The following is a 144179-nucleotide window of genomic DNA, read 5'->3' on the forward strand; positions in this document are numbered from 1 at the left end:
GGTTTTCCTGTCCCCAGTCCACGGGCAAGACAGGACAGAGTGAAGTTGGTGCTTGGAGCTTCCTGGATGGTGTGACGTCTCCTTCAAGGTGGTTAACTCCTGTTTATTTAAAAAAATAAACCTGTTCTGAGGCTGGTAGCCCATTTGCCTCTTACATTTTAATTAGGCTCTAAACTCTATCAAATAAGCTTGAGTGCAGGTGTCCATTTAAGATTTAACTAACACATTGTATTTACAGCTTTCTGGCCAAAAGAAGATCCAGACTCACCAGTGTTTCACACTAGGCTTCCCCAGGTCAACACATAAGCTCTGGTGGCTTTAGGCAGCTTTGCCCTACTTCCACTATAGTGCACGTGGCTGACACTGAACTGGAAACTGCTGCCAAAACAGTCCATTTTGATGTGTAAACCAGAAGAAAGGTCACTGTGCTGAGGAGCAGACAGGCACCAACACCAGTGACGTGTGCAGGAGCTGGAAAAAGCATCAACCTCTGCGGGTGAACACGATGACACGACAGTCTGGAGCTGGGCCGCTTTGGCCAGTCTCACCCTCCACCCCGCACACTGCTGTGGGCTACCTGGTATGGACTATTTGAGCAAAGAGCAGCTCTGGTACAAATTCAGAGGTTGTCAACTGCTGGCTTTTGTTTTTATGCTTTTTAAAATTTAACTGTTTCAGTGAAATAAAGAGAATAACTAAACAAAGAAAGAATCCTTAATCCAAATGCTAAAACTCTGTTTTAAAACTTCAAGAAAAATGCTACTTTCTTTCCACCCCCCACCCCAGGAAATGACTCAGCTCTAGAGAAACATCCAAAAAAAAAATCAGCTTGTCTGTTAGTGTAAAAATCAATTAAGAAACCCCAAAACACGATATGAGCAGCTGGCTTGGCTGAATGTGTCTCCTAGCTGTGGTCTTCCCTTGTCTTGCCTGCTTCTCCTTTGGCCTCCTACCCCACAGCTGTATCTGCTCTGCTCCCTCTCCTTCCAACTGCTACTTCTTCAAACACATCGGTGCTACTGAGTCACGAAAAGGCCGGGCTCCTGCTCTTTCACCTCATCTCCTGCTGTCAGAAGCTCCTGTGGAGCTGCCTCTCCGAGCTCTCCTCCTTCTTCCTCAGCCACAGCTGCTGGCACTGGAGCCACAGTCATCTCAGTCCTGCAGGAGTTCAGGACAGAGTCAGGGCTGCTGCCAGCAGACTACTGGGAACAGGATCTTCTTCCCGGTTTGTCCTGAGGCCATGATTTGCCTGTCCCAGCAGCAGGCTGTCTTAAGCAACTACTTGCTGGTTGCACTTCATGGATATATCCTTTAAGCCCCGTGATTTTCATGGCCTGATAAACCATGCAAATATTTTCTGTGATCACTACCCACCCAACATTTTCAGCCTTGGCCATCCATCAGCTCCACACAAGCCTGAGCAGGATGACACCAGTCCCTATGGATCACCATGCTCCCACACCATGCTGTGGCTGGCTGTGCAGGGATAGCTGTGTGTAACTCATGTAGCCACCACTGCTCCACACGGGTCCCTTGGGAAGGGGCTGCCCTGGCCCAAAAGAGACCTCTGGGAGCAGGCTGGGTCCATGCCAAGTTTGGCAGCTGCCCCAGCAGCTGTAGCTGCAGACCAGGGCAGCACGTCAGGGTAATGGTGAGGGGTAATGAGCTCGTAGCAAAGCGTGAGTGTGCATCTGGCGAGGATCACAGGGCTGACTTCATTTCCTTCCTCCTGACTCCCTTGCCATGCTCTGCCTGGCTATTTGGCCCAGGCCTGGCTCTTATCCAGCTGGTACCTAGTTTCATCAGGGCAGAGCCACAGATAGCACTGGCTTCCCAAGGTGTGGGACAGCCAGTAATCGCTCCAGTGAGCCTTTGTGAGAATATTTTCTTTCTCAGGAGCCACCAGGTCTCCCCAGTGGCATCTGGAGAACATCCAGAGCTGATGGAGCAGTGAACAGGCGCTTCCCTGTTCTACCTGCCTGAACTGGAGACCACAGCCAGTAAAACAGAGAGGAAGATTTCCAGTCCCTTAGCCCATGAGACTTTCTTAAAAACTGGAGACAGGAAACATTATCTGTTAGGCACTGATCAGTATTTGTACTGCAGTGGCTCTGGAGGCTCCCACTGACATCCTGCTCCTGTTATTCTGGGCACAGCCACCAGATTGAAAACAGTCCTGGCTGCAAAGCTTTGCAGTTGAACTCATCTATGTGAATAAACCAGACCTGCCCTACCAACAGACCTGCAGCTAAAGGCTTGGCTCTTCTTTTATAGCCAGGACCACCAGTGATCTGTGGACCCTGCCCAGCCCATTCCAAGCCCAGTGTACCCATTCCCAACCTGGAGGATGCTGCTGAGTACTTGGAAGGACAGCAGCAAAGCTGAAGGAAATGCAGTCCCTTTCAGGCCTCCTTTTCCTCCCCAACAGCTCGACATTTGATAGATGGTTTCACTCTTAACCCCACCACCTCTAGCAATTCCCACAGGTAACAATGTGAACAAACACCAGAGCTGGGAGAGAGACAAGGACCTTAACTCAAGGTCACAGTAGGCAGGTCCACAGCACAGCCCAGTGCTGTACTCAACATCTGAAACTCAACCCTGTGCCCAGTCAGCTGAGCAGCACCACCTTTCATGCTTTTTCTTCTTGTGTTTAAATGACAGAAAAATTGTTTCATCAAAGTAATTTCCTGGGGTTTTCAACTTGGAATAAGAAGCTTCCAAACTGTGCAGCCTATCTGGAACAGAGTGCTTCTTGTTCCTGAATGGTAAAGATGAAGTTAATTGCCAGGAAGTGGAAACTGTGCTTTAATATCTTGGCGAAAGCATATATGATGAAGAGCTGTTTGCTCTTGCAGTGTTAATAACACACATGTGTCTGCTGGACTCTGTGCCATCAGGAGTCAGCAGGAACTGGATGACCTGCGTGGTGTTGGATCAATCATTAATCAAAACCTGGCAGTCGAGCCCAGGACGGTGCAGTGAGGAGTTGGCTGGGACAGGCAGAGGGATGTACACAGGGATGTGCACAGGGATGTGCACAGGGATGTGCACAGGGATGTGCACAGGGATGTGCACAGGGATGTGCACAGGGATGTGCACAGGGATGTGCACAGGGATGTGCACAGGGATGTGCACAGGGATGTGCACAGGGATGTGCACAGGGATGTTGACAGAAAAATTGTTTCATCAAAGTAATTTCCTGGGGTTTTCAACTTGGAATAAGAAGCTTCCAAACTGTGCAGCCTATCTGGAACAGAGTGCTTCTTGTTCCTGAATGGTAAAGATGAAGTTAATTGCCAGGAAGTGGAAACTGTGCTTTAATATCTTGGCGAAAGCATATATGATGAAGAGCTGTTTGCTCTTGCAGTGTTAATAACACACATGTGTCTGCTGGACTCTGTGCCATCAGGAGTCAGCAGGAACTGGATGACCTGCGTGGTGTTGGATCAATCATTAATCAAAACCTGGCAGTCGAGCCCAGGACGGTGCAGTGAGGAGTTGGCTGGGACAGGCAGAGGGATGTACACAGGGATGTGCACAGGGATGTACACAGGCTCTTCCCAAACCAAACGCTGCTTTCCACCCCTGCAGACAGCATCAGTGTGAGCCAGATCCTGCACACACACAGACCTGGGACTGCCTGGATCTGGCATCCTTCTCTGGACTGAACAAGGACACCAAGGCAGAAATACCTGACCTTGGGATCAGTCAAGTACATGCATCTTAATTAATAAACGTAACAAAGTGCTTATCAGCCCCTCATTAGTAAAGATTATTCTCCAATGTCTGCACCACTTGCAAAACCTGGAACTAGCTGGGTTTGTTCCTCCCTTATTCTTCCCAGGAGGTATACGTGCAGTCAGCACTATTTAACCATTCCCAGGAAGAGATGATCTTTCCTGAAAGGAAATCAGTGTTTCATCTCCACCCAGAAAAGTCAGCAGGATTGGATAAAATCTGCAGTCCTGTAAGTAAGCCCAGGGGCACAGCTAGTGAGCAAGGCTTGTACAAGCACTTTTGGTCCAGATGAAAGGTTCATGAAAAAAGACTTAAGCCTCTGAGTTTCCATACTTCCAATGTGAAAAAGAGGACGCCCAGCCTGGTTCTGCTCTCCCTGATCTCTTTCTTTCCCCTTGGCTTCCTGCCATTGTCTTTGGCAGAGCTAGGGTGGCTGTGGGAGCCCAGAGAAAGGGGTCATTTTCTTCTCTTGCCCATCAGAGCAATTATTTGTAGCCCTTTTAGGTATTTTCCAGCTCAAGTGGAGCTCAAGTGTCCATATACACAGACATATGTGTGCACATTTATACATGCACACAGACCTGCTTTAGATCTGTGTTCCTGCATGTGAACACATTTTCATGGTGACCTTGGTCCATCAGAAAGTATGTCAGACTCATTTCTGCCATGCTCATGTAATTCCATCAGCAAGCAATTCCCAGCGTTTTTCCTGCAAAATGATGATGCATAAGGACAGGATGAACACACCATGGGAGTGTAGCCAGCCCAGTGCTGCCTCATACCACAACATGAAACTGGGGGGCAATGGGTGGCCAAACTGGTTTGATGGTTTTGTAACACAGCTTGTCACAGCTCAGCTCCTAATTCTGTCCCCATCCAGGAAGGATTCAGAACACCTACATGACTTTTGCAGCAGCTGGCCTTTAGGCCAGGCTCTGGGCTCATCAGGGCTTTGCTTAGTGCACCTGAGTGCTCTGCAGCAGCTTTCAGCACACTCCCTCCCCTTCTGGCAAATTCTGGAAGAAGTTCAGCCCCTGGAAGCTGTTTCATTTTGTGGCAGCAACTCCAGTCCCCTCCACTGCCTGTACACACCATGTTTTCATGTCACAAACACATGTCCTTCCTGGACTTTTCTATTGCTTGGGACACGCTGGTGCTGGACCAGGTCCCTGTAACTGTAGATTTTTATGCTGCTGAGGTTGGTTTTTCCTCCCTTTCCCATTCCTGGGACAGGCCAAGGCACCTGGATTTCATTAATTTTGGTGCTCTGCTCTAGGAAGCAAATTCTAGTTTGAGAAGGACTTTTTGCTTTTCACATCTTGCTTTGAAGAAACTACTGTTTAAAGAAAAATGTTTTCTCATCCAATGTCATCACCAGTAATGCTGAAAGGCTGCTTTCAGCCTGGCGGAAACTGGCCTCAGGGAGACCTCAACACCTGCTAAAATCCTGCCCTGAGCTGAGGCCTCTACAAAACTCCTCCACCACAGTCCTCGTCAGCAGAATTCAGAGCCAGTCCATCACCTCGGGCAGCTTACAAGGCATCTCTTCCTCCAGCCTCTGCAGCAGGGAGAGTGGAGGAGCCCCGTGTGACAAAGTCAGGTCTGAGGGACCCACCTGCAGCCTCACACAGCTGCCAACAGCTGCCTGCTCAGGACAGGGCTGCTGCAGCATCCCCTGGTGAGCCCGGCAGGATCCCCAGCTCGCCCGCTCCATGCAGAGCTCCATTCCCGTGCACAGCTCATCCTCACTCCTGGAGTGTGGGAGAGACCCAGAGCTGCCCACGCAGGCAGCAGAACACCTCTGCTGGTGCACTGAGGCCAGGTAAGAGGTTAATCCACCTCACTGCTATCGCTGTCAGCTCCAAATCTCTGTACATGGGGTGGGTACCGCACTCAACACATCCACAGAGCCATTTTCTCACCCACCGGGTGGGGTCACCCCCTGGAGAGAAATCCACCCCAGAGAGGGCTGGGGATGGGAAAGGGAAGGGCAAGGAAGAAGGGGGAAATTGTTGAAGCAATGGTCCCAGCAGGAAGCCCTGATAAGAAATAAGTCATGAGAACTCCCTACCCATGATTTGCTCTGTGAGAAATATCCGCTCTCAGCATTGCCAACCCGGGCGTTTTCTTTAACATCCAACACTCAAACTTTCTTCCTGCCTGTACCAGGCATTCCTGCTTCATTAGAACACCTGGAATTTCTGAATCATCTGTGATTTCTCTCCCTGTGACAGGGTGCCTTTTGATTTCTATTATCCACTGCCCAAAATGATAGCATGAGTGGGGATTGCAGGCTCCAACACAGGTCCCCTTGAACAAAGAATAAAATAATTCCTTACCAATGCTCAGAGCCCCAGCTTGAGCTGAGCTGTGCTTTTTGCAGTGCTTGGCTCATTACTTACTGCTGTCATTCAGACTCCAGCCCCAGTAAACCTCCGTGGACCTTGAGACTGTCAGACAAGTTTGCTGCAGGTGACACAGCAGGTGAATGTTTCTCTTTCCTGTTGTCACCATGCAGTCAGCAGCAGAGGAACAACATTGGATCTGCAGCCCTGCATGCGTCCACCTCCCTGGGGAACATGGCTCTGCATCTAACTGCTGGAGAGGAACAGAGAAAGTACTGCTGATAAACACTGCAGAAACAACGTGACACATATGTAAAGAGCAAAGCTGAGAGCCAGAGTCTGCTCCTGTGGCGAAAGCATTCCTGTGCTGTAGAGCAGAGTGGAGCCATGGGATCAGGGAAATGCTGTCACTTAGCAACTGCATTAACACAAGAACCAGAACCAAACTGTCTGAAGTGAGAAATGTCACTTTTTTCTGGTGCAGCTGTGCCCACATGCTGAAGCAAAGGGAAGGGATTTGAGTCCTGGGATGCCGGTGCCACCTACACAGCCAAGAGAAGGGCCCTTAACAGTGAACAAGGGAGTGAGTACAGCAGTGGTGTTCCTCTTAAGATGTGAGTCCCACTGCAAATTAAAACATTTTGTCAGAGGAATCAGCTCATTCAGGTTCTGAGGCACTTTACTTACCCAAATCCACTGCTTTTTATCATCAGAGTGGTAGTAAATGGCAACCCATCCTCTGCTTTTTCTAACAAAACGCAGCAAAAATTCATTGTATTGGACACTGCTACAGCTGTGTTTGGGAGTATGGGTCCACATTAGTGTTAAATACACCCTTTGTTCTTCTGCATCCTGCAATGCACAGACAGAAAAGAGGCATTTAATAAAAGAATAAAGATCACTTGTTGGGTGGCTGGCTGTGTCCTACACCAGGCAGTTTTGTCTTGTCATAATACAGGCAGAAGGAGAAAACACCACACTGAGCATTGAGGGTGCTTAGACTCATTAACTGATAGCTTTGATTCTTGCAGCAATATATTTTCAAGCAGAGGTAAGTGGTCATCAGCTGAGGAAATCTCATAAGGTGAAAAGACGTGCCTTTCCTACCTGCCATATGGACACCAACCCATCTGTCCCCAAAACCAGCTCTCAAATCAAGAACCAGGCTGGAAGGCAGAGTCTGGTAGAGAGAAAGAGGCTCACTGTTCCAGGGAAAATGAACCTGGTCATGTCACCCATAGCCCCAGACATCAACATTTTCTGTAATGCTTTTGTTTTTAATTTCCTTACTTTTTGTTTGTGAAAATATCATCCTAGAGGAGGGATTTAGTATTTGTGCTTACAAATAAAATAGACTATAACTTGCCTAATGGGAGCAGCTCAGTTTTACATGGTTGTCTCTTGACATGTTTACACAGCTGGACAGATACCATTAAAACATATTTTCTCAGGAGGCAGTGTGGTCTAGTGGAATGAGCACGGGCCTAGCAGTCAGGAACTCCCACGTTGTAATTTTGGGTCACCAGTGGTTTGGTTTGGTGCAGAGCCATCTAACCCCTGTGCATGTCAGTGTCCCAAAATCACACCTCCTTATCAAAATGTGATGCTGAAGATCCACGTGTTAGCCCTGGGGTGGGAGAGGATCAGAGCCCTGATGTGTCCCCAGGGTCAGAAATGCACAAATCCCTCTGGAGGAATGGGTTGGAGATGCTTCTGCATCTTCACCTCTGGTGGGTTTGGCTTAGGCAGTCCCTGAGTCAGAAAAATGCACCTGACATGGTCCTGTGCAGGCTGTGCTGATCCAAACTGAGATCATCCATGAGCACTCATCCATGAGCACTCTTCCCAGCAATAAGCACAACTTTCTTGGAGAGACCCCCAGAGCTTTGCAGATCCTTAGTGAAGTGAAAAAGTCACCAAGCAGCAGCACTAACTTTTAGCTCAGGAATATTAATGGCTAAAACCCATCAATTTCCAAAAAGCTGATGAGCTTATCAAATATTACATCTGAACAGGAGCTTGTACAACAGGATTTTAAGTACCATGGAATGACTGGCTCTAGTTCTAGCTCAGGTGGTTACAAATCAAATAAAACCTAAATCGATGTAATTGATAGTTCAATGATACTGAACTAAGGCCTACACTGTGACATCACTGAACTTACAGCCTGCCTTCTTAGATTCCTTCAATCCACAACACTTCTGCCACAGCATCAAGATTACAGGGCAGCCTTCACATCTGTCCTACAAACTGCATGGACACCAATCCACAGTTCTGGGTGATGATCATGGAATTAATCCTACAGGAAAACGTTTTAGCTGGTACCTAAATTGTGATCTTACCCATTAAAGTTCCTCCTTGTTTACTTCTCCCACTGGTCATGTCTGGCAACTGCTGTGTTTGTGCTTGACTGCTGTTAAAAAGGGTTTTATTTGATGGGATATTGGAAATTCTCCAGCAAAACAACATTGCAAATCAGGCAACAGCTATTGTGCTACATCAAGATGGTCTCTCCTTTCTCGGTGTCTCAGGGCCTGTAATCAAAAGTAGCTTGCAGAATTCAGGGACTGGCAATGCTGACAGACTCTGTCTGGGCTTCTGTCAGCAACCTCAGGGGACTTTTGTCAACAACTTGAGTCATTTTAGAGAAGAACTGGTCTGCTCTTTAAAGAAGGATGGGAACAGCTCAGCAGCAGAACGTCTGACAGGTGATGTGGTACAGAGCACTTTCTCAGGGCTTCTGGATATGGGGAAAGGATGAGTCAGTGGGTAGGAGGTGCTCACAGGCGAGTCTCATGGCCATGGATGTTCAGTCCAGGCCACATGGACCTTTTAACTGGCTCAGGGTCAGCAACCACGTCTGGGTCTTCGTTCTTCTCTGACACCGTGGCTGTGCTGAGGGCTGGAGCTGACCCCTCTGAATCCCAGGAACACTGAAGGCACAGCACCACACGGACCTCCTGGGAAAGCAGGGCTCTCCCCAGCTTGAGAACTGGTCAACCAAGGCTCTGTCGAGCCAAGGATGGAGACAGCAGGACATCTGGCAGCCTTTCCTCACAAACTCTCTGATGGAAGATGTCCAAATTGCTCCTCCCGCACACTCAGGGCTGTACCTGCAAAGCCCTGCCGTGACCTGTGTGATTTAGCAATCAGACCTTCTCCTCCACCACTGCCCAGCTCCCAGTTTCCTCTGGTGAGGAACACTTCAGTGCCATTTCTGGGCACAGTTGAGAAAAGTACCATTTTTACCTCAGTTTCACAGGTGGCAGGGAATCAACAAATCTGACAAGCAGCATTTAGTTTCTCAGAGAAACATTTTCTCTTCTGGATGGCAGACTTAAACAGCAAAGCAATTTGTGCCTTCAGGGTATCTTTAACCCAATTTTAGAACCTCCTGGAAGTCAGGCTATTAATGAACTTGTTGCTGGAAGCTCAGCTCCGGTGTTTTAAATGGCTGTGAAGCATACTCCTGATGGGAGAACAAGCACAAAACCAAGAGGAAAACAGGCATCTGTTATCTGATATTCCCACCCCTACCCATAAAGTTCTCTTTTTCAATGCTGGAGTCTTGGCTGGTGTTAAAAAGAGTCTGGTAAAATTGCCTTGACACCTTATCAACATTAGTACAAAAATCCACCCACCCTGCACTGACACGGTACTGCAAGGGACAAAATGGGGATTTTACAAACCTGCCAAAGGAAATCTGTTTCCAGGACTCCACAGCTCTGCGACAAAGTGTTGTGTATCCATAGTGATTTATAAATATCAAATGTTACCTTTCACTGAATTAAGATTTCTACCTTTTAGTAGCCTTATTTATATAATTGACAGTTGCTTCAGTGGGTTTGCTCCAGTATTTCATTACCAGCTGATATATCCAGGTCAGCCTTGGCAGGTTAGTGCAGAACCCCACTCCCTGAGCAGGATCCAAAAATTTAGGTCAATTCACATAACTTTGATGAACCTTTAGAACTAAAATGATTAAAGTGACAACTTCCATTGATTCCCTGCTGAGGTCTCTGACCTTAAATCACAGAGGTCACAAAAAATATGTGAAGAATCTAAATAAACTCCAATTCACAACTCCATTAGATTAAGCATCTCTGTGCAGTGGGGGGATCAATATGGCTTAAAGGAAGTGCACAATGCTCTATAGTTTCTCAGTAATTAAAACTTCTCATAGGAATTTCACAAATTTCACTGAATACTTTTTTTCTCAACCTCACCACATGCAGTTTTTAAACAGACAAACACAAAGATAAGCACTTCAAGTTACCAAAGTATCAATTCTGCAAATTTTTCACAGAACTGCAACCATCTACTTTCAGGGTTTCCTAGATTAAAACTGTTCACTCAGAGGGCTTGGTAGTTTTCCGTGCCATGTCAGTATGGATGTAAACATTCAGTGCTTGATACAATGGGTACAATGACAAAGATCCCTTCCTACGTCACCAAATAAATCATCAGGCAGGAACTTCTCCTGACTACACAGGACAGCCATGATGACACATGGGCTTGGTATTGAAGAGGCCATGACTCCTTGACACTGCACAAAATCACTGTCCAAAGCCAGATTTTGTTCACTCTAACATCATTTTTTCCATTGTGGAACAGAAGCTGAGCAGGAGCTCTGGTGGGCTGAGCAGTCACATACTGGAGAGCACTGGCAGGGGGCCCGGGAAGGCAATCCCACCTCTGCAAGTTGTGCCAAGGGGACACGGGGGAGGTGACAAGCTGGTGTTTCCAGGTACCCCTTATGCAGGTGAGCTCCACGTCACTCCCATTTCCCAGAGCAGAGCATGCTGGAGCAAGCTGACTCCATCTGTCCCTCACATCCAGGGACCAGCCTGACTTACCTAAAGCAGCTCCAAATTTTCAGAGTACTCTGCACTCTCTTGGTGGCTGGAGAAGGCAGCAACAGGATGAAGGATGGGATACATCCATTAACAGTCCAATTTAAAAATGAAATATAATTTAATTCAGCAGCAGCAGCACTGTACAGTTTTGCCTCCTGATGACTTTTGCTCTGAATTATGTGAACCAGAAACAACGTAACATTTGTTTGAGCATGATTTACATGAAGGAAGGAATCCCACAGCCTTTACAATCCCTCTGTGAGTCAGGCTTTGGTATCACTGGCCTGTCACATGCAGGAGGTGTTGAGGAGAGAGGAGGGCTGAGACAATTCCACTGGACAAACTCCTCCACTGAGCGGGCAGTATTCCCACCCAGCCTTTGCCCCCTGCTACATGCACTGCAGTGAAGGCAACGGGTTGTATTTACAAGTGCCAGGGCAGTGTCTTCTCTTGCTCTTCAAAACCCTTGCTCCTCAGTGGCAAGGGGTCTGTCAGGCCAGTAATTCCAGTGCTAAATAGAAAATAACTATCCTGTGATTTTATTTTGTAGACTGAAGCCGCTTCCCAGCAGGGCCACACACACACAGAACTGCACTGAGCTCCAAGGGAAGGTTCATCAGCCACAGCACAGCCAGGGATGGGCAGCGACTGCGGCAGGCTCTGAGAGCCACCCAAAACACGTTTGGGATGACAGATGCACCACAGTAGCTCAACCTTGCACTGCTTCTTGTTTTCAAACAAGTTCCAAGTATTTAAAACTTCACCTTCCTAACTGGAAAGAAGTGTGTGCTATTTTTAACAGGCAGCAGGACACCGAAGTGCTGGGGGCTCTCTAACAAGGGGTGTGTGTACTGGGGAAAGCTCCAAGGTGCAGTGGGGCTGTCCTCTGTCCCCAGGCTCTGTCTGCACAGCTGTCATTGCAGTTGTGTGTGTACAGCCCTTACACTTTTGTCTGCTAAAGCCATAGCTTTATTTTCATGCACTTCTGCGCTGTCCAGGGTGAGCCTACAAGTGACATTTTTTTTAACTGGGTCCCAAATGGCACATTTTGTATATCAGTATTTAGTGCCAGTCTATAATTAGAAGATAATTTTTTCCAGAGCTAATGAAAAGATGCCCTAGCAACCCCTGGATATGATCCCAAATCCATTAATACAGCTCAAGTGATTCCATTTCATTTTATTTGGGACAGACCACAAAGTTTGAAGAAAGATGCTGCCAAGTATTTTCAACCAGGAATATGCTGAAACTTGGTAAAAAAGGATGGAAGAATTCATCCTGTATCTGTCCCTGTTATATACAACTTAGAGAGAAACTGGGAAAATTAAATGAGTAATACTTCCTGAACCATGATGGTACTTTGATAGAAATGTGGTTAAGAAATACTCCCATGGAAAAATAAAGAAAAATGTATTTCTATCATCATAATGAAGACCTGTTGTTATGATTCATTAGTGCCAGCTGACAGAGGCAAGGATGGTGAGTGCACCAAAAGTGAGCCTTAGCTGCATTTTATCCCTGCCTGCCAGCCTGGGTGGATTTCTACCATGGTGTCCTGCTGAGACCATCAGTGACCGAACACGTGGCTCCATTCCACGTCCAGCATCTCCAAACCCAGGTTCCACACCAAAATCAGCACTCCCAGCACTCCCACACCCTGCTGTCACCACAGTGCCCAAAAGTACACTTGATTTAACACGTGAGAGCACAGCTAATGCTGACCCTCATGAAAGGAGTGCTAGGAGAGATCTCCAGCCCAACCACACTGTGCCCTGCTTGGCATGGGTGCAACACCCATCCTGTGTGTGCCTTTCTGTTTGGATAATGTTCTTAAAAGCAACTATTAAACTGCAAGCATATTAAACTGCACTGGAACAGCAGCAAAGAGCTGCCAGGATGAAAGTGGCTGCACTTCCAAATGGGGCTCGAGGTCTGGCACATGCCTGTTCATCAGAGATGCTCAGCAGCACCTGAGCAAACGCCAGGAGAATATCACTGCATTGAAACCCCAATTTTCACAGCAGAACAGCATGGATGGCCCATTTTCACTGAGCAAGCCGTGTCTCTGGGATGAGCACACAGTGAGCAGAGCCCAGCAGAGCACGGGGCTGGTGGCTGCATCTGATTAATCCCTTCCCAGTGCCCCAGTTCCCTGCCAGGTCCCAGCAGAGCCCACGCCTGCTCTCCACAGGCAGAGCCCTAAAAATGGAGTATGAGCTGTGGAAACACCACCTACCCCATGCCAGGAATGCGGGCCCTGGAGCACCTCAGCTCCTGCCATGGCACAGTCACCAGCTTTTTGGATTTATGAGCAAGGTAAGTCCTGCTCACAAAGTATCAAGTCGACAAAGAAATAACAATATAAATGCAATGAAGACCCACAGTGAAAGGCAAATGTGCCTTACATAGGCAATCTGAAAAGGTCACCAGAATGTCTGTGGCAAGGATACAAGTATTTTTTAACTTTGTACAATGAGACCAAAAGGTAGACAAGGAAACCACTGTGATACCACCCCAGGGAGTGAATAAATACTGCCCCAGACCATGAATTAGCTCTAAAGCAATTGTGTTCTAATGAAATCCTCTACAATACAGCCACCAATTCACACACCTCAGCATCATCAGTAGAACAGGCTATTAATTAATGTTTTTCTGGAACACTTTTAAAAGTTGAACTCTCAAACTATCATTCCTCTCCTGCTCCTTCTGGACAGCCTTTACAAGACAGATTAAAGAGGAACATCCTGTCCCCAACCACACAGCACTGGAGGAGATTTCAAAGACAAAGATCAATGCCTCATCTTCTGAGTTTTGGCATGGATCTTATAATTCAGGGTTATTGCTTACTTGACAATTCCCAACAGCACATTTTACTTATTTACAAAAAGACAGGAATTAACAACAGCTCATGACATTTTTATTTTAATGAAATTTAAAAAGGCAGTTATTAGTTATACATACACACAACTGATTCTGTACTTGTTAGTCATAAATATAGAACATTCAGAAGTACAAAATACACTTTATCCACAGCACAATTTCACATCAATATGAAGAGTTTAAACAGATACGTAACCAAGTGCCTAACAATGACAGAAGCCCATTTTTGGAGTTGTTTCCTTTTTTTTTCCCCTTTCCCTTTATTTTTTAAAGACCATTAATCTACACAAAGTAATCAGTGCCCACAGTCATCAGTTTCATGAAATGCACTCTGGTTTAGAGTAGGAGAAGTCTGACCTTTTAAAGACAATTAGATGCCATCACCTTTTCTTTGCTCCATTAACAGCAACAAACCCAAGCCCACATTCTCTTCTTCTCACAGTTAACAACTGTGAAAAATGGGGCTCTGGCAAAAATCACCTGAAGCCAAACTTGAGCACTGCCAGGAAAAGTGAAAATATCTGAACTAGAAATTAGTCCACTCGATACCTTGCAAACAAAGAGCAACAGCAGTATGACACCCATAAGGCATTAATGACAAAATGGCTGTATTATTCTTGAAAAAAGAGTACACCTATGTATAAAAATATATGTCATAGCAATTGGGTAAATCCAACACTATTTAACACTGTGCCAAAAGTAATTAAGAGTTAAAAAGGCAGTTCTGCAAGAAGTATTTACAGTTTCATACTGTACTTCAAAATAAAAGAAAAGGCAACAAAGCTACAAATGGAACTATCTGGTTAAAGCATCACTGTAGGTACTGCCAGTAGCACTTGCACAAGTAATGTGATGGAGTCTTGGATTGTTCATCTGAATAAATGAACATAAATATTTTAGTATCTAAAACTGTCTCAGTCTACATGTCTGCTCCTTGAAATAACTCACCCAGACCACCACTATTTGCAGTTCCTTGATCCATGAGTTTAAACCCCAAAAGATTCCGTTTCAAGAAACACTGTGTTTGCAACAATTCGATCAGAAATCACAGCTTTATTTCCAGCTTAGAAAAAAATCCACAAAAGAAATGAGAAATCCACCACCTATGAAATTCTGGAAATTGGAAGCCAAAGTGCCAACAAAGCTACACCGAGAGCACGTAACAAAAACATCAGCATTCCCAATGCACCTTGCAACTGCAGCTACAGGATAAGCCAAGTCCTGTAGTAAGGAAACACAAGATATAGCACGCAAGATACAGCACAGCTCTGTCAGCCACAGCACCTGGGGAGCTGGCTGGGGGAGCAGGCAGGACACGGCGGGGCCAGGGCTGCAGCACAGCAAAGCCTCTCCTGCAGCTGCTGCTGCCTCAGAAGCACAAAGCTGCCAAAGTCACGAATTGCTCCCTCCTCGCCGGCAGGGAATGGCATTCCCAACGCCTCCCACCCGGGCTGGAGGAGATGGGGTGGCCAGGAAAGGCAGAGGAGCAGGGCAAGGGTGGAAATGCGCTGGCTCGGGATGGCACAACAGAGAGGGCTGACAGGGAAAACCCAAACCCAAAGCTGGCACTGCCCACACTGCCCTGAACAGAGCAGCCATCACCTTCCCTAGAGGAGCCCACAAAGTGAGAAGCAGTCCATGCTCTGATCCCTCAGGTGCACTGACTTCAAAAAAACAACAAGAAAAAGAGAGATGTGCTTAAATTTCTTCTAACAGTGCACTCTGAACTGCATAACCAAAATCTGCACACGGGAAGCCTTCTTCAGTAGTAAAAAACCCACAACACACTGAGGAAGTTATCATTGCTGATGTCAGGAAAAAGAAATTGACTTTAAAAACCTTATTTTGAAATTGAATTCAGGAAGTAAAATAAACTATAAATATACTCAGAGCAGTTTGTTGGGTAAAATAAAACACAGGAACAGCACTTTTTAGCTGAATTCATTATCCACTTTACAGAAAAAATTATAAAAAATTTCAGAAGAACTGGCATTTATCATGTCAAGCATCTTCTGTGGAGAGACACAAACTGCTCACCTACTGCTCCCTCCCTCATGAACAGCCCTTTCAAACCCTGCACAGACACTGAGCACCTCACTCACTGGTGCAGCACTCAGGCACCTCTTAGAGACACCAGTGAACTTCACAGCAGAGCTTTGCCTCTCCAATTCCATGAGCAGTCATTCATCTGAGCAGCGTGAGGGGAAAGGGCGATGGCTCCAAGAGAATAAACATCCATGGATTTAAAAGCAAAGTGCCTAAGCACATGGCTTGCTCACCTCAGATGGTATTTTCCTGATCTTTGGGGGAGAAGAGATAGGAAGATTTTTGTTTGTTCTCAGTGTGATTCGGTGAGGCAAGTGCAGATCAGGAGATCCAAGGCCTCTCCAGTACCTCATCTAGAGATACACAAAACTGTCCTAAAAAAAAAGACTCCCTAGCCCCACTTGCACATAGGGTAAGAGATTGGTCCCAGATTTAGTGAGAGAAATAGTAAAGAGGACTCTTCCTGGCTACTGAACATGACATGCTGATCTGGGAGAAGGCTGGGACCGCAGTGTCAGACGGGCACAGCCCCATCTGTGCCAGCCCTGTCCCTGGGCCACGCTCACCTGAACCAAAAAAAAACACGGACTGTGGTGATGTGCACCCTGTCCCCACTCAGAGACACCCCAGAATTCCAGAGGAGCCATGAGAGGAGGAGCTTAATCCTGTGAAGTCTAAGAATCACTGCACACACTGAGATCTTCTGGATGGGGTCTCTGCCCTGGGGCTGCTTTTCCCAGGTCCACGATAGCCCCTGAATGTCCAAAAGCTGAGGGAAGCTGCCTCTTCCTGCTCTGCACCCAACCTCAAAGGGTATGAACAACCTGTATGCAGGAACTTGGGCCTTTGTGATTCTTTTTCCTCTCATCCTGGAAGAAATGATCAGGATAAAATCCTCACAATCCAACCTCTGTAACTCATCATGCATATGAAATACTGAACAAAAAGATTCCTACCACATCTCTCATGAAGACATATGGCAGGTGACTCGCCCAAGAGGAAGGTGATTAACTTACCTCTGTGGAAAAGCATACAACATTCAGAGCAGTCAAGAGTCCTCAACAAACCTGGTATGCTGAAAATCCCATTTTTAACAGAACAGGGTTAGCAGAAGCATTTGCTTGGGAATCCAAGCAAAAATTCAAGTTATCACTGTGTAAGCAGTGGACAATAGTCCAATCAATATCTATTACCAACTCACTTTAAAAAAATTATACACTACAAAACCATCTCGCTGTTTGCAGCAAATGAGCTTGAACGATTTCCTAGTAACAGGCCACCACCTTCCACTGTTAAAATGTGAGGTTTCACAGTATAAAAAGTACTTCACAGAAAGGAAATGCAGCTAATATAGAAAATGCAATCTTGATGTGTTTACAGTCATTTTTTAAGAGGCAATATTTTTGGGAAAGCAAGAACAATAATAATTAAAGCAGCCAGTGAGAAATGTACAAGGTTATAGGCCTCAATTCAGTGCAAAACCAGACTAATAGCTTATGTAAGTAAATGTTTGTTCTGAACAGAGAACCACCTGAATTAAAAGTAAGAACACCTATGTGAAGTGATGGAGACTCCCACAATATTCAAATCCTTCACATACACCATCAACCTTTTCAGTACACTCCAGAATGGACCCTTTGTAAAGGCAAAAGAAACCAGTACAAGAAATCACTTCATACAGCACAAGATATACATAAAGTACCAAAATGTACACACATTCAAGTTTAAGTTAGAAAAGGCAGAGCTGAATCTTCTGGTGAGAGAGGCCTACATTATGTTGCTTAATCTCAACATTTAAAGTGACCTAAAACCTACAAGAATCAAAGAAAACAGAATATTGTGTCTGCTTTCAGAAACTTAAGCTTAAAGCAAGGCATCGAAATTGAGCGGTAGGCACTGTAACGAGACATGACCTTACCTTTTCTCTGTTAGTCTTTGTTACTTTGTTATCTATTGAAAAATTACCATTCAAAGGAAATATTATGCATCATTCACATTCAAATATTTGAGACTCAGAGATTTTTTTTTTAAAACAAGCAAAATTTTTATCTCTGAGGTAGATGACAATAAAATATAAAAAAAACCCAAACAATGGAGCTGTCAATGAACACTAACAAGTGCTGGAGCTCCTCTGCTGGCACTGATGCACCCCAAGGAGGAGAGAGCAAGCCCTACACCACTATCTGAAATGTGAGAAATGTGTCTTCTGGTTTAGTAGCTTCTACAGAAATGCAACACAGAAAGAGCAGCGCCAAAATTACACTGAAATGGCCTTGGAGAAGAAGAACTTCCATTTCTGCTTCACAAGCTACTCAGAAAATGGTGGAAACATGCCCAGGTCAGCAAAATCTTCAATGTTGTAATTGCCAGTACCCTGTGTTGGATCCCCAGGCATCGGCAGCATGTCCTGCATGATAAGGAAAAATCAAAGTGAAGTCTCACTTGCCAACACATTATCCAGACACAAACTGTTTCCTGTTCATCTGTTCAGTAAAACCAGAAAGGGCCAAGTTTAAATAAATAAGGTGTAAACTGTTTCCTGTTCATCTTTTCAGTGTAAAACCAGAAAGGGCCAAGTTTAAATAAATAAGGTGAAAAACAGACCTGTGCAGAGGGCTGGGCTAAAGTTTATGTGCTACTTTTTTGCTGGAGTGTTTCTGAACAAGAGGTGGGACTTCAGCAGGGCAGTTTTGGATTGCTCCTCTGAAATAAAACACATCTGAGCTGCCTTCTAGTCCTCCCAGACTGAAACAGCTCCCCTTGGAATGGGAGCTACATATGGAGAGAAGAAGCAAACTCTCTGGTTTCACTGCATGGGGAGTGCACAACATCTCACACACTGGAGCTCCAGCTGTGTCAGGATGGGTTTGGGCAAGGTCTCACCTCCTACCAGCACGCTCTAGGTCAACACTGCTCTGTGCAGCACTCAAGCCTGGACATCTCCCCAGCTAACAAGGTGCCCAAGCAGCCCACATGAATGTACAGAGGCAGAGGAAATAGCAGGAATTTCTCAGGAGAAATGGGATTTCACGGTAATTTCTCTTACGTGTCTTGAGCCAAGTGAGGTCTCTGCAGGAGGCTTCAAGAAACATTCAACCTTTCCTCAGCCAGACACTGAAGCCACAGGGAGAAGATATCCCTTGCTGGGAAAACCAGAGTTTATGCTTGCTTTTCCTGTCAGTCCTTACAGTAATAAGCTCTTACCACAAAGCCAAGTCTTGCCAGGGATGGCTCACTATCCTCACAATAAAACAAAACCAAAAAAACAAGTAAGAAAGCTCACGGGATGTGTTCTGTGAAAGAACTGAGAGCTGCTGGGTACTGGGAAGTTCCTCCAAAATAAAGACTGATTAAAATCCATCCAAAATCTTCTCAGCATCCTTGCCAATGTGGTGAGAGAGACTGTGAGCACAACTGGCAGTGTCTGAGCTGCCAGGGTCAGCCTTCATCTTCTGACCAAAACTTGGACTTATTTGATGTTTTCCCACATTCTCTCCCAGCCAAAGGGAAACTGTAGCTGCTCCCTCCTGTCTACACTTCCATGTCTGAAGGCATTTCTGCTGCTGGGGCCTCTGTGGCCAAGTCTCCTCAGGCACAGATCCAGCAAGGTCTCCTCTTGAGTCTGGCTCTCTCCTTAAGCCCAGCTGACCCAGGGCAGACTTTGGGCACAATCCAAGCAATTTCTTGGAGGCCTTTAAACTCATCCAAGTTTCTTATCCCATCCAGCTATTATCCTAACTCCCTTCAAACACATGCTCACCTCCAAGAGCTCTACAGATGAGCCCAGCTCTCCTTTTATCCCATGGTCTTCCTTTCCACTAACTTCCTGAGACGTTTCTTAAGAAACAAGCAAGACATTGCTTGGAGCCCCGTGTCTCTGCTGGCCATCAAACCATGCTGTCAGCAGCACCACTGAAATTACCCTGAATATCCTCTTGGACAGCCATTAACCTCTGCTAACACAAAGAGTTGCAACAGACCAATCTTGCCTGGGCTGTGGGCTAAGAGCACGCAGACAGGCAGTTATTCCAGATCAAGTGCTTTTGTTTGATCTTGTGTGAAAGCAATGCTTCATCCACACAGGAATATTCCCATGCTCACAGCTCTTCTGCAGCGTTCTTGCACACGAGCCCAGTCTTGCAGGTGAATTTACTTTCCAAAAGACAAGGAGGCGCCCCACTTCTAAACTTGCTTGGGGCTTGAACTGTCTTTCCTGCATTTATCTGCATTGTTTTCTTGTAAACTGTCTTCTTCATCTAATTTAAAAACCAGTTATACAAGGACAGATATGTCCTTAGTCAACTTACGAAGTCCTACTTTACAGGAGGACTTTGCTATCAGTAGTCAAGACTCAGAATTATAGTTAATTAGGTAGTTGAAGATGATTGTTTATCACCTGTCTGATATCTGACCAGGTTTAACCTTAAAAAATTATTGTCCACTATCTTCTGTGCAGTATCACACTCCTTTCCTGCTTGAACTGTCAAAGAGAATGACATTGATATCTAATTGAAGTTGAGATGTCAGAGGCCAGCACCAGGGTAAGAAAGACACTCCACCTGGGAACACCTCATGGGTTCCCTGCAAAACACGAAAGCCCTAAGTATAGGGTGCAAAGAGAAGGGAAAACAGCGTTCTGCATCAGCAAAGATACTGTTGTGTGGCAGAGACCCAAACCACCTGAGGAGCTAAGGGCACCTAAGAGCAGAGCAGGGCTATGGCAGCACAAGCGGCAGGGAAGGGCTGCAGGCTCTGCTGCACCTGATCCTCAGGGGCCACGGCTCTAACTCAGAACTGAGAGGTGATCAGAGGGACCCTGGGCTCACCTGGAACACCTCGCTCTGGTTGGGCTGCGCGTGCGAGTGCTGGTCCCCGCTCTGCTGGTTGTGGTGCTGGCTCTGCCACTGCGACCACACCTCGGACGGTCTGCCCTGGAACTGCCCGCTGCTCTGGCCACCTTCAGCTGCACGGGGGAAGAAAAGGCACAAGTCAGAGAGCAGCTCCTCCAGAACATCTGCCTGCTGTGGGGCAGCATCCATCAGTGCTAGATTTGCAAAGGAGCCCTGGAGAAAGGCCCTGGGTGACACCAGCCCTGCGAGGAGGAAGCTGGCGGGTGTTTCAGCCCCAGAGCAAAGCTCAGGGCCGTGGCTGCACAGCCATGAACTGCCCAGGGCAAAATGCACAGTGATGTGGTACTGCAAGACAATTTTCAAGCATCCCCCCATAAACTTTTAATCATAATAAGGACTATTTTTCATTTCACTTAAAAACCAAACTTCACCATCTGAATGCTGTTTCTCTTCAAAACACTGAATTCTTGTGGAGCAGTGGCTGCACAGTTTGGTACTCATCTAAGAAGCATGTAAGCAGATCCAGGATTTTTTTTTTAAGCAGATATAGAAACAGTATGATCAACAGACAACAGCCTTGCTGATTAAATACAGGCATTTCGGGACTGTCCTGTTCTCCAGTGATACATCTGCAAAATGATTTATTTAATATGCATTTAATATGATTTATTTAATATTCCATATCAAATTACTATCATGTCAATATGGTGATACTTTCCTAAAAGTCTCAGGCCATTTACATTTGATAGAGTAACACGAATAGCAAGGCTTCATTGTAAATACACTTTAAATGATGATTTCAAGGAGATTAATTTCTTCTAAATGGTCCACCAGAAAAAAAATATGTTGCCACACATTAATTTGGTTACCTATTACATATACATTTTTCATGAGTACAGTAACAGATTACACTTAAGCTGGACTAATTTTACCCTGCAGTTCTACAGACTGCCACTGAATTATAATATTTTTGGGTAATTTTCCATTCCTTAGTCACAGTATCTCCTTCTAAGAACTAGCATTTTGGAAAACCTGCCACCATACTTATGCTTTTCCTCCAAACATTTCTTCCTCTTTTTTCTTGTTAATGTTTTTCTCTATAACTGCTCCAGCTATTTTTGCCTGTTTCCCTCTCACACAGAGGGTCAAGCTGTGCATGTCTGGTTCTTCCTGATCACCAGCATCCTCTGCCAAGGGTGCCAAATTTCCTTTGCCAAACTTCCACACCTGTGCTATGCCAAGTCTTTGATAGCCAGACTCAATCATGTCAAATCAGCCACTACTCACAGTCATGACTTCAGAAAATACAGACACACATATTTAACCCAATCCCTTTGGCCACCAGCTAAGCCATGCAAAACAGATAAAGGGAAGGTTTTACAGGAAAGTAAACAGGCTGTAGTGATGCATTTCTATCACATCTGAAGTACATGATTACAGTTCTTCCCTCACTGACATTACCACAAACAGTAATCCAGCTGACTCAAAAACCCTGCAGACATTTTAAGAGCCAAAATAAAATTCATCTAAGTTACCCTTTAAAAGCAAGCTGCAAGTTTGTTTTGTTTTATTTCCCCTCAGAACAACACAGTGAAATTAAGTGAGTGAAGCAAATGATGCTTCTTTTCAGCAGAGCATCTCCTGCCAGCCGGCGCTCGAAGCCGCTCGTCTCCGTGAAGGCTGGGTTATTAATAGCACCCAAACTGATGTAGGTCAGGAGATGTTTCTCATTAAGTGAAAGGGTTCTTGCCAAGTAGCTTAAGCCTGAAATACAAGGCTGTCTCATAAACAAATGTACAATGCCTGGTGGGAATGGAAATGGAGGGAGGAATAAGCTGTGTGGGAAGAGCTCCATCCCAATGCCGTTTTTCTAGGTCTGTGCCAGGTCTGTTCCCCAGGGACAGGAGCAAACAGCACACATCAGCACACTGCTACCTGTGCCTTTGGGATTGCACCTTATTGTCACCCTGAGACATTTTTCATGGAATCCATTATATATTTTACTCTTGAATATTTTCCTTCTGGTGGAGCGCAGAAAATTTACCAAGGGGTTACCTATGGGGTCACGGTCTGAATGCCACCAAATTAGCATATAAGAGGAAAAGAAAACCATTTCAAAACATGGCAACTACTCTGATTAGGTTGGTAGCACTGGGGGCAAAAATAAATCCTGTTTTCAGCCAAAGTCTAATGTGCAATCTCAGTGCAAGAGGACACCACTATGAAGTAAAAAAATGAAGAAAAAAAAAAAAAGGCAAATTGAACCAGTTGGCCACAATTTGAGAGGATGATTATTAGTCATTTATTTATTAATAATTTATTATTATTAGATATATAAGCAAATTTTGAATCTTTCAGGACACCATTTACTGGGGGGAAAAAAAAAGTTCCCTCATACCATAAAATGACAATATTCTGAATGTGTTGGATGTGGAGGAGATGGAGCATGGAGGGAACAGGTCAGTTCTGTCCTCTCTACTCAGCAGCAGAAAGCAAAACTCTTTCACCACCTGCGTTTCCCAACTGACCCACCAAAAGAACAATAAAAAGAACAATAAAAAAACATTTTTACTGTTTAAATATTAGAAGATTTTTAATGAAGTTAATGCTGAAGAGTTTCATTTCTATATGCATTTCTGTGTTACACCATTTAAAACTCACCAAAGCCTGCACTTCGGTTTGCCAAGCTGGAGTAGGCATTCCCACTTGGAGAAGAGGTGGCTGGGCTGGACAGGGGGCTGTAAGATGATGGGTCAGCTGGGTAGGTGTGACTTGTTCCAATGCCAAAGGGAGACGACTGAGCCTTGCCAGACTGAGATGGAATTTGCTGAGGAATAAAAGAAGGAAAGTTAAAGAAGGAAGAAGTTTTATTGTTGGGGAACAGCACAGCAGAATCACTTTTTGCAACATAAAGCAAAGACTAAATAAACTCTGTGGATGCCAACAGGCACGTTTCTCCTGTCTCAGCTGTATTTCATTTCTGTCCAAGCTACTCACTGCCTAACCAAGCCCACAAAGAGAAATTGAAGGTGATTACATCTCTGGGTATCTGTCATGATGTGCACTGTTATTGGCAATCAGTGCAGGTAAAGGAAGCTGCTCCTCCCAGGAAGAGAGGGACAGGGAGCAGAATGAAGCCCCACAATCCAAGAGGAAAAGGTCAGTGACCTGCTACACCACTCAGACACACATAGGTCCATGGGCTGGGCAGGATCCTTGCAAGGGCACTGAGGCAGCTGGCAGAAGTGCTCACTGAGCCACTTCCCAACACTTCTCAGCAGGAAAAATTCCTTCACGAAAAGGGCTGTCAAGAAGAGGAAGAGGCTGCCCAAGGAAGAGATTGAGTCACCATCCCAGGAGGTGTTTAAAAGATGTGTGGATGTGGCACCTGGGAATGGGGGTTAGTGGTGAAATTGGCAGCAATGGTTGGACTTGAGGACCACAAAGGCCTTTTCCAAACTTAATGATTCTATGATTTTTGGGCAAATGCAGGGGAGCTGGGGGAGGAGAACAGATCCCAACAGGCATATAACATATGGAAGATGCTATTAAGTCTTCAGTTCCAAGCTAAGAAACTGTACATTTCTGCCATTTCTACAACGGCAGTGGGAGCTCAGCATGTCACTTCTGCAAGGCTTAGCTCCATTTTACTTTATGTAAGATGGAAGAATTAATTTCAATTTCCTTACATTCACATCCAAACTCGGTTGATTTGGACAAAATTTGTGCAGTAAGAGGGATGAGTAATTTGTTTTAGTCATTTTCAGCACCTTCCATATCATTTGAAGAAATGAGTTAATGTTGTGACTGGATTTCATTAACCAGGTGTGACAGAGAACCATGACACTCTGAGGTCTGGGAATAATCAGTGATTAATGTGGAAACAATTCACTTATTGGAAATTTATTTAGTGACCACCCCAACATGCCATTCCAGCCTGCCAAACAACAAGAACTCAGGAGGGATTAAGAACAGCATTATTAAGATCAAACTTATTTCATATTATTTGTCTTTTAATAGAGTTTTGAACCATTTTTTAACAGTTACACAGAAGAAGAGGTGATTTCTGGGCTAACACTGCCAAGCACAGTGCATCTGATGGAGGTATGTGCTGTTTCCTCCAGCACACAGCAGCGTGAGCTGTGCTGGGCAGTGCTAATGGAGGAACACCAGGCTGAACAGCCTCTGCTCCCAATCCATGCCTGGATTTGCACCTGCCCCTTCTGCCCACCCTGACAACAGCAGGTAACACTGCTGGGTGCAAGGCTGGCCCAAGAGAGATTTAATTCACAGGCTTAATACTAAAGCAGAAGATCTGTCCTTCTTCCTTCATCCAGTGAACACATAAAACAAATGCAGGACAAGAACTTTCAGTGGGGTTTGGGTCAGTGCAGCCACTGCCACCTCAGTGACCACCACCCCAAACCAGGAGCAGCCACACACGGGGCAGCTGCTCACACTGCCACACCTCCACCCCAGCCGCAAATTAATTACCCTGGCACCATAAACGGGTTTACTAACACTTCTGTAAAAAGCACAGAGAGTGCAAATCTTTAATGCCCATGAAAATGAATCACTTGAAATCAGTACCTGTCCTGGAAACGGTGGGCGATTTCCCGTCCAGGCCACCTGGCTCTGGTTGAGCTGCCGGGATATCTGGGTCAGGTTCTGGCCCGTCGAGGAGGAAGACTGGATGTCGTTGACACCAGGCACGTGCACCACAGATGAACTGAGGGTTCAGAACAGACACAGAGCCTCATTTGTAGGGCCTGTTCCCAATGCACAGATTGTATCCCAGATAAAGAAATACTGACGATACATTAAAGCTAATTATTGAGTCTGTCTTGGTAAGAAAAATGACTGAGAACCATCACAAAACTATGAAACACACTGGCATTCTAAATGTCAGTCCTAATAGACACAGCAGGCAGAATTATTTTGAATTAGACTTCAGTAATCTCTTGGAAAGGGCTTCTAAGAATAAATACAGTCCCACACATGGTGCATACACACTTAGTCCCACACCACTTTAACATTTAATGCATTAAAAATCTGGTTTGCAGAGAGTATTCAAGCAGGTACTTCATCACAAATTTGTGCTTAAAGTCAACAGCATTTAATAATTTGCTTAAATGCCATTCTAAATGAAGATGGGCACAAAAGATGACACTTATAAGCACTTCCTTATTTGTTTCCTGCCTGGGAAATGAAGAATTATGTACTACATATTAAAAATAAGGGCTTTTAATTCCTTTTTTCACCAACTGATGCTAAAGAAGAACAGGCAGTTATATACCCTGGCAAAAGAACAATCAAGACAGGAAGTTAAACTCATGTAGCAACTTTGGAACACTAATAATAGTAAAAAATAGTATTTTAAATTTCTTTATGTTAGCTGTTTCCTACTTACTGAAGTTCACTACAGATAAATACCTAGAAATTCCTAATTTTAAGAAAAAAATTTATGAAGGAACTGCTCCGCTTCACCATTTTATTCTCATGGAAGTCTTGAGCAATGGAATCTAGACAACTACACATTGTGACTGTACTTTTATATATAAAACCATATTTTTTACATGTCATATAGAAATGAATAGAAATGAAGACAGCACACAAAACCACTTTTGTGGATCCACTGAAACAGCTTGCTCTTTTCTCCAATCCCATCCCTATTGTTTATTTTCACAATCTTACAGAGAGAGAAGAATGCAGATTGGAAAAAGAAGTAAACAAGGCTGAATCCTTGGAAAAGGCTGACAGAATCCCTCCCAGAGTGTAAGCAAAACGTGGCAGGCATGTGAATATGTGAGTTGTTATTCTGGAGTTCTTACTCCCTAAAAGCAAAGTGTATGTTTAGAAATGCCTTGTAGCATTTTCTAATTTTTTAAAGTGTCTGTTTTATTTTTATTTTATATTATCACAGAGTCTCCAAAGAGGGAAATGTAGAATAGAAAGTCCATCTAAATCTGGCTGGAGCACACAGCAGCTGCTGGGGAGAGCTGGCCCTACTGCCAAAACCTTCTCAGCTGGACTGGCAAGTCCCATCACCTAAGGAGCTTGGACTGTATCTGGATCTGTACTTTGAAAGCAGATTTCTGTAGAGCAGTGCCTAGAGGCTGCCCAGGCTCAGAGACTGAACGGGCCAGGCTGGAGACTGTACAGAGGACAGTGCACTGAGAGTGGAAGTGCTGGCAGAAATGCAAGCCATTACTTGATGTAACAGAATAGCAGTAGGAAAAAAGCTACAGTTAAACATCAGGAATTAGCAAAGGAAATGAACAGAACACAAGCCAAACCCCCAGATGGCAAGTCAGTCACCCAGTAATACACAATATCCAATTAAAAGACATTTCATTTCTCATATCTCCCCAAGTTATATTTGGTTTTAATTTGACAAAACACACTCACATGGATCTTATTTCTCTTCACTGAGATTATTAGCAATTATGACTTTAAAAGCACATTAGTTTAAATAAAATCACTGTTTGCCAATGTTTTCCAGTTCAAGGAAGTGGCAGGTTCTGAGTGGCTGCTCCTTCCCTTTCACAGCCTTGGCTGGTTTGAACAGGAGAATTAAACTCCAGTAAGACAGTGGTGATATCACAAGGCACTAATCAACATGATTGCACTACCACACTTTCCAAAAGCAACTGGAACCTGTATTGCCAGCTGGTAGGCAATGACACACACTTAGAAGAACGCAAAAATGCTTTGGAACATTCCAGACCACCACCTTCTACCACCTTGATTTGGAACCTGCCTTAGAAAAGTATTGATGCCCCTGTCCCACGGTGATATCACAAGGCACTAAGGTCAACAAGATTGCTGCTACCACACTTTCCAAAAGCAACTGGAACCTGTATTGCCAGCTGGTAGGCAATGACACACACTTAGAAGAACTCAAAAATGCTTTGGAACATTCCAGACCACCACCTTCTACCACCTTGATTTGGAACCTGCCTTAGAAAAGTATTGATGCCCCTGTCCCAGTCCTCACCTTGGACTAAGGATGCAGCATCCCTCTGTTCCCTTTGATACCTACATCAATGCCCTTCAAGGCAGCCCTTCAGCAGGAGCAGTGACAGCTGAAGTGCAAAACAAATCTTTGCACCTTCCCAGCTTGGTTGAATGTTCCTCAGATCTCTGACCCTGTCCTGTTATCTCTCTCCTGTTACCTCTCAGAGTTGTTTTCCTTCAGAATTTGTTGCTGCTCCTTAGCTTTTTTCCAACTACAATATCACAGCAAAAAGTGCCTACTTACCAGCCAATATTTTTAAGAGAAATACCCAAATCATCTCAGTTTGTAAGCCCAGCCTAAGAGCTGAAACATCACCAGCAGTGAAGCGTACGCAAAGTAAAATTCATTCAAGTAAATAAAGCTCTTGCACCTTGGGTTGGTTTTGTTTCCACAGTACTGCAGAGGGACAGTTTCCCCCTCTCAGACAGGAACTGACACATTCAGGATCTGCACCAAATACCTGAAAGTCTTTCCCGAGTGTCCTGGCTGAAATGGGCTTCCCTGTGAGTAAAGCTGCTGGTTCCCTGCTGTGGATGCAGAGGCCATCATTTTTTTATCTGCTACAAGAGAAAAGCAAATCACAGAAAAAGAATTAATTTAGGGGGTGAGATAATGAAGGAAAAAATATTTAAAGACAATTACAATGTATGTTGTTTTCTTGCCTTCTTCAGGCTTCATGAAGAAGCCCTGTGGAACACGTTAGGAAGGACACAAAGTGACAACTCGGTGTGAAAGCAGAGGCACAGTTGGTTTGTGTACGCTCTACACTCTCCTGAGAGGCTGTGGGTTGTTAGTGCCACTGTTTGCATGGAACATTGCGCTGGTTGTGTCCTCTGGCCACACAGCCCTGACCTGCTGGAAGCTGCTCCAGGTGGGGAGTGAGGGTGCCCCAGGCACAGGCTGGAGAGGGGAACAAAGCTGCTCTGGAAGAAAGGTGTTTGGGGCTGCCCAGGGGATGGAGGAATGGCACAGGAAACCAGCCTGGTCTGAAGAGAGTGTGATGCATTAGCACCTCTGTGGCTCAGGTGAGGGCACATTTCTGCCTCCAGCCCCACTGCTGTAACCACAGCCTGTCTGCACTGAGGTGGCAGCTGAGAGCCCCCACCCTGCTGGGTTAAAGAACCCAAGGGTGTCCAAGAGCTCTCTCCTAAGCAGCTGACAATCTGCTCCCTGGGACAGCCCAAGGAGCACCCACCTCCCCAGCAGCCTGGTGGCACTGCCTGCTGATGCTGGGGTGACAACCTGCAGCCCCACCTGCATCCCAGGTGGCTGGAGGCACTTTGCTCCTCAGTGTCACAAGACCTGCACACCTGAGCTGTGCCAAGGCAAAACACAGGTCTGTTGTGGAATTTGCTGTCCTCATGCGGCTTGGGGGAGCCATGAAATAGGATGGGAAGCCATGAAATAGGATGGGGAGCCATGAAATAGGACGGGGAGTCATGAAGTAGAATGGAAGTACCCCAGAGGGGTGAAAGACAAATGAGTGTAGTGAATAAATTGCACAAAGAGATGCCATTAACTTTTATAGTCTACCCTTAATGTGGGAACTGGAGATCAATCTCTAATTGAATGAAACAAGATTGGGTGAACAGCACCATTTGGTCCCTTAATTTAATTTTCTGGTACTGGATTATTCCAAAGCTCAGGGAAATCTCACTAGTACTTCTCTTAAAATAATTTACAGGTCTGCTACACCACCCTTTATTCACCTTCTCCATCTCCCCTCCAAGTGCAAAACACCCTGCAACTCACTGATGGTTTTGCACCCATATGTTGCCATGCACTTGACAGGCCTAGAAATCAAGTCTGCCCCCTCATTTTCCCCTTTGCTCTTCTCAGATCCCACTCATTTCACAAGATGCTCTCTCGGACAAAAGACCCACTCAACTCACAAATAACAGAAGTATTTTTTAGGTGTTTAAAATTTTTTTTAGCTTTCCCTAGCTTTTAGAGACCTCCTGAGTGTGACTCACCAAAGGCCTCCAACACACAGCAGCTCTTCTCTGTTACCTAAGTTGTTCTTACATTATGTTCCTAACAGGAACCTAAGCTTGCCTCTCAAAAGAAAAAAGTCACCTCAAATTCCCTCACAGGAGTCTTGGAGTGTGGATGCCACTGATGCAAGCTGGCATTGCTTGTCTTTGTAATGCAGAAATTTGTAGAAATTCCTCCCTGGCTACCTACTGCCCAGCACAGAAACCAAGGCTGGGCTGCAAAATCACGCCCTCATATTTAAAAACAACAACAGGGAGAAATGGGGACGAGGTGTAGAAAAGGTTGTGCATACAGCAGGAAGAACTGACAATGGGTTGGCATATCTCTGAGATGAAGGACAGATGAATTCGTCTTTTTCTGCAGTAATGTCATTCTTGCATGAGATGCCCCATTTTCTAAGGCCATCTTTTGCAGGGAAACCAAACTCTCAGGGCTGGAAGAGACTGAGCCAAAATCCTGCGGGTGCTTTAGATATTTGAGAACAACTCACCAGAAAAACTGAGAGTGCCCCAAATGAACTGGAATTCCTCAAGTGGAGCAGAGTTGCCATGGCAGCTACCAGGGTCTGTGCCACAGGATGAGGCCAAGACAAAGGGAACAGCTAAACTAATAGCAAGCAGCTAATTCTCCTTCCTGAGTTACCCTGAATGCCCTTTAGCCTCTGAATCTGCCCCACATCTCTCCCAGCTGTATTCCTACAGGATTTTTCCCACAATTCTCTGCTCTCACCTTTGGTACAGCACTGATATTTTCTTTGTTTGTTTGTTTTTCTTTTTTTCCTTTTTTTTGTGAATTTTACCCGTTTCTCTCTAAACTCCACGGGTCAATGATGCCCCTTCCCCCAGCAGGACCAGTATCTCCAACATTTCTGACTCTTAACTACATCTCTCTCTGCATCATCCCATGCTTCAAATCACTAGCATGAATTGGTGAAGCCAGGCTTCCTCTCCCAACTTCTGGGGTTTTAATGAAGTGTGGCCACTACATGGAATTATAGCAGCACTCTCCCTGTGTCAGCCCATGTTCTTACACAACGAGATCAGGTATCAACATAAGGCAAATGTCTGGCAGGCAGCACTCTGGCTTGTCAATATTGGTGTTGGACAGGGTACCTCATCCCTGACTGGGAACCATCCTTTATCATTCAGAGGAGACCTTGATCACAGCTCCCATGAGAAATTTGGAGAGGGAGAATGTCTCAAAAAAAGCACAGCTTGTAAATTGATAAGAATGAAAGGAGAAATGGCATTTCCAAGAACATAACCTCCCAGCTACCTCACAGCTTGTGACACCCTTAACACTAACCCCTTCTTACAAGCAGCTGAGAGCTGCCTGAAAAAGAGCCAGTAAGGCAGCCAAAAAGCAAGATGTTCTTGCTTGGAAAAACATATTCTGGTGTTTAGGGTTGGAGTCTTGCTACCTTCTAATGGACCCCTTTTATGGCCTCAGCTGTTGAGTCCACTGTTCAAGTAAACAGAGAAGGATGAACAGGAATAGCAGAGAAGTCCTAGCAACAGGAGGACAGAGTATCAAGTACATATTGCAGTTACAATGTCTTCTCCAACTGAAAAAGCCAATCCAGACACAAGAAACCAACAGCGAGGTCACCTTCCAACACCCCTGCAGTCAAACCCTGTGGGTTGTTTCCTCCCCGCACTGCATGACACTTGCACATTGATTTATTTAAAACAAACGTAAAAATTCCTCTTTTTCAGTGAGGACAGTTAAGAACAATAAACAATCAATGAGCTCTTCCACAAGCCATGGCATTGGCTGGTTTCCTACAGATATATATTTCAGATGATGCCTTCAGCTGCCAGTCTTAGCGGTTTCTGTCTGTTTGGGCAACAGGCAGCACAGGCTGGGGCTACTTTGAGACAGCTCCATCTGTCTGACTGACAAGTTGGCTGTTACCTCTTACAACAGGGCTGGGAAATCCTTTGGTAAGGGCACCAGTAAGGACTCTGTCCTCACAGTAATTTCCAAGGAATACAGAACAACAAAGTGTTCCTGAGAGTCCTATCACTCTTAGAAGAACTTGCTAAAAATTTTAAAAGTTGTGGGAAAAAGAGCAAGGAGTCCTCACAACCAGGTAACATGACTGGAGATGCTTCAACTGGCCAGAGAACAAGTATACGGCTGGCAGCATATGACTGTGAAAACATTAATACAGAAGCTGGTGATTTGATAAAAAACTGCAGCCTATCTTAAGGCTATCTGGTAACTTTCTTGTCCCTTTTTCAGCGAAATATGTCCCTATTTAGAGAAATAAATTTACATATGCTGTTTAGGAAAGAAAATACATACTTAGAAATGGAATGTTCTGCTCAGTATATTTAGTATCTAGGAGCACTGCCTAAGGTGTTCCTGTGAAATGAAAAGAGAATCAAAACCAGGCAGCTCTGGTGACACTAAAGCCATGCTTCCCTCTTTGAATTTACTCCATCATCTTTAGGGAAACACCAACTAATGACAAATGCTAAGAAATGTCCCAAAGACTGATGCTGCTTAGAAAATTCTCTGCCACACAGCAGTTTCTCTTCATTCTCTTGAAGCTGTGCTCTACACCATGTAACCAAGCTTATCATAGTATTATAAATTAAACATCAGGGACATTCACTTACAAGCAGTTATTCCAGCAAACATCTCAGCAAATCTAGGATCTCTCTCTTGGGAGAAGATAGCATCAGGCTTTTCCACAGACTTTCCACCCTCATGAACATTAGCTGGTATACTTGGAACAGGCACCTGTTGAGATACAGAGAGGAAGGTGATTTCCTCTACTGTATTTGACAAAAAGGAATTCAGGGACAGTCACAATGTACTTTTAGTTTTGCTGAAATGTGCTGTTGTTTTACATCTTAAATGATCACAGGCACAAAAAGAAAAATCAGAGAAATTTCACCTGAGATAAGTCATAGGATGACAGCCCATCTCTTTGATGTACTTCGAGTTCTGCTTGCTGTTGCTGAAGTTGTCTGCAAGGGAGACAAAATGACTTTCTTACAAAAAACAATTAAGATACAAAGAGGAATAGTCATGGTCTCCTGTTTTACACTCCCAGTGAAACGTGTCTCAGATGCTTTACTAAATCCTTTCCTGTGAGATCCATCTGTTTTTACAGCTTTCTCATTAAGAAAACCTGCTCCACAGGAATGCAACAGAGCACAGGAAGAGTTTTGCTGTGATAGCACAGAAATGTAGGTGAGTAAGTAATGGAGGATGGAACACAATCTCCTTCTAAAGGATTTAAAAATTCACTATTCTTAATTCATTGTCTTCCTATTCTCAAGGATGAGCACAGCAGAACCCCCTCTGATCCTGCTGAAGGAAACAGTAAGCTTGCTCTCCAGGAAGATGCCTAATGACAGAACACCTCAGCAGCTTGAAGTTATCCAGATGTTTTACACCTCTGATTAACAGCTGCTTTTTGTTCCCTGGTCACAACAGGCAAGGAAACTTCTGGCCTGGAGATGCAGGGGTAGAACACTCATCTTTGTGAGGCTCTTGGTTCAGTTAGTTAAGAAGATATGAAACCCCACAATTACGCTAGAGCTCAGAGATTGCAACAGGATTGGACTTAAACTGACAAAATACTTGGATTTGGTATTTGTAAATGATCCTTGACAGTGCTCACAGTTTGTGTATGTTTCTGGCTTATTTCTAAAGGAAAAATCACCCAAAAACCAGGAATTACACACCATGCATGTCTTTCCCCAGAGAGATGATACTTGGACAGGCAGGAATATATGAGATTTTGCAAAAAAACAAGATCATGGATTTGAAATTCTGGAAAATGACAATGTATTTTTAGCCACAGTTAAATTTCAGATTTCCATCCAAATCTTCTTTTACATTTTGAAATAGATTCAAATGCCAAGGGACTGAGAGACAAACTTGCAGTCAAAGTCAAACGACAAATTAGACACAAACTGGTGGAAAAGTGAGGAATCACTCAAACAAGCTCTGAAATAAGTTACACATTTTGCTATCCCTTGAAGCTTTTCCAGGAGACGCTTTGGTCAGTTTTTATTCTCCATGGCAAAAATCTGTGTCCTGCAACAAACAGCAGGTCAGAGTAAGTGGCCAAGAGCCTTCTGCAAGCCCTACAGTGTGAGAACACATAATACAGGGAATAACTTTTGTCCTAGCAGTAACATGCAAAAAAAGGCAGTCCTCCAATCCATTAGAGAGCCACGGATTTTCCCTATTATTTTAGCAAACCGAAAATTCCTAAAAATTACCTCTGGTATGCAAAGACATTCTTTGTTCACAAGCAGAAAATGCAGACTTCTCCAACAGAACTACAGGAGGCAATGGAATCGTGGGGAATCTATGGGGAAGTTTCTAAACACCACCCCGTGGACAATAAACACCCATTAAACCCCGTTGTTAACGTGAAAGCTAATTACACTCTTTCATTTGTTTTTATTACCACCGACTCGGTGAGTGTGTCAATAAACAGCACATTAGGCTCTGCTCTGTTCCTAATAAAGAATGTTTTCTTGATTCAGCCATATACATACAAATGAGCCAAACCAAACAGCACACTCACTCGTTATTTGTTTTGTAGGCACTTCTCTAACTTAGTGCTCCTTCTCCCCTCTCTATCTTTCATCTCTAATACCCATTAAGCTGCACTACAATATAAACATCACATTGCGCTAACAGCACTGAACTTTGGGAACAACCTCCCAAAATCCATTTCCTATAAAAGCCAAATAGTTGTGTGTATCTTTACTGAACCCTGTGCAAGCTATGCTGCACTTAATTAAGATTGAAATGCAAAGCCAGGGTAGCATCTTCTGTTGTTGTTGGCTGCTACTGCATAAATAGTTTAAATGGTGCTTGAAACCTGAAAGAAAATGTGCAGCAATTCATGGAGCAGCTGACCAGGGAGAGCTCAGTGCTGCTGTGGCTGCTTCAGACCCTGCCATCCCACCAGCCCCTCTGACAGCCAACACGGGCAGGCCCCTTCAGTCACCCAACTGCTGGACAGTAAAAATGAAACAGGACAAGGGATTATCATCAGTTTGGGCAAAACTCAAAGTTGCCTTCTAACTTTGAAGCCAAAAACTGTCCTTGGTTTCACTTTCAGTTTCAGGGGTTCAAGGAGTAGATAAACAATTCCTTGGCTCTACAGTGCCAACACAGCAAGTGAGGCATTGTCTGGGTCAACAGTGGATTCTGTCTGTACTGACCCACAGGTTCAGTATGAAACTGGGAAAGCCCTTGGCTTGGACAAGAATGGTTCAGCAAATCTGAAGGCTTTGATAGTTAGTTCAAATTTACTTTAGTACATAAACATGGAGGAAAAAGGAAGACAGTGTGGAAGTTCTCTTGACATTCAAGAGGATGTTAAGCTCTCTCTATGAAAACTGAAGTCACTGGTTCCCTTTCCAGGCATCAGAGTAAACAAAAAATTATTTGAACTTTAACAGGCTCTTTGGTGGGAGAGAAACAACAATCCTGCATCCCTACCAAGCTAGTTTTATGCAATACAGGCACATGTGTTTCCTGTGTCTGGTTTGGACAAAAGCACAGTAGTAAAAGCCTTGGGGCTGTGGTTGTAAAATCCACTTTCAGAAATTCTCAGTATCTCCCTCTTTTAGCCTAGAGCTTCAACTCAGCCCTGTGAAAGGGTCTGTCTAACAGCAGTGTCAGACCACAGATGACACAAGAGCACAAGAAAGTCCTTATCACCACTACCACCAACAGCAATTTTATCAGCATAGCTGATCTGTTCAGTATTTTGGCCCAGGAGTACTCAGAGCAGAAAGCATCTCTCCCACAGGCTGATTCATCCAGCAGGCTGCTTCCAGCAGCAACCTGGGCCAACTCACTCCAACACAGCAAGTCTTGAGACTCAGAACAACCACAGGACTCATAAATTCACACAGTGCAGCCCAGGACTTGTGGCTTCCAAAAATGAAACATCAGATATTCCATACAGACCACAAAAATACCTCTTCTTTATTTTGATGTATATATATATATATGTATATATATATATATATATACACACATACATATAAGACCTTTATATAACCTGTCACCACAACATTCTTTTATTCAAACACTGTTCCATCTGTATAATAAATAAACAGTGATAACAATTATTTTTTCTCTTTGGAAATCAAACAGTCCCAACTACACAGGAAGATGTGGTCAAACAGGGGACTCTTCTTCACAGCCCAACACAGCCCAAATGTGAAACGTTAAATGCTTCATTTCTCCAGGAAGTTTCTCTTGGATGACTACACCCAAGTGAAACTGAGAGAAGTTTTCTTTTCTTTTCTTTTTTTTTTTTTTTTTTGTAAAGAACCAAGTGAACATTTGAACCTAATTATTTCCTTATCCTTCTGTACCAAAAGCAAGTTTGGACATTTCACTGTGTGAAGCTCCAAAGGAGTATCTTTATTAAAAAAAAGGAAAAAAATAAAAGAAACAAAAAAGAAACGAAAAAAAAAAAAAAAGAAACAGAACAACCAGACCAAGCCAACAAATAACAGTAAAAATCAATAAATCCCTCCACAACTGGAATCATCACTGCCCTCTACAGTCTTTTGGGAAAATGCTGTTCACTGACCAGCTTGAGCTATTCTATTAGCAGACACACACAGACGTATGCACTGTGGCTTTAAACTATTCTCAGTTAAAAACAGATTCAAACCCACTTTTTTTGGCTGTATTGTCTTTACGATTTCATGCTGAATTTTTAACTACCTCAAGCCTGTTTTTTATGGGGCTGCCTAGGTTACCACAGTGATAGGCATATCAAATCTGTCTCAGTGCCTCCAGCTGGGCAGAGCAAGGCATCCCTGCCTGGTCTCCATGGGAAGCACCTTGCTGGACCCAGAGCACCTTCCAGGAACACGTAAGGATGGCCACACACACCAGGGCTGGTGCCAAACCACCAGTCCCAGCAGCAGCTTCATGAGCAGCTGGAAATCACCATGACGTACAACTCTTCAGGGCAGCTAGGAAATCAGAAGTCAAAACATGACCCCAAATGTAGGGAGGAAAAAAAAAATCCAAAACCAGGCAGGAACTGCAGTACTTTACAGTAAGTCCTCTTTGGAAATCTGAGAACTGGGAGAGAATAAGGGGAAAACCAAAACCAGTTTGAATAATGCATTCTTTCTACTATTCAAAAGCAGGAGTATAATGGGCTGTATCTTGCCCATTTCAGAACATTTTCAACATGACAGGAAAGAGGGAACATCCTCTGTCAAAGTAGCAGCAGGCAACTTCCATATTAGGTCAGCATTTCTGGGTTGTTATTCAAATCTAGCAAGAGAGATGGAAGCAGAGCCAGGAGCTGGCACAGTGCTATTCATCACAGGGAGTGCTGTGGTGCCAAGCTGAACTGTACAGTACAGGCTCAGAAAAAAGCATTCCCAGAGTCAACACAACATAAGCCTCCAGCCCCACTTTTTCCTCTGTGGCCTCTTGGGAACAAAGCACAATATTAAGCCAGCCTGGGACAAACCTCAGAAGATGTTTTTTACTTTGCAGGCCTGTTTTCGCATATACAAATTGTCTGAAAAAGTATTATGGGACAGCAGAAATGTGGAAATAGCTATTTTGATGCACAGTGCAGACAAGCTGTCTGATTTTAAGACACATTTGCCTGTTTTCAATGAGCTTAACTATTCAGTTTAAGCCCAACTTTTTGGGTATGCAGAAAAACAAAAACAGGAAAACAATTGTGATGCTGGGTTCCATGTAAGTGAATGCACAGCCCTTCCAGTCCAGGTATGTGCCATGGCTAAAGAAGCAAGACAAGGAATGCCCAGAGGCACTTCCAAACTCCAGTGCCAAAGCCCCAGAGGTTTGGTTTTGCAGTGGAGCTCTCAGCAGGCACCTCCAGCAGCAGACGGCCCGTTCAGCATTTCCAATATATGGTCTAAGGCTGAGATCTCAAACACAGTAATTTCCTCCCAGCTAAAGACTTGGCAAAAAAATCTCTGGTCAGACCAGAAGCAGATTGAATTTTAAGAATAGATTAAGTTTATATTGGAAAGAAGAAACATTTATTAAAAAACCCTCACAATGTAAAGCAATCAAGGCCAGATTAGGTTCTGCAGTTACTGGCTGAGAACTCAGCAGGCTCCAAAAGCATCTCTGCTCAGTCCACAGAGATCAACCTCCACCATACTCTGAGTGTGACCTCCTCCTAAGAGGCCATGAAATGAAAGATTTTTGAAAATATTAATTCCAAGACAGGATGATTTCATTTTCCTCTTAAGATAAGCAGTTGGATCACCCCCATCCCTGGGGATATTCTATCAAATCTAAACTATCAGGAACCCTTCCCAATCAACCCTACTAGGAAATAATTCTGCCAGCTTCCTTAGGTCGTAAAATAGACACAGCTGAAGCAGAAGAGCCCAGAATTACAGAATGGTATGATCACAATGAACATGGACACGGAATTTTCTTTTGGCTCAGGAGTCAGGCTAACCTTCCTCCAGTATCAGGACAGCTGTTGTGCTGCTGGAAGCTCTGCTTTAGTTCAAGGCAGCCTGGACTGAGATCAATGGCCTTGTCTAATGACATAACAGATAAGTGACGTTTCCCCCCAGTGCAGCCAGGCCCTGGAAGCATCACAGGATAATGACACAGAGAAACAGCTACACTGGGAGATCTGATGCAGCAAAACCCTGTTACAGCCTGCACTGTTAGACAGAAACAAAAAGTATCTGTTAAAAAACTGGGATGTGCTTTACAGGGAAAAAGAATGGTTACAATTCCTTCAAAAGCACAGAGGGGAGCACCCAGAAATGCACATACTTGACATTAGTGTTGGTGCAGATGATGTATTCAATCTCATCAGAATAAGGGTTCTGAAAGGTGAAGCTGCTGGTTCTGATCAGCATCCACTCCCGGTTTTTGGTGCGAAACCGATACATCACAGACAGGACTTGACCTTTCAGTTTCACCACCTGCAAAGCCATTTGAAAAGGTTAATAACAGGAGATTGCTATCTGCTGTGCAAATGAATAGTCAACAGCAGCAACTGGTGCATTTTAAACTTGAATTACAGAAAGCTACAGGGACAGCAGAGAAATTTTGTATTTGGAGAGAATACACAAAATCCTATCCATGTTTACAGCTATCTCCTTCAGGATGAAATTCTCATGCTTTGTCATATAAAGTGCCAATTTCCAGCCTTCTTAGAAAAAGAATACAGGCTCAGGACAATCATCAGGTTGTGATACAGGAACACAGGAACTTCAAGAATGTTTTAATGCAAAACACTTATAAAGAGATTGACAGAAACCAAACTGAGGATCTTTTAAATGTGTATCTGTAAACCATAAACCAATCACTGCAGCTAAACAAAAGCCCACAAAAAAAGCCATTTTGAGGTTGACTGCTTTTCTGCTTGGATACCCAGCAATACAATTAATATGTGTGATAAATCAGCAGCAAAATTAGGACAATGCTTAAACACAGTGGTGTTCATTTTTTGTTTTTCTAGAAACCACCAGGGGCTGGTTCCTCCCCACCCCAAACATATTAAAAGACTCTCTAGGATGGCAAATCCTCATGCTTTGTCATATAAAATGCCAATTTCTAGCCTGCTTATAAAAAGAATACAGATTCAGGACAATCATCAGGTTGTGCTGTTATCCCAACACAGGAACTTTAAGAATGTTTTAATGCAAAACACTTATCAAAAGATTGACAGAAACCAAACTGAGGATCTTTTAAATGTGTATCTGTAAACCATAAACCAATCACTGCAGCTAAACAAAAGCCCACAAAAAAAGCCATTTTGAGGTTGACTGCTTTTCTGCTTGGATACCCAGCAATACAATTAATATGTGTGATAAATCAGCAGCAAAATTAGGACAATGCTTAAACACAGTGGTGTTCATTTTTTGTTTTTCTAGAAACCACCAGGGGTTGGTTCCCCCCCACCCCAAACATATTAAAAGACTCTCTAGGATGGCAAATTGCTAACAAGAATCACTTGCTTCTGGCTTAAAAGAGTGAGCCAGTGTTTGAATGGAGAGAACACTGATAAGCCACTGTCCATTTTCACAGAATAAATTCCCTGCTTGCACAGGCTATGTGTTTCCAGCTAAGAATTCAGATGTCTGGGTTTGGTAACTGAAGTTTTGTTCAAGTCAACAGTTGGGCACCAAGTGAGGATTAAGAAGCAGCCAAATAAAGTACATTCAAAGCAATTTTCTCACATTGGCCCTGCAACTGCATTTCACGTGTTATCCAACAATCTGGGGTTAAGCCAGAAGAAAACTTTCATGGTTCAGCTGGCACTTACCTGGCCTATCTCTGTTTATATTTTACAGCTTTTCCACCAGGCTAGCTCAGGGATGCCTCAAGGAAGGAAAGGGAAGGTCTACTGCAAATAAATGCCACATCTTGTGGATTCTTAATCATTAACATCTGGAATTTACTTTTTATTAGCCATCTGCAGCCTGTATTCTCTAAAACTAGAAGTTCCACTATTTACCCTCTGTCTTCATTGACAAGCAATTAGACTAAGAAAAATGTTCCAATCCTGCTTTTTTCAGAGGTTTGCACTTCAAATTAATCAACTGGATATGGGACTAAATGGAAAGAATGCAAACAGAAGATAATGCAAATAGAAGACACAAGCTTTAGTAAAGCCCAGGAAAGTTCAAAATCCTAAGGAAGTAAATGACTTTTGGTTGGTTTTCTTGGGGGTTTTTTAATGCTTTTACAGGGTTTTTCTGAGCTCACTGAGCAACATTCTTTTATCAGCAATTTTCTACTACCACACCCAGGGCAGCAACCACAGAGCTGGTGTAGAGTGTTCAATCTGAATAGTATTCTACTGGGTATCCAACAGCTGTAGACTGGACTCTTTGATATTAACCTGTATTTGTTTGTCTTAGCCTTGAGACTATCTTATTCTGGCCTGATTTTTCCCACCCTGATGAATGAATTTATCTTCCCAAGGAAATAAAGCTCTGAGATAGATACTGGCAGCTGACCAAAAATTGCAAAACCCACCCTCCCTCCCTCCCTCCTCTGTTATGCACTAGCCTGGTTGTGATACTGTCAGCAAATAAGAAGTGTCAAGTTTTCAGGTTTTAGGAAGAAAAGAAAAGAGTTTATTTGAAATCACAGTTACCTTTTTAATTAAGAGATTTCTAAGTCCAAACTAACTAATAAAACAAACAACGATCTATTACCCTGAAACCCTGATTAAGCAAACAGTAATTCTGCAATAATATATAAAGCAGAGAGATTGCTGTGGGAAAATCCTGAACTGTCTTAAGACAGAGCACACAAACAAACAAGCATAAAGAATTTCAAAGCTAATGATTAAACTTTACTTTCTTATATTCTTCAGAAATAAAAACCACCTGGTGGAAAGCTGAACTGTTTACTTCAGTCTTTCACTGCATGATGGGAATAACAGCCCCAATCACACTGCTACTGTACTGAACAAAAATACACCCAAGAAGGCATTGCCTGCTAAGGAAACAACACATTTTTTCATAGATTGGACATAGATTGAGTGAGCAAGAACTTTCACTTCTAATTGTATTTTTTCCTGCTGTCTTTCTTCATGACCTCAAGCAAACCATGTAGGCCCCTGATCCAGCAAATCACTTGTGCACATGCCTAGCAGTGAGTGGTAACAGTGGAGTCCCCAGCAGCAGAGCTCAGGGACACACTGGCAGCCTGCCACAGCCTGATCTCCCTCCCAGGGAACATGGGGAGGACCAAATCATTAACTGCAATGTTAGCCAGCCCTGCTGAGACCCAGGCAATCACTGGATGGATTCCCTGCAGAGGATGTTTGACAGGCCATTATCCAGCAGCTCTCTGTCACTGTCCCTTGGACAGATGAGTGGAATCAATCATTTGGGCACCACTGAAAAACAGCATATGTGTTCTCACTGCTCTGGTGCCACTGGTGCCATCAGGCAGCAGTTCAGGGAGCTGAACCAGCCCAAAGCTGGAAGTTCCAAGCAGAAGGAATTAGGGCCTCAGCCCTCCCAGCAAGGCCATCCATGCCAGCACCAAGGCAGCAGGAAGGTGGGGAAGAGGCAAGCAGGAGAGAAGAGCTGACTCCTGGTGACAGACCCCTGTCAGGAGGATCCAGCTGCAGCATCACACCCCCAGCCAAGCTGGGGCAGAGGAGACGTTCTGGGTGTGGTGACCGGTTTAAAGCATTGAACTCTCACAGCCTGTGAACCAACATCTTGAATTTAAAAAGGCTGCTGTTTGCACTCAATCTGTGCAAGGGAACTGGAGGCACACTTGGCCATGGGCTGATAGTCCCTGTTGAAGGGGGATGGTGAGAAACAGCTCAGGAGGACAGATATCTTACACCATCTCCAACACTTCTGCAGAGACCATAACCTCAGTGTCACAATCTGTTCTAGGGACACAGCATTTAGTTGTTTTTCCCCCAGAGGCTCTGTCTGTGCATGCCATGCCTGAACAAACAGTTGGCTATACAAATTACTTAGAAGTCACTTCATATCCACATTTCACAGCTGAAAATACATCTCAGCATCCAACACAAGATGCATCAACACAACTCAGTTGAGCTATTGGCTGTTGCTAGAAAATCTGGAACCACTTAGATCAACTGAGCCTCAGCAATAGTTAAACATCCTGTTCTGGGTGTTCTGGTGCAGCAGGAAAGGTACTGAAAAGACCAGCAATAAGGAGACAGCTCAGGGAAAGCCCTGCTAATGCATGAAACAGCAAGCTCTGCAAAGGAATAAATGTCATTGATTCAGCTGATGTAAATGTGGCCCACGGTAACATTTAATCCAAACCAGTAACTCTTCCCGCATGTTGCATTTCTTTTGTTACTTCCCTGTACACTTTTCAATTTCTAACAGAGAAAAAGCCAAATTACATGTTGATGTAAAGTGGTGTAATGCCATTAAAGTACATGAAGAAGCAAATCATCTATGCTAGCAGAGAACTCAGTTACAAACAATCCAGCATCACAGAGGGATGTAACTACTTCCCAACCAACAGCCCATTTTGGAAGGTAAATCATTTTGGTTACCACTTAACATAGGGGGATCAATACAGGCATCTCCAAAACAGTTCACTCTGTGCAGCAAAAAACCAGATATATAACTAGAACTTATTTATGAAAATACTGTCTACCCACGCTGCAGTTTAAGCCACCATTTATCATGCAGGTTAACCAACTGATAACTGACCAACAAATTGTTTTGTATCTTGCCACTTCTTCTCTTGCATAAAAATAAAGTAAGATAAAAACTACTTCTGTGGACAAAATAATAAAGTGTGGAACAAAAGGAGCAGGACACAGCACCTGTTGGAAACTCTCTCGCAAATGGCTTTGGTCTTCAGGATGGCAGAACTCTAAAATATCTTTCCCCAGAAGATCCTAGAACAAAACATAAAGCTATGTAAAAAACCCAAGCCACAACACAAAATGCATATGCAGACCTGCAAGTAATTCTTGCAAACACAAGCTCTACCAAACTTAATGGGACTACTCAGTTAATCAGGGATGAACCACACAAACAAGGTTTGTAGACACCATGCCCCATGTTTTTACAAAAGAGTTTAAGTTATTTTCTAATACCTGTGAAATGATGTCTTGAGAAGACTGACATCTGCTACTACAGCTCATTTTATGGCACTAATCTTTGTAAAAACACTTATTATAAAGTTTATTATTATAAACTTAAAATTAAAAAAAAATATGAATAAGCAAATGAACAAGGAACTACTTTTGCCTCTAAATTGCAACTGCTGGGAGTTATCTGAGGGATAGCTGTGGCTCATTTACTATTCTACTCAGTTCTGTACTAGCCTGCTGTTCAGAGGAGCAGATGTAAGCCTAAAGGAAAATAGATGCTGTAAATTATGTTTGCTTACTGTTCAAGAGATTGGCAGAATCAAAGGTCTACAGGACTAAAACTCTCTCCAAGCACTGTTAACTTCCTATCACAGAAATGTCTTCATTGGAAAGCTGTGCAAGGTTCAGAGCACTCCGCTGTTCGAATTTTAATCAGATCTAAACAGATACCCCACACCGAGGCGTGGACAGCAAAGAAAAACGAGCAGCATTCAGTGCCTGATGTATGAATTATCAGCTACAAGTTCCTCATGTTTGCAATGGCATTTTCGGCATTAGCTGCACCCACTCTCCACATTCCCAGTGGCCACAGACCTGGGGCTGGTAGCCAATGACGCTGATGCACCTTGGGTCCACAAAGGTGATGACTCCATCCGAGTTGTGGCGGGACAGGAACTCCGTGGGCACCGACATGCCGTTCATGTCCATGCACACGGGAGAGCTGGTCACCTAGGGCCAAGAGAGCCACAGCAGTCACCCAAAGCCACGGCTGACCCACAGCTAAAGGACAGAATCTGCTGGCAGACTGCTAGCAGCTGAAGGAAGTAAAATGAAACAACAGCACAGATAAATGGGAAAACGGCCTTTAGGCCAGTTTGCAGGGTAAGTATCTCACCCCATGGCATCTAGTGAGGATTAACAGCACAGCAGAGAAACAAACACAGCAGAAGTTCCCAGGAAGGGGGGATTTACTGAGGATGAAAGTCCAGCATCAGGCATTGTGGTTCCTATCTCTGTCAACCATGAATGAATGACTTGCAGAGGACAATGCAGTCCACCCGTCTTAGGATATGAAACCAACCCATTATCTAATCAACAGAACTGCTCAGACTAAACACTCCTGTTTCAGGTAACATGAACCTCACCTGAAACAGCTACAGGACCTGAACCACATTCTCCAGAGGCTGAGGTAGGGGATATCAGACCAGCAAGTGGCTGCTTGTAATGAAAAACACAGCTCTCTAAATATTCTCAAATCTCACCGGAAGATTGTGTGAGAACTGTGTGTTTTCAGCTCTCTGCCTGAAATCTGTGCTATCAGGCCACTTCATATCCATTATTTCCCACTGGAGGTACAAAGGAGACCACTGATTTTTTTACAACTTCCAGAGCTATCTCTGCTAACAATGCAAAATGAGTAAAATCTTATTTTTTTGCTAATTCAGAGCTGATCAGACAGTTAACCATCTGCAAGGTTTCAACTTGCTGTTAGAGAACAAGAGTTTTTAATTTGTGCACCCTGACTCCTTTCTGATTTAACCCACCACAGAGCTTCCTCCTGCCCGCCCGCACATACCACAATGGCTCCTCTAATGTAACAGACATTTTGACATTACTTGGAAATAATTTTTCTTTGGAAGTTGTAACACATGAACACCCATAACTTCCTCCTTTCCATTAGTGGAATATATTACTCTTGATTATGAAAGCATGATTAACCTGCAACTCATCCTGCAGTACTTGTGCAGCTCTGCCATGGCCATGCAGAGCCACTCTGCAGATGTGCTAACACCTGCAGGCTGCTCACCTCGGGTAAGATGGGTCTGGCCCCTGTGCAAGGGTCATTCCACCTTGTCAGGAGGAGTGATCTCCTCCTAGCAGATGGCAGCAAGTGCAGGGGATCAAGCAAGAGGCTCAAACATGTTCACCCATGGCAGAATTCCCAGACCAGGAAGATAAAAACTGTCCTCCCTGCTGTGGGGAAGGAGATTCACCACGGCTGCTTTAGCTCACAGCTCTGAACTCATTGCTCAGCAATGCACAAAGGAGGAAATGCACTACAACAATTGCAACCCTCTGCACAAAAAAGGAAGGATAATGTTTTTCTCCAGTTCCTTCAACTCACATCTCATCTGAATGCATAACACAATACATGCTGAGAATAAAGCTATGATTTCTGAAGTGCCTCTTGACTACTCTATCTTTACCATTTTCAGAATAACTCCTGCAATCACAGTTTTTCAAGTAGTTGATTAGTCAGAGAGTGAATGACTGGAAAAATGGCAGGGAGTGTATCACTGGCTCTGGGGGTCACGTTAACCCACCACCTGCAGCACCTGCACTGCCACGTTTCTCACTACCTCCAACACCCCAGCCCTACACACCCTGGAGGCATGTAAAAAGTTACAGTCTAGTAGCAAAACAGTGTGCAATTCTTTTAGAACCACACCAGAACAATGATCATGCTCTCAGAAATAGTTTGTATATGGAAAGACTGGCATTACCTGAAGCCTTCCTATTGCCACGAGGCAGTATTTACTACCTTGTCCCACATCAGCATCTTCTTCTGGTATAGTCATTCCTGGAGTAAGCAATAATAAATACTGTTATAATTAGGAAATTGGGATAAACAGAGATGCTGTTGTCCTAGCTCTATACTTTTCTAGATGCTCTAAATCTTACAAAATAACCTAATTTTCTTCTCTAAGATTCAGTCATTATTTCTGGGTTCAGATCAGATGATGCTTCTCAGTTGTGCTCAATCCTATATACCTCACATGTATACACAGTACTCACAGCAGCAATTTTGGCTGCTGAAGACAAAGCAGATACTAAAATTTCATTATACACCAAGATGGACAATAACATTCCCACGAGTGCTGCTCCACCAGCACGTTATGGAACAATGGGGTCACTTAACACGGTCAGTGAATGCACGCTATGTTCAGTTTTCTTTGTAAATAATATTTTATAATGAGCCTTAAAAACAAGCCCCAGCCTAAATTAATCACTAATTCTGTGCTCATATTGAACAGCTGGTTTTACTTTTTTCTACAATGGACTAAACTTGCGTTGTTACATTGAAAGACTGAAAAAAATGCGGATGCTTTGCTAACACTGCTCGTTCCAGCTGTGTAACAGGAGTGACTACTATAAACACAGGAACAGCTTCAAAATATACATGTGTACTATTTTCCATCTCAGTGTTTCACAAATAGGAACATTCAGATTAGCACTGTTTTCTTGCTTGTTGGCTAAGCTTTGAGCTAAGGCTATTTCCCAACTCCAGTACTGAGATACCAAGTTCGTATAAAACACTTGGAAAAACGTCTTCCAGGAGTGACACCACTGACCTATTTTAAGTGATCTGTAAACTCTTTCACAAGGATTTTCAAGGAATTCAGTCATAACAGGCAGTGAATCATTTAAGAGGCACTTCAAAGCATTAACAAAATTAATTGCAAAGCAGCTACCATTTCTGAAACAACAGCCACTTTATTTTTTACATTTATAATCCCCAGTGTAAGACAATCTTTGGACAGTCCACAGGATGACAACACACCACTTTCGTAAATGACATCTCTGAAAAATGACTAAAAATGTTGGTGAATGGAGTCATCTCTAAGGATGTTATTTTGTATCAAAACAGTTGAATATTATCTGACCATCAGCTTTCAAACAGCATTTTACAGGTATTTTTTGGTCTTCTGACTATACACTGAACTATACAATAAAACAAAATACACCACGTATGAAGGAACCCTCCCCCCATCTTTTTGTACAATATATTGAAACTTGTTCTGCAGTCACTTCACAATCTGGGGTGCACAAAACATTATTTGCAGCCCCCTACTGATAACTAGAATTTTATCAAGGGGAGCTTTACAAAGGAGAAGCATTATTATCTAACAAGTGTTGAGTTACGTTTTAAGGACATAACTCTAAGCATTCCAGTTGGATAACCTTAACCAAAAGATCCCTTTCAAATGGAGTTTTCCATTTGAGAAGGACACATTTAAAGTATATTCCCTTGACCTCAAAAGCTTTCTCCAATCATTTCCTTAGTGGCACAGAGTATTGCAAAGGACAGCAAAGATACAGCTGGACAGCTTCCACTTTGCATAATCTTTTTTTCTCTGTAGCTTTCAACAGTGATTTCCTTTTTAGGAACTTGGTCCATGCTTGTTACTGGTCAAATAAAATCAAAGTAACATAAACAGCCTCCAAAATTAAACCTAGCTAAGCAACATTATTTCTGATGTCACTTTGTTGACAAAGGGAGGCTGTTGTTCTAATTTTTGTCTTTTTTTTCCCCTTTTGCCCAAGATGGATTACATTTTGTCTGTATAGCAAAATGGAAAATATCTTAGTTGGGTTATGCCACACTCTATGAATAAAAACCAATCTGCCTGCAATTAATCAATACATGACCCAGTGGATTGTTAACCCCTTCCCAAAGTGCCTAGTGAAAAAATATGACAAAAAGATTTTCAGCTTCTCTGCAATGTAGGTGATATTACTGGCAGCATTCCACAGTGAGAAATTATTTTCTTTATTCTTCAGCTGATATTTCCAAAGATTCAACTCTGGGTGTCTTTATATGGGAGGGTGCATTTGTAGATGAGATTTACTTTTGCTTTAGCACACTTCCTATTGAACACACTCCAGTATGGACAGGTAAATGAAGATGTGCACTGTACTTTCTACCAGTTTTTCCAGCTCTTAAGACAATGCAATAGTGCTCCTTAACATCACCAAGTACCATCATTATTGCTAAAAAAAGTTGTAAGAGCTTGAAGGAAATCAGCCACGAAAATGACCTTTAGGGGGCAACAACAAAATAAACATCCTTCAGTTATTCACATTCTTTATGTGTAACCCTGGGAGAGGGTTTATTTCTCAACACCAAATATACATCCCTCTCAAATAATAAATATTGTGCTGTGCTTGCCTGAGTTCACATCAACAACTGGCACAGCTAAGCTGCAAGTGAGCATCACAAATAGAATGCTGTGCCATCAGAGGTTATATTTAATTTCCAAGTGTCTTCTATACCAGCAAAGAGTTTCCCACAGGGCAACAGCATGTGTTGGTGTGGATGTAAGGAAATTTTTAGTTTTCCTAATGAGCTTCCAGGCAGCTCTAACAACAGAAAAGCATCTTCTGCTTTCTTTCTCTACCCTTCTGCCCCACATCTTCTGTGAGACACAGAACAGTGCTGGTGGATTTATGGTTTTATTTCACTACACTAAAAAATAAATTATTTACAGTTCTTTAAAAAGATGGAATTTAAGTGTCCAGTGGTCACCAGCAATCCCCTGATAATGCCTGTCTCCATTAGATGAACTTCTTGTTAGTTACTTGCCTGGGAAGAAACTACACTGTGTGACTTTATCTCTCATAGAAAACAATGCAAAAAGGCTTTCACAAAAAAGGCTGTGGATAGCATACTAAGGATAAAAGTCGCATGAAAAATCCCAATAAAAACTAAATTAACCACTCTTCAAAAAAATAAATAAAGCCTTAAAAATGACAGAACTGCAAGGAATATTCAAGCAACTATTTTGTTTTGTATTGGAAGAGGGAGTACTTTGCACAAATGTCCAGATTCTGGCCAAAACTTTAAAATAACCTAACAGCTTTGGCATGCTGTGGTTAAGATGTTACCGTAAGTCTGACTTGGAAGATTAAAATGTTTCTTTTTTAACTAAAGAGAAAAAAGAGATTTCAACATTATCTGAATTTAACATTATTCTGACTCTTTATTCGAATTTCAAAACATGTATCGAGCTCTTTGCTTCACTCTGTGCTTTTGTGCAGATCCTGGCTTTGATTTACAGAAAACTACCAACATCCTGACAGACTTTATCTTCTCTCTCCACCAAATCTTATGCCACGAAAAGAAAGCAAAACAAACCTATTAGGAAAATATCATATGGACCACAGAAGACTCATTTCCTTCCAGGAATGAAGTATTCAGATGGGAAAAAAAACAGAAGAAAATCAAATCTTGCTTAAGTTGAAAACAGGAAAAAAAAACCCAGGAGAAGGTCAGCACTTCTCAGTTTTATGACTGGCTATGAACTTGAAGCACTGTCTAGGCTGAAGATCACAAGTTCCATCTGAGCTGCTTTGCTGGGAACAGAGGGACAAAGGCTGGGATTGCTGCTCAGTCAGCTTCAAACAAGGGGTCCTTTTACCTCATTGAAAATAACCCCACACCACACTCTCATTATTTAACCAAACATACACCATGACTGCTGGAACATCCAGAAGAATCTGACTGCTTTTTCCTTTGACTTCCACACCAAGTTTACACCTGATTAATTGAGGCCAGCATATAACCCATGGGGACAGAAGTGTGTAGGTATGCCTGGTTTTACACTTGATCTTAATTTTACCTGTCTTTTAGGTGCAATGGAGAAAAATGAAGAGATCATTAACACACAGCCTGAATGGAGGCTGAGGCAGGATGCTTCCCCTGTTTCCTCTCCCCTTTCTCAGTGAAGAAGGGGCTGATGACAGTCTGCCAGTACATGAGCCTTGCTGCTCCACAAAAGTGAGAAAAACCACAAAGGCAGGCTGGATGAGCCAGTGCCTTCATGCTGAACACAGACCTGAGCCATAACACAACAAATCCAGTCCTTAAAATACACCACCAGCTGTCTGTAGCTTATTCACTTTCACCTGTTTGAAGTACTCACATTACTCAGATCTGCACAGACTCCTCCCTGCAGCAGCACTGTCAAATAGTCTATCACACCAGTAATGATCACAAAGCGGTTCTCTTGATGCTTCTGTATCAACACTGATTTATTCAGAATGGGACTAAAAACCTGAACACTGGCCACAGACAATGCAATTCAAGCCAGAAAGAGAAAATACCAAGTGCTAAACAATTGAGACTGAACACAGATTAAAGGCATTTGTTAATACTGGTTCTTTTGCTTGTGAAAGTACACTTCATATTGTATATTAGCAATATAATTCACATCCTTTGAAAGAAAAGGATCTGGAGTTTATACCAGCGTCCACTTGGCAACTGAAAAATAAATGAAAATTATCTTTTTGATCACTGAATTTTTAAACAGCTGTGATTTAGCACAAGCCCATTTATTCCCAAGAATCCAGAGACCATACAGGGCTTGCTGATTTCAACAAAGTAATTTTATTACAGGGTAGAGAAGCCTTGGCAAATTCCATTACTGATGTAGTTATCGCATTTGCTTTGCAGATTATTGCAAAGTTGGATTACTACTGGAAATAAAAACAAATGGAGTGATGTTGTCACTTATTTACTCAAACATATAGGGGAACAATTCAGCCCATGGATATTCCCATCAACTCTGAAAGTCAATGGATACATGACAATCATCAACACAAAGTGGGGAAGACTGGAAAGGCAAATAAACAGTCATGAAAAAGGCCCTGATTCAATTCTGTGTGCCCTGGAAAAGGCACCCAGACATGACTAATAGAAGTAACAATTTGGATGGTAACACAGAAGACCAATGAAATTCCACATAAGGCTGTCAAAATCTAAAACATCCCTTAGGATTGTGCTATAGTTTGGAGGAATTAACATTGTGGAGGAGCACTGGGATATCATAAGGAGCACCATGTGATTTTGAGGAGTGGAGTAATAGAAATGGGATGAAATCCAACATTACTAAATGCATAAGCATGCACTTGGGGAACAGTAACAGTCATAAGCTAAAGCAACAGAAATAGGATGGAACTTGATATTACTAATTGAAACATCACAAAATTCAAAGCAAGATTTGCAGCTGACAAGTGAGAAAATGGCAACCTGGAAGACATATAAATTTATATCAGATGTCTTAGGAGGCCTGCAGGATGCACCACACAAAAGAGAAGGATGCTGCATCCTACACTGCCAGGCAAGACAGAAAATATTGTTTGTGTTATCTATCACTACAATCTCATCTGAAATAAGAATGTGTAGTGCCAGTGACCTACATTTTGAGAAGTGAAAATACAAACAATTGCAGAGAAAAGTCACAAGGGTAAAGAGAATGCATTCTGAGAATGGAAAGTAGAAGTGGCCTGAATTGTCTTTGCAAAGCCCAGGCTGACAGGATATAACCTCTCTTGGAAACACAGCAGAACACTGGAGAGACACAGAGGCACTAGGCATGAAAACTCCCATTTGACCTTATTGAAATAAAAACTTCTCATGAAGTAATAAGCAGCAAGGTTTTGGAAGAGTTGAGATGGGGAAAAGACCTCAGTAATGCCAGCTGGGATTTGATACCTGGCCAGTGGGCACTCAAAGACCCAGAAGACCCCTTTAATCCCAAGCTGTCCTGCAGAATTGGTGGCTTGAAGGGCACACACTGCCAACATCAGGACCTAGTGCTGACATGAGTTCATGCATCTGTAGTTCTGTATCAGCAACATACACCCCTGAAGAGTCACATGTCTTTAAACATCCCACAACATGAAGCAAGATTCTCCTCCAGGTTAAGCAAAATCTTATTTGACCTACACCTTCTTGAGGAGACACCCCATAGATCAAGGATGAATTCAATTGCATTTAGAATATCCAATATAAAAGTAAATCTTTTTGTAGAAGAAAACAAAACAGAAAAAACATCAATTTTCAGAGCACTCTACAGACACTGTGCTCTCATACTTTTGAGACAGAAGCAAAATTGGAACATCTTGATTCCTATTAAATCCTATTAGCAATAAGAGGGGCAGTTTTCCTCTGCTTCCAAAACCGCACTTCAGCAAAAAACCAACAAGAAGTTCACATCTGCACGCTGCTGTCTGCACACATTTGGTACAAACCACCTCTTAGGACTCATAATCCCTGGATCAATGTGATTTATGGCCGTGGTGTACAACCACAAAAGGGCAGGACAGCTCCTGGTTTGATTCTTTGATTCATGCCAGCAGGCGCTGTCACATCACAAACAACCTCTTCAACTCCTGCAAATGCCAAGGTCAGGTAACCCCACTCATCATGAGGTCTGGATGAGCTCCACTGTCTCCTCTTGGAATTTTTCAAAGGTAAATACTCCCATATGTAATATTGAGATCCAGCAGGTAAATGTTTTTCTCCACAGATCAAAGCAGTATGCCGAGACTTGATTCCGAGAAAAACAGCCTCAAAACAGAATTGATCACAAACACTGAACATTCTCAAGTAACACCATTACTGAGAACTTCCATGTGTCTGAAGTGAAATTACACATTTTCATACATAGGTGCTTGCAATTCAGCACTTAAGTATAAAAGCATTAACTGGTGTTTTCTAGAGGAACACAATCCTTTGTGTCCACCTTCTCAAAATGAGACCATTTTTACATTGGTTCATCAACATAAGTTGAAAACTGTTGGCCCCAGTTTGTGGAATCCTGCATTACTGGCAATTCCTACAGGTCCTCCGTGGCAATGAAATTGAGAAGGGTGTCACAGGGAAAACAGGGATGCCCTGAGTGAGTACAACAGCTGATTTCTCTTACCAAAAGCTTCTCAAGGTAAGCTTTAATCAGCCACCCCACTAAAACTCTTCCTGTTTTTCTAGCAGCAAGGAAACCTGAGCCAGGTTTTCAGCTGTCCTAAGGACAGTTTGGTGCACACTGTCTTCCATAAGGGATACAAACCTGCTGGTGGCCAAGCCTTGATATAGCCAGTGCAATGGACAACAGCATATTGAGCTTCACCTTCTTTCACTGGGCCCAGGCCATTCCTGAATGGACAAGAAACACAAAAACATCACATTGACATGCATAACAGCTTTATGTTTTCAAACTATGGCTACTAATGGTTTACCAGTATTTGTAAGTTATGCTGGAAACACCAGAGAATCAACCTGGGGTTCTGTACTGCCAGCTCTATAATGCTGCCATTCAAGCTGTACCTGTTTTCTATAACATTTCTCTGAGAAAGATATTGAAGATTGATTCAAAGCTGGAGTTGGTGTAAGACAAAGAATCTGAGTGACACATGCAAGAGATTTTGTTTGCATAAGGATCCAGTGTGTGCAGGTAACACTCCTGGAATGGGCATTAAATGAGAGGGCTTAGGGCAACTGCAGCTGCTTTGTAGTAAATTAAGTAATAGTACCTGTATCTTTTTCTCATGGTGGTTATTCTGTTCAGAGGTAAATGATCCAGAGGAGCATTTCCACACCTAAAAGTAAATGAATATTTTAAAAGGCTCAAAAATATGAATATGAATACACACGATGAAAATGCATTTTGAGATCCTTACTACCATATATAAGCAGACAATAATGGATACTTATTCCTGGCAAAATTTTGCATATTCATGTTTATGTAAAACATGCTGCTTCCACAGGCTGATTTTTGGATGTGCTATAAAAATCTTCTTTATTTTAGAAAAATGAAAGAGACTAGAAAAAGATTCCTTTCCACACTCCCCCAGTATAAAGACTATTTGAAATTGATATCCCAAGGGTGGCTAAAGAGTAGACACACTTTAAAAAGCCACAAAACAGGGGTGAAAACTAGGGAAAAATATGTCAGGCCACCAAATATCCACACAAACCAATCTCAGTGTTCCTGTAGCTTCCCTGGACAGAAAAATTCCACTGCCATACACCAGCTACAATGTCTGCAGACATTAAGATAATGTTTGCATGATCAAACTATTTACACTGTCAAGTAACTTTATTTAACACTTGCTCATGTGTATTTTGTGATATTTGTAAGTATGCCTAACTGTAAAATTTCAACAATCCATCTGAAGCTGAGTAAATAGTTTGAAGGGTAAAAGCAGTTCATTTTTAATGGAATAATAACAACAATGAAAGAAGAAACCACAAGGAAAATTCATATTATCTGAGGCCCATTCTTCCCAGAAGGTTTTCTTTCTATTCCTTTAATTTTTTTTTTCTTATCAGTCACTGCCAAGGAGAAGAAGTGAACAACTAAAATAAGATTTAGAAATACAAAAACAGTGGGGTTAGAGGGCGTGTATAAAGTCACTCTCATGCACTGGAGTTTACAGCATCAGGGTGCTAGGAAATGACTGCAATGTGAACTGTTTTGAAAGCTGGGGAACAACTGCAAGCAGGACACTAGGCCTGGTTTTCTTTGAACAAACAAGTCCTCCTAACATGATGTGCATCTTGGGAGGAAGGAAAAGCAGTGTTCTCAGTGCTGCTCTGCTGGGCTGTATTTCCTCCCTCCCAGGTAAAAGAGAAAAAGGTTCTATAGCTCTGAAGCCTGATCTTGCAGGTATAAAGTCTATAAACACCTTACAAAGGCACCCAAGAGCCATACATTCAGCACCCTCACAGGACTGGAAAAATCCACCACATTACCAAAGTACAGGTAGCTGTAGTTTAATGTGTCAAATACTGCGCTTTGTGTGTTTCATTCTGTAATGAATTTTGCAGTGCTGTTATCACCATTTATACTGGACAGAGCCTACAGATAGAATTTTGTACTTTCCCCTCCTAACTACAGACAAAATCTTTTTGCAGTATCAACAGGCATTTTAGCCTGTTAGCACTAAAACAAGAGAAGTGCTCACAAGCCCCCCAAAAAAAGCACTGGGCAGACAAATCTCTTTAAAGAAGCCCAAACAATGCAGGAAGAAGTTGGAAAATTGCAAATCAAAAACCCTCTAACAATTACTCATTTATCTAGCATCAGCCAGCTGACATCTGGTTAATTCATACCAGGCTTAGGCTAATTCCTACATAGCTGGCAGGTTTGCAACTGAATTCTTGTTTATCTTTAAGATTCTTTTAATATTCTTGGTTTGCTGAAAAAATACACAGAGCTGGGTGTTCATAACACTTGCGAAAGCTTTGTTCCCAAGGCATCGATTTGAGTAACTTTACTAGAAAAGAATGGCTACAATTCCAGGGGTGAAGCTGTCATGAAGTTCTCTGGAAAAAGGAACCTACACCCCACACTCCTAAGAATAACTACAACAGAAATGAGGTGCTGTTTTGTCCTGAAGGAAGACTAGTTTCAGTTTCACTCCAGTTCCTAAATAAAGTATTCTAGAAATACTTCATGGCAGTGTGTCATTACAGCTTTAGTTCGTCATCAAGGCCAAATTAGTGCAAGAAAATGTCTTAAGTCTAAGCTGAGCCAGGACTGGAACCCTGGTGGAACACAGGGTAAATGCATACCTCATCCTGCAAATGAAGGAGCGCCTGGATCCCATGCACATTCTCATGGAGGACTGCTGGCCTTCTTTCTTTACTGTTCCCGTCTTCAAGTCCAGGATTCGTCCTAGAAATGCCAGGGAGAGCAACTGGTGTTCAGTACATAAATTTAATTCCATTTACTAGCAACTAAGATAACAAGAAATTAATGAGCTGAATGCCACTAGCCCAGTTAGGGGAAAAAAAAAATCTTGATGCTGGTCTCACAGGGGAGAATCAGTTATGTGCTGGTTTAACTAAAGATTTCAGCAAAGCTGACTCTGAGCCACAGGAGTGATGGCTCTTTCCTCAGCTGGCCCAAGACCAACTTCCAGGGCAGAGTCAAATGCCTGGAGGCAAACAAGGCAATGACAGCAGGCACAGCTTTTGACTTGATCTGCTTGCTCCACTCTTTACAAGAACTGTGGATAAAGCAACATTTACCAGTCCCCTGACATCTGCTCCTCTTCCCCTGTGCTTGTGCCTACCCAGAACACTCTCACCACAGCACCACCTCAGTCACAGCTGTCAGGATGGGGAGATGCACAAAAGACCAAACTTCTCTCCTTAATGATGAGGTAGAGGATTTGTCACAACAGCCTTTGTGCTGGAGCCCTTTTAAAGCTGCTAAAAAACTGACATGTCAAGAGCATTTCTAAAGTTTATTTTCAGATCAGTGAGATGATCTGATTCACCACACAGCAACACAAGCCTGTGCAAGGTTCAGGGCCAGACCCTGCTCCCTACAACTCTCAGAATTACACACCACAGGCACAGCTTGGCAAAGGGATGACAGCCACCAAGTCAACTTGAGAGAGGACACGAGGGAGAGAATGCATGCAAAGGTATGAAGGGGGTAACAGATTAATTTTTCATTTAAAACAGAAGATTGATTACTACAGACACTACTCAGACTCAGGATTTGAGTATCACACAGAATCCTTCTGCTTATCTCCAAAGAACTAACAGAAGGGATTTTCACATCTAAAGCTCAAGTGCTAAGAGATGACTACAAAACCCAGCACAGACTAGAAATGACTCACTGGACCAGATCCACAATGCTCAAGGCTGGATGCAGCCACAAAAGTGACAGTCGGCCAGAGAAATGCAGTGGAACAGCTGCCAGGCTCTTAGATGACAGCCACCAGTGCTGACAACACATGGCCATGAACAAACCCACGTGTTTAAGGTGGGTATCTCTCAGTAAATGAAACCATACAAGCCTAAGTCTTTACTGTGGTACCAGTAGCCAGGTTTACACAATATAAGGCACCTATTCTGTCTGTACTGAAGAAAACATGCAGAATACAGTCAAAGTCTCCCTGACCAGACTAACCTAAAAGTCTCTGTCCAAAAATGAAGTTCTGAAATAAACCTACTGCCAAACGCTAAGTTCAGAATTACTCTACCTCTAAAAATTTACTTCCATCCACAAATAGGAACATCATCACTACATAATACTTTTGAGATAAGGAACTAGGCAGCAGTATTTCAGTATTAAGGAATACTCCAGGTAACTCCTTCTGGAGGAAAGCCACTCCTGCCAACAGAAGGTCAGACCTCACTTGGTGTTAACTCCAAGGTATATCTCAGATGGTTAAGAAGTCAGCAAGCCTGGGGAACAACTCCCAGAGGTGCTTCAGTTTAAAGCACTGGGCTATGTATTAATCCTGGTCTATAATTCAGGTGTGAGCTGGGAAGAAATCACACCACATTTCCCAGCTCAGCTGTGCTGGCCCCACGATGCAGGATGGATCTGAAGTCTAACACACTTCCCTCCTGCACTGGACAGCCTGTCACATTTTCTATAGCCAAAGTCACAGTCTGTTTCTCCATCCCACCAACTAATCAGACAGTTTAGAGAAATAAAATACCATCAGGCTGGAGGCAATCTCATTCAGAAATGAAGGCATTATACAATAAAGCACATAACAACAGGATATATGTGCAGGATCTAAAGCTGACCATGTCAACAGGCCAGTCAAATCAAACCAATAAAAGCAACATTCTCTTAGGACAAAATAACTTTGTCATACACGCAAACAAAAGAAAAGTTGTCTTCTGTGCACTTTCTTTTTTCATTCCAATGCAAATTCTTGAAGAGACACCAAATATTAATCAAAAAGCACTGACAGTGAATGTAACTCAAACAGCCAACAGAAATTTATCTGTTTTTGTTATCCAAGAGCATCTATAACAAAAAAAAAAAAAAAAAAGAAAAAAAGAAAAAAGAAAAAAAAGATATTTCACAATTACGTGGCCACGAAGTCTAAAATTGCTGACACATGTTCCTTTTGTCTGGAACCCCCAACAACAAAAGCCAGAGTTTTTAAATTTAGCTTTTTGTTGGCAATGTCTTTGAAATATGTACCAGATAACAAATAAGAGTTCTAAATTTTGCCCTGACTTACAAAATCACTGCAGGGGGTATGTGAGTCAGAGAAATGTTTTCTGTACTGATACTATGACAAAGCTCTCTCTGCAGCTTGTTTCAATAGTCCAGCATGCATATGTCAACCTTGTAGAGCTCTAATAATATACTACAGATTCTGAAATAGAACAAGCAGTTTGTGTCTCATCTGTTAATAGAATCTTATGATCAAATTGTATTAAAAAGAGGAAGAATTACAGATTAAACATGGCTAAATAATGATATACAGAATTATAATGAATTATAGATTATTAGACTAAATCAAGCAAACTGGCATAAACTGCACCTTAGTCACACTGGCAGCTCAGCTGGTATGTCCTGATGATAGCTCTGTCACAGAATTAAAAAGTATTCCTATCTCTGCTTGTTCCAGCATCCTCAGTGATATAAATGCTCATTTAGGTTTCTCCATGGGACAAACACAAAGCTCTTGTGATGCTGAACTTGGAAATTATATTCTTATTAATAAGAAATGTTCTAGGATTCTCTGACAACTTCTGTTAACTGAACAGTGCATGTGTGTGTTTTTTTAAAAATTTCTCATTCTAGTTTCTTCAGAAGAGCCATGTAACAGCCCAGTGCCACCACCAGCTGGATCCTTTACGAGCTTCCCCATAAACTGTTAATTGCATGTAGCTCATTTTCATGTTAAACTTTTCCCCTCTCCAGCTCCAGACACAACCCTGCGATGCAGCAAGTGCAGGAGCCCTGCAGTGACTGACACTGCTGTCTTATTGCCCTTTACAGCAGCTGCACAACTCAGAGGAAACCAGAGTTTGCTCTGCTGAGAAAGGGAAAGCAAACAAATGAGCAAAATGCTGATTAAAATGGGTGCATAAATCTCTTTGGCTGGTCTGGGTATGGTTGATAGTTTGTTGAAATCTCCCCACTACAGTCCCCATCCAGAAGGCAGCATTGCTTCAACTTGTAATAAACCAGCTGCTCTCCAAGCAGGAAACCACTGTGTGATCCAGGAACCTGATGTCAGCTGCTGTGCCAGGAAAGGGCTGGCACGCAGGCACACGGAGCTGAGGACAATGGGCAAGTTCATTATTCGGGTAGAATTAGAGAAGCCACATAAAGCTCTTACCAGGAAAGAGATAACAGATTCAAGTACTGAGAACATGTGCCAGAAACATTTCCTGCAGGGTGTTTTTCGAAGATGCTCGAAAAACATTCTCATGATGATCAAGGGGCAAATGTTCACGTTGGCACTGATGTGTCCCTTGCGTGTGCAAACAGCCACTGGATTATGCACAAACCTTCCCCTTTGGGTCTCCAATTTCTACTGAGAATGTTCAAACTTGTGTTCTGTTCTTGCAATGCTTTGAGATGAACCTAAGCCAAGGATTGGCCTGGGCCTACTGAAGTTCATGGGGCTTCAAATCTGGGAATTTGGCTCAAATCCACTTTCACACAATAGCACCAGCCTGTTAGAAAATGTTCCTCCATGTTTATGTAATGCATGCTAAGGTTTATAGCCTGGTAATCAGACACAGTCTGTTCTTTTTACATTTTTCAGGTTTGGGGGGTTTTTTGTGGGGTTTTTTTTTTGGTTTTTTTTTTTTTGTTTTGTTTTGTTTTTTTTTTAAATTCAAAACTCCATAAACTTCAACACCTAATTCTACCACAAATGCTTTTTTCTCTGCTGGATCCCCAGTTCCTAAGAATGCTGCAGTCTTTAAATGAAAGACACGTTGTTACATAAGCACATTCTTCTGCAAGGATTTCAGTGCAAGTTGGAATGGTTTGGTCCAAAACAACCATACAGTGCCCACATCCAGTCTGCAGCAAGCAAAATCCCAGCTCATAGATCGCAGAAGAAATTTGGTTTGGCCTCATGTGCACAGAAATACTGCTGGCAAAGCACATGATACAATTTTCCATTTCCGACTAACTCATCAGTAGATGGACTCCTGTCTTGCACAGAACTATGGATCTGATAGGGAAACAGTCTGAATTAACATATGGACTCTCACCTTGACCTCAATACCTTCAGTAACCCAGCAAGTTTCACCTTTTAGATGATAATGTCTTGTCTTACAAAGAAGAAGTTAGGTATTTCATAATTACTCTCAGCTACTGATTGTCTACATATTTCTTTCCAGGAAAAATAAAACAAAGGATAAACTAAGTTTGGGTTGGACAAGATAACAAAAGATGACTTTGTGTTCATCAAAAATACTCCACAGGCTGCTCAAGGAAGACAAACAGAACACAGGAATACTGCACCCAAAAATCCTTATAAAAACTAAAACCATCTTTATCTTACTATAAGACCGGAAAAAGCAAGAGCAGGATGAAGGAAAACAAGAAGAAATAATTAAAAATAAAAACAAAGTGATGATCAAGGTACTGTTGTTGCTGAACACAGCTCCAAATGTAAGCTCATCCTCAAACTCAAGGGTCAGAGAACAAAGTATTTCTGTGATGATGTTCTGTATTAGTACACTAAGTCCTTAGAAAAGATCAGCTTTGACTACTCTACACTTTGCAGAGAATCAAGATCCAGGTCACTGTTTGAGATAAACAGTCAAGTTAAAGAAGACAAGGTGAAACTTTTCTTGAAATTGCCATTTATCAGTTTACACATATGCATTGACTACTACTTACACCAACTGAGGTGCTCAGCTGACAGAGCTCTTCTTCAAAACAACAGATGCATTACAAATACATACACAAAACATCTCCAATAAAACTAAACAGCCTAAATTTGATCAATTTATATTAAATTACTCTTGATAAGCTTATGCCAGAGCAATTCTTCTGCATTAATTCAACAATTCAAACAAAACAAAAAAAATTTACAATGTACGCCTCACAACTGTAAGGGATACAATTTTATCTCATGTTTAGTGCAGCTCAGCAAGTGCTTTAAGCTCGATTAAGTGTAATAAATATATATCCACCCTGTGGATTTCGATAAAAAATTACAGAACACATTAAGAATCACAACTGCCTTGCAAACACAGCATTTGAAGACTCTCCTTCCAGGAACTCAAGTTTACACAAACCAGAAGAAGTTTGTATATTTGGCAATATACAAATATTTGTATATTTGGCAATATACAAATAGAACAATATACAAATTAAAAAAAAAAAAAAAACCAAAACATGGACAGCTTTTTTTTAGCATTCTGGGGTTTAATATTTACATAAAGGCAAGGCTCATAAAAGCAAAGACTTACCTACCACACACATACCCAGAGTACACACCAAACAATGCAATCCTAATAAAACTGTACTGACAAAAAGTGCATCCCTCTGCCCCCTCATCGAGAGGAAAGCAAACACATGAGCAACAGGAACAGCATCAATACTGAAAACACAGGTGAACTTAAGACCATCCTAACTTAAAATGACAAACTAAGGGGAGAAGCTCATGTGCTGGTTTTATCCTGCAGCAGGAAGCAGCCCCATAGCCCCACCCCACTACAGTGCAATACACTCATAAATAAATGTATCAATATACAAAATAAATAACTGGCTTGGAGCACGGATTTGCTGCTAGCAGACATCACAGCAGCTTCCAGAGGACTTTGACACCTCTACTGTCATTTTAAAGGTGAGGTCACTGAACCCAAAGGAATGACTTCTGCCTGCCTGCAGACAGTCAGCAGCAGAGGTACAGCTAGGAACAGGGTCCAAGCTCACATGACTGACAAGAGTTCTCAAAATGCTGCAGCTCTAGGTAAAAATACTCAATAACATAATGCACAGTGATTCTCAATAAGTCCATATAAATCTCATGACACCTATATGCTTAACAGGGCACATCAGCTTAAATTTATGCTTCCAAGAGAAGACTACAGGCTGAATGTCCTATTTATATGCAGTAGTAGCCTCTGGATATATCAGTATAAAACCTGAAACAAATTAGCCCAAAGACCACGAAGATGCTCAGAGGGCGGGAGCACCTTTGCTATAAAGGGAGGGCTGGATAGTCCAGCCTGCAGAAGAGAAGGCTCTGGGGTGACTTTAGAACCCCTTCCAGCACCTAAAGGGAGCCTCCAAGACAGACGGAGAGAGATTTTCTACAAGGGCATGGAGCAAAAGGACAATGACAAATGCCCTTAAGCTGAAGAAGGGCAGGTTTAGATTGGACATGAGGAAGAAATTTTTCACTCTGAGCGTGGCAAGGCCCTGGCACAGGTTGCCCAGAGAAGCTGTGGATGCCCCTTCCCTGGAAGTGTTGGATGGAGCTCTGAGAAACTTGGTCTAGTGGAAGGTGTCCCTGCCCACGGCAGGGGGGGAGCATGGAATGAGACTTCAGGGTCCTTTCCAAGCAAAACTATTCCATGGTTATAAATATAAACCATCAAAGATCACTCCCCTCACTAGCCTAGCTTCTCAGGGGGATTACTTGAACCTCTCTAAATATGTTAAGGTTTACATCATCTAATTGCAAAAGGCGTTGTATAAGCATTAGAGTCAAGTTATGACATCCCTACAATAGAATGAAGAGTTGATCCAATCAACAGCAAAGTTTAAAAAAATAAAAAATAAGTAATGCAACTGAAATGCACCTATTTTTAAATATCTGTCTGTTCCCTACTTACCAACTGGAGACACTGACCCACAAGGGGGAAATTGAAAAGCTTTCTCACCCCCTCTTGTTTTTCAATAAGAAACCCCTCATGTTACACAGTTGTTTGCTTAATACAACTTGTTATTACAAAAGCTCACGAGGCTGAAAGGTCCCTGCTGTGCCTGCCTTCATGTTTGACTAACCAGCCTGCATCATGTCATTCTCCACAGTGTTGGGCAAATATGCATCATTTTAATTAAATTTAAAAGGAAACTATGTGAGCTTTTGAGCCTTGCTATTCAGTTAATTTTAAGGGACTATCTGAAGGGATAGTGTTGCAGATCACATGCAAGTCTCTTTGCTGATGGACCTGGAAAAAGTGGACTTGAAACTGGAGCAAATAATTCAAAACATATGTTGAAAGTTAAGTTAGAACACACAAAAAAAACCTCAAAAAACCAACCCATAAAACACTTTAACCAAATGTATTTTGAACTCTCAAGAATGGTTACTGAAAGTATGGGGCACATTCAGAATATTAAGTAAAACAGCTTATTGAAGCCCATACAGATCTGTAGACATAAATACACAGCATCTATCTGTGATCTGTGCAGGTGTTTTCATTCCCAAAACAAGTACCTATGACAAAGTTCATGGCTCCATGATTTAAGCAGTTAGGGTAGCCCTTCTGTGACAAATATCAGAAGTACCTGAAGGAAAGACTGAGCTGGAGAAAACTATCCCAGTAACACCTGTACAAACAGCTCCTCAAAAGACAGTTGGACTTTTTCTAGAAAAAGGGATGGAAACCCCAGAAACTCCAAAGCACCACCAGCAGATACTCCCACGACAGATCAGCCATCCAAAATAACACTGGAATACGTAATTTATTCTTTTACCATTCACAGCTGCAAAACAAATCAATACACAAATGTTGTAAGTAGCTTCTAAACTAACCTATTTGCTTCACTTGGATGCTCAACAAGAAGCTTTACTGAAAAGCCCTTATGCCAAAAAAGCTTCAGCTCCTGGCATTCTATATTACTTGTACTTCATTATCAAACTCAAGTAACTGGGATTTATGCTTTGTTAGTAAATATTGCCTGAAATCTGGCTGTGGTGACACACCATGGAATAGTTCATTAGAGGAAATAATGACCACAAGATGACCTTGTAAGATACATTGCTGTGGACAGAATTAAATTTAAACACATGAGAAGGGAAAGAGAGGGAGGAGAAAAAGGTGCAAGGATGCTGTCTGGTAGTTTTTACGGGCTACTTCTTTAGATCAATTAAGTAAGGTATGTGGGGCAAAACTCCCATTATAGGTTTTAATTCTCTTTTTGAAGACCAGACACTTAAAAACCACATCCAGAAGTCTCCACACTATGAAAATAGAAAGAAGAATGTTTGAAGACGTAAGTTCACATCCCAGGACTGCAATAAAACAGATCAAACTAAAGAACTCTGCCCACCCTGGCTGTGAGCTGCCACATGGGAAGCTTTTCCCTCCACGCAGCTCCAAGCAGGGCATCAGAGAGGAGCCAGTGGAAGCTGTGGTTTCAGCAAGCTGGTGGGAGGCCAGGGAAGGACCAAAGACCAAGAAGTCTTTGCTGCCACAGAGCAGCTAAGGATGGAGAGATGACAGCAGCACGGGATGAACCAATTTTATGGGTGGAATATTCCTACACACAAGGCACCCCTCCTCCCCACGCCTCCCTAGGCTGCTACTACAGCTCAACACCAATAATAAAATATTTCAGTGCCTTGTACTGACTTCATTGAGACAACACAACAGTCAAAGCTCCTGTTCCACAAGGCAGATGTTAAAGCCGCATTCTCCCAGCATCTGTTGCCATCAAAGCACTGAAGAACCTGAGAGGGTTTCAAGTTTGCCAGTGCCAAAACCCTCCTGGCACACTTGGACTGTTTTATTGCCAATGAGTTAACCAAGGAAGTTGTTCAGGTATTTGTAAAACTCCAGTATTTTTTAAAGGGGGGAAACCCCCACTAACTCCATATATCTCATCGTGTTTAACAAAACAGAGGAGGTTGAACAAATATAGAACATTAAAGAAGTACCCACAACCTTGAAACCCAGGAAGTGAAAGTGATCCAGTCCAACATCTGTGATAACAGACCCAAGAATGCAGCAGCTTCCAAGTGGGAAATTCAAGGTGAAGACTGACTAGAAACAGCAACCACAAAACCCAATTGCATGTGCATGTCCAAACACCTGAAAATTCACCCTAAAAGCATTCCCTAATGCTAATCAGGTGTAGTAAGTTTGTCTCAGGAGTACCAGGCTAAAGTTGTTTCCTTGTTTTGGTAAAAGCATGTACTGACCTCTTTAAACCACCATTATAATTACCAAAGTAATTTTAAAAAAATGCAATTTATTATCACTGCTTTTTCTTCCAGTACTATCCACCCAAATGGAATGTGTCAGCAGCGGGGAGACCACAGGTCACTGTGTTTGTGTAAGAGTTGCTTTTGAACTGCTTTCTACATAGTTGGCTTCTCCCAACATTTAGGATTCTTTCCTCCCCCAACCCCCCGGAAACAGTCCTAAAGACCAAAGGAAAACAAAATTCTCTTGGAATGTCTGAAAGATTAAATGTACCATACATTTAAAATATGTTCATTTGAAAGTACCAATTTTTTGAGAGCTGGCTGTTTTTCTTATTTCTGTTGACTGTCCACTGTGTCAAAGGGCAGGAATGGCACTCTAGGATGCCCTATAGTCACAGGTTTCTTGTTTCCTGACCTAATTCATTTATTTACAAACAGAATGGGGATGGAAGAAGCAGGACATTCATTTCCTCCATCCTGCAGGTAAAAATCCTGCAGGCTAAACAGACTAAAGCTGAAAATCCACAAATCCCTGTGCTTGGCACTGCCCATGTTCTAAGGCCATCTCTGGCTGGCACTGTGACCTTCCTGCTATGAAAACAAGCACTCCACAAAAATATGGGCAGGTCTTTTTCTCTGGAACAACAGCACAGCAATGGGCGAGTGTGGATGGAAAGTCTCACATCTGAAACATCCTCTTCACTCTCAGCAATGCCAGTGGGACCACATAACTCTGCTGAAAAACAGGTATCACATGATGATTTGGTAGTTGTCAACAACAAGGCAAACCTCTTTCCAGATTTCACACTTAAAAGACAAAAAGATGCCTTGCCAAAATGGGCTTTTTCTACTGTAAAAACAGACTAGAACCCAAAATATGCTGTTCACATCAATCGCACATATACATTCTATACATGGCAGTATGTTTCAAGAATTGTTCCTTCTTTTTCAGGTCAACCACAGTGTCAAAGTATCTATTTTCAGAAATCTCTGTTACCTTCCATTGCAGGTACAATAATCCTGACACAGCTGTCTCCAGCCTCCAACCCTCCAAGGAATAAAGTGGGGGCTGTGTGGGTATGTGTGGGTGGGTGGAAAATCCCATAAAAAACTGAGTCAAGTCTTGGACAGTTCTGCAGAGACATAAAAGAATTCAGGACATATCATGTCTATGGAAACTTCCTCTCCTCTCCATCCCACCAGCTCTGCTGTGTGTTGTTTACTGGGTGCCTGCTTGTCTTCACTCTACAGGTTGTCATGCTTCGTGCACATTCAGTGAAAACTTCTGTTGTATCCTGGGATAAAAAGCACAAGTAGCTATTAACGCTCTATAAACAAAATATTATACAACTCATTGCCTACCTGCCCAGAGGCAACTGTCTTACTAGGTCAGTCACCCTGTACTAAGATGTTAAAATCAAAAATGCTGGGATCTGGTTTTAATTCTCTGTTCTCTGACTTCCTAATCTGCTGGGCTGGGCACGTTTCAGAGACAGATGGTTCTTCAGGGTTCATGTACTTAAAAGAGCTCACAGACAAGAAGTAAAAAAAAATAAAGAAATCAAGTGCTGTCAGTTGAAACAGCCCTTCACACGCAGAGTACCTTTCTGATGCATAAACCTCTGACAAATGTGCTCTTCAGAACCGAAGGCTGCACAACAAAGTCCCAAAGGAGCTCTACAATAGCTTCTTGTTTAGTCAACTGTCTCAGCAAAAACATGCTTCCCTGAAAAAAGGGATTTTTTATTTATTTTCATTTTTTTCCCAGGGAGCGTTAAGAGCTCTGAGTACAAAAGTACCAATCTTTGACAAGTATCTTAATGTCTACAAAAGACAGACCTTCTGACAATATATTTTTGGTACAGAACTTTTGGCACAAATACCTGCAATAGACATTTTTACCCCCCCCCTTTTTTTTAATAAATAGGCTGATCCAATTTTAAAGTGGATGTGGAGAAAGTAACACAGCAGTTTGCCAATAGAGTGCAGAACTCAACCCATACATTCTTTTGATAATATATTACTATTCCATGAAACATGAGTTTTACTATTACTGATGATGACATTTAAGGCAGAACAGGATTGTATTTGCCAGGACTGTGTTTCTTGTCATGGCTCAACTCAGTCTTTGAATTTCTTTGGAGAATTTTATATGTGAAGCCAAACAGGAGTCTCATCCAGCTCTTCTCTGTATCAGCTGGAGTTCTAAATAATTCATGGAAAGTCAGAGTTCAAAACACATTTGCATTCACTTGGCTGGCTGTCAATATGAGAACCATCCTCTTCCTTCTAAGAAAGATCGCGCAGAAATCAGAGCTGGAAAACAGACATGGCAGAATAAGGCAGCTCACAGCACAAAAAATCCTGCACTTAATTTCAGGAAGATTATGTGTTGAGGAGAAAAGTTATCCCAAATTTTCTCTTTCACATGGTTATTTATCATCTGTTAGTGCTGTGGAATGCCTTACTCTGCCTCTCCATTGGTGAGCTCCTGGTCTCTGGCACCTCCCTCTTTTGAGCCTAACAGTTTTCTAATTTTTACAACTTGACTCTATCTACAACATCTGGATTTTGTGGCTGTGTCTATAAAACTGCTTGGTAACAAGGGTTTGCAGCTGGACAGAAAACTGCCAAGCTGAAATCACTGCAAGATAACATGTTATTAGAAGGTTCTGTGAGACAGGTTCTCCAGTCCAAATCTATGCTTGTATAGCATGGAGTGATGTTTCCATAATATACACCACAGAAAATTGTCACACAATGCTTTTTTCTTCTCAAGGGGTGCCTATCAGCTCAACTTTTGCTGTGGTCAGTCACCATTTCCATCATAAAGTTCTACTTTGTCGCACTTAAAAAATATGGCAATAAAAGATCTTGCCAAGACTAAACTTGGCATACAAGTTCTGTCCAGAAGTAACCTCAACTGATATTTGTCAGCTAGCAAGTGAAGTGACTTAGTCATTTTTAAATCACTTGAAAATGAAAGCTGAAAAGGTTCTGGTTCTCATAATTTTCTTGCAGCCACTGCTCTGCACTTTTAGCACCCCTTAACTGCTCAGCTGGAACAGTTTGCAAGGACTCCTGGAGAACCCAACTGTCCTGAGGAGCCTTTGTGGCATGGGTGGGATGGCAAATGCTCCTCTCTGCCTCACCTAGGCACAGAGGCTGAGGCTGAAGGGGGATGTTGTAACTGATTTCCATGTGCTGTGCTGCCTGCAGCCCAGGATTGAGGATAACAAACCCAATGTTTCCCATTTGCACCACTGGAGATGCTGGGTGCAGGAACAGGCATCTTACAGCCCTTACAAGCACATCTCAGACACATCATGGAATCACTGGGAATATTTCCAGGCAACCATACAGAGGTGTCTGTGCTCATCACTCTATTTTTTAATGAACTACTTATGGAGAATTAGATTTGTAGAAATCAGTCTTGCAAAGTGCTCTGGAATGCTGCATTTTAACAGAAGGACAATCTACTACAATACTTTTTCAGTCTTTTTTTTTTGAAAGCTAATGTAGCACAGGAATTCTTCAGAAGTGGCTTTTCTCTACACTTAAATCTAAGTTCTGTTTGTTCCCTGTACCATTAGAGATTTGCTGTCTGCAACTGAGAGGCTCTCACTTGCACTGGGACCAAGCCTGCACCTGAACCCAACATCCCCCAAGTTCCACCAGTGCACCCTGAGCTCAAAGAGGTCTTTGCTAATGGATCCTCCCATGGGATCTGATCTTCATCCATATTTGAAGTGATTTATTTTGACATCTGCAGATTTTCAAGAACAAAGAGCAAAAATGAATTATCACTCTGAATATCTGCCCCATTCTGATTAATCATGCACATGACGCACATAAAAACTTCTTGGGAGCTCAATTTTTTGCCATCATCACAGCTCAGCTGCTCTTTTCTAGATTATTTCTAACTGTTCATACACTTCACAGTTCAGCTTTCCTGTTGCTGCAATGTGTTAGCAATTAATGCACAATAAACAGGCAGACAATTGTTCCAATTCCAGGGAATAAAATCTCCAAGGACACAAAATTAAATATAAACTATCCATCCTTCCCCATATCCTAAGATTTCAAGGAAGAGCAAGCAATTAACTCCCCAAACACACAACATGGTTGAAGCCATGGTTAACAGGCACTTCAATTTGACATACATTTTACAGCTTCTGAAGTCCTGTCTCCTCCTAACTATTCACTTCCTGCTTCTCCTTGGTGTCAGCACTCAGAAGAGTTTGAGAAACCCCATGATCAGGTGGGCCAAAGAACTGTCTCTACCAAAACCAATGGGTTTTAACCTAGTTTAGCTTTCAGCAGGTCAACCCCTTGATGTGACTCACATGTAAGTACCACAGAAATGCCAAAGGAGGAGAGGGTGAAATGAGGTGAGGATTGCATAAGCTGTGTGACTGCCAAAGAAATGCTCATGTGAGCACAGCCCCAGTCCCAGCCTTATTCCTGGGGGCAGAAATGTGAGCGGGAGCCTGCTTCCTCCAGTGGCTTGTTCTCTGTCTCTCCCCATTGGCAGTGGCAGTCTCCCAAGTTCTCAGGGTCTGGAACAGCATCTCTGGGTAGCAGGACTGCTAAGAGGTGCTGGGAAAATCCCAGCAATACCACACTAATGATCAGCACTTGTAACAAGAGAATTACAACCAAAGGACACTGCTCGGATCTGCTGCAGGCCAAGCGAAGTTTCTCCTTAGTCTAAATGCTATCACTGCTTTCCCAACTCAAGAACTGAGGGGGAGGTTATAGCACTGAGAAAATGGACCCTGAGAAAATGAGGAAAAGAGCAAAATTAAAAATCATAACACACTGTTACACTTTCACTTGAAAATCTTTTCCCTAAGCAGATCCCGTGCTTGACAGCCAGACGTCACTACAAGATGAGGATATTCCTACTGCCTGAAGTGAACTTCACTTTGAGCAAAAAACACTCTAGATGCAGCTGGCTGGCTTGTGGTTTCCATCCCTTTCAAGCTCCACATTGCCCTTTGTTCTGCATGAAACATGTCTTTGGAAAGCCAAGGAAAACTTTGTTTAATAAACACCAAATTAGAGGAAATGCATTTGCCTCCTTGACATCTTTTAAAATGTCACTACGACACACATTATTTCAGGTCCCTGCAAGATTTCTTTCAGTACTTGTTACAAAGCTGCTGCTCTCAAAGCTGCTGTGCTACAGCAAGGGAAGTGTAACTGGCTGAATGGACTCTAGAATCACCTTTCTCCTAGAAAGGTATCTCAAAGGAGCAAGAGTGATGGTGCCTGCTGCTTATAAACAAATTGAGGCTGGAATGACAGTACCTATAGAAGACTGCGTCTCTTATTTAGCGGTACCTTGTGGAGTGGAGGAAATAGAAGTTTAAAATAATAAATCTAGAACTTTCTGGTGGTCTGTACGCTCCACAAACTGACAGAACTACTTGTCAACAAAATTACTGTACTTTACCAGCCACACCTTTAAAACAGTACTCAAAAAGCTGAGCAGGCAGCCCTGCTTTCCTCATGCTGGGCAACTGTTCAGCTGTCCATGTACACCAAATTTACAGGCCTTCTGTGTCAATCTGACAACTCCAAAAGATTCAGGCAGGGAAAACATTTAGCTCTATAAATACTATTGAACTTCTCTTTCCACTGGCCACAGATCAATTCAGTGTGGAAGAAAAGCTCATAGCTAAGGTTGGAAAAAATACAGAGTCGGGTTTTCAGAAGTGCTCTGCATTTGTCTAGTCCAGCTCTAGTTTGATCAGGTTAAGTCCCATAACTGAGCACTTCTGGAAGTCAAAACATGACTGTTCACTGAGGCTCTGGAGTAATTGTTTCTTGGACAAGATGGTATGTATGCTAAAATGTATTACAGGCTGCATAATAAAAACAAAGGCTGTGCTCTTTTGCAAGTCTCGTGGTATGCAACTCAGCTGTTCTGCCCTGCACAGGTTCCCCTAACTGTTCACTTGGTTTCCATCCATCTGGAATTTCACCACAGAATTTTGCTTTGAGCTTCCCATTTGAATACACGAAAGCTCTGCCAAAACCACATCACATTCAAACCACGGGAAATCATGAATTTGGCACTATTTTGACATGGAAGCTGTAAACAATGTGCAGGTTCACTCAAAACTGGATCGCTGTCCTTTGAGTTATGAAACTCAACAAAACTTCCAGCAAACCAGGTCAGAAATCTTAACTACTAGAGCAAAGAGAAATTATGTGACTTCTGCAAGGATCAGGGGTTTTTTAAATATCATCCCCTTGTTTTGTCCTTCAGCTATAAACATAATACATGAAGACTAAAAAGAGAAGTTTCCTCCTTTCCAAGTTTGAGTTACAACAGGATTTAGCTAATTCTCACAGCTCTAACATACATATCCTATTAAAGACAAGGTAGTTTCCTATTGGCAGCTTTGAGCATGAACAACTGTAAAAGTCAGAGTTGTAGATATGAATATGGTTTAGGTTTACATGCAACATGATAGGTAATCAACTTTCAGGTAACTTACACTACTGCACAGGAGCCTCATGATTAAAATCCAGTATATTTTCAGTTGCCAAACACTGGATTTTTTCCCCTCAAGATTCCAGTTAGCAAACCACAAGGAACTTGTATGAAAACAGAAAAGTCTAAAGTACGATTTTTGACTTCAAATTAACACTGCCTAAAGAAACACATACTTGTAAAGAAGTCACAAGTTCATTGAGGATGAAATGAAAACAATCTAGATTTCCAGACCAAGCCTGAGAACAATCCAGATTCCAAACTAGATTTTGAATGCAGAGCTACACGAAGGTGGTTTGACTGAAGTCAATGAATAGGAAGCAAAATGCAGTCACTCAACAGAAGATTTGTACTGCCTGCAAGAAAACACAGCTTAATCTAGCCGAGTTTCACTTTAACCAGATTCTTACACCTGGCACTCTGAATGTCAGAAAAGCTCTCCAGGGATCTTGAACACACAGAAGCATCCATCAGCCATATCTGACCTGTCATGGAGTTTTCAGATGTACACAGTTGCTCTCGCAGCTTTTCCACATCATCTGGATGAACCTGCTCGTACAGAGTGCTGCCAAACCACTCTGACTGGGGCTGGTTCAGCACAGGAGTCACAGAGTCTGACACGTAGATCACTCTTCCCGTCTCAGCTGCAACTACAAACAGGAACCCATCTGCAGCCTCCAGGATAAGGTGTTTCAGTTCCTTCCAAAGAAAGGATTTGATTAGAATGCCAGCAAGGAAAGGGAATTAAATATAATGTCTGTCACTGTCAGAGAATATTGTTTTCTTGTGATCTTACTAGCTGATCAAAACTGAGACAGAAATTTTCACTGATGTAACAATACAACCAAACTTGCAGCAAGGCATAAATTGCTCATCTCAATAACAAACGTTTTATTTTCCATTACTGCCTTTCATCTGGTGATCTCCATGCACTTAAGGAAAATAAACAACTAATACTCACTGTACAATCTGTGATAGGCATCTAACATTAAAAAATAAAAAGATATTTCAGAGTACAAACAGAGGAAATGAACAGCTCTAACTCATGGCAAACTCATCCCTTAATTAAAAGTTCTGAATAATTTAGTTGGAAAGAAGGCAATAAGACTTTCTAGTTTGGTTCTCCCTGGCCCTGCTCAGGATGAGCTCTGTTTGTAAATTAAACAGTCACCAGATAAAGGGCAGAAAGTGTAATGGGAATGAGGAAAGAATCTCCAGCCTCTTCTTCCATTAAGGCCCCTGAGCCACTACACACGAAGGTTCTGGAGGTTTTCCAGCCTGTGAGTATGAAGCCTCAGCATCACCCAGAAACACTCCCTTTCCTTAACAGAGCTTGAAAAGCTGTCATGGCAAAGGATGACAACTACCACTCCAGTTCCTGCAACAGAAGCTGGAACAGCCTTTGGTGGCTCCAGTGACCACCAGAGCTTGTTAAGATCCTGCACCTGGAAGCCAAACACAGAGCTCCATTCCAGGCGGGACGGCTCAGCAGGGTTAGTGCGCCAGTGGTAGGTATTAGCTGATAAGGTGAGGATAAAAATCTGGCTAACTACTAAGAAATGGATAACTCATCTCAAGAAACACTCAACAGATTGTCAGCTTCTGCTGCTTTGTTATACAGAAAGCACATTGATCCTGAATTACTGACTAAACAAAAAACCTCATAGCACAGCTGGCCACACTATACTGAGGATAGTATAATCAGTTTTGCACATTATTAAAAAAGATGAAAGCAAACTCTGTAATTCTGCAAGATTTAAAAAAAGAAAAAATTGCAGTAAGAAGTGACCAGGGTGTGCCACTAACAGAATGGCACAGTTCCTCCAGAAACACACTCCAGGAGAACTGGAATAAGCAGTCGTGAGCACTGAGAGGTCAGCAGCAGCTGCTGTTTATCTAAGAGAAAGAAGTATTGCCTCCAGCCATAACTTCCATGTGTAAGTGCTTAAATCACTTCAGACCACAAAAATGAACACTACACCCATAGGACTTCGAAAACAATGGAGGTAGTAGGAATTTTCAATGTGCTCAGTAAACACAGTTTTCCTTCAAGCACTGGGTACATCTTCCTTCTTCCACCAAAAATGCAACTAAGTACCTCAGCCAGTAGAGATGGGATTCATCTCTGCCCAGTTCAGCTGCTGAGAGCTCCAGCATTAAGACTAAATGATGTTTTCAACCTTCCTCTAATTCCCAGAGAGAGAGGCAAGTCTTTCCAGACTCATTTTTACTTATTTTAGAGAATCTGTTAGGATGGGAAGAACCCAGATCTGAAGGTGAAAATTCCTTTCTGTGAGGCAGTGAGTGACTTGTTTTTCAGATGGACAGATCTCAATGGTAAGAATGCCAATTTGCTTCTCCAAAAAGAAAGATCTGTCAGTGTTAAGATCAAGTCCAAACGCCACAAAAAAACTGTCTGTATTCACACCTTAGATATGTAACTGGTACCAGCTGCTACACTACAGTGAAGGATCAAGCTGAGGCTCTACTCCTCTCAGCATTTCTCACACCTTTTAAGACCAAAAAAACTAGGGATAACCAACATTTTTGTAAATTCTACCTGTTCTGTAAGAAAGGAAGGCTTGTAAGCTCCATCAGTAGATTTGTTTCCAGTGCCCCTCATGGATTTCATGTGGGAAACAGCCATGCGAAGAATGGTCAGCTTGTCGGGCTTACGAGCCAGGGCGCTGCACGTGGGCACCATGTCCGACAGCTCGGTGATGTACTGGGTCATCTTGTTTCTCCTGCGCCTCTCAATCTCACTGTGATTCTCCCTGAGCATTTAAAGAAACACCAAAGCAACAGAAAAGAGGCGTGAGCGGTGTAAGAATCTCAGTTGGAGGTAATGAATCATAATGCTTCGCACTTGTTTTGCTGTTTGCACCCCAGGAGAGGAAAGTGCTTTACGAAGCCAACCACTGTTATCCCTCCCTTTACAGACAGAAAATCCAGGCCACAGACAGATAAATATGATTTGCCCATAGCCATGAAAAGAACTTGTATTTCTATTTATTGGCTTGTAGCCTTAATCTCTTAACCAGTTTAATCTCCTTTGGTTTAAGGACAAAAATGAAGTAGAAATATGTGAGGAGCTAACATCTGCCAACTCCAGTCAAACTCCCAGATTTGCTGTGATGCATCTCTCAGGTGCTTATAAAAGGTGTCCTTTAGAGGAAACCTCTCGCTAACAACTGGATCAGGTCAGCAGGAAACATCAGCACTGACTTATGAAAAAAGCCCACTCAGTGACAACACAGATCCCAAACAATGCTGTTTGGAACACCCCACATCCCTGCAGGAAGTCACTGTATGCCTGCAGGATCAGACTGCATCACTGGGACCATATATGGGATAACAGTACATACCAGAAAAAAAATTTCCCAATAAATAAATAAAATAAGTACGAAAGACAGCAAGTAAACAGCTGGCTTGTCAGACATAGACCAGAATTAATGTTCAGGGACAATTTAGCACAGCAGGGAAGCAACAATGACAGTACTTGATGCTGCCCCAAGCTGGGCTAGGCTGCAATGTTCTCATTCTTTAGAGGAATCATATGGCTGAGGTGGTGAGTCAAATTTGAGAAATCTCAAAATGGACACCCACCAGAATCTTTCAGAAATAAACATCTCAGAGTTCCATTTTCCCATTCTGGAAATCACCATTGCTTGATCAGCATTAAGGAATCATACCAATATATACATCTGAAATGGTCCAAATGGACCTAGAATGCTTCAGTGCCCAGCACTTATTCTTCTCATACTGTACCTGTCAGGTGGCAGCTAAATACAAGTACACGACAGGTAGATGATGCTTCAGTTGTCAAAGCAGCATCTTCCACTGATTTCAATGAGCTGTGCATGGCATTGTCTTGTGGGATCGCTGGCTGATCCAACAAGATGTGAGAGGTGATCACTTGGAGAGTCCACCAGCATTGACTGATGTGATAACACAACATTAAAAGAAACTGCAACATTCTTTGGAGCTGATTGCTATGAAGACTGACCATGAAAGCAGGAGCTAGGCTTGGCACACTTTTTGGATGCTTTACGAATTAAGCCTTTTCTTAAAATGCAGGAAATAATTGTATGCTGCTTCTTGAAACAGAGGAATGCAAGGGCTTGCCCTGCTTTTTCCTGCCCCTGCACATACAGGTGTTACACGCATGAGGCACAGTCTGCAGAAACAACATTTGTTAGGGCTACAAGCAGAGTTATTATTCCTATGCTTACTGTGTGATATGCAGAAAATCCAGCTATGACAGCCCATGGCTGCTCAGTAAATTACAGCCAAGCCTTGCCTGAGATCACTGTCCAGGACACTGTAACATGAACCTTTCATTTCACCTGGCTGAGGAACAGCCCTTGTGTGGGTCTGCACAGATGTAGGAGGGAACAGGGGGAGTTGGGTCATACACACAGCTGGTGTGACAGTGCACATGTACACAGAGCACACGTGTGTACATGCCAGCTGGTACATGCAGATAAATATGGACACAGGGAAGATAAAAGCATTTTTACATGATGAAAGCTTGCTCTAAGTTCAGCATTTTCACAGAAGCGGTGGTTAAGAAAAAAAGAGAGAGAGACAAAGAACAGACAGATTCAACATATATTTCACACTTATAAGTACATCATACATTGTCTACTACTCAAGTATTTTAGTACTTCTGGACATTGAAAACCACCATTATAGAGACTAAACAAAGAGACTGTAAAACTTCCTGAGAGAAAAAGAGTATCCCAATAGTCCACTTCATTTATGATCTTAAAAGCTAGAAAGTAGTAGCATGTTAATCTACTGGCTGTGGAAATGTTCAAGCAGACAATACCCCAAAAGTTTCCTGAAACTAATTCAAATTTAAAGCCTTTAAAGAAAAAGAGGGGCTGTGCTGCTCTTCTGAAGTGTGTGTCCTAGGAACCCTGGCATTGACAACCATGTACAGAATTATGTCCTAATTCTGTCATTTCCATCTTTGTTTTTATACTGAAATTATGAAGGGACATTAAATTTTGGGATACAGGGGAGCCAATCCAAAACCACTATGGGTTTGTACTTCTGACTTCAAGCAGTTTTGGAACAGCCAAAAGCTCAGTATGAACAGCATCATATAAAAGAAAAATGGGGGCAAACCATATCTGACTTCCCTTTTTCCTACCTTTCCCTTCTGAGTCAGCAGTACTTTGATCATCATCCCACCAAAAAGAGAATAACCATCTCTCTAAGCTAAGGCACACGTACTGAGATTTTTTGGACACGAACATCCCCCTCTTTTCTCTCAGCAGAAGAGCTCTACAGGACACGCCTACCTTGCAAACTTTTCCTTATCACCAGTGATTTGATCACCATCATACCTAAAACAAAAGATAGTACATCAATCAACAGGGGTTATGCATTGGATGACAACCAACACACAGCAGAAAGCAAAAAATCCACAACTGCAAACCATTACAAATAACAGCAAGTAAAACAGGGGAATGAGAATGATAAGCAAAGAAAACATAGAGCCTGATCCAAGCCATGCCGATTCAGAAACTTCATTTGTATCTTAAAAAAACTAGAAGACACATTTCAGTGGATTTAAGCAAAAACTTTGACATACACTGATTTCTTGGGAAACTTAACAAGCAGCACCAGTACAGAAAACACCAGTGAGCTTTTATCCACAGCAGGCCATGAAATATTCAATGCTGTGCTGGAAGTGAACGGGCTGTATCTGTTCCAGCTTGCAACCACATCTCCCTCCATTCAGCAGAGGGCACTGATGGTCTACAGATAACACAGGAGGGCAGAGACACGGATGAAGGGTGATGCCTTATGTAAGGGAGCCTTCAGGAAAAAGTTCTGGAAAAAGACACTGTACTGACTGTCCTGGAGGCTGGTAAAAGGCAGGCACGCAGGTGAAACTGCTGTGTAAATAGAAGTGAAATTTAAACTGGCTTAATTCCCTAGAAGTAAACAGGTGCCTCATTCCTACTCAAATCAACAGAAGTTGGATGCCCAGGCAGGTATGTGCAGTGTTTGAGCAGTACCTTTATGGAGGAAATCCAGACCAATGAGACTTTGGTCCTGTGGGACTAAAGCTTCACTGTTTCTAAAGCATTGTCCCAAAGACAGGCAGCAATGTGACATTTCAAAACATTTTGACAGGCTACTCCTCTTTCTCTTTCCTAAAAAACACACTAATCATTTGAAATTGGATTTTGCTAGTTATGGAAAGACTCATTTGTTTAAAACAAAACTGCTAGTTCCAAACTACAAAATGCATGTTTTGGAAAACACAAAAATAAGGTAATGGCTTTTCTAGAAGTGAAGACTGTAACTGCTCAAGAACAGTTAAATGAGGTTTTGTATTAAAATTACACTTTAAAAAATTATGTAATTTGTTACAACAGACAGCTTATGAAGGTCCCATGCATTAGCTAAGAAAGCAATGCAGCCTAATAAGCATGCTTTCCTCTTCTAAAAAAATCAATAATGAACTTTTTCTTTTTTTCTGTCTGAAATGAATTAAAACTAATTTTAAGAGATCCACCTATGCAAGTTCCTCATTCAAACAGTGAAGACAACACTTAAGCAAGCCTTGAGCTGTATTTCTTTATGCTGTGTTCAAGAAGAGCACCCTCAGAACATTCAAGCGACAACGCCACTTTACTCCCCTTGACTCTGCCCAGAGAACAGACTGAGGCTGAGTAATTTTCAGCAAAAAGACCAATTCAATGAGGAATGGGCACATGACAGGGGAAGCACATGCACAGGCTCTGTGTGAGGATGAGGTGTCATGCAGGGATACCTGGGCTGAGCTGGAAGCCCTGAGAAGCAGAGTGTGTCACCTGCCATGGAGCACTGTGCTAACACCACCAGCCTGGGCCTTGGCTACTCATCCTTCTCTGCAATAACTGAAGATGTTATTGCCTCCAAATACTGGTTTTTCCCTCCCAGCTGACCTCTGCACATGTGCTCCTTCAGGCACTTCAGTCAAAGGCAGCTGAGTTAGCATCAACATTTAAACAGCAGCTCTTTGACAACTAAATAATTTTGACTGAAACAAGCTAGGAGTAAGTCTGTGAGCAATCTGGAGAAGGGAACAACTAGAAGAGGATGTCTGAACATAGCCCCGGGTGTGCCTGCATGGTTTTTCTGTACTCTCTAAAAACAGAATAATCTGGGGTCTATACAGCATTTAAGATTTAAATATCAGATTTTGATCTGACACCTAAAATCAACTCAGTCTAAGCACAGCACGTCTCCCCATTAAAAGCAATGGAATTATTAGCTCAACCCACCAGGAAATTTTGAAAGGACAAAACCAGAATGGGAAAGGACCAACACATGTGTATCAGTGTGCCCAGAAACCCTGCTGCTCGTGCAGGCACAAATCAGGTCCCATTCATCACAAATCTTGTTCCCTTAACATGTGTCTTCTAGGAAACATTAGGACTAAGCCTTCAAATCACCAGTTTTAACACCAGGGACTGGTTCTGTAAATGACATCAACCAAACAGGAGTGCTGCTGGTCTTGTGCAATAAATGATGATATGGTGTCACAGTGGATCTTCAGCACACTTGTCTTTCAGACTGGAACGACCCTGTTGAACCCTACAGTGACAGCTGTGCTTCAACATGGTTGCTGATACAGAGCTGCAATTACAATTTGGATAATCAGCAGTTACCCACAGGCCTCAAAGTACCTACACCCCTCACTGCAGCTGCTTGGTTTCTAATGAAAAAATGCAAACAGTGTGACCAGGAAAAGAAAAAAGGAAAAGTGAAAAAAAATGGCAATGAGGCTTTACTGTTTATTTCTAGCTTTGAATATCCCATGTTAATTAACATTTTTTGTCAATTTTTACTATTCAGTTACACCTAATGGTACATAATGTAAAGCTCACTAACTTTAAAGAAACAATCCACCTCTGTCAAATTGTCTTAACAAGCAATTAACACCTGAAATAAATTAGAAATGAGATTTCATTTTCAGTGGCCAAAAGACAACTTCAGCAATGTCAAATAACCGAAGTTCATCTACAGCAGTTGAAATAATAAGGTAAAAATCACATGTTTTCTCATTTGATATAGCTGCAGAGTGAAACTGTGACACACACACACTGTCAGCTTTATAAGCCAATAACTACATTAGGCAGATTTCTGCCAGAATGCCTAATTTTCAGAGGGAGCTGATAAAAAGAGTAACTAGTATTTGGGTCAAGTTGTTGGCAAGTTCTTCATACATATTTATACTGATTTTCAAACATCAGTAATGAGACAGCTGTCTTTCCCCACTGAGAGAAATCAGTGATTTGGCCAACTCTTTTGTAAATGCTCACCTTGAAAATTTGCTGGGCCCCTCCCCATCTTCATCATCAAAGTCCATTCTGTAAAAGCAAGATTTCCAAATCAGCAATCAAGGCGTTGGCAATGGTGGCATGAACATTCAAGCCAGCTGTTCTAGGTGTTGTAAGATTTGTCTTTTGCCTAGAGGTGTTAAAGACTGAGGATTCCAGCCTTGCTCATCCCCTCCAGGCCTAGGAGCAGCTCATCAGCTGATTTATGTCCCAGACCTTCTCAAGGCTGTGGAAGAGCTGAGTTCCTCCTTGGGCCAAATCCCAGCCTGCCAGTTTGTCTCCTCCAGGGAGCCACAAAAAGCAGGAACCTCTTTCTTCACTTCTTACACAGACAGACTTGGAAGAGTATCTTCCTAATTTAGACATCTAAGTTAGATTCCTGTATTAGGCAGTGTGATTGTATCACAGGTATTATCACTACAAAGTATACAACAGTATAATTCACAAAGCATTTGTAGACATTTGTATACCTATAAAAAGAGGTGGATAAATATTTATATCCCCAAATATAAGGATGTAACTCTGCCATTAGACAGTCAAGCTGATATAAAACTATCAAATACAGTTACTGTATTAGTGTATTTATTTTAATAAAAATGCATTAGTATGATATACAGACCTTGATCACTTTTAATTTATGTAGATAGGAAATTATAGTTTTGTTCTGCAAACATTTTCTCAGATTTCTTTAACATTCTAAGCTTTCCAGCCTTTCAGAGTAGTAAAACTTCATACAACTGCAGATTCCATGTCTCTAACACTGTTCATATTAAGAGGTATAAGACCTATTAAGGGAAAAAACTCTTCAAAGTGATGATGATATTTATGTCAGTATTAAAATTATTCCTACCAATGACAAATTGAGATTTGTATGTCCAGAGGGCGGGAACAAAGATGCAAAAACAGTCTCTAAAACTACATCAGCACAGAGAAGTAGAAGTGCCAGTCAGGCACTGCCTTCCTAAATTCTTCCTTCTTAAATTCTGACAACCAAGACAGAGTGGGCCATAAAAGATGTGTCTGAGTCACAGCAACCTCCATACAACTGGAATGAGGGCAGCAAGTCAGCACAGGAATTGGATATGGCACTAGAAAAGTTACAATAATATTTTCCAGATGGTAACAGTGATTATTCATTTCTGGAGGAAGCAAAGAGAAAACCATTTTCCCCGAAGAGCTTTAAGAAAAGCTGTGTATTTAACTTGCTTAGCTTTGATGCAATCATCGTTTTCACTATAAATCACATCTTTGCTCACCTAATTACCACCAAATCCGGTTCCAAGGTCCGTGATCCCAGCTGCCTCATGCAGAACAGCACCGACCCCCAGTGGCCACTGGCCTCACCTCTGCCACAGGGCTGCAGCTAAGCCAGGACCCAGCTGCTGCTGGCACCCCAAATGTGGCTTCAGTGCTGCCACCAGCAGCCTGAATCCCCCCGGACCTGCAGCAGTCCCAGAAATTTACCATTTACAGATGTGCTATAGCCCGGGGCCTCCTCCCACCTACCTGCTTCCTCCCAACGTGTAATAATGTGACATTCCAGAAAAACCTTCCCAGTTATTTGGAGTGTTTCTACCTGCACCGAAAATGCAGAAGTCAATGTTAAGGAGAGCTGTTTGTTTACAAGTGGAGGGCAGCACTGGGATGGCTTCACCTGAAGCCACTCACAAAAGCATCACACCCTTACTTGGTCTCACTGGCAGCTAAAACACATCTGAGAGAAACACAGTTTCAAACTGGGGGGAAAGGGCTGCTAATTTTTTTTTGTAAAAAATTACACACCTATGGGGGAAAGCCTTTTCTTCAGGGATTATATGGGACACTGCTTTAATCTGGGACAGATTAATTTTGTTACTCTTTTCCTTCCTCTCCAGTACACTGAGATCACACACCTTGGTGGATATGATTCTATGATTTATTTAGATTCCAGCCAAATACCCCAGCTGAGTGCTAAGGGATGGGTTTTCCCCAAAATCACATATTAGCTGTACTGCATTTAATCTAGTTTATTATTACTGGAATACAATGCAGGGAATTAGAGATGATGATAACAGTTTAAGGCTTCATCCTGCTGCCTGCACTGTATCACCACCTCTGAGGGAATAAGGGCAACTAACACACCTATTTATTTAGATGGTTGGGTATCAGCTTCTTCCTTTAGGAGATTCTTGATGGGTTAATATCCTTAGGTAACACCTCCCACATTTACAGTGGGGTCATCACAGCAGAATCTGAATGCATAAGGTATAACATCAGTCTGCACCAGAATAAGTCTTTAAATAATGCCTTTGCTTTGTCAAACTACCCAAACCCCTTTATTTCACACGGAAATTGAACATAAATTTCATTTAAAATATCAACACTAAAAAAATGCAACAGCAAATGTATCTCTGGTCCATCTTTGTTAATAACACATTTCCTAATTTCACTGTGCAAAATGAAAAACCCTTTGAAACATTAAAAAAACCCCCTCAGACATAAAGTCATTGACTCCAGTGTCCTGCCTGATCCACTGTGTCTGCTTTACAGCAAGGCAGAAGGAAAGGCAGTGAATCAGTTGTAACCTTTAGTAAAACACAGCAGAACAAGTAAAAATAATATTCCATCAACCTCCTCATACCCTGACAGATAAGATCTTCTGTTTAGATAGAATATACTGCACATTAGCAAAACAGTAGAAGCAGCCTCCCAGAAGACAAATGACATCACTTCAGAAGATTCAGAAAGACTATCTTTTATCTTCATTTAAAATTCCCATTAAAAAGATGCTTTAAAAAAGAGCTGCACTATGCTCTTTTGTTTTGAAGAGACAGCATAAATCTTGTTTTCCTCTTTCATACTGTTCATATCAATCGTGAAAAGGCCTGATGCATGAGGTACTTATTAAAATGCATTTTCCTTAGAAGATGTGTGGCTACCATAAATACAGTAATAAAAATACTTCAAAAAAATTAATTATTCTCAATTAGAAACATTTTCATAAAAAAACCCCAACCAACCAAAATGCCTCCAAACAAGGTGGACCTGCAGAGGTTAAAAAAATTGACCTGCAAGAGGATTTCAACACTGCAACAAAATTACTACATAAAATTCCCAAGAAATGTCAAAAGATGCTTGCCATGATTACACAGTGTAGGAAGAGGGCAGGCAGGAATGATCAGGAGCAAATGCAGCTGAGAAGCAGATGGGGATCTGTATTACAGCCTTTTATTCAGCACAATATTGAGGGGCCAAATGGTGAAGTGAGGTCTCTTTTCCCCAGATTTTGATAGTTCTGCTTCCGAGAAAAGGCAAGACTACACCATGAACCAAAACAAAACCAATGCAACTGAAACCAATTCATAAAAAAAACCCCCAACCCTCCCTGCCCAAGTACAGAGAGCCCAGGAAGGTAAAAGAGCCTCATCCTCTAATAGAGCAAAGCCTGAATTAAAACCTCATTAAATAAAGAAGTGAGGGTGCATTAATCTAAGATAGTCATTGACCACTGCACTGCATTATGTTATGCTGTCACTTTTTTCTGTGAAGTAGTTGGTATAATTTATAGGAAGGAAAAATATTTTTCCAAGCTGTCAATGAAGCCAAATGCCGACACGGCAGAAACATCTCCAGGACAGCCAATGAGTTTAAACTGATCTACATTCAAGTCCACACAGCAATTATTCTGCCAGCTTGCCTCAGCAATTATGAAAAAAGAAACAATTTTCAGAGATAACCAAATCTGGGAAAGATGGCTGTGTACACCAGCTCCACTCCTTTATGTTTGACACAGAACACTCCTAAAATGCCCAAGGACTGAGGTGTACAAAGATGTACCACCAGAACAGCAGTGAAAGGACCAAGTGTTAGTTGCAACTTTGTACAAAGAGAAGCTCAGAGGAATTAAACACAGCAGGCATTCTTTCCCTCAAGGTCTGAATATATTCAGAGTGAACATTAAAAAAAATTATAAAAATAACAATTAAAAAAGCATTCTCAGCTCAGGCTCGGAGAAAGGCAGTTAGTTCAGAGCTATGGTGCAAAGATGAAATATCATGACCCAGGTATAAAAGGGAATCTATACTAATTTACTCACTGAATTAACATGTTAAAGACATTTAAAATAATTTGATTTTATGTTCCTCCCACCCTCCCCTCACTTCACCTTCTCACAAATAGATGACAATACTTAAAATGCAACAGTTAAAGCATTTCAATTAGTATCCAATCAGTATTTAATATCAGAATATTTCACAGTCGGCAGCATCAAACCGTGGTAACAGTAAATTTCAAACTGATATTCAGAGCTGACATGCTTTGTGATCGAAAAAGAGATCAAATATCCTGCAATTCAAGTACAAAACCTTATCTATGTTAGGTAGCAATGAAAAGATGTTAATGCTTTGTCTTTTCTTTTGAGTGCAAGTTTAAAAAGGTTTTCTCATTGAGCAGCTGGAAATAAAAATGTGATGCCTGTCAAAGACAGATTTTAGGAGTTTCTCAAACCAATTTCATACAGTTAGCTCAGCATAAGAAGGGCACTCAGTGGGGGGAGATATTCATACTGTTCTGTCCAAAGGAACAGCCCTCAGAACAACCATCCAGAGTGTTCACATCACACCAACCTTGCTCTGCGTTCGAGGCAAGGTCAACCTTCCCCCTGGTTAATTCACTCCAAGATTGAGACTCCAGCAGTGTTACTGGAGCAGACGCACAAAACTGGCAACATACCTTGGTGAACAATCCCTAGAGCAGCTCCTGCAAGGAATAATGTCATCCTTCGGTGTTCGCCAGTGACGATTTCACTCACACTGTTGATCCTGTTAAGCCCCACCACTGCCTGATTTAGGACTAACTCTAAGACTAATCAATCTCTTTTGAAGAGACTCTCAGATCAGTTATCTCTGAGAAAGCATCATCGAAAGATCACTACTACTTGTGATCAACCTTTGATAAAAGAGGAGGGAGTTTTTAACAGTAGAGAGTAGTTTTCTGTTCTCAAGCTCTTGCTACACTTTTCTCCTAACAGAGAATTACTATGAGTTGCCACAGAGCAATCTGATGTGGGCAACTACCCCTACACCACATCAGCCTCTGACCCTAGATAAAACAAATTTTCTTCTTTAGCAGAGCCCTCAAGCTTGTGTAAGGGCTGAATTTGATTCAGGCCCTTCCCCAGAAGAAGACTGCACTGCTTCCAGTGAGACCTAGAATATCGCTGTCCACAGTCTCTGAAGAGTGAGCTCTCATGCTATTTCTGTACCTGGAACTATAAAGAAAATATCTTTAACAGGCCTCTCTTTAAGAGCTTCCAAGTGTAACCTTCAGATGAAGTTGAGTAAGTCCTCATTTGCAATCTTGCTACCTTTTTTCATTTGATAAATCACTGTGAGATGAAACAGATATAGGCAATACACATTCATTATATCTACAACAGCCACAGGATCCAAACTCCTTTCTGGATGCTTTGCCAAACCTGAAAATCTTTTGAAACAAGCAAAACAACAAGCCATATGCTTATCAGCAAGTTTGATCTTGCAGGAAGAACAGATGCATTGGAGAGAAAAACAAAACATCAGTGACTAATGTCATAATGCAGCTTACATAAATATAACATTACATAATAAACGCACACATGTATTCAGGTGCATTTTGAGTTTTCCAATACAAGTAATTTCCAGTTTCAGACCTGAAAAAAAAGGAGATGGCTTACCCAGAGCGACGCTTTCCTCCTCTGGAAGGCATGGATCCTGCCATCCTCACTTGTCCACTCGCCATGGGAGCCACTGGCAAGGCCACCGAGCCAGGAATATCTGATGCCATTTCTGTAAGGCAGAGATGGGGGAAGAGGTGGGGGAAATCCCTTAATCCATTACCTTCAACCAGAAACCTCTGCTGATAACATTAGAGACAGGCCCTTCCCAAAACAAACAAAGCAAGCTTTCCTTTTTATTTCTAAGAAAAACTAAAGCTCTCCTACTAAAACCCAGTAGATTCACAGATCATTTTCAAAAAGCCCAGCTAGGTCAACAGACATTATAGTGCCTGGGAGACAGAGAGAATTGCAGGTAGGTATCTCTGTATTCCACTGACAAATGGTTCTCATTTTAAGTCTCAAAGAGGCTGACAGATGAAGGCAAACAACCTTCTACAACAGTTTAAGTGCCTTTTACAGAAATGCAGAGCTGAATCCCCATGGCAAAAGAAGCTGCGGATCATGGTACCAGGGTACGAAGAAAAATAAAAGTTCAAAAACTCAGTTTGCCAGAGAGGCCAAGAGTTGAGAGCAGAGATGAATTATCAAGTGATACTGGTTTTTATTATTTATATTCTGGAGGCATTCAGAGGGCCAGACTGAACTTGGAAGAGTTCAAAGGCTTCCTGCATTTCTGTGTGGTGTCTTGCAGAGCAGAACTGAGCCCAAAATCCAGGCTGATATTCATCTCTCTGCCAGGGCTTGAGGTATAGCCACAGGTTTAATCAAACCTCAAAACTCTGATGTGAGAAACTGCAAAAGTCCACCTTATGCAATGGTTTTCAGACCACTAATGGCAAGTACTTCTAATGGCTATTAATAACAATTCATTACACTTCAAAAAAGAAAAGTGGAATATAACATATTTAGACCCTTTTCTCCTATTCCATTATTAAGCACGGGATTAAGAATGTTTTCCTCTGTATAACTCTTATAAACTATATGAGCAATTAAAACTTTTTTCTAACGCACATATACTTTATTCACTCTGGAGGAAAAATCTACAGTCAAAACATTTAATTATCTTGAAAGAAAATGCATCTTCTTTCCAACTTTAAAAAAAAAAAACAACTTGGCAAGGTATCTGGAGCTACAGCTAAATATAATTACTAATGGAAAGCAAATCTGTTTAAAAAATTCTGCTATTTTTTTCCCAACAGATAAGTATGAAATAACTTCAATTATGGAAACAGGAATCCATGTTCTTTCATTATGTCTGGAGAGCACTTCCATCTCTGTCACACTTTATACACATCCATTATACAACATTATGCATTTCAAATAATAACATTTTATCTGTTCACTGATTTCATGGATTTCTTCTAGTACATTTAGTTTTATTAACTCCTTTTCAACTAAAAAGCAACAGAGCAATCCAATATTTTTTAACAAAGTCTGCAAGGCCAAACAATGAGACTGCTGCCTATGCCCCCACATCACAGAAAGTTCCACTGTGGCTAAAGCTGCAGCTATGTGGAAACACAACATTTATGCACATTAGCATATCTCCAGACAAATAAAAGCATCAGCATGCAAACAACTGGTAAATCACTATTTCCAGAATAAGTACCCTTAGCTGTCTAATGCCCATAATTCACTCAGAACATTCAAACTCATCTCTCAGGTGTAGAACCGAAGGTCATTCTGAAACGCTCTGCTCACTCGTTTATTAAAGCAGATGGTAAAAACCACAATAAATCTACCTGCAAAGTGTCCCCGTCACTCAGAAACACATTTCAGTATAGATCATCAAGGAGATCAGATTTTTTTAAACTAGAAAATGTACGACAATTTCAGATGATCTCTGAGCAATATTTTAAGAGCAAGAACCATACTGTACTGTGATGAGGAACTCTTGTAACCTCATTTTCCTCAATCTAAATCAAAGATGATGAAAAAACACACCAAGGATTGTATCCAAAAGCCAAAACTAATTGTTTAAGGTAATTTTACAGCTCACCAAAAAAGGCAAACAAAGCCCCCTTGCTTGCCTTTATGCATTCCATGCTTAGAAGTGCATTCTAAAGAGGTTGAGCAAACCTCTTTCTGTAGAGCCCTTGCTCTCACCCCTCAGAAATCAGGGAGACCTAGACAGATAGTTTTGATCACTGTCCAATTTAGGTGGCTGTGGATAGGCAGAATGGATTGTTTTTCTGCACTTCTTTTCAGCCTTACATGTATGAAAATATGGCAGGGCAAGGGCAGCCATCAAGATTCAAGTAGGAGGTACAAACAGAACCGTGTATTTTTTATAAAAAAGGGAAAAAAGGGTAAAAGGAATGGCCAAACCAGAGGTTCAGTTATGTCAGTGTCCAAAAATACATGAAAGAAAACATTTTACAACAAAAGAACATCTATCATGGTATAAGCTAAAGAATTACTGTTAGATATCTTGATTCTAGAGAATTGCACATCAAAGACAGTGCAATCAAAGACAGAAAGTAACTTCTTAGACAAATAAGCCTTCAGATATGTCGTCACAGTCCTGGGAGAATGAAAGCAAGCTCATTGTGCTCTAGAAAGAGGTCTTCAAAAATTTCCATTTCCAAGATATGAGCACAATAAGAAAAAAAAAATCATCAGGGGACACATTGACACTCATCCACATGAAAGCTCAGCTAAGAGGGAGGAAAGGCTCTGGCCCTTCATCACAAGACTTTCCATTCCGCAGCACTGTGGAGAAGATGTGGCAGATCTGCACATGTACCAGTGTGTAAGACACCCAACTTACCTTTTCATTTCAGAGCTTCCCATGTCAGAGACATCACCCACGGTGTGAGCTACTGCAGCTCTCGTGAGGTGCTCGAGCTGCACACACACTGCTGAGAAAAGCAGTCAGCTTTCCAGGCTCTCTCTCCTGACACAACAGAATTAAAAGTTCTGCTGATGGAGAAACCAAGAGGCTTTGGTCTCTTCCAAGCCACACAGCAAAGGAAGCAGCTCCGAGGGAACAGCACCATGGAGCACAGAACACCTGAAGCTGACTCAGGCAGGGCAGCAGTGGAGCTCCTCACACACTGCCTGGGTGTACCAACAGCGACACCAGAGCACTACAGGAGGACTCCAGTGGCAGAGATGACAAAGGGACCTCAGTGCCCAGCTGCAGCCAGCTGGGTCAGGAGTCAGGAGCTCTATCCAAGTTGGATGGCTGTGCAGAAATGTAAACAATAGATCGTGGCTGTAAGAACTTACAAGAGCTGAAGGCTTCCATATGAAGAACATATGGATAGAAGAAGGAATGGATCTGAAGTGCTTTCCAAATTACTTTCAGCTCTACTCATTCATGAGAATGTAAGAAAGAAGCAGATCTTGATGATATTTTTACATTTATAAAATATGCCTGGCGAGAAAAGTAAAAACATTGACATGTTATCTCAAAAACAAGGGCCAACCTGGGAAGACAGAGCCAAAAGCAAAATCTGATGGAACAATCAGCTACTTCTCTGACTAAACATCTGTGAAGTTACCTGTCTATGTATGCTCTGCAAAGAAAACAAGAGAGAGAAGAAAAAATGGCACTCATAAACTGGAGTCTCAGATAGAAATACTGTGGTAGAGAAGCATCCCAAGGAGCCTATTAGCAGAAACAAAACAAACAAAAAAAAAAGGAGCATACATCAGACACAGACCAAAAGAAAAAAATAACATAAGAAATTCTTAAGAGTAGCTCACAATTCTTTAGAGTCACATAAATTTCAGGCAATCTCAGTCATTCTGTTGGAACATAAATTAGTATGGAAGCCCAGACCTGCAGCATCAAGTTGGTTACATATATATATATATAAAACAAATAAACAAAAACAACAACAAAAAAGACATGCTGAATCAACAATCATAAAGATCATGTTTTCAGGCTTATCTAAACCATGTCCAGATACACATTAACAGTGATGCTCACAGAAGTGTTTCAGCAGCAACAAGAGTTGGGAAACGAGGCGCTCTCTTTCTGAGACTGAATTGGGAAACGAGGTGCTCTCTTTCTGAGATTGAATTTTCAGAGTGGACTTCCCTTCTGCCAATGGAAAAAAAAATAAAACAAGTATTGTTTACTCTACCCAAAGTTAAAGCACAAATGTAAGGGTACAATTCTCAGGAAGTGAAACAAGGTCAAGCTGAACATTCATGAAAATCATCCATAACCATCAAGGCAGAGTTCTGAACAAATTTCTTTATAATCTTTAAAAGGTGTTTCTTAGTGTCAAATAGAAATAATTTTTTTGCTGAAAAAAATGCAGGCAGTATTTCATTTGGAGGCCAGAGAGTTCCTAGAGATCTGCCAAAGAACACAGAAATGTTATTAGAACAAAACCCAGCACAACACTCGCAATCTTTAGTGAACATTCCTCCAGCTGGACAAGACTTAACAGCTCTTGTCTTATCACTGTCATGTCTGGGAGCAGGCCAGATCCTGCCAGTAGTATTTATGTTCATCTTGGGGATCCCTGAGGAGCCACATTAATCCAGGAACAATGTAAAAGCAGAATTAGTCCCTCCATTTCTGTCCAGACTTAATTTCACTGCTGAACATTGAAAGTTTAGACATTACACTTCAATGTGACATTTAGGTCGATCCCAAAATATTCACGGATGTTTCTAAAATAAAAGATAACCAGCAAATGCACATTAAAATACTGAAATAAAATACAGGGATTTATTCCCCCAAAAATCCACATTTGTCTCAAGCTGTTACATGGATGTGCAAAATAGCTGCTGTGAACTTCACAAAGCAAAGCACAAGGAGCAAGCTAAATGCTGCACAAGGACACGATGAAAGTGCACGAGAGCCCCAGAGCAAGAATTACTGAGAAGTACAGCAAGCCAGGATGAACCTGGACTTCTCTTTTTTGCTAGGGAATTATTAAACCACAGCTCTCAAGCCCAAACTTAAAATTCTGAGCCCCACCCCAGATCCAGTGCCTGAAATGCAGCTCTGTCTTGTCTCTGGCACAGATTTGCGACTCGCTGAGGTATCCCCCAGAGAAGGGCAGCTCTTGGCCAGGTGTCCTTACAGGGAGCATCACACAGCTCCAGAGATGGTGGCCCCTGCTCTGCTCCTCTCCACAAACCACGCATCCTACTGGGGAGCTTTGAAATGCTGTGCATGACAAGACTTCCTAAGTCTATCTTACAAAAGGTCCTGTTAATTACACTATTTTCAGCTATACTGCTTAAATACAGCAGACATGGACAAGGCCAGGTTTAAACCCAAAGTCTACTGGAGAAATGGTTCTGCTGACTCCCAGAGAGTTTGAATCCCTGACATTAGCTGTGAGGACCAGCTCCAGGTCTGCTATTCCGTGCCAGGTACCACTGAGCATGCTCTCCACAGGGCTCCTTTATCCTTCAGCGTCTACTGTAATAAACACGACTAAAGTCAGGTACCAACAACTGACTAAACGAGAGGAAATTCTACTTTTATCAATACAAATGTGACAGATTTTCAGCCTCTAATCCACAGAATGGCTGAGATGTCAATCACTCCAAGAAAATGTGGATCTAAGGCTAAACACAGAATTACGAACGCGCCCAATCCTATCAACAGCATCGTACACAGTGATTTCAAAATGTTCTTTTAAATATTCTCAGAAAGCAGATTTCAAAAACTTCTTTAGAAACTGTATTTTGCATTACCCTGAAGTCATACGGGAGTTAGATGTATCTCAGCTAAATGGTTTTGATTGCAGTCAATTGCAAGGGGGATTTTCTGCCTAGCACAGAGACATTTAAGAATAAACTATATCATAGCTCTTACTTTAGAATATGCCAACAAAAATACGAAGCCATCATGTAGTCAAAAATATTTCACAGAAACACTAATGCTAAAAATCTAGCTATATTATTTAGTCATTGCTTTTATGTATTAACTACGGAGATTATAAAACAGAGCTCACTCTCAAAGAATATTACAAAACCAAACCCTGTTTTCATTGTTCCTGATAACTCTGTTAATACTGTTTAACTTGCATGCCATTGCCAGACACTTTAAATAGATTCCACATCAAAAACACCTACTGTACAGAGAGGATATGCAGAAAAGCAAAAACATTCCTTGCCATGCTCTCGACAGAATTACGATTGCAAATAAATCACAAAATACAAGAAATCCCACCTTTAAGGAAGACTCTTACAAAGATGTTATTTCTTTCCTGTGAACAAAACCTTCTTGGAGAGAAATTTTATCCGCATATAAGAAGAGTCAGAAACCTCTGGGAAGAAATGTAGCAGCATTGGTATTCTGCTCAGAAAATGTCATCACAGATCTGTTTACCTTAACTGTGGACCATGATTCAGCCGGTGACAACCGTCTTGCATACTGATCAATTTATTTGCAGCAAAATTACTAACATTTTCTTCTTTAACCATTTAGGTTCTGGAAAGAGCTACTAAGGCAGGAGTAATATAAAAATCCTAATTAACTAAAAACTTTCCCCTCCAGCACAATGCCCTGTGCTTTGGGGTGTGAGGGGGGCCCACCCCTAATCTTGAAGATAAATTAGGGCATATGGTGAGCAGTTACCAGAGAAACGTTCTCTTTTTCAAAATGAAGATCAGAGCTTTATCCTCTGCCTGCATCACAGGTGAATGTTAAGCACTCCAAGGGGGGGGGGAGGTGATGAGATTGAGTTGAAGGAGCACTGTCTGTTCAGCAGAGACTGGGACCGAGCATTTAAGAGTGGCCTAACCGGTGTTCCAGAGGCCAAATCCAGTTACCTCGCTCCCTGCCTTCTCTGCTGTGACTCTGCAGGAGATGCAGGGCCAGTGACACGCCTAAGTAGACTGGAAGAGCAAGTTTTGAAGTCAAAGACTGGAACCATATGCCCCACCAGTAGACTGAAAGAGCGAGTTTTGAAGTCAAAGTGGTGAAACCCTCTATGGTACCTCCACACTTGACTACTGCATTCACACAAGCCATCCCTGTGGGATGTCCTGGGATCTCACTGCAATCCACACCCTTTTGTGTGCCCCACAGCTCAACAACACCACCTGGATGTGCAAAAGAAGGTGGGATGCAGACAAAGGATTGGAAGTAAATTGTGACAAAAGAGACTTTTCGTCTACTTTAGGGGAATTCTTGCTGCAAGAGCTCAGCTTGAGGGACAATGTGAGACCAATCTCTGAAGAATGAGCAGCCAACACTCAAAACCAGGATCCTCTGAAGCATCCAAAATTAGATATGCCATGCAGAAACCGCAGTACCCAAATTCCCACTGTGGAAACATCAATCTTATGATCTGTAAAACCAAAAAATTTATTTCATACATTACTAGCTGATTTTGAACGTTATTTTGGCAGTACTTCTTATTTTAATTTCCAATTTTCCTGTTAATCGCCTTATTCATTCCAGTCATGTTGGTAATTCCGTTCATCCGTATCTACCCTGTGATCAAGGCACAAAAATTTACAGAGACATTGTGGAGTAAGGAAAGGATGTGGACCACATACACATTCACTGCCTAAATGACCAACACAACCCATATAATTGAATAAACTCACAATCAATTAGCACAATCCAGAAGAAGACAGGAGTCACACCTCTGCACCCACTGCAGAGAATGTTACAGACTAAAAATTGAACTTGAAGCAACAGACAGAAGATGCACTTGCCTACTTAAAGTTAGCCTGGGAAGAAGAGAAAAGGTAGCTGCTTCTTCATTCCTCCTATCTTCCTGACAAATGACATTGCACCTTATGGCCCTGCATTTTTCCCTGGCTATTTTTTCACTTCTTATTCATAATTCCGTGTTATCTCTTCTTGACCTATTCAGCCTCTGACTGAGGTGAACTATTCCTTGTACTCTCTTTAATAAGCCAATGCATCCAACTGCTGACAAGTCCTGCCAAGCTATGACCATTTACCTCAAAAGAGGTTGCTGAAATTCAGAACAGGGAGCAAAGGTTAAAAAAGAAGCCTTAATGGCTCCTGTTCTGAAAGCATGTCTCTAGTCCTGGAAAAACAATAAACCCTCTCAGAATTAAAACAAGGCTTGTATCTGCACTGCAGAATGAAGCTGAAAACTGACCTGAACCTAAGCACCTGGCCTGCCTCTAAAATTTGATCCTTCCTTCCCCTTGCAGAGTGGGGCTTTATCTCATGCAGAAGAGCATCCAGGTCTCCACCACGATTATGGTGGACTGACACATCAGAAGAAAAGTACTTCTTACATCCAAAGTCTGGAAGTGCATGAAGGAGTGAGCCAGAAGCAAATCCAAGGACCTGAGGCAGACCCACATTGATAACACAACCTGAGCCTACAACACTTGGCAAATGTCTCAGATATAAATAGTTACAAGTGGGAAAGTGCACATGCAAATCGGGCAGGGAAGTAGGGCAGCTACTGTAAAAGACCAGTTTACAGAGAGGACGAAAACCTGACTTGGAAAGGCTGCTTCAGGATTGATGTAAGCATCATTAAAAGAAGAGAGGCAGGAGCTTAGCTTACATGAAGGGTCACAGTAAAACAGCAGCCAACAGCAGCAGGACCATTTAAGGTGTTTGAATGTGACCCTACCTGGTTTTCAGCAACTACAGACATGATAATGCAATCATACAACATAATTCCACACTTAATTGTCTCTGCATTAATGTGCCCTGGTTTTATTGACATTATTTTGGCTGATCTTACTGACATGTGGCAAAAGTACCAAGCAAATCACCAAAAAAAAGGCTCCCCAAACTGTGCATCATTTCCATTTGAAATGAATGGCGATGCTCCCTCCTTCTCTGACATTTTGTATTTGCCAAAAGTAACTGCATAATTATAAGTTATGTGCAAGAAACAGAAGGTAACATTCAGTGTTATTTTCCATACTTTTTACTGAGCATCAGACCTAGCAAACAGCATATATGGCTGTTCTGTTATGTACAACTGCCCACAGCTGACCCATTAATGAACTCACAAAAACTGTGCAAGCACATACCCAGCCTGGGCAAACAAATATGAGGAAAACATAATAAACTCCAAGGACCTTATTTCAAGTTTCTCAGAGACAGATCATGCTCAGTCCATTAATTCTTCATTTAACAAGTCTGTTTCATTTATCTTGTTTTGGTTGGCATTCAATTAGAAATTCGTGTACAGGACATTTTTTCGCCTTTTTAAAACAGAACACTTGCTGTATTTCATCCAGTAAAACATCAGGAGGTAAAGTGGAAGCTGCAAGACCAGCTAAAGCTAGGCAAAATAATACTGAATTAGGCAAAACACCTGCACACAGTCCTGTCCACACGATTATCAATAACAGTTAAAAGGGCCTGATAAAATTTGTTGCTTAGTAAATAAGCAGAGAGTTACCCACTTGGCCAGTGCAAGTCAAAAAAAAAAAACAAAACAAAGCCCACACGGCCATACTCTCAGCTTTACTGTGACTTCAGTTATGGATATGCTTTGTCATATCTGCTTCTACATTCTTAAAATTTATTGAGATTGGAATTCTGTCTACAAGGAAAGAAAAGCCCTCTCATCTAACCAGCCCTCATCTGCTGCCTTGCACGTCAGCCCATTTTTGCTTTTTGCTGGCCGCTCTCATGACTACATATATCATAGGTGTGTGTATATATATACACACACACACACACACAGAGAGATACACACACAATCCCATATGTAAACACCAGAAGAGTTAAGCCTGGATTCCTTCTCCTATTGTATTGCTTGTCTCCTCTTGGGTGTCACCCCAAGCCAGCGCACTCCTCAAAGGCAATGTCAAAGCATTTCAGCCACTGCCACCCTATCCCACAACTTCCCCCTTCTCATCTTTCTCACCTTCCCACACCCTTAGTATTTTTTCCAAGCTTTCCTGAGCAATCATGACTATCTCTGGATGCCCAAAACTCCCTACACTGGGCATCTGTGGATGCCAAAAAAACTATATGGGATTTATGTAGAGCCTATCTAAAGCTATGGGAAAGAAATTCACTGAGCTCTACGAAACAAACATCACTGGCTGGCTGGAGGGTGGGACAGTAGCCAGGGAAGCACCACACATGCTTACTCTCATTTTATACTCCTTCGAGCACCTGCTGTTGGTCAGTGCTAGAAAAGATATGCTGGGCTTGAAAAATTTTACTTTCAGGACAAGACAGCATGTTTTTACATCAGGAGCAGCAGAAGTAGCATTTCTTAAGTGTGTTTCTTCTACAAAGGTACAAAAGATAGGAAATTAGCCAATTACTGTTGTTACTTTATTTCATTAACAATAAAATCAAGCATTTTCCATTGTATGCCCTTGCTCTGGATCACTGATTATTAATTTTATACCATCACTGCTATTTGTTCTTTCCTAAACACATCATCTCTCTTTCCCTCTTCTATAATCGTCAAAAAAATACTTGCAAGCAAATTTCCTTTTATAAATTCCTATGTAACTATTTTATAATAAAGAAATAATAACAGCAGTAACTGCTCAATAGTTTATCTCCACTGTCTCATCATTTGAAGCTTCATTTTTGCTCATTCATCTTCAAATTATCTCTTTTAAAATAATATTTCCACTATCTTCTCTCAAGTAGTCTGGCTTCTTACTATCTATCTAGCAATTATTTTCCAGCATTAGAAGCTGGTTTAGATTTCAAGCATTTTCATCAAGAGTTTCATCACAAATCTATTTTGTTCATGTAAAAGTTCAACTGCCAATTTGTGAAAATTATTTTGAAGCTTCTATTAAAATACTTGCAATGGTATACATAAGAAATAAAACTACCTGAGATCAATACCCTGCCTCTCCAGAGTTTACATCATAACAAGATGACAGCACTCTAAACTACTTTCAACTACATAAAACATAGTCAATACCTGTATAAATGTAAAGAAATAAAGCTAATTGGCAATAAATCTCTCCAGAACATTCATCAAAATGGATTTTAACTACATGCACATCAGGGGCAGCCTAGCTTCCCCAGGAATCCAATGTCTTCTCACAACTATTTCATTTTTTCCTCTAACCAGAAATGCACAGAATTCACATGAAAGTCATTGCCAACATCACTTGTCCGTATTTTCTGTTAATTACAGAAGAAACCAGCTATCAGATTTCATGAGCATGAGAGGCAGTACTTATGACTATAACTTTTGGTTCACATTCAAAGAAATTCGACAACATACTTCTTAAATAATGAGCAGAAACACTCAAGTGAATTAATAAATTCTTGCTCTCCTCTTATAATTGTTTTATAGAAATATTCTTGTAACTCATTTTCACTGAGCACTGTTCTAAGTTCACAGGTGCAAGGAGTCATATCATTTATCCAAAATGAAGAAATTTGAAAATGCATGGAGCCAGACCAAACCAGGAGTGTTACCCTGAACAACAGAGCACAGGGCAATCACCAGCAGGAATCTCGGCAGACACTGAGGGCTGGTGAGGAAGACCATGAAGGCTTTGAAGTGGTGACTGCCAAACTCCATCCCACCAAACCCAGCAGCACTGCTCTGGGGTGGTCCAAGAGCAGCCCTGCAGCCACACTGCGGTCACAGACTGAGGTCTCTGTAGTGCTCCCACCACACCACACCGAGACATTCATCCCCCATCAGCTGCAGAAAGCTTGGGAGCAACACAGCCCAAGAGAAAGGTGTAAAATGTGAACCACTCTGATTCTAATTATCCACTGAAAATTACTAACTCGTGTCCTTCAAATGCCTTTATTATTTATTACAGAGATTTTTAAGTGTGCCTCAGAAGGGTCTGTCAATTTTAAATTTCATTCAGAACAGCAACTTGCGTTACCAAATACTTAATTATCAGTAAATTTACAGTGTCCTTGGGCACTGTTGGGTAATCAGAATGCTATTGTTTTCATTAAACAGCATTCTATTGATAGCACTAATGACTTCAGTTCTGCCTGATCAACAAGCAAATGATGCTTATTTGATGTTATGATAATTAATTGGCCTTTCAGGTGTTTTCACGCCCCAATTCATTACTAAGGATAAGAATTTTTATGTGAAACACCTTAAAAAGAATATCAGTATTTGTAAAAAATATATTCTAAAAATAGGGTGTGGTTTAGTACTTTCTTTTCTCACAATTTCTAATACAACATTCTCTGCCTAAAAACTGCAGGGGAAAAAATCCCATATTTAACTCCTTTCAAAAACCCAGCCTGAATCTGAGCATTGTAAATACTCAGTTCATTTTATGCCTGTCTGAAATTCCTCTAAGTCAAAGGAGATTTTCTGATTAAAATTTCTTTTATTTTTTTTTCTCAAAAGACTGAAAACAGCCAGCTGCACTTTCCCACAGCAGCAAGAAGGATCAAAAAACATGACTCAAACGGGGTGTACAAGTGAACAGCCATTATTTCTCAAACTCCTTGCTCAGTTTACAAAATATTGTAGTCCAAGCTTCAGACCATGGAAGAGGGCTATGGCTAAGAAAATTCCAGATTCAAATTGAACTGAGTCTTGAAAAGGCACCTGAAAAGAGCGCACCAGCGTTCCCACAATGTTACTCTGGCACCTGTCACCAATCTGGATGTGTTCAGTTTAACCTCCCAGCAAGGACAACCTTCAGAACATCGCCTGATGTCTTCACTGATCTCATACACCAGCCCACATCAGCAGTTACCTTCCTCTTTGCAGCTGAGTTTCCCAAACCCTGAATTTTTCTGCAAGCAAAAAACCCACAACATTTCAAATAAAGGTCTTAGTGATTTTTCTACTTTTCACTGCCCCTTCACTTCACTAAATGTTTTTTAGAACATTCCTCCTTTTAGGTAATTTCATGTATTATATCTTTCATGTCTGCAAATTAAAAAAAAAAAAAAAAAGTTCACAAGCTTTTGGGTGCTCAAAAAGGCATTTGCTGTTGTTGTTATTGTTACTTTCTAGTGTTTTTTAGTCCTACAAATATTCCAAATGGCACACCCCAATGTTATGGCATAAGGGAAACCTTCATAGTCATATAGAAAATACTACAAAGCTCTGCTGCAGAATATTCCCTAGTGTTACTTTAAGTTTTCTACACTCCCAAGAATTTGTCATGAATTTCGGAACACTTTTTTTCTGCTTAACTTCTTCCCAGAGCTACTTCCTGAACATATTTCATAATGCTGAATCCCCTGCTTTCTTTTTAAAATTACCACTTTTAACATAAGATAAATGCTGTTTCCAGATAGGCTGTGCTAGACTTTCTGATGTGATCAGCAGTTATAGCCATGCTCTTACTTGCTTTTTCAGAATTGCAGAATACAAGATTTGCTGGATATTCTACCAGTGAACCACTAAACAATAAAAAAAAAGCATAACAACAAAGCATTATTTTTCTATGTCCCCATATTCACATTAAACATGATTTGACATCCATTACAAGCCACTTGTTCCCAAAAGCACACAGACAGTCCTGTGCATATATCAAATGCAGAAGTGAAGAAAAATGATACTGAAAATACCCTCACTGTAAACAAAGTGGATGTTTGTCAAAAAACAAGCTGATTGTTTGTCTGTAAATATTGACCAAAGTAAGGTTTTAGCTTTGCTATTTGCTGACTGAAGAGCAGCACAGGCAAGTACACAGGACACACAAGATTATCCTGAATTCCAAACCTGGCAATCAGGTTCCAGCTACGACAGGGACTCTATGCAACGAAGCAAACAACCAGTGGCAGCCACATGCATTTACCAGGAAATCACTACAAACACTTTATCCTTACATTTCAACATCAGAAAGAATAATTATTTCATTTCTGAAAATGTATTTACTTCCAGGGACAGCTCATTGATTTGATTTAAAGAGCAGTTTGAGTTAACCCACTAACCAAATACCCCCATATAATACATTTTCCTACTTTTAAAATTTAACTTGCAAATGCACAAGCAACACTTGAAAACTATCTCATAATTTTCACTCAGTGCAACTGTGCTTTTCATATAGTTTGATCATCTCTTTGGTGTATGCAGCAATGTACATTTTGCTCTCAATCTTAATACAATCTGTAACTGGATAAGAATAAACAAATGCATTTTCAAAGGCAAATTTAAGTGTCAAAAGCAACCATAAGACAACACGCTATAAGTTTTAAAACCTATATTAATACTTTAAAGCCAGTGGATTGTTGCTGGTTCAGCACTGAAATATCTATCATGTGTATATTCTGCCAAGACACTTTAAAAGCACATTATCCAAATATCCTACCTACTCTGTAAAGAAAATACAAATTAATGGTTATTCATGTATTATAATAACTGCTGTTTCCAGAGAGAAAGAAGCTGCATCTTTTCCTTTTTCTCTCTCTGTTTCTTCCCAAAGGGAGGAAAATCTTTCACTAATCCACCATAAATGTGGTTGAAATAAAAGTCTATTAATAAAACATTATCAATTAGTACATCACAATGAAACATATTCTCAGCTTGTCCCAGCATAGGCATCTTACAAATATGCCATTTTTACAACTGATACGTATGAAAAAAGCATCTCAAATTACGCAGTCTTACAAACAGGACTTGCAAACTGGTGGTAAGAGAAATGAAAACAAAAGTCAGATGACTTAATTGTGGCATGTGAATGTTATTTGTCAGTGATTCAGTGGAAAGCCTGTAGTAAACTTGAACCCTGTCCAGGGCTGTACCACAGCCTGCCTTCTTGCCCTGGTCGATTCTCAGACATGCGGCAGCCAGTGATGCACGAGAAACGCACAGCCAGGGTGCAGCAGCCAGGAATTCTCCTGCACAGCGGCAATTCACCGGTCTCTGAAATTCTTATTCTTAATTACCACATTCATTTCAAATTTAGCAATGACGAGGGAGTATTTTGTCCTTAGGACCATCCTGAAAAACCCAGAGAGGGGCGTGGGTGGAGACATGATGAGCCCTGGAGCCGAGCTTGGATCCACCATCATCAACCTCCACTGTAACACTCAGAGACGAGCCAAGGCTCCTCAAACCCTGAACCATCTATCACATGCGTGCCCTTCCTAGAGCAAAGTGAGGATTGGCATGCTGCCCGTGTCTCACTCAGCTCTGCCAAGGGCAGCAAGGCTTCTGCACATCAGTAGATGAGGCAGAACCAATTCCTTAATGTCATATCAACCTTTTCATCAAAGTCGTCAGATACTACTTTAGAGAAGGAATAAAGAGGCATGTGCCAGCTATGAGTCTAATGAATAGCTTTCCTCCAGCAAAACATAATTCAGCATGAACTCCACGTTACTGTTCCTTCCACCCACTCACACATCTCCAGCTGATAGTACTCAACAAAATGCCAACAAGTAAAACCACACACCTTTCAATTCAGCTACTGTACACCAGCACTAAGATTTCATTCCACAGCGCCATCCTACAGCTGCCTAACTTCTAATATGTAAATAAAATATTATTTACATGCCTCCTTTTTTTAAAACATGCATGGAACCTAGAGGGAGAAACACAGGTGACAAAAGGGAACACTTAGGAGGGGAAAGATATTGAAACTGGCAGCTTCCCCAAAGACATTAAAAACCATTACAAGCCTCAGTCCCATTTACAGTTCAGAACCAAAGAGTTCTGAAGCAGGAGAAGAACACCACTAAAATAAAATATGATTAATTCTTGAGTCAGGAAACACTTAGGAAATGTACAATGTTAGCTTGTCTGAAAAGTGAAAGAGTATCAAGATGTATTTCAGCAAAAGACTAATACATCTCAGAAAGGCACATGTTCATTGAGTGTATCAGAAACAGCTCAGAGAGTACAGAAAGTCCAGAACACTCGGGTTTTGCTTAGAAGAAAAACAACCCAACATCTGTGATCATTTGAGAACCAAGTCTCAAGTATGAATAAACTACAAGGAGCCCAAAGACTTGTATACACCCAAGTACTTCACAGTGACCATCAACAACAAAGAAGAAAGAAAATTCCCTATTGCGGTCTTATTCTGTAAGTATCCATAATGGAAATTTTATACTTAATTTTAAAGTCTCTCTAATGGGCCATTTTTGGTAGGGGTTACATGTAGTTTGATCTAGAACTTGTTTTTTTAATTTTAAAGTGTCTCTAATGGGCCATTTTGGGTTACATGTAGTTTGATCTAGAACTTGTTTTTTTGTTAGTGAGAATCCAGTTCCAGAGAAATAGTTTCACTTGGACCAAACCGTAACTCAGAGATGGCAGAGAATCCACAGAGACACTACACATTATGAAGAACTTGTTTCAGAAAACTGGGAAGATTGTTATGTTCACTTAAGACAATCTTAATTCCAGCAGTCCACTATTTAAGAACTTGTTTCAGAAAACTGGGAAATTTAGCTCTCAGCATTTGGGGAAGATTGTCTTAAGTGAACATAACAATCTTAATTCCAGCAGTCCACTATTCCCTTTGCTGAAGATGCAGCTAGAAAGTATTCTTATTTTCCAGTCCTCATAAGAGAGTTTGAAAATGCTTCTATGCTTTTCTTAGTGATGGTTCATTTACTTTAAAGTCAACAATGAAAATGCATATTTCAAACCTTCACTAGTAAGCAAAAATGCACAGCAAGTATTGTTCTCCACAAACCTTACTGCACACCAAATAAATTTACTTTGTCTTTTTTTCCCTTAAACTAGAAATATTTTAGATGAAAACATAAAAAACTTAGCAGAGGAACTCTTATCTCTGAAACGCTGAAATCCTGACATAGCACCAATAATTTGCCATTATATTCTTTCACTGAAAATCTCATTACAATAAAAGAAAGTTTTAATTATACAGACTTGATTTCTACTGATCAAACCACTGCTTAGTAGAGAAAGTGCAAAACATTTTCAGGGTGAGACATCTATATGCAGAGGGCCAGGATATCTTTTAAAGATGCTTAAAAAAATTTAAATCCAAGGAAAACACTGGTGTCCCATATACTGTACACGAATGTAACTCACAGGAGTAGTCAACAGACCAACCACAGGTCCACCTCCGTGGACTGATGCTAAATGAGCCACCTCTCAGAGACTGGGAACACAAGAATTTACCACTTCAAACTAAGCTTTTCTAGCTATCACTACTTTCAGTGTTTAAAGCTGGACTCAAAATTGAGCTAGGAACTTTGCTAGCAACTTCACTGGACATAACACAATGGAAATCCAGCTCAGCCATGGCCTGGCAGTACTAACAGCAATACAATTTTTTGTCCATGAAAGGATGAAACATGATGCAGAGGGCAGTGACACACAGAAGCTACTGCCTTTTAATAGCTAATTTATGGCTATAACCCACTTCCTCACAGCTATTGTTACAATCTCACCTCATTTCAGGGGCTGACTTCTGCCATGTGTGAGGGTCACAGTGTGTTGGGCTGATTAACCATTTTCCATGTGGCAGAAGCTCAGCAGATTAAAATACCAGCCTCATACTCACAGGCTGGTCACAGCGAACTTGTCACATAACTTCAGCAGCCTGGCCCTCTTCAGGACACTGCAGGATGACCTGCAGCATACCAGACACAGCCTGCTTTTACTTATTGCAATAGGATGTGGAGACTGGGGAGGCACTCTGCAAAGCACAGTCCAGAAAACAGGAGGCAATCTCTGCTCTTCAAACAATTTAGCAGTAAATTGAAAAAAACCTGAAATTACTGCTGTGATTTATTCACAAGTTATTTTAACTCTTCTTGCATTCAAAATAATTAGTTCTATCCCAAGTTCTAAAAGCACTTCCAGTTCAGTTCAAATTTTCCATCCAGATATTACAAGCAATACAATTTTAAAATATATGCATTTCACGGGCATGTAACAGCACCCAGATGCCCACCTACCTTCACTAACAGAAACGGCCAGCAGTAACAAGTTCCTGAAACTACTTACTTACGTGGAATTGTGCTCTGGGTTAGTACTGGGAAAGTATTAGAGACAATTTTTCAAAATCAGGCCTGCAGGTTCCTCAGACACGCAGGTTCCTTTGCTTTTGCCTCTGAGGAATACAAATATGCAGTGTTTTTGTTCTTTGCAGCTCAGTGATTTACTGGCATGCCTCTTCCCATAAAATATTTGCATATATCTGAGAGTCAAACTGTTCTGATACATTCTGTGTTTGCCAGGAAGTGAACGCTTCACTTCAGTGTAACTGAACATTTAAAGAACGACAGGCACCAGGACAAATGGCAGCATAATTAACATACCAATGAAGAGCCAGTTGTTAATTACTATCCATTTTAGGCATTTTGTATGAGCAACTTACCTGAAAAGCCTTTCCATCTGCATGCTGGCAAAGCCAGTAATTAAACAATTCAACACCCCTTTTGCTTGATTAGAGAAAAAATTACAATTATTTTATATTATTCTACTTGTCACATGCAGTTGACATTTAGATGAGAAAAACCTGCAGCAGCCCAAATCTAAGCATTTGAAATTAATACTATGAGCTGTCCTTGAACAAAACAACAACACCCATCCAGGGCAGATGCAAGCTAATAGAGGCTCCTAATTTGACACAGCTGATTACACCTCCCAGTACCTGCTGGGCTGCAGGGAGGCAGCACAGAAAAAGTACCACTTTTCTCTAAGGGGGACTTCACATGCTCCCCACAGAACAAATCTGAATTCATAAGCTGTTGAAAGACTTGGGAGTAGCACCAGCACAATGCCAGGATTCATTTACATTTCAACAACACTGAGAAGTCAATACAAAGCTCAGCACAGAGAAAATAAAGTAGTTACAGGAGTTGTGAGAAAGGTAGAGACACCTAAGTGTGAAAAGCAGGATTGAAACCACAGGACAGAAATACCAAAGATAAGCAAAATGGAAACAAACGCTCACAAAAAAGAAAAAGGAAGCAGAAAGTTTAGAAACATTCATCAATATGTTGAGTATCCAAAAGAAAGGATTTCTCTTTCTCCCTGTGCAGATGGCTTTGCTCAAGGAAGACCAGCGTGCTTTGGGTACAAAAAAAAAAGGAAATTACATCTATCTTTTAAACAGCATTCATTACGCATCGCATGACTACGGCCACTAATCCATGCCAACAATAAAACTGAGATCCATTTGAAATTTTGACTATCCAAAATAAACTCTGAATCAGCTCTTGCTAAAAAATTGTCATTCTCCATTTCATCCTGCATTTTCAAACCATGTAATTTCTGCACATTAAAGGCCAGATCTTGCCAAAATCCTGTAACATTTTGTGACAAAGTAGTTCTTCCCAGAACAGACAGAAAGTGCACGGTCCATGGGGGTTTATTCCATCTATTAATTTTCATGTGGATTTTTATTTGAAACAATGAAAGATGATGAAAGATTATTTTTCTGAAGTTTTTTTCTTTTCATCTATCTTACTTGGGTTATAATCAGAAGGCAAATAAAATGTACAAACGCAGCCTCATAAAATTTTTCTTTTCCTCCTTGACAGAATGATTGATACAGATGGGGTGACAGGAAATGCTTTAGAGCTGAACAAAGAAAACACTGTTAGCAAGAAGTAAACTGTACCAATGGTTTCTAGAGCAAGCACCCACCCACGATCTCTGGAATGTCACATTTTTGCCTGTGTCGTCCTGCAAATGCAATGTTTTGCATGAAATAAGTTTCAGAATGGTGAAGGAGCACCTCTGACTTTGCTGATTTCTTTCCCACATAACCTTTATTGAGCAAATCCCTCCAGCCAGAGAGGCAGCTGGGGTTGGTATCTGCACACATCTCTGCTCTCCCCAGAGCTGGCCAGACAGAACAGCTCATCCTGAGCTGATTCATCCACCTCTAAACACTGCTGGCCAGCCAAAGACACTTTGCTATTGATAGACTGGAAAATCTGCCAGAGATCTACACCAAGAGCCGTGATCTAAATTCCCATCTCTTAAACTCAAGACCCCTCTTTCTCTTTCCTACTGCATATTTTAATAACATTGTAATTTCTGCAGGTAGCACTGAATTAACACATTTTCCATTCCTGCTTGTCAGTTCTGAAGCAGTAAGCCCCCCAAAATTACTCTGAGCGACACACATATCTGATCTTCACAACCATTTAAGCATAATCTCTGAATACATCTTCATAATGACAGCCCCATTTCTGTCCTCTTAATAACAATAATCACTACATCAACAGGGTTATTTTGCCTTGACTATTTTGAAAAGGCTATTTTTTTTTCTTTTCTACCTAATCTCTATTGCAATTTTCCTTACTGCTAAGAAATATCAGCAACACCATATGGTATTACAGAAATCAGCAATATCTCTTTTGTTTTGCATTTTTATTAGAGGAATGGGAAAATATTATTCTATTGAAAAAATATTTGGAACCAACCACAAGCTACATATGCAAATTTTAAATAACTATTTTGTGATAGAAGAGATGAAATCTTTTGTATACCCTATACCTGAATATTAGAAATATAAAAATAATGGCATTTCTTCAATGCCAGTTACTGCTCAGTACACAGTCCTGAAGGGCAAAACATTATCACAGAACAATTCAAGAGGCACTGGCATCTCATACCACATTTTGACTGAATTAAGGACCAATTCTGCAGTACCAGAGCTATGAAAACACAAGAAGAAAACGATCTGCAATGTAAACCTCCCATTAGCTAATGAGTGTTCTAATTTTGAAACCCTTTTTTTGACTTCACCCTAGAATGATGACTACTTTTTTGCATACCAGAAACATCAGAGCTCATTATAACCTCCATCACTACAACACTCCATTTACTCCCCAGGATGCTGTTAAATTGATTTTTTTAGCTTACTGGATAGTCTGTGTTGTAATGAAGGGCAGAGCAGCAGCAATAAAACACAACTTTTGGGCTTTGAGTTGAATGATTTTGAAATCTAAAACACTGAAGTAGATTCCTTTTTTAATCATCAATTTCAAAGCTGTTGGAAATCTAAAGAAAAGAATGGCCAGATTGTCAGCAAGTCAGTTCCTTTCGGGAATATGAACTGAGCAGCATCAAAAAGATTCTTCCATAGCACTTAATATCTTAGTAACTTCAGCTCAAATGTAGGACTGGGTAGGACTCAATATCTAGTTCAAATAGAAGAATGATTTCTGTCCAATTAACTCCCAAGTCAAACAAACACAAAAACCCCCAAACCACCTCCCAGAACCCAATGCACTCATCTAAACCAAGAGCCCAGATGCAGGGCGTACAAGTCTTCATGAATATGACAGAAAACTTGCTGTTAGCTCACTACAAACTGAAAGTAAAGAGAGCTTATTTAATAATCTTGCTTTAAGTTAAAACGCCATTTTTTTATATTTTGGATCAGCCATGGGCTGAAAGTACCCTTCATGAGCTGCTGTGGTTGCAGCAATGTCCTAAGCCCCAGCAATTCCTCTCTCTCATATCACAACATCTCTCTCTACACATTTCTAGTAAATGCTCTTTGGAGGATATATTCTCTATACCAGGAGCTTTAGGGATTACATGAACAACCCAGTTAATTTTTTTTTCCAATTAAATACAAAAATACAGCCCTAAGGATTTATAAAATTGTAAAACATCACCAAAAATGCATCCTGTGGGATCTTCCCTCCAAAGTAACTCTAGATAAACTGCAAAATCTCATGATTTCTCTTGACTTGACTTTTGAGTTCATGGCATTTTGGCAATACACTTGTGTGTACCACCTTCCATTCAGGGGTACCTCAGTGGGAGAACTGAAGTGATGCCTTTCAGTTCATTTCTCATCACCTGATCACAGCAGAAAGTTGCTCCTCAGACTGAGCCAGACTGAAACTCATCACCCAAAACCAGATGATGTCTTAGGATAAAAAACTCCTAAACTTGTGAAGAGTTTTATGTTTTCATCCTACCCTGGCTAATACAAGAATCACCCCTTCGTTTGTTGCACTCAAGTTAAGTAAAATCCGAACCCAAAGCAGCAACAGTTACGGACAAAGTTTGCATTCCAAAAATAACACCTTTCAAACAGACATGGCACTAAGTCACTTTGCTGCAAGCGGTAATATACAAAATGCTTGTAACACCTCCACAGTTTTTTTGTTCTTAAATCCCATTTAATATGCCAATCTTATTTCAGGAGGAAATAAATTAACTGTGATGCTTTGTGCCAATGCAGATGAGCTTCCCACACACCTGTATTGTTTCACACTTCAGTTTGTCACCCAGAGTACGAGAAACCAACCCAGCACTCCCAGCCAGACCTGTTCCAAGGCTGAGCCTGCAGCAAGAGGAAGCAGCTTCTCCCACACAGCCCCTCAGCTGTGTCAGGGTGATGCCCAGCTGCAGCTATACACCCTCACCAAAAAGAACCATCAGTGTACATCTAACACAACCCACGAAGCCATAGGGGTGGCCTCACTGCCACCACAAATTTGGTCCCTGACACTGCAGTTCCTGTGAGCCTCAGGTGGGAAAGAATGCAAACTGCTCCCACTTCTATGAACTTCCCAAACCGGAGCTCTCCATTAAAAAAAGATCAGTGGGGAAAAGGATAAATCTGCATCTAACACAAGAGAGAAGATGCTGCCACAGAGCACTGCATGGGTCTGCAGCAGAAGGACCTTCACACAGTTAGAGAACACCCAGCTCTTCTCTCTCCACTAATCCCCATTCCACTATCTAGAATATGACTAAAACCACATGTATTTGTATTGTGGTAGCTGCAAGTTAATGTCCTGCCTAAATTACCAACTGTTATTAGAACCCCAGACAATTGCTTAATAAAAATTTAATCATATTGTAATTTCTAATCATCATTAAAGATGCTTAACAAGTTAATCTTCTATTGTGCTCCCCTAACATTGCAGATCAGAAAGTCAACTGGCACAAGGTGGCATAGCTTCACTAATACTAATAGGGCTACTTTCATCTTACTCCAGCTGAGGATCTGTCCCCAAGAGAAAACAACAGGATTAAAGTCATTTTGCTACAGATTTTGACTGTTTTTCTGCATTGCTTTGCAGTTACTTACTAGGAAAAAAAAAAAAAAAAAAAAAGAACAGCGACAGATTATGATTTTAAAAAGCCACAGTACAGTGCACGGATTTCACACAGCTCTATCTTCTGCTGTCCGTGGCAGAGCAAAGGCAGCACTATGCTACAGACTGGGGGTCTCCTTTCCTCACAGCTCCCCACTTCCACTTCGCCGCCCCGGTGTCTGACAACAACACTTCTCACGCTCAGAAAACGTGGGAGGCTCACTAACAGGCAGCAAGTTTGTCTTTCAGCTCAGATCTGCTCCAGCCACCCAGACAGGAGCAGAACGATGCTCTGTAACCTCAGCCTTGCAGAAGGGATCTTGGTTCCCTTCAGGAAACCAACACCTTTCCTTATCCTTCACATGGACCAGCAACCTGTGCTTCAGAGAGTTTGAGGACCACACTCCAGGTCAACTTTCACAGAGATGTGCACAGGGAACACACCTGGCCCTTCTTTCCTCAATAATCCCATTACAATCCCTCAATTCACCAAGTGCTCACAGGAGAACAATGGTGAAGCCCTACTCAGCTAGGAGCATGCTGTACCTCCTGCAACCACATCTTTTCGTGGGTTCAGCCTCAGGCAGGTGGCACAGAAAGTGGGAAAGGCTGGTGCTAAAGGGGCGCCGGGCTCTGCTGTAACTCAGCAGTTTCAGCACTGGCCTCTAAGCGGACAGGGCTGTTCCTTCAGTGTGTAGCTTGGACAGCAGACAGGAGAACTGCAAACCAAACCCAAGTCAAAAAATGCTGTTTGTATCCTCCTCTGCCTGCAAAACTGATTTCACTGAGTGCACTCAGTGAAGCTTTCTGCTGTGATGCACAACATGGTACCCTGGAAGCTAAACATTGCCTTGCCTTAAATATTGATTTTCATTTAATATGTAGAACTCTGATATTAAAACCTACTCTGACTGACAAATATCAGTTTCTGCTTACTGTACTGGTGCTTACTGAACCAAATTCATTGTTTATATCATAATATTTACTTTCAGCATGTCAACTACACTACCAACTACAGCAGGATTTAATCTAATGAACAGGCTTTAAACATTAGTTGGCATTTACTCAAGCAAGGCTTTAATTGTCAGAACTCAACCTGACTCTACAAAAAATGACACAATGCAAGCACATATTAAAAACAAGTAAAACTGAAATTGACCTTTAATAGCAATATTCTTCCTTAGTAATGAGCCCAGTGCAAGATCCGTCATCCCAATTATTTTTAGTGTCAGATACTTGTTGATCCACACCAAGTTGACCCAAGTACATCTCCAAAATATGACTCTGGCCTTTCACCCAAACTCACTTTATTCCGTCAGGCACTGAACAAAACAGGTGTTACATCTCACAGACACACAACAAAACGTCGGGGAATTCCCTCACGAAAAAACTGAATGGGAAAATGCTTGTAAGTTTCTTTTGTCAATAACTCTACTACTAACAGCAAATATTTACTGCATCCTTCGGAAAGAAAACAAACACAGGGCACATGCCGAGGTGCCCACGGTCAGTTTCAACACCGTTTCGGCTTCTGGAGCCGACAATAAAGCTGACAAACGCAGGGACGGGGGAAGCCAGCGTTGCTCCTCATCCCCAGGGCACTGCCGGCCCCGCTGCTCCGCTGCCCTGTGCCCGCCAATGCTTATGCACCACTGTTCATGTCTGCACGGCTGCACCGAGCGCCGGCAGCCGGGGACAGAGGGGCGGCGTGTCCCGAGGAACCCCCACAGGCTCCCGGCTCCGCTGGCCCGGCTCTGCCCGGCCCGGGGCCCCGCGGGAATGCTGTGGGGACCGCGCCGGGCCGGGCGGGGGGAGCCGGCGGCGGGGGCGTGTTGTGCGGCGGGGCCACTTGGGGCGAGACGGCAGCTACTCACCGGGAGGGTTTACCGCCGCCGGCGTTGCCATCTTGTCTCTGAGAAGAATTAAGACAAATGCAAGAGGGGCGGAGGGATGCTCAGAGCAGCCCGGGGGAAGCGCGGGAGGGGCAGGCAGCCGGCGCCAGGGCGGGCGGGCCGGGCGGCGCGGGGGCGGCGGCTGCTCCCGCCCCGGGACCGGCGGCGCTGCCCGCTCCGTGCGGGGCGGCCCAAGATGTCCGATGGCCCCGCGCCGCCTCTGCTCATGCGCCGCGCTCAGTGAGCATGTGCCGGGCGGCCGCACATGTGCGCTGGGCCCGCGGTCGCCGCTGCCCGGCCGGGACCCCCCGCAAGAACCGGCGGGAGCCGCCCCTGACACGGCCCCGGAATGGCCGCCCCCCTCGGGGCTCGAACCCGCGGCCCCGGGGCGCGAACTTCCCTGAGCCGGGGACAGCCAGCGCAGCCCGCGGGCGGGGGCGCGAGGGGCCGGGCCGGGGTGCGGCCCAGGGGCCCAACACCAGCGGGGAGTGGGCGCTGACCCTGGCTCTGAGCGGGAGGGCTGGGTGCTCTGTGCCACACTTAAATTGCGGGAGGAGGTTGGGGTGCTGTCCCTGACCTCCAGTACTGAGCAGGAAGGTTGAGGTGCTCTGTGCCACCCTTAAATTGCAGTTGAAGTTGGGGTGCTGTCCATGACCTCCGGCGCTGAGCAGGAGGGCTTGGGTGCTCTGTGTCACCCTTAAATTGAGGGAGGAGGTTGAGGTGCTGTCCCTGACCTCCTGAAATGAAGCAGAAGATCGAGGTGCAGGTCACCACCACCCAAAACTGAGCGGATGCCGTAGAACGATGTTCCCACCATCCATGTTGTCCCCAGATAATGACATCCCTTTTCCCCTGAGGTGACAAGGTCCTCTGGAGGGTGGAAGGGCGACAGAGCCCCATGAGTTCACACTCATCAAGTGTACAGAAGTATCCAGGAATTCAGACGTTCTGTGCCCCTCCAGGTGGTGTGTATGAATGGTACCATATTCCTCTAAAAACCTTGCTTTGGCTCACACTGGACTTGCCTTCATGCTAAGTAGTGCAACTGAACAACTGATCCTTTGTAACTCAGCTGGCATTTCAAGGCTTTGCATTACAAACACAAGGACAAAAAACACTCTTTCAATGAAACTGGAGATTCTTCTCATAATCTCATAACTCGTGTCTTCAAGGTGAAAACCCCCCTCTATCCCAGAATTAAAGTGCAAGATTTCTGAAAAGCCACTGGTGTAATAACTGCAGCAGTCACGTGTAATGTGTGTGAAATACTGGGAAAAAAAAATAATGAATTTTGATGGCTTTGTCATCCCCCTGGAATGCTGCAAAAACCTGTTAATCTTTAAATGCCTGCCCATGGCTGTGCTCAGTTGCCCTGAACAGCCGTGCAGAAGTTGATGGGAGCAGTCAAGATGAAAGGTTGCAAATCAATCCCTTGCTTTGCCAAATGAGTAACCCGAACCAGTTTATCCATTAAGATGTAAATTGGCAGAAAGGCAGGGAAAGCATGGAGGCTGTGTTGACTCATTTCCTGTAGAGGAGTTTAATCAGAATGGCACTAAATGCTCCTGGTTATCTAGAAAGTTTGCTTTATCTTTGATTTATTGTGCTTTTTCTCTATCAGATGTGGAGCCGTTTTTCCAAGCTTCTTGCTGCTTTAGTGCCTGCTGATGCTGTGGAGTTTTGGATGCTCAGCAGGCAATCTTAATTCTTATCTCAAGGCATTTACCCTGCTAATATTAGACTGTTGATATCAGCAATTTTGTAAATGCAACTTACTTCTGTTCAGATAAAATATTGTGATTTGAGGAAGTCTTGGTCATAGTTTTTCTAGACCCTTACCTTTTATAAGGAAGGCAAAATTTGGAGTGATTTACCCTGCTGCAGAGTCATAGCTCAGTTCCTTCAGGTTTCTGCCAAGTCTGGTGTTCAGACAATGCTGGTCATGAAAGCTTTTCCATGAGCCTCCATTATGTCAGGTTACATATGTGCATAAAGGTTAAAAGGTGAAGTTCCTAATACTCTAGTGATAGTAAAAAACCTTATAAAACCAGAATTTATAGCATGAGGCACTTCTGAAGTGTCCTCTGAAGACCTTTACAAGTGTTCAGAGGTTAAACCTTATCTCCTTCTTACCAGAAACATACTAATATTTCTTATTTCGTTCCTATTTTAGAGATAAGGAAGCCACCCTAAAAAACTGGAGAGATCTGACAGTGCACTGTCGTAGTTTTCAACAGACAGATGGAATAAGTCCTGCAAAGACTGAATATAAACCAAGGAAACCACTCAACTGCCTGTGCTGTCCCTTTGCGTGATATCCTGTGAGATGTTAGATTAGCCCAGAAAAAACACATTACAGGGTATTTGATATTGTGCTCTGCCTAAATAAGACCTTGGGGCTTAGAATGGAACAGGTTCTGTCAAATCTTCAGTGATTCAGACACAATTATGCAAAATAAAGCTGCTTTTCTTTTTTTGTTTCGTGTGAGCTTTGTTGACACGCTCTGTTCAGTTTCACACGCAATTCTTTGTTCACTTAAATAGATTGAGAAATGAATTTATTTTCTCTTCTCCCCATCTTCTCTATCCTAATAGCCAGTATTAGCAGAGTCTTTCAGAATCCCTGAAACAATCCATAAATGAATGGAATTATTCTCTGTTTATCTGTAGTACGCTACTTCCTTGCTATCTCGTCCTGAGCCTTTCCAGATCTGGGGGGAGATCCATAACACTGGCAACTGCTGCTCATAAAATTGTGTTCTTCTTATGGTGGAAGTGCATGCTCTGTGTTTTACTTGCACTGTAATTTAAGGAACGTGTACACAGCAAAGCAAGAAATCAATTTAGTTACAGAATGAATTAATGTTTTGTTAAGTGCATGCTGAGCTATGTACCTTGAAAGCCTAAATCCCGTGGAATGGGGGCTTCTCTCAACAAAAGCAGGGACAGGGCTGGACTCTACCCTGGCACTTGAAGAGAGATTGAGCAGGGCTGTATCAATATCAGGCACAAAATATGATGGATGTGCAAGATAACAAGATGCAAACTTTTCACTGCTCCTGCGTCACGACAGGGGGTGCATCACCCTTTTAATAAAATTACAAACAAGTGTTGACATCATGTGTAGCAACAGGAAAATAAACGAATTAAGAAAAGTGATCTTTTTCTCAATCTTGTTATTATATACCAGAGAATGTCTGTTAGGTGTCTTTACAGTGATTGTTTCCAATTTAAAGGACTATTACCACTGATAGCAGTGCTCAGCATTGATGTGCATTCTGTTTCTTGGCTGGAGAGGCAGAAATAGATCAGCTGAGCACTGCAGCACACAGAAACTGCTCCCCATTAACACCTTTCCTTGGAAAGCTCAGCACTGCTCTGCCAGTTGGGAAAAACTGGACTTTTTACCTTTCTATGTGTTCATCTCATTCCTGTGTTCTTATTTCGTTTAAATAGAGGAAAAGTAGGGGTTTTAATCATTATTTCCTTTGAAAACTGAAGTATTTCCAAGATGGATGTGAATGAGTAAAAGTCAGAAACAAAATTCACAAATGAAAAAGGAAACAAATTGAAGCAAATGAAATTATATATTCAGTGTCAGAAATGAACAAAAAAGATCTTTGGTGTTTTTAACCAATTTATGAAAAGTCCACTTTAATAACAACACTCAAGTTCTGAAACTGTGAACTTACAGTTACCCAGCAGAATTTTCTTTTCAGGGGACATGAAGAAGTTAAGTGAAATTTCAGACACTTTAATCCAGTATAATCAAAACCAGTGACATTTTAATGAAGTCTCATACTTTAATAAGACCTCCCAGCTACATTCTTTGATCTTTGTTTCCGCTGTAATTGAGTTAATATATTGCACCCAATTCATCCAAAGGTCTTTGATAGCTTGGAAGAGTATGATATATGTATATTAAAACAACCCCATCCACCCAAGTACTTGAAACTGGAACATTATGTGCCCTTTTTAATTTGTTTCGTCACGTATGGGTGGCCACACTTGCCTAAATAAGCTATAGAGACAATGATGAAATTTAAGACATGGACTATGATAGGAAGGTCTTAAAAGCATTTGTTAAGGAAATTACAACCTTGTTCTTTAAACTATCCCATATAATTTAAGAGAAAATTGTATTCTTCCTATAAAATGCAATAAAATACCTCAATAGGAATGTGTAAGTTGTATTAATCTCTATTCAGTCCTGCAGGTATAGAAATGTAATTTCTATGATGTTCTCTACAGCTATTGCTGTTAAATTCTGCAGTGGTTTTCCTTTAGGGAAAATGACATTGAGTATTAGAGAAACCCTTCTAAAAGTGAAATGTGTGTGGCAGATGTCTCTTACCTAAGAAATTCAACTGAGATCACACAAGTGTTCCTATGCTAGTGGAAGTATGGACTAGTTGCCAAACACCTGACAGACATCTTTTATCTCTTAATTTCATCTCTATCATTTCAAGCTTCTTCAAAGTTTGTTTAAATTTAACCATGTATGAACAACCAAAATTTAAACAACAAAACTTGAAAATAAAGCCTCAGAGAGGAATAGCTGGTGCAAGCACATTAACACATAACCTGTTTTCTTTGCAGTGTTTACTAAGCAGATTTTATTTTATTTCCTGACATTAACCTCACTCTTTGGCAGAAGCACTGCCAACAGTAGGCATCATTAAGCTGAGAGAGGCTGTTGGTGGTTACCTCAGGCAGAACTGACCAAAAAGCATCTGGGAATACACTTTTCACACTGCTTACCTAATTATATCCTTGAAACCATTCTGTAAAGCAAATGGGTAAAAAAACCAAAATGGTATAGAGAATACTGGTCTACTTACCTAAGCCCAAGACATGAGCAAAAAGATAGATCCCAGGAACAGCATTGAATCAGCAACTGAGATCAGAATTATGCAAGTCAAGCCTTTTTTCCCCAAATGCCATATATCTTATGTTGAACTAAAAGCTTTTTCTTCTGAAGGGATGTGTTGCTGGTGTACTTTAATCAGGATATAATGATTTAAAGCATGGAGACCTGTTGGATTGGAGACACAGAAATAGAGTTCCACATCAGTAGAAGGTCTTGAACATCTTTATCTCATTTGACCTTCAGAAATAAGAAACTAAATTCTGCAGAAACAAAACACATGCACATCACTAGTAGTTCAAATAAGGTGAAGGCTTTTTCTTCAACAATTTTGTGTGACATCACCTTACTCACTAGTGCTATAATACCCGCTGGAGTAAAAAATCAGTGAGTTTAGTAAAAACGAGGGATAAATCCAGAGCTGGGCTTTTGCAGGGAAAAGGGCCCTTTTCTCTCACTGCTCAGTGTGGGACCAAACTGCCTTTTTCCCAGATTCCTGCTGCCCCATCTGCTCTATTGCAAATTCTGCAAATGTAGTAAAGTCTAAAGGTTCAAGTAATGAAACATCCATACTACATATCTTGAAAAAAGTTTTCACATTTTTTTCATTTCTTGGTTTCTGATTTATAGTTTTTAAATATTTCTAGACCTATTTGTAACCAACAAAAGATTGATATGTTCTGACATACAATAAAACCACTGGTGGGACCAGAACATGTTTACATTGATGGCAAGGCTGTTTGAAAAACATACTTTAAGAACATGGTACATTAGAAAAATAGTGCTGCTAACTTATGGGACAACTTTGCCTTGTTTGAGATGAGAATTTATGGAGAGTGTTTCAGTAAGTTGTATAAACAACATTCTATCATCTTTACAGGGTTTTCTTTATGTCATCAGAGAGATTTAATGAGTATCACAAGCTGCAAAGAGACTACAATGGCAGAAAATCTCTTGCAGTTAATTGCAGCAAAACCATCTGAGTCCCATGAGACATAGAAAGCAACCTCTGTCCTAAGGAAAATAAGAAATTCTGAGGAATGTGGAGCATGCTGTGCTATTTCAGTTGAGCTCAGGACAGCTAGAAAAAACAAATATATGAAGGAAGTGACTGTCTGATATTTTCCCTCTGTTCTAATGCTAATTCTATTCTAATTCTTCTCTGCTTTCTTTAGCCCCTTTTTCTTCAGCTACACAAGATAATGGTTTCCAAGAACCATAAAAGATAGAAGAAACACATGCATTTAATTGTCTTATAAATTGAATTATGATTTATGACAGTTTTTACATTGCACAAGTAAGATATTATGCAAATTTTCAGCAGACCCTTTTATTTAAAGAGCTTGAACAAAATATTTTTGGTAGCTCGCTACTTGATTTTATTTCTGAAACAGACTAAATGAACACATGTACCTGTGTCTCAAAGACCAGGCAGCACATGCTTAATTATGTTCAAAAATCTAATCCCTGAATTATGGAATGCAGCATAATTAATTTCTGCATTAGCTGAAGCATTCTTTAAAAGTGATGGAGCATCCCTTACCATATGCTTTATGGTTCTTGCAGTTGCATTAACAAGAAGGAACAACTATGTTGAATACCTGGATATATAGCCATGGATAATTTTTCTTTCCTATGTATTCTTCCAAATCACCTTGAATAGAATAAAATTCTTCTACCATATCTGCTAATATATATAAATAAGATTGTGTCATTGTATATTTATATTAAAACCGGTTGCCAACATATAAAAACCAATCAGACCAAAGATGCAGCTGGTTGAGCATTTTGTTTCTGAAAATGCCCACTAAGTCTGCAACAATTGAGGAAGGAAGGCAGAGACAAGGCAAATACTGAGCTATACTTCCCTCTGCTGTACTCTTGCAGCTTCCAGCAAACTGCAACTAGAAGCATTCATGCAGTAGGGGGTTTAATTGGCAAAATAAATGCACTTTGAGCATTAGCCCAGTGCTCTGAATTTATTGTAAAATGTCACATCGATTAATTTCTATCCATCCAGGCCAGATCATGTATTGATTCCCCTCAAACAGGAGGCTGAGTGTCAGGATTTTAAACAGTGGAGTGATAGAATTGGCACACAGGTTCCTATTTGGTAACTGCATCTTTTGGGGTAGGAAGTAACAGTACAGTGCAAATAGCACTGCAAGGCAGCTGAGGTGAATGCTTATAAAGAAAAGACTGTGGAATGGCAATGCCTGAGATGTGTGCTTTGAAGTGTACAAAATAGTGAAAAAATGTGTAACTAAATATCCTGGGTACCCAGAGGTTGAAATGCATTTTTACTGTGTTAGTCTCATCTGAATTCACAATGTCAGTGTTCACAGCCACAGGGTTTTGAGGATAAGGCTCCAAGACAATATTAGGCAAATGAATTTTGGGTGTTTGGAAGCTGGAAAATCTGCATCTTCTTTTCCCACTCATCCTAGTCTAAGAGAACAGGAATAAAAAGTAGAAAACAAGAATAAAAACTAGTAAGCTGTTTCACAATTCTCTCCATATTTCAAAATAGAATGTGATGAGGGCTGGGATATTATGCTGGGCTTCTCCTGTCTGGCTCGTGGGACAATTCACACTTCTGGAAGAGCCACTTACTGCCACTCCAGAGCAACATTTTTCCCTGAGTGCACATGGATTTCACTGCAGGCTGCATGCTTACAGCCAGGCTAGAAAGGACATAGCTTTAAAGCCTTGTTGGTGAGGGGTAAGCAGGACACTGGTTTTTCATACTGCCTCTTTCATGGTGTATTTTATTCTGCCCATTGGTGTGAGGCAGAAAGACAAAGCCAAAAAGATCAGAAGAATGCTGGGCTGGGGCCTGATTCCTCAGGGCCTGAGCTACCCTTTTGTAATGTGACGTTTACAGGTTTTGTCAGGGATTTCCCATTCTAAGCACGTTGTGCTTCACCTCAAAGTTCCCATCTATCAATTAGAGTATTGAACGGTGGTGAGAGGCAAAATCAGAGAACGGGATTTTCCAGAAATGCCCTTGGTGCATTGGAGCTACAGAGGAGCACAGGGATTATGCTAATTCCCAACCCCCAGGAGGGAGGACGTTGAGGCTCTGCAGCTCTGTCTGTCTGTCTGTCTGCCACAGGTTTCCCCCTTGTTCCAGCTACATGGGCAGAGTCCATGGCAGTGACTGTGCACATGGAGGCAGAGCAGAGGACTGAGCAGCTGCAGGGGGAGCTGTGAAATGTGGTTAGTCAGGGCATAAGCAATAATATGGGATTGCAGGAACATAATTCCCCAATGATTTCCAGCCGGAATGGTGCTGGTCCTGGTCTAAATTCACCTTTAATCATGCTCAGCATCAGTCTAATGTTTCCTTCTGCTGCTCCTGTTGTCTGAAACAGATTATTTCCATGGAGAGCAGTGACTTCCCAGTCATTATCTGAGTGCCTGAAAGGTGCTGAATGTACAGAGGCACATGGCTAGAGTCACCTCTGGAATGGTCAAGGTCTGGGAATTAGACTGTTGGTTTAGATATTTTCCAATGCCAAAATGTGGATTGATTGAGGTCTGCCCCCTCATTGATCCTCAGACACCTTACTGAATTTATGATCTTCAAAAGGCCTGAGCAAATCAGGTCTTTGAGAATCTCCTCCTGAGATGAAACGCAGCCATTAAAAATAGGACTGAATACTCTGTGTCTCGTTCCCAATGAACACATTCTTCAGTATGTGTTTGAGGTATTTGCTGTACCTCTCACTGCCTTCCCCCTGACACAGGTGACTGGATAGTAGGAATGTGTCCCAAAGACCAGAATCTGCAAAATGCATCTTTTCTTGCAGTATTTCCCATGGAAAAAATATTGACACAATGTTTTCATACTACCATGACTAATATCAAGTGCTGTTCTCAGACATTTTTCAAATATTTAAAAAAAAAGAAATGAACTTCTATTACTACCATATGGAATCAGATTAGCCCTGATGTTAAGGTATTTGCAAAGAAGGCAAATCCCTCTATTTTCTCCTGCCCAAAGCAATAGCAAAATAGAAATAAGCTCTGTGATTACCAGTCTGTGGGTGATGGAATTCAAGGTCAAGTTGTGTTACTAATCATCTGAGCATCACTTGTTGCACGTGCAAAGCCAACTCTGCTGAGTTGTGCTACAACACCACAGAGGTAACACAGAAGAAAAAGAATTTCTTTAAATACCAGTGATTTTTCTGGCACTCACACTATATGTACCCCACATTTTTATCTAGAGATTAACTTTAAATTTTCTGGATTTGTGATTGTTATCTTCAGAAAAAAACTCTGCCACACAATTCAAAGGCATGATTCAGTGTTTTTAAATTCTTAAGTGTGATGCTGTGGGTCATGTCACAGGATTTAAATAGAGGAGAACTCATTAGTAACTGCTCATTTATTCCTGTCTTCACTGCCAGGCAGCAGCAATAATACTCAGAAAATTCCTGTCTTTCCCTCACCACGGGATCACATGGGGTTGGAGCTTTGCTCCCAAATCACCTGACATCCATTGCATAGCTCATCAGCATCATCATTTTCATCCCAAGGAGCACAGGAACATGCTCCCTACCCACCTGGGCTTTCTGCTAATGCTTGGGGCTGCTACAGTCTAAGATTAATGAACTCTGAGCTCCTGTTCTACCAGGATTTGGATGTTAGACATGTGCCAGGTGTGGCCATTTATAGGAATGGTTGCAAGGCACTTCTTTAGCATCCAGTCCTGCATAGAGCTGCCCTGGGTTCATCACTTTTCAGGCATACATGGCCATGTAAAGAATGAGAATTTGAGTGCCAATTAACAGCTAATATCAAGTACTTGGCATGATGCCACAGACGTCCTGCAGTGTTAGAGTTCTAGTGTTTTCCAAAATTAATTTCCCTTTAAAAAAATGTATCACTAGTCCTTCTTGATTACAAGTGTTGGCTTTTGTATTCATTAAATTGCCTGAATGAGCCCCAAGATAGAGGTTGATGACATTTCTTCAGTGCAGCAGCTTTTTCCAGAATCTGCAGTTTCATCAAAGTATTCCTTTGGAACACTCTGCCTTTTTTGTTCTTTTTTCCTCCAAAAAACAAAGGTTTTTGCAAAAAGGTGGAAGCATTTTTTACTCACAAATTTTATTTTTATCCTATCAAAATCATTAATTTCAAAAGTCAGCATCAAATACTTCTGTCCTGTTAAATGAAGCAAGTCATGACAGCTTTCTGGACTTGAATGCATTGTTGCCACGCCAGCCCCTCACCTAAAAGTTAGGGGTTTTAAACTGATACCAAGGAAAGTCCTGGAGATGCTGCAACGCCCTGAGGAACTGCAATTTTACTTTGTGATCAGCTTTTTGAAAACAATACTTTGTCTATCTTTCCAAATGCCTGTATTTGGAATTGATAGTATTATTGAATTGTTGACAGTATTGACATTTTTAATTAACGCCATTAAGCTTCAGAGTAAACTATTAAATTGCTGTTATTTTCAGCAAGTTTACCTGGCTGCTCTGCTTGTCCAATGGTCCCAAGTGCCTCCAACCTCTGTGTAATTGCAGAGAAACAGCAGATATTTCAGAGACAACAGAAAAAGGGTCTGCAGAAATTAACAATATGAAGACTTGAACAATAATGAGATGCTGAGATTGTGGCAATAGCAGAAAAGATTAAAATGGAAGTAAATACAAGTGCAGTGTATGTATTACATCATTCATCTGCATTCAGTGAGATTCTCAGTTTTAAATATATACTAAGCTACTGCAAAATTTCCTTTTTACCAGAGCAGATTGTGAAAGAACATCTAAATTCTTCCACAAAATTTATGTTTCATTCTGCTGCAGAGCACAAAGTGCTGTAGTGCACAGCACACAAATTGTCATGTTCTTGTCTGGGGAACAGCCTTGAGCTCATTAGTCAGTTTGCCAGCATAAGGAACATCACACAGAGCCTGGGAGATGCATATGGCAACAACTAGAGTCTTATAACCAATCTGGTTTTTGTAACAGTTTGTGAATACCTCTAAAGTAAATTAGATCTATTAATCTATCTGATTTTGGATGTTTTTTTAAATCTCATGTCAAATGTTTTTTCTGCAGATTTGGATGTTTTGCATTTTAAACGTATGTGCTGTGATTAGAATAGCAGAGTGATAGGGATCATTAAAAAAACATTTATCATCTTAAACTGTTATTGTTGGGTTTAGTGCATATCTGGCCATTTAAATGTGCTCTCCTTAAAGGGAAATAACTTACTTCATTTTCCTGGGGTAGCCCAGTCTGGTTTTTAGGAGGTCTTGCCTCAAGGTTGCCTATAGTGTCTGCTTGGCTCTCACAGTGCTTGTTACTGCTGTGTTTGGTGTGGCAGTGTCCATCTCCAGGAAGCAAGGTTTGCCTCTGGAAGAATTCTGACACGTGGCACACTTCAGGGAAATGTGCACCTTGCCAGAAAGGTCGAGTCCCACAAGAAAAATTGTTTATGTAAAAGTGTGCAGCACAGCTTTCCTTTGCTCTAATTAAAGTATAAATGACATTGTTCTCAGGTTCTTTAAATTAGGTTTATTAAGGTTTATGCCACATTTTGGAATGCAATTAATGTGTGCCTAAGCTTTCCATTTCCTTTAATGTCACAGGGGATGTATTTGATATAATAATGTTATTTAATATTTTAACAGAAGCTAAAGAAACTGAGATTAGGCTGGTTTGTTATAAATTAAAAGCTAAGTAGAACTCAGTGAATCAGTCTTTTTTCCAGCAAGAGTAATTTCTTCTGCATGTTATATTCCTTCTATATATAACTTACATTTCAGAATGCTATCCCTGACATCAAGGATTTATACACAGTTCACTCGCTTTATGGGCAAGATAATTTTTGTTGGTAATTACTTGAACTCTAGCATTCACACAAGGGTCATGGGAGGTTATTTAAATTATACAAGTGCCATACAGAGGTAAATGAATGCCCAGATACTGCTTTCATTGTGCAGGTTCGACTGTTTGTCAGTCCATGAGCGCTGGAATGGAGGTGTTACTCTGAACACAGGGTGTAAATGCTTAAGTAACGAATCAGGTCCCAGAAAATTGCATAGTTTTGTCATTTTTAAGGGCTAACTAAGAAGACTTCATAGGCCAGTCCTAAAGCAGGTTATCACCAGTGCTTGCAGGATCCCATGCCATGCAATGCTTTCATTAAAAATAAAATGTAAGGATGAAATGCCAAACTGGACCATGGCAGGCTGGGGTGTGGCTCTCCCAAAGTTCACACTCACCTGTGGGCAGCAGCAGGATGGAATTGGAGTTCATGGAAGCACTGGACAGACTCCAAGCCCATCATTGGGTGAACAAGGAAGCCTACAGGATCAGCTCCTTTGGTCCTCCAGGAGTTCTGAGAAAACCAAATTACCCAAAGATAATATTACATCAATTTTTGTACCCTTGGTACAAAGGATGAATACAAGACAAATAAAAGAACTAAGATGCAAAGATAATACAGTACATTTGTCATGATCACTAATTGATTTGTCACTGATCGCTAATTCATATTTGTAATGAAAGAGTTCCGGATCCACAAAAGTAAATTCTGGCATTGGTTATGTCACCTCTCATATGCTTCTTGGAGACAAATATCAGCCTGTTAGTAAGAGCTTGCTGAACCAGTGATCCCTAAATATGAGGAATGCACAGACAGTGGTATTGTTTTATCACTGTCTATCTGGAAAAAGAAAGAAGTAATGTCTACCCAGATGCGAATTTGGCTTTGACACACAACTGCACAAAGACAAAAAATATTTTTTTCAGTCCAGTGGAACTACATCTGACCAGCAGTTCCAGAAATGCCTTCTAGAAATCCCCTAATAAACTCAGTTGCTTATGAAGTAATGTTGGATAGCAGGCACAGAACAGCAAGAAGTAATAATATACATTGTTGGATTTATTTACTTATCACACAAGATTACTGAAATATGTGCTGGGAGAGGAAAAGGCAGGGACAGATACAGAGACACTGTGTTTCTATCCTGTGGATCATGTTAGAACAATTTGGGGATAAAACAGCGAGCCAGATTGTCAAAATAGTGTAAGTGGATGAAAGCAATTGCTTTCTGTGAACATCTTCTTTGAGAATGACTGTCAGGAGACAGAGCAAATACAATTTTACCTTGATATTCAGTGACTGTGTGTATTATTAGATAACTGTGTGAAAAGATATTTCAGAATTTCATGGGAGATCCTTTCACAGGACAGCCTTCCCTCTGTCCTGCAGTAAAATTAGAGATCAAAATGAAATTTTTGTTTCATACATATCAAGTTACTATGTTTAGTGAGAGAAAAAACCCATAAAAGTAGACTGTCCTGATCATGTGCTGTCTCCTGGACAATATATTGTTCCTCTTGCCAAAATCAAAAATTAATTTTTTTAGTGGATTGAGAGTCTTAAATATCTTCAGCAAGCTGTTTTGAAGTTCCTGGTAACTCATCCTACCTATTTAAGCGTATTACCATTATTTTATCTATTCGGATAATTATTTGTCTTTATCTCTGCCTCCCATGTTCTATGTCACTTTTTAACAAAGCACAGATTAAAAAAAAATGTATATTTAACCATAATGTATAATTTCCTGTCCTTTATCCAGCTATAAATGATACCAGTGTCAATGGGAAGATTCCTAATGACATCAGTCAGAGATGCTGAGCATTTTTTGATGATAAAGAGCATTTCATTTTTATTTGTAATTCCTTTTTTTCCCAAGGAAGAAGGTGAAGAGTGTGAACAATTCATTGCATTTGAAAATGAAACACAGTGCTTGGTCCTGTCATGCAGAATAAGAGTAGGAAAAAAGCAAGAGAATTCATGGGAAAGGGTCAAGAGCTGGAGCCAAAGCAAAATTGCAGCAGGAACCCTGAAAATCACTATTGATAGAACACAAAGAGCTGCCCTGAAACCAGATGTGCTGCTCCCAGTTCCCACAGCCTTAGCTGGCACCCAGAGGTGCTGCAGAGGACGTCCCCTGTTTGCAGCCCCTGCACAGGGGCTGTCCTCGTGGGAAAAGGTCCCTGAGCTGCTTCAGGGCACTTGAGAATTAAAGTACCAAAGCCACAGGTGAGTCCAGAGCCCGCCCCACTCCCTGCACACACAGAGCAGCTGTCAGGAAAGGCTCTCTCTGGGTGCTGGGCACAGCCACAACCATTAATATCATCTCCTTTTTTCAGTCACGCTTCAAGGCTCACTTTTCCCAAGCCCACGTTTCCTGCAGCCAGGATCCTGTTGAGTCAAAGCAGTAAATCTGTGATGATTTAGGACCTGGCCTCCCCGTGGCTTTCAGGAGGCTGTCAATGCCTCCACAGTGATGGCAGTTCCTTGGGAGCAGCCTTTTCCCTTCCTTCTCCCTGCCTTGGGCTGAGAGCATGCTTGGCCCTTAGCCAAGGTGCAGAGACTTGCTCAGGTGGATGTTAATTCTGAGGAGGCAGATGGACAAGGATAATGCATTGCTCTGAAAACTCAGTGGCACAGGATTTCTGATAGACTCCCTAATCCCCTGCTGCACGAGCTGCATGGTTTTACCTGCAGTGGGAACATTAAGCTGTCTCTCTACAGAGCTGGAAAAACCCAAACTCCTGCCCTTTCAATACTCCAAGCTGACATCGATCCATGGGTGGGCCTGGACACGGAGCCCACAGTGGGGCAGGTGTTTGGCTCTGCCACAGCCTGCATTCCATGGAGGAGAGCGGGAATGGACTCAGCTGCACCATGAGGGCCTGTGGGCAGCTGCACAGCAAACTGGGCTGTTGGCAAGGCCCACGGCGGAATTTGAAGAACCCATAAAAATACAAAGTTTGTTCCAATATTCATCAACTGTTCAATAGCAAATGCTGATGGTTTGACACAGTTTAGCAGCATAACATGGAAGTCACTATCTGGTAGCCCCGGTTCTGCTGTGGGCTATGGCTGTTTACTGCAGAGGAATTTCCTCTCAGAAAACGTAATATTTTCCTGAAGATCTGAACGAGAAATTCCAAATTCAGAAGCAATAACTCAATACTTAAGTGAATACCACTTGGATGAGCTGTTATTATTGTTTTATAGCAAATATTTTTGTAGCATGTGGTGGGCAGCTCATTGAAACGTGAAGATAATGACAATCCATGGAGCCTGAAGCTTGGCTGACAAGCCACAACAGACAGACAACACAAATAATCTGTGGGATGGGGTGGGAGGCAGGCACGACGCGATTTCAAAAAAATCCCAAACAAACCCCAGTCAGGGAAACAGCTTCCAAAATATTTATTAAGGTTTTCAAGGCTTCAAAGATAAAAGAGTCATTCCAAACATAAACTCTCATCCCACACAGACAGTGCTTGTACTTACATGCTGTTGTCTCAACAAGCTTTTGTTTTCAGTAGAAAACCTTATTGTTTCTAAATATAATTGCCAAGAGATGAATTTGGAGATGTGACACTGACTTCAGGGAAGTGCTGCATGTGGATGATCACAATTTACCAAAGGGCTGAGTGTGCCCTGTCTTGCCTTGTATGGCATAGGAGCAGTGTTAGAGGAAGGAAAGAAGGAAAAAGAGGAAAAAACAAAATGTGTTATCCAGAGAAGTTCAACCTAAATGCACTTGCTTCCTATACAGTTCCAATGAAATATATTATTTTGCTTACTTAATTTAAGCACATCTTGAAGATTTTGTTTTTCCAATAATGGATAGAAAGACCAGTTATTACTGCACCTCAGCCAACATGTGATGGTTGGTGAACAGTCCTTGATGAACAAAGATATTAGGACTCTACAGATCCTTTTCAGTAAAAAGAAATTTCTCCACCATGTGGAAAGAACAGTCTTGCTTGCTTAGTGAAATATTAGCACAAAAAGGTGAATTCCAAACTACAAGGGAATTTCAGCTCTCAAGTCCAGTTTTAGTTTGGACTAAACGTCCACTGAAAACCAAACTCCATCAAACCCTAGGTTACCAGTGCAAATCCCTGTGGTAATCAGGTATTTCTGGTTACTGTGTGCCCAGGTGTGCTGGGACTTACTTCCACCTGCTGCTGAGATAAGATCTCTGCAGGAGTGAGGTTCCAGCCCACATTCTACCTGTCTGTTCAGTTATCTGCATCTTTTGGTTCAGCTGCATTCCCTTCCTTTTTCAGATTCTTCCTCTCATCCCCTGGCAGCTGCTCACTCCTCCCTTTCTTGTTCCAACACAATCCTTTTAAGATTCATATTCTTTTTGATCTCCAGGCTCTCAGACTTGGCAAGCCAGCTGTGTAACTGCCCGGGGCCTGGAAAACAGCATTTTCCCAACTGATTATTGAATTATTGTTATTTTAACTCCCTTGAAGTTGTTTACCCCAGGTATCATGTCTCGATTGCTGTTTTGTTGCCCATTGGTTTCCATCCCCTCCCAGACTAAACAGCTTTCTTGGGCTTAACTCTATAAATAATCGTCACATGCGCAGGCTGAAGCACATAAACTCCTCATGAAAGCAGTACACTTAATTCCTCTGGTTCTCCAAACCACAGGAGTTAGGATTAGCTATCTAGAACGTTATACTAACAATTCCCAGTTTAGGTCAGCAGTGGAAAAGGTTTCTGTGCTGCAGTCTCTGACTGCTGAATTTGCTCTCCTTTGTAGGTTTTCTCAGCTATTCACATGAATAGGAAGGTGAGGCTGTAGGTGAATCGCCACCTGAGGTACTGTATGAACAAGTATCTTCCTTCCAAAAATTCCTAGCAACCACATCTTTCATGCTTTGTACATTCACTTGCTAAAATTGTCCCTTTGTTTAATATTTTCTAGTTTTCCAACACATCTGTTTCCTTATCTTTCTTTTCTCCTCCCCTCTAACTCATATTTTCATACCACTTCTTTTTATAAACCATTTTATACAAAGAATGTTTTTTTGCAATATAGCCTGAGGTTTCTTAAGTTGTTTGTATTCCTTTAAAAAAGTGGTGGGAACTCCTGAGAGAAAATGGAAAATATTTTTCAAGACTTCCTAAAATAACTGTTTGTGGGTAGACCAATGCACTGAAAACAGAAAACACTGCATCTTATTTGTTTGCCTAATTTCCCATTTCTGCTAGTTACAATTAAGACCTAAAACCTAAGGAAATTAGCATAAATTCCTGGAAGGAGAAAAAATAACTTACAAATCTGTTTCCATTTTTCTGTAAAAAGTTTAGCTTCTATCAGTGTGTGTGTCATATTTATCAGCTGTCATTTATCAGCCAGCACCTGATATGGTGAACACCTCTGATATGATGCTACAGAAAGCTGCACTGTGAATGAAAGAGGAGATAAAGCTGCACCAACTGTCATTGATTCTACCTGTCCAGGTCCACACAACACTGAATTAAAATCTTTTGTGTCCTTGGGAACCCTGACACTCCTGTGTCCCCAGCCACTGCTAACAGGGTGACACTGAGAAAAAAAACTTCCTTAAGCAGCCTGGATCCATCTGGAGTCAGCTTCCACTAGTGCCTGGGGCTCTCTTCATTCTTGATGCAAGGATAGCACTTTTCTCCAAATTTAGCACTGAGGTGGAATTGCAACAGCGGGAGTTTTTTGGCACTTTGTAAGAAACTTTTGGAGCCGCTACAAAATCCACCCAGACAAAGCATCCAAGTGCTAGACAAAATGCAGAATCCCATCGCAGAGTTAGGAAATGTTCCTTTGCCATGCAGGAAAAGCATTCAGCATGCTGGTATTTGTAAGCAGCCACACATCCCAGTCATGAACTTCTGGAGAACGCAGTGTTTCCAAGAGGAATGTCAGTGTTAATCCCCTGGGGAGTGAGTGGGTGAGTGAGACACGGCGTGGATGTGTGAGCACAGCGGCCTTTGGAGGGATGGAGCTGACTCTCCTGCTGGAGAAGGGATGGAGTTTGGCTCCCACACAGCCAGCTGCCAGGGCTTGCTCATCCTCTGGCCCCCAGGAGGTGCAGCAGTGACCCCTGGCTCTGGCACACCTGGAAGCCTCAGGTGTTTGCTGAACGGGGCTGTCTTGGTACAAAGAGATGGATGAGAGCTGCAGCACTTGCAAAGCTTAAGGACCATTTCTGTGCACAGATGGCAGGGGAAAGTCCTCTTCCAGCCTTTGAAGGCTTTCTCTTGAAAAACTTTTGGGATAGGATGTGGAAGCAGATCTTGGGGTGCCTTTAAGTCAGTTCTGTGTCTTCAGATTATCCTAGAACATAGAACTCATTGAGAGAAATTAATTCTCTTTTCCCTGGCAGATGATGAAAAAAATCCATCAGTGTGGATGCTACTCATGGTAGCAGAAAAAAAGTTGTTATTATCAATGGGAAAGGCTCCTCCAGAAAGGTCAGAAAAACCTCTGATTCCCTTTTTAGCTGAATAGTGAAGGGGAAAGTCCATGAAGGGATTCCCATGAAGATTTCCATCCATCACATTGGAATGGCTACTGTGGTGCATGCAGACAGGCTCACACTAACTGAGGTAGGACCCAGATCTTCTGGAACCTGTCTTTTCATTGTACTGAAATATTTAGCAACACCAAATAGGTAACAAACATCACTTATATTTTCAAATGTAGAAAAAAGTTGTAGGTCACTAAAATCTAGAAGTTCAAAAGCCTAAAAAAATGGGGTTACAAGAATAAGGCTGAGATCTAGATTTGTTTTCTGGTCTTTCAACTTGTAGCAGAGATCCAAAAGCTATTTTAGTAAAGGACAGATAATCCCAATATAAGAAAAATTAAAAGAAATTTGTTCAGTACTGAGCCATTCACAGACACTTGGTCATAAAACAGTAAACAACTCGTCATTCTTAATGTTATTTTTCTCCGGGGAACTGAGTTTTTTGTTTGCTGTAATGAACTGTTATAATTGAGCTCAGTTTTACTGGAGTAAAGCTTTTTCTAAAGCAGAAAAGAGAGATGGAAATTTATTTTGATTAAAAAAGATGGTTGCAACAGAATAAATATACAGGCAATATAGCCAGGACTTTCTAAGTATGTAAAAAAACCCTACATTCAGTTAATTTTATTTTCTGTTTCATTTTTCAAGGAAAGGCATTTAATTTTCATTGCTGATATATGCTGGTATAGAAGATCAGCTGGCAGATATTATAATGAAGTGTTCTTTGTTTACAGAAAAAAATTGTGTTCATGATTTTTTAATAATGTTTGACAGTCTCGTCAGAAAGAAATGGAGGTCTCAACTGGAATTGTTGTTTGTCATATGCCTGAGGCTTGAGGTTGATTTATTTTGTTCCCAAGCTGAGCTGATTTTATTTAAACTAATAACTGAAAGTTTTGTTGCATCTTTTGCTGTCACAGTGCAATGAATGAAGTCCTAATGAATGAGCTGCATTTCTCAGAAAACTCCTCATTACCTTCATGCAGATTTCCCCTGCACTGCCTGGTAATTTTTAAGGCTGTGATGTTTTATAAGGAGGTACAGGTAGTAGGTAAATCAAGACACAGAAGTAACTTTGCTCTTCCTTCTACATCTGCCGCTCTAATCAGAGCTGATCATTTGTGCCAAATCAAGCACTGACTTATAGAACAGACTCATACGTAAGGGTACAAGAGTGAAATATAAATCCTATTCATGCAGCTTCATCTCAGACCCACAGTGAGGTTTGTGGTGAGGCTGGATAATAAGCCCACAGGTGTAATTTAAGTATCTTACCAAACACATCAGCTAGAAAACCCCAGAGATAATAGTTCTTATCTAAATTGGGCTTGGCATACTGCTTTACTGCACCCCTTGGAAATCACAGAGGATGAGCCTGGAAAATTATTTTGTCTAATGAGAAAAAGCTGTGAGCATTAAGTGCAGCCTTTTAGAGGACAAAAAAAGAAAAAAAAAAAAACCCTCTGCCGAAGAAACAGGACTATGACAGCAAAGCAGAGACAAGTTCCACCCCAAGCTCATCACCTCTCAGCTCACTAACTCAAGGCCAGTTCCTGGCTTCATTCCACTTCCAGAGGAGTATCCCATCCACTGAAGGGCATTCCAAAACAACAAGTCAGTTTGGGGTTTATGGTCTCTCCATTTGGATCCTAGGTTTTTACACATTCCCTTTGACAAAGGACATACTGGAAGGTTTCTGTTTGAAGACATTTTCCCTGCAGTTCTCTGAACTGCATCAAGATGCCTGCTTCCTGCACAGAAACCCCAAAGCATCCATGGCAGGAATTTGCTCTCTAGAAAAGAAATCCAAAAAACAAACAGCTTGCATTTGGCATGACTAAACATTTTGTGTTCCAAGTCCATATTTTCATTTTGATTCTCCCAGTCATAAATGTCTTGTGATGCTGAGTAACAACAACATAATCTGAAAATTATGCCCAGCTGAATGAGGTTGTTCATAGCTGTTATTCCTCATCTGTGGCTTACACATTCCAGATATAATGCATTTTTTACCTGCAGGCTGTTCCAAGGGATTCGTGCCATGGACAATGGCAAACACTGGCAGGGAGCCTCACATAATGTCTGAGCCCATTACCCACAGTCTGATGATCCATCCTTTAATAACCTAGTTTTGGTTTGAGATTTTTCCCATCTCTTAAGAAGGTCTAACTTGCTGTAATTATTTTTTGATTTAGTTTTGGTCCCTAGACATCTTAATTCACAAGCTTTAAGTTGTTGCTTAATACAAAGCATTAAAAACAGATTCACACCCAGCTATTAACTACTTGATGTATTCAGACATTAGCTAATAAGCTAAAATTCATGTGTTGAAACAAATTCTGATAGTCAGTGTCAGCCCACAGACACCATCTGAGATGACAGATGAGTCCTGCCCATCACTGTAACATCAAGTCCCAGGTCACCAACCTCCCAGAGCAGGAACCACACTCATTTGGGCTGTTCCACTGAGACACTGAGCACGTTTTTTGCAAAGCAGCAGGAACTCTCTGCTTTCAGGAGGGCTCACTAACTCTCTGCTCAGTGCTCCCAGCCCCACCACACAGGCTGTAAAGACAGGAGCAGCTCTGCTCTGGATCAACACTGGCCATTAATGTAATTCACATATTATATTAAAAATACATAATGTAATATTGTAATGATCTAATGTTGTAATTATATATGTGTATATATAATATACACATATAGAAATATTTCTTAGTAGATTCTTCAATGCATTACTGGCACAAGACAACCATCAGCCATGTCAGAGAGCTTCAGAGAGCATTGTGGACCCTCAGACCTGAACTCCTCTGTCATCCCAGCTCCTGACTAAATTAAGTCAGGAGAACATTAATGGGACAGCACAGGCACTGCACTGGCCTTTCTCTTTGTAGAAGCTGGCTGCATAAAAACCCCATTTTGCTAACTCCTTCATTTTCAGCCAGATTGCTTTCTTTGCTATTGCAATTCTTTTGACCCAGGCTTTTGAATGTTTGACTTCAGCTCTGAGGAGAATAAGAATAAAGATGCACAGATGAGGAGCTCATCAGATCATACATTTCCCTAAAGACACAGGAGAAAGAGAAAAAAAAAAATTTCCCCCATGATCCCATTCAATTTTTATTCTCCTGGAGGCTTTTAGGGACTGGCTATATAAAATAATTTGTTTCATTCCTCAGAATTTTCAATACCAAAAGAAGCTTAATGGGTAGAATTAATACTGTTCAGATGGGAAAGAATCTTCATTTTCTCTCCCTGCTGTGCAGTGAATAACTATCACAGAAAAGCAGTCAGAGGCCAGTGGCCTGGCCTGGCTTCATCCCATGACCTGTGTCAGAGCTGTGAATTTCCAGCCTCTGTCCTGGCGTAGTCTGGGATAGCTGGGGTTTGTTCACATGCTCCAGGTCTGACTTTCCTTTTTATTTCAGTGTCTCCAAGGGCTAAACCACCCTCTTCCACACCCCCTGCCCTCTCCTCAGCTGCTGTTCAGGGCTCTCAGTAATTCCAGTCTCAAGATCTCCTCCCCATGTTGGTCAAATCCAGCCTGTCACTGTCTCTTTTCAAGTCAAAACCACCTCCAGAATGAACACAGGAGCCTTCAGAGGCAGCTCCCCAAGAATCCCAGTGGCAAATGCAGAATGTGTTTGGAGAAAAGATGTCCTCTGATCTCATGGGCAGTCAGGGCTGTCTGCATACCTCTCTGTTCACATCACCTGCTCTCCTCAGTAACATTCTGCTCTTCTCCCTCTCATCCTGAAACACAAAACCACAGCTTCCCGTGGCTCCAGCATGTCCTCTCAGAGCACATATCTTCACCAAACTGAAGGAATTTTTGGGGCTGGCCCTACCCTCGCATCAGCTGCAAAGGATCTAATGCATTTTTGGGCACAGAGACTACAATTTATGTAAATAGATCTTAAATATTCCACTAGATCAGGTTCAGATTCCATGATCCTACTTTCATTTTTACTGGGGACATGCCTGGATTTGTGTGCCAGGAGGTTTTCTCCTAATTCTTGACCTCAGAGAGAACTGTATAGAAAGAGTAAGGAGAGTAAAGTTGAACTCATGGGTTTAACTGAAAAGCATTAGAGATGAAAAGCTGTGAATGTAATGCATTTTATTTGAACAGCTGGAGTACGAGCACCCAGAGAAACTAAAGAAGAAAAGCTGAAACAGATTATAGAAGAGTATGGAATCTGCTAATTTAAGAGAAAAATATGAGCTAATTAAGATATTGATGCCCACAGTTAAGTGCCCCATTAAATTAGAAAGCATGTCTCTAATTCAAATAAGATGCTTTGCTGGCTAAATACTCAGTTCCTTTTTCTCCTCATCTTGAAAACTGTAATATCTCAAATGGAATACAATGAAATCAGTTTAAGAAAGATTTGGGAATGTCCTGCTAGAGGAGGCAAGCATAATTCCCATGCATTCACTTTTACAGGGTCTGACTATGTAGACATATTCAGGACAATTCATCTGAAATAAGAAAATTCCTAAATTATTCATTTGTAGCTATATGCCTATGTTGAAAATTAAGACGTTTATGATTTGTCTTACATTAAATTATTCTGGAATAATAAAATAGAGATCATCAGCACTAAAGGTAGGAAATGGTGTCCTTCTCACCCATTAAACACAATTTAACTATGACAAGTTAATTCAGTGTGGATGCAAATCTGGTTTCACACATAAAATAAATTAATAATAATTGTCCTAACCTTTAATGTGCAAATGTCTATTTTTTGTAACTATTTTTTTTCCTAGGACAGATTAGGCAGATTTCCCTCTAATTACTGTCACAAGATGTGTAGTAAGAAGTCCTTATTCTGGTCCTTGATTTCTATAGGCTGCAGTGAGCAGCTGACCATGGAGCCAGCTGAAAGATGACGAAGCAAGAGAATAAATCAAATTTGAATTACAGTTAGTTTAAATATCTGAGGAAAAAGGATGATCTTTTGCCTAACTTTGGAAGGAGGCACAGAACACCTTTGGCTTTTTGTAACCTGAAGTTCTGCTCTCTGAGTCCTCTGAAGGCTCAAGTGACTTGAGCAGCCTTTGCTCAGAGTATTTCCCCCCATTTTTCTCTTGCCCAGCAGAAAGAAGAGTGGCAAAGTGATCTTCCTGCAGACACTGGCCTGCAGCTCTGCTTCCCTCTGTGCAGGCCATGCCCTTCACCCTGCTGTACAGTAACTACCACAAGTTATCCCAGGATATTCCTAGGGCTATTCCATGCCACCACAATTAACCTGTAACTAATTCAGACTGCTCCCAATTTTTTAAAGTGTACAGAGCCTGTTCTTGACACAGCTATACTGTTACTGTATAAATATTTCTATATTTATGACAAATAAATAAATAAATTTACAACAAACATAAATTCATACCTGAACTGGTTTATTTTTCTCAGGGACAAGCCCTCTGCACTATATGGCTCTCTTCAATATTACACGTCCAGAGTCAATTATAAACCCTTTATGTTTCTCTAGCAGGAAGGTTAAAATTCAATTCTCCTTTATTGCAGTTTGCAAATACAATATACTCTCCAGCTGGCTAGCAAAAGCTCCTCAGTTAAATCATTTTGTGCAACACTGCTTCTTAGTCACAGGTACCTCCCTACACAACAACACACAGACAGCTCCACACTTCCAGGCTATTTATTGGTCTGTCCTTAAATGGGAGAGTTATTTTACAAGATATTTGCTTTTTATTGAAACCACTGCAAAGACAGTTTTGTATTTCTTTTTGTTTTGAGGGGTTTTTGGGTGAGGGCACAATGTGCTTTTAAGTTTTCAGTGTCTCCTGGAGGCTTTGAGTCCATGCTGTCATGCTCTGTGCCTCTCCCCAGTAAATCAGGTGCCTGGTTCTTTGTTTCCAGGGTTTAAAATACTGTTACCAACAGAAAGTGAAGTGATGTGTTAGCAAAGCAGAGTTCCTGCGTTATTGAACTGAGGCAAGGAGCTCAGAAAACCAAAGGAAAATGATCCACTGGAATCTATATTCCTTCCCTCACCACAGCTCCAGAACATGAGATTATTATGCTTGTTAGAATAACTACTTATCTGCCCGTGGCCAGGGCTGGCGTTTCCTGGAATGTTGAGAAGGTCCACACCTAATTATGGGGCTGACTTGATTATTTTTGTCCAACTCATACTTTAAAGAAATCCATCATAGCTTATCCCCAACCAAGGAAAGTAAATGAACTTACTGGAAGGATCAATATACTCCAAAAGAGTGAGGCAGGAATAAAGAGGAAAATTGGAGCACCTTTCTACAGGGTCCTAAAAAGGTGAGAGCCTTCAGTGTGAGTTAATTCTGCTACCAATACTGCAGCTCCCAGACCCATCAGGTTTTCCTGCTTTGCTTACAACAAGGCTGTCACCTGGCAGTCCTGGTTGTTACATCTGCATCATTTTGTCTGACTTGACTGGACACTCCCTGGGACAGGGACTGTGCCTTGCCTGCATTTTAAAAGTAAAAACACACACATAATACATAATTACTATACGAGACAAACTTAATATTCAAGGCAGCTTTGTTGGTTTTTGCTTTCTATGACTCAACAAATTTGTTACCTTGAGGTGCTAAACACAGTTGTGAGAACAAGAGTGAGAAAAAAAAAGTCAGTTTTGCTACTATAGAATTGTCTTCTCATTCCATAGGAATCCACTGGTTGCTGACACTGATATGTGCTGGTTTCCCCTCTCCTCCAAGGTGTTATTTTTGTGAAAGTGCAAAGCAGCGCCTTCCCAGCAACATCTGTCAGCCAGGAAGACTGAGTATTTTTGGCATTTTCACAGGCAGAAATTATAGCACAGAAAACAATACGTATAGGACCAATGATGCTGACAGGTATCATAGAAAGCTGTATTTATATAGGAATTCCAGAAGAAAATGAAGTCCAGCTAATAAAACACTTTTCAAAGGGGAAATGGGCTCTTTCTAGATGCCTGCCCTTGACTGCCCTTTTTCTAAAGAATCCAATTAATAATCCTGAAAAATTTATTAGCCACACTGTTTTGGTTGCTGGGATTTCCCTGTGCTATCTGAAAGGACAATCAGCCCCTGGGGATGCTCAAAGCCTTTGCTAAGGCGGTCAAACCCTTCCCTCACCAACAAAAAGCTGCTGCTCTTCTCCTGAGATCTTAATTCCCCCATCAGTGGCAGAGAAAATCTCCCCTGCCCAAGCGCCTGGGAGATGAGTGAATCAACACCTTACACAGCACCTGGTCTTAGAAAATGTTTACTAATGATTGCTGTGTTATCTGTTGGGGGTGCCTATGTGGAAAAATATCCCCATTTTTGCCCGCAGGACTGCAATGCATTTGTTTTCCTGGATTTTCCACACATGGTTAGGCACAATTAGCATTTGCAGGAGGCCTGGGTAACAGGTAAGCACGGCCCCAAAATGGGGCTTTTCTCCTGAGAGCCCCTCTGAAGGTCAGGGCTGGAGCAGGCAGTGGTTCAGCTTCACAAATCCGCTCACCCAGATGGTTATGGGGAGAGCAAGTGCAATTCCCCCACGGCTTCCCAAAGGCACTGAGTCAAACATCTCAGCACAGCACAGCAAAAATTGGGGTCCCTAACGAGAAATTAGTGGCACTGTGGCTCTTGGTCATTCTGCCTTCTCATTATTACTGCTCATTAATTCTGCCCCATCTGCCTGCAGGAGCCCCCATAAGTGACAGACACAGGACAAAGGACAGGGGTGACAATCCCTCCTTCAAGACTAGAGCAATGCTTGGAGCCTGTTAAATCCGAGATGTTAATCCATGAAGTTTTAGGCTTCTACTTTTTGACTGTATCCAGCGGGGCTGGTACAGTGCATTTCAGAGCTAGGAAACCCCTCCCCTTCACTTGTACTTCTGAAATCAGAAGATTTAGTTCAATTGACAGAGTGCGTTCCTCAACACTTAAAAATGCATTGGCTTGAATTTCTAGTGTTAACTTGAGCTCTCTCCGAAACATATAAATTAGTGTTTGGCTGAGAATTCCAGTGTAAGGTGCAGGATATGACAACTTGCACGACACAGAACTGTAAAGCACGATGAAGCATCCCCAGCCCCTTTGCCTTTAAAATGCCATGGAAGCACAGAGGCTCTCGGCAGAACACCTTATCTGCTCTCCAAAGCTGTGACTCTTCATCCTTTCCTTATGAAGACCCAGGGGATTGCTCACTTAGCATACACCAGAGGCAATGGATAGGGTGAGCAGCCACTGCAGCCAGAAACCCCCGGTTCCGAGCGCGGGCAATTCCCTCCACATGCAGAGACTTTGGAGCTGAATTGTGCCGAGCAGAGAGCCCTCGGCTGAGCCATGTGTGCCCGGGAAGAGCAGCCCCTGGCGCTCCGCTGAAAAGCAATGCAGTAAGTGCCGGGATATTGCAGCAGGCACCGCTCCCCCGGGCGCGCCGGGAGCTGAGGCTTTGCAGCTTCTGCTGCGAGAGACACAACCTCCGTCCGGCCCGGGAGCACTGGCAGGGCTGCATGATTTTTGTTGTTGTTTGGAAGCGAAGTGGAGGGCTGGAGCGGGTTTGCGGTGCCAGGGACGGCGGGGTCGGCTTTGTGTTGCAGGGCAGTGCTTGCTCTGTGTCCTGTGCTGAACTAGGGCTGCTGCCTTTGGGGGGGCTGCCTGTGCTCGTGTTGGACAGGTTTAAACAGAGATGTGCTTAATAACTTAATGCCAGCAGGCATTTGTGTTCTCCTTAATCATGCAGCATGTTTCCTGTGCTTGGGTGCAAACTATTTTCTGTACTAGTGCTAGGTACTCTGGTGCTGGATTTACAGGGGCTGTGCCTTTGGGTAATGATGAATTGTAGATTGAAACTGTGTGAATGAATGAGCGCCCTGATGGTGGGTAATGCTTTCATTTCACTTCAGCAGATGTGGCTAATTTCTAGTTTGTGGTAAATTCTTCTCTGTGGTCTGGAATTGCAGATTTTTTTTGGTAGATTCATGTTTGTAAGCAGTACTTTATCACAGCTGAGCTTTGGCTTTCTTCAGATTCTGATGTTCTGTTACTGTACTCTGCAGCAGCAGCTTTCTATTTGTACTGAGTAGGAGAGGGAAAGCAGGAGTTAAAGTTTGCTTTATATGATGAAGGATTTTTATACATATTTTATTATATATTTTTTTTATTTGAAAATGTTTGTAAAATTAGTGTTTGGGCAGTAATTTCAGGCCTTTGGAAAGATCTGTGCAGCATTTAAAGCAAATTTAACCATACAGTTTTTGTTCTGTTACTTAGAAACTAATACCAAGCTTAATTCCTCTGGTTTCTTGGTACAGCTTCCTCAGTGACTTACGAGCCCTGGCTTTAGGATAACTGCCTGCCTTCAGCCTCACTGCCATTTTGGGCTTCAGGCATGTTTAACTCTTTAAGGCAATGTTTTTGAAATTTTTTAAAAGAGAGCAGTACATGCAACTGCCAAAAGTTAAGGATTCTCTTTTTGCTGCTCAGTCAAATGTCGACAATAAGTAGCCATTGGTCTCTTGTAACGGAGCACTAATGAAACCATTCCTTGGTTTTCCCACTCAATATTTGTTTGTAAGTTGGGGTTTATTTAGTTCTTGTAAAATATTCACATAACAGAGAGAGAAATATCCCTCTGTTATATCTGTCATTTTAGTTTTGAGCAAAATTTGTAGCATCACTAATTTGAAGGGATAATTCTCAAAAATTAGGCAAATAAAGTTCAGCTTCTTCTAAAAGAGTTTTTGCAGAGATGCTGTTGAAGATGTGTGTAATGTTTAGTCCCAGGCATAACTGATGAGACCAAAAAATACCCTGGAAGTTCTGGCACCTTTTCACTCCCATGCAACATGCGTGTGTTGGAGTTTTTTCCTTGAGATTAAGGCTCAAGTGCTGAAAGGAGATATTTCCTCTGGCGCTGCAGTCAAGAGAATGTTCTCCTTTTCATCTCAGAGAAGCCTTGTGACATATGCTGTTATTGGGTTGCAATTGCTAAGACAATGCAGAATTAATAAGTGATAATTATTCTTCATTAGCTGTACAGCTTGAAGGTGGACAAATCTACAAGGAGGGTGGATCACATCTGAATCTGGTCTGCCCCCCTCCTCCCTTTCTCTCCAACCCCTGCCTCTCCCCTTCTGTTTATGAGCCTTTGATAGGTGCTATAGCTGCTCTCACTTAAGGACCTGAACCTAAGATCAGTGCAATTTCTCCAGTCACAGGTTCACAATCTGTGTGTGCCTCATCTGCCCCTGCTTTCTCCATCTGGATTTCCAGCAAAGCCAGAGCAAACTTGGAAGATATGGGAATTTATTATAAGATATCTCTGACTAAGCATTATAAAGCTGGTGTTGGTATATCTGTCATGAGGAAAGAGCAGGGATTTTATCTGTAACTAAAACGTGCTCAGAGCACACAGTTTTAATGACATTATCATCAGATATTTTCAGGTAAACTAACTCCAGTAATTTAACAAGCTATTATTTTCAAATTATTTTCTCTGAGGTACAAAACAGGGGAGGGAAAAAATGCAAAGAAGGAGTTGGATGTTGGGAAGTCACTGGATCCATAATGAGAATCTGAAGACAAAAAGGAAGATTATGTCTGGTTTTATGCTTTCATGCAACTCTGAGTCTTTAATCAAAATGTGTTTCCTGAACTGGAACCTCAAAATTATTTGCCAAATATTATTGTTCATGTCAAATGTAAAATGGAGAACATTAGGTATAAAATCTAATTTCTCCGTCTAGAATAAGCATATTAGTAAACACTATGTTTTCACCTCACCTTCTCTGTAAGTAACCCTGGCAGGAGCCTTGCCTCAGAAGTCAAGTCCACTTTATTGCATTGCAACCTGAGAGAGAAACATTCATTAGAGGATTAGAGAAACTAATTTTGTCCTACATTGTCAGTAATGAGCTGCAAGTCAATTTAATTAATGAAGAGTAGCTGCTCAACATTTTAGTCACCTGAACTACTTTAATTTGCATCACTGTATTTCTACCAGTTTCTGACGTGTAGAGGCACGGACAGATTTCCCTGACAGTAAGAAATACAACTCTTGTTTAAGTACCAGAGGCAAAACTCCCAGTACAAAACTGGATAAAATAATATCCAGTGGGTGGATAAACATGCTGCATCATTTCAAAGCCCAGTGGAAGTGTGTGTCATTGATGCACCAGGAAGCAATGGCGCAGACGATGTCACATTAAAAGACATTCAGCACATTAAAAGACATTCAGCATGTTCTCAAAGAGATAAGTTAACTGTGTTTGTACAAGAGCGGGGAATTTTTGTACCATGCTTAGTAGAACTGTCATGTTTATAAAGAAATACGTCTTACAGCTAGTGACATCCAAAATGTGCCACATACATAGTCAATACTTTCTTCCTGATTACAAAAGAAAGGACATTTTCTTCCTTTCTTGTTTTTCAAGGGTAGATTTTCTGATGGCGTCAACTACTTAGATATGCTGCATAGTAATTATTTTATTCATATGTATGAAAGAAAATCTCTTAGAATCTTCATTATACTTATCTGCTGTGAGCATCAAGATTGAATTTAACTGGGATTTTCAGATATATGCTTAGACAGTCCGTTTTCAACAACAAAATGAATATGCTATTATTTTCTACTATCACTTCTTTCCAAGGGCAATTACTTAATACTCTGTAATAGCTACAATTTAGGATACTTCATTTGCCACAGTGACTCTCCTCACTTTCCACACCCACACAAACCCCAGAACTTACTGTGAGTAAAGCAGCAGTGCAGTACCATTCAAGGAGGATTAAAGGACTAAGACTGAGTACTTCCTAAAGCCTGCAGCCTGAGCTGTCATTTAAAACAGGAGCAAAAGTGATGTACCTGCCTTTCCCAAGTGCTATCCAAAAGGTGTAGATATGCACACAAAAACCATGCAGAATTAGAAAGATCACACGCTATGTTTGGCAAAGTATCTTCAAAGTGCACCTGGTAAGGCCGGGTGACCTTCAGAAAGTGCAGAAGAGCTGGCCCACGATTCTGTCACCTTCTGCATCTATTCCTTAAAGCTTTAGGCAAGAATTCTGGCATCTGGCTTTTTGGAGGATAATTTAGGACATTGAACTTTAAAAGGAGGCTGTGGAAGTCTGTATTCTAACAAATTTAGTCATGAGCAACAAACTGCAAATCAGCATCTGATTTTCACTGAAACATCTGTAAGAAACTCCAAATGCCACATGCTCAGCTCTGAACCTCCCCAAGTTCATGGAACCTTTAATGATCTTTTCTTTCCTCCTGGACAGAAATACAAAGGAAACAGCATATGAACTAAACAAGGGTTTGCTTGAATGATGGCTGCAGAGACACACACCTCTTCTCAGCATTATTTTAGCATTTGAGTTTCAAATCTATTTCATCCAGCCCTGGGGAGACTGAGCCTCTGGGGATCCTATTCATGATACTCAGAATTCACAGTAGTCAGCCAGAGAGATTCCCAGACAGGAAGAGCATTGTATCCCCCAGTGTCAGTCAGGACTTTGTTCAGAGGGAAAGATGAGGAAATGAGACAGAAGGTTGCTGAAAACACAGATGCTCACATTTCTTCTGCTAGAAACAGGGAATGATTTATTTCTTTTTATCATAAAGCACAGGTTTTCCTTCAAGGCTTTGCTTTAGACTTTCAATTGGTGCTGATGGCTGTAAAGAATCATATGCCCAAGCAAATCTAAATTACCAGGTGGAAAAGCCTTCCATTTCTCTCACTGCCCCATCTGATTGATTTCATGATTACTGGAGAATTTGCTGCTTCACACATTTAGTTTGTCTTATAAACTGGTCCAAGGCAGCTGATGTCACCCATCCAATTTTGTTTCCATATTCACATTCAAGCTCCCATTCTCTCTATCAGCATCGCCAATAAATCTAAGACTTCTTACCAAATAACCATACCACACCATATATTGCAGAATTCATTGGGATTTTCACCAGTTTAGTTTAGAATTCAGCCCTCGGTCTGAGCATAATTCAGCTGGGAGGAGATCAGTTCTAGAATCACAGTGTGGTTTAGGTTGGAAGGGGCCTTAAAACTCATCCCATTCCAACTCCCTGCCATGAGCAAGGAATCTTCACTATACCAGGATGCTCAGAGATCCACCCAACCTCTCTTTGAACACTTCCAGAGCAGTGATTTTTAAACAGCCTGGTGAGAGCCATGAGCCAAAAACCACATCAAATATTATGAAAAACAGTGAGAATGAAAAGAAGAGGAAACTTCAGCTACCAACACAGAGGGAGCCAATTTTGTCAGTAAGATCTTGTCAGGAAAGTGTCTCCCATTACTAGAAGTCCAAATAATGATAAGTCATAATTGCTCAAAGTCAAGAAACTCAAAGTAACCAAACCAAAAAGACTGAACTCTGAAAAAATAAACATTGCATTCATTTTGTCTTTCATTTTGGGGTGTTGTTAAGGATTTATGCTTCAAAGCTTTCATCTTCAAGCACATGAGAGCATTTTAGAATAAAGAAATTTATATCCTTGCACAGTAACCTCAGCAGAGCTTCAAAAGCATCGCCACGTATAAAAACCACAGAAGGTTAAAATTTAGGTAATCCCTGTATTGAGAATCACAACTTTACAAAACATCACTTGCCTCTGGTTTGTTTTTATTTTTTACAACACTACATGACCATCTTTGTGTCTTACAGCCAGCAAAAATGTTTCCCAGGAAGAGAAACTGAGAGATGTTCTACCATCTGCATCAGCAAACCACCAGAAAATGATGTTTTCTGGATTATATTCTGCCTCTGAGCTCACTGTATCATCTCTGCAGTTTTGCAAGTTGCAAGCAAAAGACAGCCAGAAAGGAGATACCCAAGCAAAGCTGATCCAATTCTTGTTCAGCTGCAAAAGTATTCGGAAATATCTCTCCTTCCTCTTTTCATGTGCTATATTTGGTCAGCACACTGAAGTTGACTTGCATTATATTCTGTCCCATTCAGACCCTGTCACACCATTACAGCACTGACAGTTCTCATCTCCACATTCACTCTGGGTATTTTCTGGGAAGAAGCAGATTCTCCTGTTTGGAAACACCTGCTTTCCCTCCACATCACTTTCCTTCTGCCACATCTCAGCAATGAGCTCTTTTAAGAATTGCCTGGAGGATGGGAACAGGTTGGTAATAGCAAGAAAAAAAAAACAAAACAAACTCGGAATTGCATCTGTGAGGGAGGTTTTCCCCAGCTGCCTTGTGCTTTAGGTGTTGATCCCATATCCATGGAAGGCAGTGAGGAGGCTCCCACTGACTGCATCAGGACCCAAAAGGCTTCTGTGGGATGTACTGTGGGAGTGGTTTTGGTGATGTTTATGATGCAGAAAAAAAGAAGTGCAGGAGCTCGTGACCTTGCAAACCCTGGCCATGGAGAGCAGCCCCTCCTGGCAAACACCCAGCTCCCCTCAGGGCTTTTATTTGCCTGAGTCCCACACACATTAAACATTCATAGCTGGGCTGTTACAGACAATGAAGTTTTGTTCCTTCCTTTTTTTAAAAATATTTTCTTGATTTAAATTATGTGTGGAGCAAAGGAAATAATATTTTAGAAGAGGAATGAAAGCATAATACAGGCACAAATAAAATTTGGTTACAGACAGAATTAAAGTAGATGGAGTAACTTTTCTTATGAAGAAATACTGCACCTGGGGAGGGTGTTTTGTATAACACTCCATAGCTTGGGATTTGATTTAAAAAGCCTTTTGGATACACTTAGATCTCAAAATGTAGAGAAAACCAGCAAGGGAATGTGTCTCTTTTTTTATATTTAAAGCATTTCCTTCACATAATCCTTGTAAACCCAGGATTTTGGTGAGAAATAATAAGTGCATACAAATGAAGCAGATTCTCTGAAAGAAGCAAGACCCAAAAAAACCCAAATAAATCAAGATCTGGAAAGAAAATGCAAGCAGCATATATTCCACAGTAAGTTTCCTTAAGCAATATTCAGTGCTAAGGCATTTTCTGTTGAATGTAAGAGCAAAAGCAGCAGGTCCCAGCTGGATACCCCTGTCTCTCTTGATGAAGCGGCCAAGGAAGGGGTATGTCCATGTGCTGCTCCATTTCAAGCTCACTGGACAGATGTGTACAGCAGCCTGTCAGGGCTGCTGACATCAGTATTTGTCTCCAAAACTACCCTGTGACACTGGGGTTGACTTTAAAGGACACTATTGAGCTGTTAGGAAGCACAGTCTGCACAGAAACCATCACTGTCTGTAAGAGGAAGAGGTTGAGTAGGGGTAAAATACAGAGAGGGCATTTAATTTATAATTGTGTACAAGTACACACATACAGATGCAGACCTTTGGGCTCATTTTGGGGTTTCCACCAGCTGCTCACTAAAAAGAAGGACTTGGGAGCCACTGGAGCCCACAAACCACAAGGTTTTTGTAGCATTTGTCTGTGTTATGAAGACAACATATTAAGTTGCTCATGAAACAGAAGAAGCTCAGAGCTTTTCTACGCCTCTTTTTTGTTTTTAACACTCTGAGTTTCCTTCCCTGAGCCTGTAGACTTGAAGGAATAGCACCTTACAAGTGCTGCTCCCTACCCTGCCCATGGGCACAGATTAAATGCAGCAGAGGTGGAGCTAAATTGTTTTAAATTTTGCTGCCTGACTCTACAGAACAGCTTTCTGGTTCCCCTGCACCTGGGGTCATGTCATAAAAGTCATGTTATGCTGTCAGGTGATATTTAATCAGTCACCATCCACAAGAAAACACCTCAGCTGACTGCTAGGCTTTTTTCCCCTTGTGGTTAGCATTCAAGTGTCCTTCTACTGATTGTGGAACAAATTCTTCTGTGATGCTTGCCTGGGTTTCAAATGTCTGGGCATGCTGCACGTGTGGTAGGTGAAACTTCTCAATCTAC

The 144179-nt window shown here is 41.7% G+C and overlaps 1 protein-coding gene across 2 annotated transcripts; it reads right to left on the minus strand.

Moving 5' to 3' along the window:
- Nucleotides 1-15089: 15089 nt before the first annotated feature.
- On the minus strand, nucleotides 15090-110142 carry ARNT2 (aryl hydrocarbon receptor nuclear translocator 2). Of its 2 annotated transcripts, XM_041418940.1 has the most exons (20): nucleotides 110059-110142; nucleotides 85324-85435; nucleotides 79614-79661; nucleotides 76596-76640; nucleotides 73847-74060; nucleotides 71772-71985; nucleotides 55456-55558; nucleotides 53412-53477; nucleotides 52949-53034; nucleotides 45821-45897; nucleotides 43911-44045; nucleotides 43044-43118; nucleotides 38528-38679; nucleotides 32637-32709; nucleotides 32356-32479; nucleotides 28197-28296; nucleotides 25309-25447; nucleotides 23380-23545; nucleotides 20695-20831; nucleotides 15090-18275 (listed from the first exon to the last, which is right to left on the minus strand). In XM_041418940.1, exons 1-20 carry the CDS (start codon nucleotides 110087-110089, stop codon nucleotides 18177-18179), a joined length of 2196 nt encoding a protein of 731 aa, XP_041274874.1. In that variant the 5' UTR covers nucleotides 110090-110142; the 3' UTR covers nucleotides 15090-18176. The 2 variants fall into 2 exon arrangements, with proteins under 2 accessions (XP_041274874.1, XP_041274875.1); XM_041418941.1 differs by lacking the exon at nucleotides 76596-76640.
- Between the last annotated feature and the right edge of the window lie 34037 nt (nucleotides 110143-144179).

The sequence above is a fragment of the Onychostruthus taczanowskii genome, unplaced genomic scaffold (assembly GCF_017590055.1).
Source record: "Onychostruthus taczanowskii isolate IOZ18803 unplaced genomic scaffold, ASM1759005v1 scaffold6, whole genome shotgun sequence".
NCBI lineage: Eukaryota > Metazoa > Chordata > Aves > Passeriformes > Passeridae > Onychostruthus > Onychostruthus taczanowskii.

Bases quoted from the DNA above. Each gene is read 5' to 3' on its own strand.
- ARNT2 (XM_041418940.1), bottom strand. From the start codon at position 110,089: ATGGCAACGCCGGCGGCGGTAAACCCTCCCG. The intron at 32,710-38,527 runs GTATGTGCATTT...TCTCCCTTGCAG, and splicing joins TGCACCAACACTAATGTCAA to ACAACTTCAGCAACAGCAAG. The intron at 28,297-32,355 runs GTAAGTGAATGT...TTTCTCTTGTAG, and splicing joins GTTTGCTGGAATAACTGCTT to CAGATAAAAAAATGATGGCC.